At 41.6% G+C, this 144,179-nt stretch overlaps 1 pseudogene; it reads right to left on the reverse strand.

Annotated features, from left to right (window-relative positions):
- Positions 1 to 123,364: 123,364 nt before the first annotated feature.
- LOC145351376 (U2 spliceosomal RNA) lies at positions 123,365 to 123,517 on the reverse strand (annotated as a pseudogene).
- Between the last annotated feature and the right edge of the window lie 20,662 nt (positions 123,518 to 144,179).

Genomic DNA, 144,179 nt, shown 5'->3' on the forward strand with positions numbered 1-144,179 from the left:
TGGTTGCACACTGGTTAGCACTGCTGTCTCACATTGAAACATAGAAAAACTACAGCACAAAACAGGCCCTTTGGCTCACAAGTTGCTCCAAACATGTCCCTACCTACTAGGTTTACCTATAACCCTCTATCTTACTAAGTTCCATGTACTTATCCAAAAATCTCCTAAAAAACCCTATAGAATCCACCTCCACCACCACTGCTGGCAGCCGATTCCATGCACCCACTGCCCTCTGAGTGAAAAACTTACTCCTGACATTTCCTCTGTACCTACTCCCCAGCACCCTAAACCTGTGTCCTCTTGTAGCAACAATTTCAGCCCTGGGAAAAAAGCCTCTGAGAATCCATCCGATCTACACCTCTCAACATCTCATACACCTCTATCAAGTCACCTCTCATTCTTCATCTCTCCAAGGGGAAAAGACCGAGCTCTCACAACCTATCCTCATAAGGCATGCCACCCAATCCAGGCAACATCCTTGTAAATCTCCTCTGCACCCTTTCTGTGGTTCCCACATCCCTTCTGTAATGAGGTGACCAGAACTGAGTACAGTACTCCAAGTGGTGTCTGACCAGGGTCTTATATAGCTGCAACATTATCTCCCGATTCTTAAACTCAATTTCTCGATTGATGAATGCCAGTACACCATATGTCTTCTTAACCACAGCCTCTACCTGTGAAGCTGCTTTGAGCTTCCTATAAAACCGAACCCCAAGATCCTTCTGACCTTCCACATTGCCAAGAGTCTTACCCTTAATATTATATTCTGTCATCCTATTTGACCTGCCAAAATGAATCACCAATGCGCCAAATGGCCTCCTTCTGCACTGCAGGGATTCTATGGATGCATTTCAAATCCTTGCTCCTCCAAATTCCTTGTTTTCTTCTTTATATTTCAAGATTACCAGTCAACTCATGAATATAGAACTATATAGGTTAAAAAAAAATCGCTACAGGCATCAGTTGTATAGTGCTACAGTTAAGACTGGACATTGACTAATGCATCTGGTTTTGGTCAACAAAGTACATGAAGCCATTCAAGCATGCTAGTTAATGCAAAGAAGAGCAGAGAGCTTGATTCAAATTGTCATGGATTTGAGCTACAAGAGAAGTTTGGAGAAACTAAGGACTAGAAGATGTGCTCTGGTTTTGTGCATGGGAGGGGTGTGTCAGGATTCACGACTGTCTGTATCTGTTCTGAATGAAGTGGGCCTGTTTTCCACATTAGGGTGAATGATGGCAGCCTTCTTGTAGCCCATCCATCAAGTAGATTCTTGAACTAGTGAATCCATAACTAATATCATTAAAGTCTTACCAGTCTTCTGGTCAACAGAGCAAAAGTAAAAATCAAAGCTATCACAGCAATTCCTTTTGTGGCTATGTATATTGAAGATTGGACCCTGAAACGTGGCAATTGATTAAAAAAAAAATTTGTTCACAGGATATGGATTTCACTGGCTTAGCCAGTATTTATTGTTCATTCATAATTGCCTTTGAGAAAACGGCGTGAGCTATCTTCTTGAATACTGCAGTTCATGTGGTGTAGGTACACCCAGAGTGCTGTTGGGATAGGGCTCCAGAATTTTGAGTCAGTGAAGGAATGTCAAAGATTTTCAAGTCAGGATGATGTGTGGTTTGGAGGAGAACTTGCGGAAGACAGTGTTCCCAGGCATTTGCTGCCCTAGTTCAGTTCAGTTGAGTGAGGAAGAGTGGTTGCAGGAGGATGGTACGGTTGATTATATTAAAACGGCTGAAGGTGAGCTGAAGTGGATGAAGGGAGATAATGCACCCCGGTTATAGTGACAGAAAATGCTGCCATTTATCAATTTGATTGGGCCATGCCAGTAATTTGTCAGTGGTGAATAAAGTCAAAGTGGAGGGAGAGGAGATCAAATAAACTGGAGGCAGATGGGCTAAAGGCTTGGTTATTGTTTGCCAGATATCCTCATGTCTGCATGCATTAGACTTGACAACTATTTTGAGGGTCAGCTCCACCTTAATTTAATACTTATTGGAAGAATAATCATAGTAAGTGATTCAATTTCACTACTTACAATGTCACACATTCCAAACTCGTCAAATAGAAAAGAAGCAACTAATCTCTCTGGGGGAAATATAATAAGCATAAAACATTGGGCATAATTTAATGCCGTCCTCTAAGGTGAGTTTGGAGGCAGGTGGTATTTAATTGGGTGGCAGAGTGCCAGATGGAAATACTCCTGTCTGTCTGCCTCTGCCAGGTTCTGGCCATCCCACTCTGATGCCAGTTGAAGGCAAAAACACCCTCATCCTTTGCTCTTGTTACTCAGGTGGGGTATCTTGAAAAACAAATCTCGTCATGTTTGCTTGCAACTCCTAGGGTGGTTTTTTGCTTAGAGGGGACCCGACATCAGGAAGGGAGGGGGGCTGACAGCCACACACCTGCCATTTCCTCTTTCCCCACCACCCCCTCCACCCCTGAACAGGTTATTCCTTCCCCGCAACCCCCATTCCCACTCAGTTGTGACCTGGGTCTCTCGCTGATTCTGGGCCTCTGGTGGGTGCACTGCCAACAACTACTGCCACGACCCCCAAGAGTACTGATGGCAATAAGGAGCTGCCAGCCACTGATTAGTTGGCAGCTCAAGAGAGGGTGAGAGATTTTCACCCTCGCGGCCCTTGATCCCGGGGAAGACCAGCTGCTGGCCTCTTCAGAGCTTGTCTGGCACTCAATGCAGTGGGCCTTCCCAAAGGAGACGACACGGAGCTCTTGCCAGCTCTCCAGTCAGTGGCCAAGATTCCCAGTGCCTGAATTAATTTCCTTCCTCTTGACTGTCGGATCTGGTGACCAACATAGAATCACAGAAGTTTATTGCAGATGCGAAGGCCATTTAGTCCATCATACCTCTACTAATGGAAAAGAGCTATCTCCAGTGAATTCCACTTTTCAGCTCTCCATCTGCAGCAGTTAATTCCAGATCCCAAGCACCCTGTATGAGAAGGTTTCTTCTCAACATCGATCGCGGATGCAGGTTATTAATCATGGGGAACAAGACTGAACTCATTCAACTGGAATCTTTCTCAAAGTGTCTGAGATGCACAGGAGTGGAACCATTAAAAGTTTTTTTTTGTCAACTTAAATCTGCGAAAGAATTGTCTTCCTGTGACACTGTATCCATCTTAATATATGACTGGGAGCACAGTGCACAACACAATGTGGCTTTTCAGAGGATCCAGTACTTGGACTTGGACTTTCTGAGCCCATATTAATTTCTCACCTCCAGGTACAGTTATTTAATATGGAGGAACTTTTATTCTGCTGTATTAATCTCTTTTAGAACTCCATTTTTCTCAACTCAATATGACATTGCACGTTATCACCACAGGGACTTTCCATTAAACATGTTTGTTTTCAATGAAACATAAAAGTTTGTTATGTCAATGTGCTACTTAATATTTTAAGAATATCACATTCATTTATAAGAAGTCTCTAAACGGTAACAATTACTAATGGAGATAATCACCTTTTAGCACATACAATTGGCCGTGGAAACAGGTTAATAGCTGTAGTAACAAGATCTTGCTATTATGAGGCTAACTAATAATGACAAACACACCCCTTGAGATTCAGACTAATGACCTATCTGGTTTTCGAAGATGAAATGTGCACTGACTTTTCACAGCATGCTTCATTTGAGAAACCAGCAGTTCACTTCCGCTCTTCACACTGTCAGAGGAAGAAAAAAGGCTGGAAATACAGAGCACACTACTCTTCACTACACAATAGGGGTTCTGTTTTACTGTTACAGTCTGGCACACTGTCATGGTTTGACTCTGTTTCCAAGCTCCTTGCCTTCCAGCCTTTTGACTGGATGCCAGAAACAATTAATCAGGTACGTTTTACAGCCGAACAATAATCAAACAAAAACTGTCGAGATATAGATCGCCCAGATTGAAGATTTTCACAAGTAGAAAACAAAGTCATCAGCAGATTCCAGCATGATTAATGATCTTTATACTCAGAAAGTAACCACTGTACTGAATAACTGGTGCACTGACAGTGAACCTTTTAAGAAAGGTACCAAATACTTTGTCAATCATTTTTCATAACCAACCTATTGAAACCCATTTGGCACAGTATCTTAGTACTTAAATAAGCATTTTTATTCTATTCATTGAATGATTGATTTACTGTAACTGATAGCACCCAATGCCTGCATTGCATTTACACTTTTGTGTTTCATAAGAACAAGTTAGCATTTTGCAATGAGAGTTTTATCTCCTCTATATTTATACAAGTAGTGAATTTAAAGATGTTACATGGGTGATCTGATAGCTATAATGTTACAACATCAGACCCTTGATTTAAAAACAAAACGTAAATCCCAGTCTCATCTGTTATTCATCTTTAGAGATCCCTTAAAGGTTAGATTTCAGTGTAATTGTTAGGCTTAGAGAAGGAAAATTGATGATGGACCTTTTTGCAGAACTAAGGAGTGCCTTGTCCTAATTAACAGGTAGCATAAATGAGGCCTTTATGAGCTAGATTGTCTGTCACCCTAACTGGAGGAAGATACTATGAATGTGGGAAATGGCTAAGATTAAGGAGGTAAAGAATGTGACAAGGGTGTATCCCTCTACCACCCAGAGACCATGAATTGGATTCAACTGGAATATCAATGTGGCTTTTGGAGCAAGCAAGGAATTGGATTTGAGTTTTCCCAGTCCACTCTGAGCATTGGCTTTGTAACTTTAATGATGGAATAAAAACATTAAAAAATGAATTCCAGGTTTGTATAAAAAATTCACCTCAAAATAGATCACAGATGGAGGTTATTAATCATGCTGAAAAATGACACATATACATGTGTTAATAAAATGCTAGCTTTGATTTTAACCTCGGACAGGATTGGTGCAAGTGGAGGTGTGGGACAACTAGAAGGCACAAATGTTGATGTCTGAAGCCATTTTGGAGAGACGTTGGCCTGATTAGTCTTTTTTTTGGCATATCAAGGGCATTTAGAGCTAAAAACTGGTATCTGTAGCTCATAATAATGGTGGAGTGAATCAATTAGCATGTCAACAGTAAAAGTTTGCCAGAGGGATGCAGAGTAAGTAGGCATTGATAGCAATCAGTATGCTGATTTGATGCCAGCAGTAGCATTTTAGAACACAATGTTCCAGAAGAACTTTCTCGGAAGACTAAAGAAATTTGGCATGTCAGTTAAGACTCTCACCAACATTTACAGATGCACCATACAAAGCTTTCTTTCTGGTTACATCATTGCATGGTATGGCTTCTGCTGTGCCCAAGACTGCAAGAAACTACAAAAGGTCACAAACGTAGTGTCAGTAATCCTAGTACCAGACAGATCAGGCAAAAGCAAGACAAAGAGCAAGGGAAGTCCAGATTAAACTGCATTTACTTCAATGCAAGAGGTCTGACGGGCAAGGCAGATCAACTCAGGGCATGGATGGTTACATGGGACTGGAATATTATAGCAATTACATGGCTAAGGGAAGGAAAAGACTGGCAGCTCAGGGTACAGATGCTATAGAAAAGAAAGGACAGGAGATGAGAGAGGAGGAGTTGCACTTTTGATCAAGGAAAACATCATGGCAGTACTGGGGGGGATATATTTGAGGTTTCGTCCACTGAGTATATATGAGTTGAAAAATGAGGAGGAAATCACTTTGCTAAGGTTGTACTATAGGCCCCCAAATAGTCAGCGGGAAATTGAGGAGCAAATGTGTAAGGAGATTATAGATAGCTCCAAGAAAGATAGGGTGGTAATAGTAGGGGATTTTAACTTTCCCAACATTGACTGGGACAACCATAACATTAGGTGCTTGGATGGGAAGAAATCTGTTGAGTGTGTTCAAGACAAATTTCTCAGTCAGTATGTGGATGGCCTGACAAGAGAAGGGGAAAACTTGACCTCCTGTTGGGAAATAAGGAAGGGCAGGTGACAGAGGCGTTAGTGAGAGACCAGTTTGGGACCAGTGACATTAATTCCATCAGTTTTAAGATAGCTATGGAGAATGATAGGTCTGGCCCAAAAGTTAAAATTCTAAATTGGGGCAAGGCCAATTTTGATGGTATCAGGCAGGAACTTTCAACAGTTAATTGGGGGAGCCTGTGGGAAGGATCAGCACTTCTGGTAAGTTGGAGGCTTTCAAAAGTGTGTTAACCAGGGTCCAGGGTAAGCACATTTCTCTTAGTGTGAAGGGCAAAGCTAGTATAAGTAGGGAATCCTGGATGACTTGGGATATTGAGGCCCTGGTCAAGAAGAAGAAAGACACGCATAAGCTGCTGGGATCAAGTGGATCTCTTGAAGAGTATAGAGAGCTTAGGAGTAGTGTTAAGAGAGAAATCAGGAGGGGAAAAAGGACACATGAGATTGTTTTCGCAGATAAGCAAAGGAGAATCCAAAGAGCTTCTACAGATACATAAAAGTCAAAAGAGTAACTAGGAAGAAAGTAGGACACCTTAAGAATCAACAAGTTCATCTATGCACGGATCCATAAGAGATGGGAGAGATCTTAAATGAATATTTCTCATCAGTATTCACTGTGAGAAAAGCATGGACTTTAGGGGACTTGGAGAAATAAATAGTGATCTCTTGAGGAGTGTACATAAAACAGAGAAGGAGGTGCTCGAAGTCTTAGAGCACATCAAGGTAGATAAAACACCAGGACCTGATGAGGTGCACCCAGTACGCTAGAGAGGAAATAATGGGTCTCCTAGAAGAAATACTTGAACAATTGATAGTCACAGGTAAGGTGCCTGAAGATTACAGGATGGCAAATGTTGTGCCTTTGTTTAAGAAGCGCTGCAGGGAAAAGCCTGGGAACTACAGCCTCAATCTGTAGCGGGTAAGTTGCTAGAAGGTATTTTGAGAGAAAAGATCTTTAGAGATTGCAAGGACTGATTACGAAAAGTCAGCATGACTTTTGAGTGGAAAATCATGTCTCATAAATTTGATTGCATTTTTTGAAGGGGTAACCAAGAAGGTAAATGAGGGTTGTGCAGTTGATATTGCCTACATGGACATTAGCAAGGCCTTTGACAATGTACCACATAGTAGGTTATTGCATTAGGTTAAATCTTACGGGATCCAGGGTGAGGCAGCCAAATGGATACAAAATTGGCTTGATGATAGAACCCAAAGGGTGGTTGTGGAGGGTTATTTTTCAAATTGGAAGCCTGTGATCAGCGGCGTGCCTCAGGGATTGGTGCTGGGTCTGTTATTTGTCATTTATATTAATGGTTTAGAAGAGAATTTAGTCGGCATAGTTAGTAAGTTTGCAGATGACACCAAGATTGGTGGCATAGTGGGTAATGAAGAAAGTTATCAAAGATTGCAATGGGATCTTGATTAATTGGGCTAGTGGACTGAAGAATGGCAGATGGCGTTTAATTTAGATCAATGTGAGGTGTTGCATTTTGCTCGATCGAACCAGGGCAGGACTTACTCAGTTTATTGTAGGGCATTGGGGCGAGGTATAGAACAAAGAGATCTTGGGGTACAGGTTCATAGCTCCTTGAAAGCAGAGTCACAGGTGGACAGAATAGTGAAGAAGGCATTCGGTATTCAGAACATTGAATACAGGAGTTAGGATGTCTTGTTGAAGTTGTACAAGCCATTGATAAGGCCATACTTGGAATATGGTGTACAGTTCTGGTCACCATATTATAGAAAGGATATTATTAAACTAGAAAGAGTGCAGAAAAGATCTTCTACGATGCTACTGGGGCTTGACTCAAAGGGTGGTGAATATCTGGAATTTTCTGCCCGTTGAAGTGGTGGAGGCTGCCTCGCTAAATATTTTTAAGAAGCGGGTTGATGGGTTTTTGATAAGAGAGGGGATTAAGGGTTATGGGGAGAGGGCGGGAAAGTGGAACTGAGCCACGACAGATCAGCCATGATCTTATTGAATGGCGGGGCAGGCTCGAGGGGCCGGATGGCCTGCTCCTGCTCCTATTTCTTATGTTCTTATGTTCTTATGTTCTTATGTTCTTATGTTCTTAAGAGATTGGATATATTGGGATTTTTACCCTGGAGCATAGGAGGCTGAAGGGTGGTCTTACAGATGTCTATAAAATAATGAGGAGCATAGATCAGCTAGATAGTCAATATACTTTCCCAAAGGTAGGGGAATCTAAAACTAGAAGGCATAGGCTTAAGGAGAGAGGAGAGAGATACAAACGGGTCCAGAGGGGAAGTTGTTTCACACAGAGAGGGTGAGTGCCTGGAAGAAGCTGCCAGAGATAGAGTCACAGAAGTTTACAGCATGGAAACAGGCTCTTCAACCCAACTTGTCCATGCCGCCTTTTTTTTTAAACCCCTAAGCTAGTGCCAATTGCCTGCATTTGGTCCATATCCCTGTAGAACAAAGAACATTACAGCACAGGAACAGACCCTACGACCTGCCAAGCCTGCACCGACCATGCCGCCCGAATTAACTAAAACTCCCTACGCTTCCAGGGACCATATCCTTCTATTCCAATCTCATTCATGTACTTATCAAGATGCTTCTTAAAAATTACTACCATATCTGCTTCCACTACCTCCCCCAGCAACGAGTTCCAGGCACCCACCACTGTGTAAAAAATCTGCCTCGTACATCTCTTTTAAATCTTGCCCCTCGAACCATAAACCTGTGTCCCCGAGTAATTAACTCTTCCACCCTGTGAAAAAGCTTCTGACCATCCACTCTGTCCATTCCTCTCAGAACCTTGTAGACATCTATCAGGTCTCCCCTCAACCTCCACCGCTCCAGTGAGAACAAACCAAGTTTCTCCAACCTCTCCTCATAGCTAATGCCCTCCATATCAGGCAACATCTTGGTAAATCTTTTCTGTACTCCTGTACCTCTGTACCCACTCCAAAGTCTCCACATCCTTCTGGTAGTGTGGCAACCAGAATACTCATGTCATCCATGTAACTGTCTAAACGCTTTTTAAAAGACAAAATTAAACTAGCCTCTACTATTACCTCTGGCAGCTTGTTCCAGACACTCACACCCTCTGTGAAAAAACTGCCCCTCTGGACACTTTTGTATCTCTCTCCTCTCACCTTAAACCTATGCCCTCTAGTTTTAGACTCCCCTCCTTTTGGGAAAAGATATTGACCATCTAGCTGATCTATGCCCCTCATTATTTTATAGACTTCTATAAGATCACCTTTCAGCCTCCTACACTCCAAAGAAAAAAGTCCCAGTCTATCCTGCCTCTCCTTATAACTCAAACCATCAAGTCCAGATAGCATCCTAGTAAATCTCTTGTGCGCCCTTTCTAGTTAAATAATACCCTTTCTATAATAGGGTGACCAGAACTATACACAATATTCCAAGTGTGGCCCTATCAATGTCTTGTACAATTTCAAGACAATGTCCCAACTCCTGTACTCAATGCTCTAACCAATGAAACCAAGCAGGCTGAATGCCTTCTTCACCATTCTGTCTACCTGCGACTCCACTTTCAAGGAGCTATGAACATTTACCCCTAGATCTCTTTGTTCTATAACTCTCCCCAACGCCCGGCCAATAACTGAGTAAGTCCTGCTCTGATTCAATCTACCAAAATGTATCACCTCGCATTTATCTAAATTAAATGCCATTTGCCATTTGTCAGCCCAGTGGCCCAATTGATCAAGATCCTGTTGCAATCGCCATCCACTATGCCACCAATCTTGGTGTCATCTGCAAACTTACTAACCATGCCTCCGATTTTCTTGTCCAAATCATTGATATAAATGACAAATAACAGTGGACCCAGCACCGATCCCTGAGGCACACCACTGGTAACAGGTCTCCAGTTTGAAAAACAACCCTCTACAATGACCCTCTGGTTTCTGTCATCAAGCCAATTTCATATCAACTTAGTTACCTCACCCTGGATCCTGTGATCACTTTGAACTAGATTTCCACAATTGGAGATGAAACCATTCGAACAGATAAAAAAGGAATTGACAGCTTGTTTTACACTGCATACATTCTTTTCCAATGAAGCCCATTTCAAACTGTCAGCAAAGACCAATTTCACTCCCCAGTGTCCTATATTGGAGATCTGCAGTTCAGTCAATGTATGATTTATTATGCATTAAGTACATACAAACCCATGGATGGAGATGTCCTGGTTGCAATAATATGACCACATATATAGAAGGATAACTATTTTGGCAATAACTTGTACTTCTGATGCAATTGCTGAAAGATTTCCACATTGAATTAAGTACAGTAACAATATATTAATGCACAATGGTTAAGCCATAAATTGTAAAGAAGGAGCAGAACTGACTAAAATAAACTAACCTGAATTTTTTCTCCTCAAATACAAGCATACTTCAACATGCCTGTTGTAGATCAAAACTCTGAATTAAATACCATTTTCTCACCCAAACTTCCTTAGTCACATTAGTGAGAAGCCGCAATGACTCATGTGATTGAGGTGCTTATTTTGGCAGCAGTAACTTTACAGCAGCAAATGAGCGGACGAAGTATTGACAAAGAAGAATTTGGATTTCAAGGTATGAACCTTTCAGAGTTTACCAACAGGAACAATCTGCTTCCACTGACAGAACACATCTGGATAGACAGAACCTCCAGCAATGATCATGAGGATAATGGGGGAGTTCAAAAATTGGACAAAGAGGAAGTTGTGGGCCTCTGTCTCCTATTTTTTAGCCATTGCTGCCACTATCATGTCTGATTTGGCGTGGATTAATGAAGAAAAATCAGGCCCATGCCAAAAATTTTATATGATCCCTGATTGACACCTGTGACTGTAAAGATCAGTAAGCCAAATAATTCTTTGCAGGTATTTCCAAATATCAAGCAAATCATTGAAACTATATTCAGTTTAACAGATGGATTGTAATTAATGGGGTTTTAGATTTATTTCCGAATTGATTTGTTATTGTCACATGTATTGGGATACAATGAAAAGTATTGTTTCTTGCAAGCTATACAGTCAAAAAATATCATTTATGGAGTGTATGGCAGAAGGAAAGGTTCTTCAGCAAGGCCTTTGACAAGGTCCCCCATGGGAGGTTAGTTAGGAAGGTTCAGTCGCTAGGTATACATGAAGAGGTAGTAAATTGGATTAGACACTGGCTCAATGGAAGAAGCCAGAGAGTGGTTGTGGTGGATTGCTTCTCTGAGTGGAGGCCTGTGACTAGTGGTGTACCACAGGGATCAGTGCTGGGTCCATTGTTGTTTGTCATCTATAACAATGATCTGGATGGTAATGTGGTAAATTGGATCAACAAATTTGCTGATGATGATACAAAGATTGGAGGTGTAGTGGACAGTGAGGAAGGTTTTCAAAGCTTGCAGAGGGATTTGGACCAACTGGAAAAATGGGCTGAAAAATGGCAGATGGAGTTTAATGCAGACAAGCGTGAGGTATTGCACTTTGGAAGGACAAACCAAGGTAGAAGATACAAGATAAATGGTCGGATACCAAAGAGTGTAGTAGAACAAAGGGATCTGGGAATACAGATACATAATTCCCTAAAAGTGGCGTCACAGGTAGATAGGGTTGTAAAGAGTGCTTTTGGAACATTGGCCTTTATAAATCAAAGTATTGAGTATAAGAGTTGGAATGTTATGGTGAGGTCATAGAAGACATTGGTGAGGCCGAATTTAGAGTATTGTTTGCGGTTTTGGACACCTAATTACAGGAAGGATATTAAGAAGGTTGAAAAAGTGCAGAGAAGATTTACAAGGATGCTGCCAGGACTTGAGAAACTGAGTTACAGAGAAAGGTTGAATAGGTTAGGACTTTATTCCCTGGAGCCTAGAAGGATGAGGGGAGATTTGATAGCGGTGTATAAAATTTTGATGGCTATAGATAGAGTGAATGCAAGCAGGCTTTTCCAATGAGACCAGGGGAGAAAAAAAAACAGAGGACATGGGTTAAGGGTGAAGGGGGAAAAGTTTAAAAGGAATATTAGGGGGGCTTCTTCACACAGAGTGGTAGAAGTGTGGAATGAGCTGCCACATGAAGTGGTGAATGCGAGCTCACCTTTAACATTTAAGAAAAACTTGGGCAGGTACATGGATGAGTGGGGTGTGGAGGGATATGGTCCAGATGCAGCTCAGTGGGACTAGGCAGAAAAATGGTTTGGCGCGCCAAGAAGGGCCAAAAGGCCTGTTTCTGTGCTGTAGTATTCTATGGAGAGGGTAATGAATATAGTGTTCCAGTTACAGAAAGGGTGCAGAGAAACATCAGCTTAATATATGGTAGATCCATTCAAAAGTCTGATGGCAGCAAGGAAGAAGCTGTTCTTGAGTCGATGGGTATGTGTTTTCCCGACGGAAGAAGGTGGAAGAGAGTATGTCCGGGGTGCATGGGGTCCTTAATTATGTTGGCTGCTTTTCCGAGGCAGTGGGAAGTGCAGACATTGTCAATGAATAGGAGATTGGTTTGTGTGATGGATTGGGCTATCTATTCACCTTGAAACAGAGCTGAATGGAGTAAAGTCTATAGGCCTGTATCCACTTACTTCATTTCAGAAAGGTTTTGTATTCCACTTGTTCCATCTACCTTTATAAAATAAGAATTCTTAAGTAAGCTCATAGCTCTTTAAGACAGTCTCTGCATCCACAGATAGAATAGTTGGATTTTTCTTTCACCTCACCCATGTCTGCCATAGCATGATTTTACCATCCACCATGGTGGGACTTGAACCAAGGACCCAGATCATTGCTCTTAGTTTGTAGTTTACCAGTTCAGTGACTTGGACCACTAGGCCACAGAATGGATTGTTAGTTCACTATGTCCTCCAATGTCCCAGCAATAATTATTGCATATTATTCTGATTAATTACTGCAGCGCAAAAGCACAGAATAATTTTGAATCATCCCAGAACAACTTCAAGTTGCATCAACTGTCAATGAAAATATTTTTAAAATACTGCCATGTTTTGTAAGTAAAATGCATTCAATTTATCACCAAATCATGTAACTATTTTACAGAAATAATTTTTCATTACAGAATTTTAATGAAAAAGTGTTTGTAAAAGGCATCTTCAATAACCAATATTTATATGCAATGAAAATGACCTTTACTGTCCAGTAGAGATGAAGATTAAAGCTTATGTACTATTGCCTTGATCAAAAGCTTACAATTAAGGCCTAAAAACGACACTGTAAGGACATTTCACATATGGAGCAACCAGAGGTGATATTCTGGATACAATCCTGAGTTAATGACAGCTATAAATCGGGAAGACATTTTCATTATCTAGTAAGCACAGATCAGCCTTTAGGAGCTGCTTTAGTATCATGTATTGCCTCTGGTTGCCAAAGCCTGAATCTTATATAGTGGCTGTAACACCCAAGATGAACTCGTCAGATTTGCTAAGGCCAGTGGCAGGAAAATCCCAGCAAAGTGTTTACAGTAAAGGTCTCAACAAATCTGACAAGTTTACCTTTGGTTGCTCAACCTGTGCACTGAGAGGCAGCAGCTTTGACACAATGTAAACAACTTGTCCCATTGTTTTTGTGCAAAATCATTCCTTCTGTATGTTTTCCTGTATTATCTGAAGAAAAGTATGAAAAATTAAAATTGATGCTTTACCAGCCCTGATTTCTAAAATTAATATTTTTCACCACAAACTAAACATTGGGAATAAATGTTTCCTTTGAGTCCTAATGAATTAAGGCTACACCTGGAATGGGAAGCATCTAATTGTGATTGAATAGTATCAATCTCCACGGCTACAAAGTAGAAAATAATCACAATTCATCTCTAATATCCTGTGCACTTAGACTGACACCATCTTAAATAATGCTCACTTCATGCAGGAGTGTTTAAGACTGATAACAGTGAGTATACCCGGCTCCATAAATTAACTCAATGTGCTTCCTTCCTGGTGGAATCAATTTCAGATCTGTTTCTCCCGCATAATGCAATTTTGCTTCTTAAGTAATCAATTTCTTTAAATCACTCTGGATACCTTCAGGCTGACAATCCTTAACATCCTAGTTGAAATTATAAGAAAGTACAAGGGCAAGCAAAGAAGCTTTAATACCAGACAGCTATGTAACAGGAGAAAGAAGTTCACCCTAAGATGTTGCAGACTCTAATTTAGGTACCATAGGTACACAATTAGGTACACATTGGAGCGATTGTAGGCCATTCAGCCCATCGAGTCTGCTCTGTCATTCGTTGAGATCATGACCAGCATTTCAGAAAGATAGCTTCACATGATCTGAATCCAAATAGTGTGTTTAGCAGTTGTAGACCAATCATGAACAAAAGGAATACATCATCCTCTTAAGGAAATATTTTGGGGAGATGATGGCACCATCCAGGGAAGACATACGTTTGTTAATGTTAGAACTAACAGAAACCGAAGGGTCAAACAGCCAAATATACCGAGAGTAAGAGAAACAATTATGCACTTGACAGCAGTTTTGTGGAAGCAGGATGCAGTATCAATCTAGCAGCCTCAGGTGCAGAGTCTAGATGGCAGCCAGTAAGCTGGTGCTGGTTAGCAGATCAGAAGCAAGCACAGAGAATACCTTTCATGAAGACAGTTAAAACCCGTGTCTTCACTGAACTAAGAGGAGACCCCCCCCCCCGCCTCCTCCCAGAATGACTACTCAATCATATACAATGTAGAAATTATAAGATGGCCTTTACTTATACATCTATTGGACTGGATGTTATTTAGGAAGAGGGAAGTCTTGTAAATGTACTTTGGATCAGAAGGATAATTCCTACTTAAATTATATGGGTGTGTTTAGTAGTCTTGTTGGTAATTGTTTTAGATCATTGCTGTCCTGTTCATTTATATTTGTCTTTTCTTCATTGTAATAAATAGTTTTTAATAAGTGTTATACCATGACTGGGCCGGTTACTGTTTTCACTGGGTACTACCCATGGCCCCTTACACCATTCCTATAATGAAACTATACATCACAATAAACTGATGTTTCCAAGTTGGGACACCCTCGCAGGTTTGTGACACTGACCGATAAGATAATCCTCACCTCCACTTTCTCGTCTTATCCCCATAATGCTCGACTCCCTTACTGATTAAAAATCTATCTACCACAACCTTGAAAGTACTTAATAATCCAGCCTCTATAGCTCTGGTCAGTAAAGAATTTCACAAATTCACTACCCCCTGAGGGAAAAATTCCTTCTCATCTTTGTCTTAAATGCTGTTAATTCTCTGAGATTATTTTCTCAGTCCTAGACTTTTCCACAAGGGGAAATAATTTCTCAGCACCTACCCTGTCAATCCCCCTGATAATCTGTGTTTCAATAAGATTGTTTCTCATTCTTCTAAACTCCAGTGAGCACAGGCCAAACCTACTCAACCTCTCCTCACAAGAAAATCCATTCTCTGGACTGCCTCCAATGCTAATAATTCTTTCACAGTATTCCAGATGTGTTCTAATTAGTGCCTTGTATAATTTAGCAAAGCTTCCCTTTTTTATACTCCACTCCCTTTGAAATAAAGGTCAACATCCCATTTGCCTTCCCTATTACCTCTGAACTTGCATGCTAGCTTTTTGTGATTTATACACGAGGGCCCCCAAATCCCCATGTTGAAGTTTTTTGCAGTCTTTTGCAGTCTTTCTCCGTTTAAGTTATATTCAACTCCTTTTTTTGTCTTATCAAAAAGCATAACTTCCCATTTTCCTACATTACATTCCATGTGCCGAGTTTTTGTCCATTCACCTAACCTGTCTATAATCCTTCTATAGATGTATCAATCTATCACTTGCTTTCCCATCTACTTTTGTGTTACCCATAAACTTGGCAATAGTATATTCTCTTCCCATGCACAGTCATTTATATATTGAAAATAATTGTGGCCCCAGCACAAATCCCTGTGGCACTCCACTAGTTAAAATTTGCAATTCTGAAAATGCCCTTCTTATTCCAACTCCCTATCTTCTATTAGTTAGCCAATCTTCTATCCAATCGACTAACTATTCTTGCCCCTTCCCCAGATAATGCAGTTGAAATAATAAGCATAAACCAGTCAGTCACTAGTCTATGCTGCAAAGTGTTAATGCAGCCAAGGCAATATCATGTGGTCAGTCCTCAAAGTAACAGTTAATCCTCTCTTTTTCTAGCCTTCTTCCTCTCAGGCCCATTAATTAATCATGATACATATAATGTGAATGAGCACACCAACAGTTTAAATGTTTATAATTTCAGATAGGGAGTACTCTGTTTATTCAGAGTGAACATATTCTGTAACTGGAGGTGATCTCACTGAAGTGCTATAACTTCAATGTCTCATGTTTATAGTTTGCACTGGTTCTATGCAGAAGTCCAATGTCTACTTCCCACTTGGCACCATAATGAGAAGCACATCATGGTGTAAACACTTGCGCTCCAATCTCATATACCTCAAGGGCAAGGAATGAGATGATTGAATGTTGTATGTTTCATTCCCACTACTCTGCAGTTTCCCACCCACTCTGCACTTTCAAGCTGATCTGGATATATTACCCCCCAGTACCATGGACACTTATCTTGTTAAGTAACCTTTTGTGTGCTACCTTATCATGAACTTTTTGGGAATCCACAGTATATCACATCTACTGGCTCCCCTTTATCTATCCTGCTCATTACCACTTCAAAGAATTCTAATAAATTTGTCAGGCATGATTTCCCCTTCATGAAGCCATGCTGACACTAAATGCTTAAACTGTAGGCAGGATTGTCTGATCTCATTAGACTCACCCTTGCTACCAGCGAGAATGGGGAAATTTGACAGAGCTAAAACTCCAATCGTTGCAGAGGCACTGGATAATCCCAGCTGCAAATGACGTTGGAAGTTTACAGGCTGTGTGTTTCTAAATGCTCTGCCATTGCACTTTTTATAAAAGATTCTAACATTTTCCCATTTGGTGCTGCGCTTACAAGCATAACTCAGAATAAATGACTATTTATATTATTGCTTCAACCTGATCCTGAAGCTGTTTCTTTTCAAGGAAGACACACGATTTTTCAATTGTTATTTGATTACGTTTTTTTTCCTATAACAGTTTTAAGTTGTCTTTAGCAGTAACACAAGTGTTTGTTTTGGCATCGACAACCAGATGTAAGTGAGAGTGATTGGTGAGAACGATGACAAGGCTTCCAATTTTACCCCCATTATGTGGAAGCAAGCTTGCCTTTCTTGCCCCTTCCCCAGATAATGCAGTTGAAATAATAAGCATAAACCAGTCAGCCACTAGTCTATGCTGCAAAGTGTTAATGCAGCCAAGGCAATATCATGTGGCTAGTCTTCAAAGTAACAGTTAATCCTCTTTTTGTAGCCTTCTTCCTCTCATGTTAAGAACTAAAAATGTAGGCCCATTAATTAATCAAGATACGTATAATGTGAATGAGCGCACCAACAGTTTAAATGTTTATAATTTCAGATAGGGAGTACTCTGTTTATTCAGAGTGAACATATTCTGTAACTGGAGGTGATCTCACTGAAGTGCTGTAACTTCAATGTCTCATGTTTGCACTGGTTCTATGCAGAAGTCCAATGTCTACTTCCCACTTGGCACCATAATGCGAAGCACATCATGGTGTAAACATCTTGCGCTCCAATCTCATATACCTCAAGGGCAAGGAATGAGATGATTGAATGTTGTATGTTTAATTCCCACTACTCTGCAGTTTCCCACTCATTCTGCACTTTCAAGCTGATCTCAATTAAACGCCGCTCCCCCCATCCAATCTCCTGCTGCCTTGATTCTCTTGTCAGCATCCTCCTAACCAGTCAATTACCATCCAGTCCATGGTCATCTCCACCACTGAAGATCCGTAGAAATAATGTTTTCACCCTTGTTTGATAGATATAAATAAAATCTCAACAACAAATGGTTAGATTTTAACAAAACTTAGTAGACATTGAGGCTGGAATTTTACCACTTCGCCCACCCCAGGATCAAGGCAGGTGAGTCTTGCAGACCAGAATTCTATGTTGGCTTTCGGGTGGGATTTTACGAGCCTCACCCGATCAAGGTCGTAAAGTCCCACATATAGAATATGGTAAAACAAAGAATTGATTAGATTTTAGTAAAGATGAGGATCTGGATCTTCTGGTTCTGAAAGGATCCCCCATCATTGGTAGATAAGGTGGAATTGACTTATTTTTAGGATGATGTGGGTTGTTTTATTTAGAATGTTCTTGATCATTTTGGAACATTTTAGAATGTCTCTGAGTGTCGTAGAATTTGTCACAGCTGTCAAAATGTGAGCAGAGTTTTCAGAGCAGTTTGTTGGAAATGGATTGGCCTGAAGTCTCTTCAGCGAGATGAAAATACTGAATAAAAAGATTATTTTTTAAAACTTTGTAATTAATTATAGAGCATCAACTAGGCAGGGAAAGCTTCAAGGCGGAGGTGTGTAATAGTAGTAACACAGTGTGATGAAGGAGTGCGCTCCACTGGGAATGCCTTCTTCAATTGTTCTAACTGTGTGCATTACCTGCTTTGACATCTCTATAACAACTGATACCGTGAACCACATCACTGCCTCTTCTCTGTTGTGCAGCTGCGGGGGACTGTCATCATGTGGTTCTCCTTCTGTATAATGGTAGCCAGGATATTTCTAGCAGTGGTTTGTTTTCCGATCCCTGCACGTTACCTCTAGAGTCCCCCAAATGTCTATGTTTGGTTCTCTTATTTTTTACATATAAACATATGAATTAGGAGCAGGAGTAGGCCACTCGGCCCTCGAACATGCTCTGCCATTTAACAAGATCATGGCTGATCTGATTGCAATCTCAACTTCACATTTCCGCCTAACCCTAATAACGCTTCACCCCTGTGTTATCAAGAATCTATCCAGTTATGCCTCAAACATATTCAAAGACTTTGCTTCAACACATTTTGAGGAAGAGAGTGCCAAAGACTCTCAATACTCAGAAAACATTCTCCTCATCTGTCTTAAATGAACAATCCCTTATTTTTAAACAGAGACCTCTAGTTCTAGATTCTCTCAAGTGAGGAAACATCCTCTCCACATCCACCCTGTCAATAACCCTCACGATCTTAAAGTTTTCAATCAATTTCCTTCTTACTCCTCTAAACTCCAGTATATATAAGCCTAGCCTGCCTGGCTTTTTCTCATAAGACAACCTGCCCATTCTTTGTATTAGAATGGCAATCCTTCTCTGAACTGCTTCCAATGCATTTACATCCTTCCTTAAATAAGGAGGCCAATACTGTACACAATACTCCAGATGTGGCCTCACGTGTCCTTAACCTCTTTACCTTTGCATTCAATTCTCGTCACAATAAATAATCGCATTCTATTAGCTTTCTTAATTACTTGTTGTATCTGCATACTAACATTTTGCATTTCATGCAAATCCCTTTGCATCTCCCAGCTCTGCATTCTCCATTCATTTATTATATGCGTATTCTTTATTCTTCCAGCCAAAATGGAAAATTTTACATCTGCCCACATTATATCCCATTTACCAGATCTTTGCTCATTTACTTAACCTATCTATGTCCCCTTGTAATAAAAACAAGCAATGCTGGAGAAACCCAGCAGGTCTGCCAGCATTTGTGACGAGAAAACACAGACTTAATGTTTTGAGTCCATAATGATTATTGTTCAAAGCTTGAGAGGGAGCAATCTGATAGATTTTATACTGTTTAAGTGAGGGTGGAGCAGGTGGAGCCAAATAGGTGGTCTCGGATATTATGTGACTAGGAGAGATTGGAAAAAGATGCTTAGGGCACAAGACAAACTTAGTGTTAATGGCATTATGAAGGGCTAAAGAAAGTGCTGATAGTGGGACAAAGGTAAGATAGCAGAATGTGTTAATAGGAGAACAAAGGCCAGCATTCTGTAAAAGCAAAACTTAAGAACATGTGACAGGTAGACCTGAGAGAGTTGCAAGGGTTGGTCAAGATTACAGCCTGAAACTGTTGAACTCAACGTTTAGCCCAGAAGGCTGTAAAGTGCCTCTAATCAGAGGGTAAGGCGCTGTTTGTTAAGTTTGTATTGGGATTCACTGGAACATTGCAACAGGCTAAGGTTGGGCATGTGGGCATGGGAGTATTATGGTGAGTTGAAATGATAACCAAACAGGAAGGTTAGGGCTAGGTTTACAGACTGAGTGAAGGTTTTCCTGAAAGCAGTCACCCAATCTGTGTTTAATCTCTATAATGTAAGGGGACTGCATTAAGAGCAGTGAGTAAATCATAGAATCCTACAGTGCAGAAGGAGGCCATTCGGCATATCAAGTCTACACTGACTACAATCCCACCCAGGCCTCGTCCCCACAATCCCATGCATTTATCCTAGCTAGTCTCCCTGACACTTAGCGGCAATTTAGCATGGCCAGTACACCTAACCACACATCTTTGGACTGTGGAAGGAGCAGCCTGAGGAAACCCATGCAGATACAGAGAGAACATGCAAACCCCACATAGTCAGTGACCCAAACCGGGGATCAAATTCGGGTCTTTGGCACTGTGAGGCAGCAGTGCTAACCATTGTGCCACCATGAGTGCAGTCGACAAATTGCAGGACGTACAAGTGAAACATCTGCAGTATTTTGCTTTTATTTAAGTCCCTTTGTAGTCTCCTTATATCCTCTTCACAACTTAATTTCTTCCCTACCCTTCTGTCATCAGCAAATTTAACAACCATACTTTTGGTCCCTTTATCTAAGCCATTTATATGAAATGTAAAAGGTTGAGACCCCAAAACTGATCCCAGTGACACACCACTAGCTAGACCCTGCCAACCAGAAAAATTCATGCCTACTCTCTGCACCTTGATAGCAACCCAATCTTCTATTCATGCCAACATGTTGCCCTCTACATCATGAACTTTTATTTTCCCACAACTTTTGATATGGCACCTTACCAAATGCATTCTAGAAATCTAAGTACAGTACATCCACTGATTCCCCTTTATCCACAGTTGAGAGAACTTCAATAAATTGGGTAAGCACGATTTCCTTTCACAAAGCCATGACCTGAATTATATGTTTGGGACATGCCTGAATTCAGCAAAGTTGGTCAATTAACAGCCAACTAGTATGAAACACATTCTGTGAAAGAAGAAGTGCTGCTGGAGAGGGTGGGAGGAGGGAGAAAAGGGAGTGTGCAGAATCTAAATGTAATCCCTCAGGGTTCCAGCCACCGTGAAGTTGTCTGAGGGAGCTGCTGACCTGTAAAAAATATCAATGGAAAAAAGGGCATCATGATGTATTCTCATGCAATTTTACACATTCCCAAGTTGGGCTGGTACCCGCCTGAGCATTGTAAAATTCTGCCCCATGTTGATTCTGCCTGATTGCCTTGAATTTTTCTAAGTGCCCTGCTATAAGATCTCTAATAATGGCTCCTAACCTTTTCCCTCTGACAGGTATTAAGCTAACTGGCCTGTAGTTTCCTGCTTTCTGTCCCCCTCCCTTTTTTGAATAAAGGAGTGATATTCACTATATTCCAATCTAACAGAATCTTTCTGAACCTAGGGAATTTTGGAAAATCGAGACCAACGCATCAACGATCTCAAAAAAAGCAAAATACTGCAGATGCTGGAATCTGAAACAAACAGAAAATGTTAGAAAATCTTAGCAAGTCTGGCAGTATCTGTGGAGAGAGAATAGAGTCAGTGTTTCGTGTCTGGATGATGCTTTGTCAGCTCTGACCATGTTGGCTCTATTCTCTCTCCACATCAATTACCTCACTAGCCATTTCTTTTGAGACCTAGAATGAAGTCCATCAGGACCTGGCGATTTGTCAACTCACAGCTCCAGCTAGTTTCTTAATAACACTTCACCAGTGATTGAAATTTGCCTGAGTTTCTCCCTTCCTTCCATGATTTACAGCCATTTCTGAGATGTTACTTGTATCCTCTACAGTGAAGACCAATACAAAATACTTGTTTAACTTATCTGACATCTTCTTACTTTACACTGTCAATTCCCCGGACTCATTTTCTGTAGGACCAATGCTCACTTTGTTAACTCTTTTCTTATTTAAATATCTACGGAAACTTTTACTATCCATCTATATTGTTCTAGTTAACTCTCGTTTTCAAATGTTTTCCTCTTTATTAATCTTTGTTGTTTTTTATATTCTCTCCAATCTTCTGACCTGTCCCCTGTCTTTGCACAGTTATATGCTTTCCTTTAATTTTGATACTGTCTTTAACTTTTTAAGTTGACCACGGATTTTGGATTCTCCTCTTGGAATCTTTCTTTCTCATTGGAATATATCTATTGTGTGTATTCTGAGATATTCCTTCAAATGTTTGCCACTGCATCTCCAATGATCTATCCCTTAACCTCATTTTACAGTTCACTTTAGTTAGCTTTGCTCTCATGTCTTCATAACTTACATGCTGTCCCTTTACAATCTCATCTTCAGGTATAGGGCCTGTTTCCATGTGTGTTGATGACACTGAGCTCTGTCTCCTCTGACCCCATCACCATTGCCTCAACCTTGTCAGGCTCTCTGTCCTATACAAAGTCAGGGATAAGTCAAAAAACCTCCAATCAAACACTGGATGAAACACCATTATTTTCCACTGCCACTGTTAACATCATTATTTTGCCATTGACCATCTGCTGCTCTAGGTGACTTGTTCAAGCTGAAGTAGACCACATAGAGCCTTGACATTTGTTAACCCAAAGTGGAGCTTCAAAACCCCACATCGCATTCATCATTAATATTTCCATCTGCACAATATCACCCTTTTCCCTTAAAAATCCTTATGCACGTTTCAGATTGAATATGTTCAGTGTTTTTCTTGCTAACTTTCCATCATCCAATCTCCACAAAATTCTAAATTACCCAAAACTCAGTCACCTCTATTCTGTTCAGCTTTATGTACTGTTCACCCATATCCCTCACATCCTCAAATAGATGCATTAGTTTCATCTTCTCCAACATTTTGGCTGGAATTCTCTGGCCGTTCATGGCAGTGTGATTCTCTGGTCCTATCACTGAGAAAAGCACTCAGGAGACATCAGAAAATCTTGCTCATTAAATTTAAAATATTTACTCTCATCTTCAAAATCGTCCACAGCCTTATTTCATACTCTTTGTGCAACCTCTTCCAGATATAAATTTGCTTCTGTACCTTATGGTTCTTGAGCTCTGGCCTGTTGTACTCTTTTCCTCCAATCACCTCACCAATGAGGCAATCTATAAATCTCCCTTCCTGAAAGCCACACAATTTCACCATTACAAACCATTCCTACTTTCCTCTTCCATGGTTCGACAACCATCCTTTTGTTTCTGTAAAGCACCTCTTGACATTTAAAGCTTCTGCATATTGCATTAGTGAGGGTTATAATATGAAACATGATGCTAGCTGAACTCCTATAATAATAAAAGTGTTGTATCAAGGATGAAAAATGTCTAGTTGCACGTGTATTATTTGATTCATCTTTGCTGGAGGGCAAAGGAGGAAGTAACATGCATATCTCTCCTAAATGCAAATAGATTGGCTAAAATCCAAGACACTTGTTATTAGGTCCCGATCACCCATTGCTAATGTCAATACTGTTCCATGAACAATTAATTGGACTTGTTCTTTTGCATGTTGACTGGACCTGATGGTTTGTTCCCTTTTTTAAAAGAAAACATTCTGCTGCCATTTGGTACCCATTTATGATCTTTAATGATAAATTTAATAAAGTTTATTGATATAAAAACTCTACTGTATTTTGCAGGTTACTTAAAAGTAGGTAGCCAGTAAGTGATTTGCGTTAATTGTCAATATCAATTTACTCTGGTTGAAGTTATTTCCTCCTATTCTCCACCATCATCATTCTTAGCCATGTTTTTAGGCACCTTGGTCCCACAGTCAGGAATTTCTTCCCTAAATCTCTCCTCATCTAAAACCTTCCTTTAAAGCCAACTCATTGATTAAACTTTTGGTCACCTTTCCTACATTGGGTTAATATTTATTTTTGGCTCAATATGGCCTCTGATGAAATGTTGTAAGATATTTTCTACATTAAAAATGCAATATTAATGCATGTTGTCATATTGTACAAGTATATTCAACTGTGCTAACAAAGCAATTTTGGGGTACATTGCAAATAATTAGAGCTTTACTTAGAGATCTTTCACTGTGATAGGCAGGTAATAATCATTTTATTTTGCATGACCTGGAAATATTGTTCAGAATCTGTTCGGATATAAGAAGTGAATGCAGTTATAACATAATTATCACCTCCTCCAACATAAAATACAATTTAAAGGACTAGCAAAAAACACAAATGATTGCCCCATGGAAAATGCAAAAGGAGTCCAAAAAGATAATATATGTCTGCCTGTCACATCTATAATTTATAGTGTATAGAAAAGAGACCTAACACGTGAAATGATTGTTTGTGCTGCAAGTATTCCTTTTCTCTCGTTCTATTGCACATTCCTTATATAGAAATTGTCTACTATTAAACAAACCTACAATAAAAATTCTGCTTTGAAGGGTTACTTTGCAGAGTACAGAAATGTTTGCATAATTTGACTAAGGGGCACTTGTTAACTTAATGGGATGTTTAGCATTAGGCCTCATGTAAAAGATTATTTTAACAGCATAAACTAAGGAAGATTCCTAAAGTAAGAGAATGTTAATATTTGCTCCTTTGCTGGAATTTAACATCTTCATTATTTAAGTAAATAGTATAAAGACCTCAAGTTGTTTAGACTAAATTTTATGTTTAAGCACTTTTCTTCGACATTCTTTACAAATGTTGTAATCAGATTTATTACAGTGTGTGAAAAAGAAACCAAGTGTGCAAATTCTTTTCAGTAAGCTAAATAAAAGTTGACGGAAACTGGTTTAACTCAAGGCATTTTGGCAAATGTCATGAAAGAGTCAGGATAATTCCACAGTTAAGGCCGCAGAATAACTCTGAGCTAGTGTGGGCACTATCAACAATAATAAAGAATCAATTGATGGTCCGTCCAAAATTGTAGTTCAGAAATACTTAGTAAAAGCTTTTAAAAATAATTCAGCCGAGCTACAGCAAGAGTTACTTTAATTTATTAGAAGACTTTTGTAAACGCCTATATTATTTAAACACTGTCAAAATATGACTTTGGTAGTTTATTAAGTCATAACCAACCAAATGTATTACTATAGGCTTTAACTAAATCTGTACAAATAACAGTTGGAGTACAATCTGTGGATAAACATTTCGGAGCACGGGAATGAAATCATCAATAACACAAAAAAAACACTAAATGACTGAATACAAAGACCAACTCTTGATCAGAGCCAACCTTAATCTTAAACTTCCTGTAGTTGAAGCAGAATAATCAGTCCTCTAGGTTCCTTCTCAAGTTGACAAGAGGAGGCCTTCTCTTCTGCAGTATCAGATGCTGTTATAAATGATATTTGTTTAGGCTGCGTGTTATTAACAATCCACAGTAGATGCCTTTTGCGTGGCCTTAATTGGAAATCATTGGAAGTATTTCACTGATACCTGATCATTTCAATTCTTCTTTTGATTGTTCCTCTTACTCACTCTCCTGAAAAGCATAACTCTCATAATTCATACTGAACCATGTTTGTGAGCATTTCTGTAGCTCTCTGATATTTCACTAAGATAAAAGCAAAATACTGCGGATGCTCAAAATCTGAAATAAAAACAGGAAGCTCTGGAAATGCTCAACAAGCATCTGTGAAGAGAGAAACAGAGTTAGCATATTAAATGGAGTATAGCTCTTTGGCATATTCATTTTGAGATGTTGGGTGGGAATCTCCAGTCATTCACACCAGCAGGATTCTCCCATCCTGCTGCAGTGAATGGAGATTTGGCTGAGAGCCAAATTCTCCGTCCTCTCTGGCAGCGGAGGCAGGGTGTGAATGGCTGGAGAATTCCACTCTTTCTCTCTCCACAGATGTTGACAGACTTCCTGAGCATTTCCAGCACTTCCTGTTTTTATCTTTGATATTTCAACTTGGTTTCTATGTTCACTGAATATCTGTGCTATGTTTTCCAGAAGTCCAAGGAGTTGAGGTTGTCCTACTCACCCAATGTCCTTATATCTACATTCCTAGCAGGACACTCTGTTGGGGCAACAAAGCTAATTGGATCACTCTCACCATTATGCTGGCCGATGTTGGTTACCTTAGCATAGTGTAATGATGCTCACAGACCTCATCAGGAACATAAAGTGTATTTATTAATAAGGAGAAACTGTACAGAGACTAGCAGCCCCGCTGGCTACCCTGGAACAGCTCACCAGTTGCTCCAATCCCTACATGCCTTCTAGATGCCTACTGCCTAAGGTAGGACTCTATCCCCTAGATTGATTACCCACTCTCAGACCTAATTGATCACTCAAGCAAGGTGACCTGCTTTTGCTGCGTTGCCGTTAAAAGGACAATCACTATATGTAAACCAGGGACCAAATGGAGACCTTCTGCCTTCGTACGGCCCAGCATTTGACCAGGTGTTCCATTTCTGCTTTGAACCAACAGGTAAGTTATTTTTTTAACATTTTTAATCACATTCTGTAGATCTTCTACTATCGCTTCAGACTGATTGTTAGCTGCTGGTAATAAAAGCAAAGCATGACGTTCCTTTTGTGATGCTAGACTGATAGATGACATTGAATGTCATCACTTTTGATTTCATCACGTGACAGTCTGTGTTGGTCAGAAAAGAGCATTGAGGCTGGAATTCCCTGGCTGGTCATGCTGCCAGGGTTCTCTGGTCCCACCGGCAGTGCACCACTGCCCATGGGTTTCCTGCCGGAGTGGCGTGACATCAATGGAAATTCCTATTAATAGTGGCGGGACCAGAGAATCCCACCGCTAACAAACAATGCGCCACCTCTGGCCAGCAGTAATACGTGGCTGGGAGCTGGAGAATTCAACCTGATTTCACAGCGTTAAGCAAACCAGTTAAAGAGCCTTGTTTAGGAAATCTCCTTTATTAGGAGATGCCCTTTGAGAAACAAATCAAAATGTTTTCTAAGACCTCTAAACTTTCAGACTATGGTCTGATGTTCAGAACTGCCTGGTTGAAAATTTAATTCAAGTAGTATTCAGAATTGAAGGCTTAAATGTTACAGGGGCCAGGATTTTCCGGTCTCGCCTGTGGCAGGGGTGGTCATGGGAATGGTGGAACATTGATGGATCAGCCAAAGGTCTACTGAGTTCAGGTGAAATTTCTGTCCTGCGGCTGAGGGTGCCAGCCTGAGTTTAAGGAGTAGGCTGAAAGGCCGTGTTGCCACAAGAGTGGGGTATGGGGGTGGGTTGCCATGCCTGTTGCTTTCCTGCTCCATAACATTTTGCCAGCAAGGTAGCAAGCAGACAACCAGTCTAGCCAAAGACAATTGTACCAGTACATGGTCAATCAAGTACTTCTTCCTGCTGCCACTTTTACTCGTGAGTGGACTCCATGATTCCCTCAGTGTCAATGACCACTAACATAGCAACAACCCCTTCCCCATAGCCCACCCCCATCATTCCCCATCGTTTTTGGGGTCTGCCTGAATGGCTCCAGTGACTTCAAGGGTGCCATCCATGCTGCTTCTCTTGGATGGGTGCAGTTGTAGCAATGGCCAGAACTCCCAGTGGTGTGGATGGGACTGAGAAGCAGTTAGTCCTCTTTGCTGGCAGCTCTTGGAAGTGGAATCCTGTCAATTTCAGGAAAAGGAACCTCAATGGCTGCTGCCTGATTGTCATAAAATCGGGTTGGGGTTGCTCCTGGCTTTGTAGTCCATGGATGGAGTCATCATGATTTGCTGTCCCATATACAGTACCAGATATACAGAATCACAGAATGGCCTCATTCTGTGCTGTCACTATTCAGCCCTTCTTGTCTGCGCTGGGCTTCTGAGTGTGAGTCCCATTTCCACATCCCCCTTCCATAACGTTACATCATCTTTCTCTTTGGATAAATATCTAATTCCATTTTGGAAGTCACAGTTGAATCTATCTTTACTAGACACCAGGCAGCACATTCCAGATCCTATCCACTCACTATACGGAAAATAACTTTTCCTCAAGCACTTTTACTTTGTTAGTCAGTCACCTCAAATTACTGCCTTTTGCTTCTCAACCCTTCTGCCACCAGCAAAAAAAATTCTATCTATTCTCAGCCCCCTCACGATTTTAAACACCTTTGTTAAATTTCCTCTCAACTTCATGATGTCTGAAGCAGGATTCTTCAATTTTAACTCATGGGCTTCGGCTGTATTGTGGCTGCCTGCCACATGTAGCAGAGGGACTTATCAATGCTTAATACTGGGGACTCATGATGCTATTCAGACCCTGATGCTGTTGATCATGACAAGGGTGTCCAATGCATGAATTAACAATGAGACCAACAGCAAGAGGGAACATAATTTACTCAAACAAAATGTTGCTGCACTTCCCAGTTCACAAGGCAATGGATTATTTCACTGTGTAAAGCCAAAGATTCTTTGCAGCCTCTTTCTTTTCAACATGGGCTCCTGGCTACAGTTAGTAAACCAACTCTTCAATGTTCCCTCTGCCCTGCCAGAGATTTGGGTTTGGATACAACTGACATGCCCTTTGAAGTACCAGCCTTTATATGCAAATAGTCCTGCCCCACAGGAATATCAGGTGAGTTCTGTTACTAGTATAAATTTTGACCTGTTGTTATTTGTGTTTTTCTTCCCATACAGCTTGACTAGGAGCTCTGTGGCAGGATCATTTATATCTGAAATGTTAACGCTGTTTCTCACCGCAGGTGCCACCAGGCCTGTTGAGTTTATTCAGCATTTTCTGTTTTTGTTTCAGATTTCCACCATCTGCAGTATTTTGCTTTCATTTTACCAGGAGTCCCTTCCGCTTTTACTGCCTGGCACTGGCGTGTTGGAAGGATTGTGCAAGTTGATTTTTGGGCCGCATTATGTATACACCATGCTTGGCCATCATGTCCGGGATGGGATTTGAACCCAGAGTTATTGGCTCAGCGGCAGGGATGTTACCCACTGTGCCACAAGATCTCCCACTATGTCCAAGCAATCGTGTGCCCCAGGCAGTGATCTGGGAAATCTCATGTCCACTATCTGTGAAGTTTACATCCCCTAGGTATGGTTTTTGTCAACTTATAACAAGAGCACTGGATGGAGAATGTTGCTAATGCAGTTTCTCCAAAGTAGACTCGAGGTGTAAGGTGTTGAAGCTTAGAAAGAGATAGGCACAGATCAGCTTTATTCTCTATTAGTGCTTTTCACATTGGCTAACCATAGAACAATATTGATGATATTCTTAAAGTTGATTAGATTCAAACCATTCCTTCATTCTAATTTAAACTTACATGGAGGCCTTACCAGATTGAAAGAATTACACACAGATGAAAAACAGGAGACAGCAAAGGAAAGAAAAATTCAACAAAATGATGACGTTATTTTGAGAATGCAGAAAATTATGTTATCGCCCACTGAAGGGAATAAAAAGAAAATGCAAAAAGTAAGGGAATTGTAGAACCATTATAAATTTTAGAGGATGACATAGACTTGTTAGAGATCCAGGAGCCAATGTGGGAAAATGAAATTTATTACATTAATATCTAAATAATCAGCATCAGGAAATTCACAAAACATGCCAAAATAATTGTCTATAGCCTATTCATTATTGCGTTTTCATTGTGTGGTTAAAAAATACACTGCTTATTAATATTGTTTCAATCACTGCATTGTGAAAACACAAAATATTTATTAATTGTGACATGCCTGTCACAGAACAGTAAGTTGGTAATTAAAGGATAATTCCTGATCTTTCCACATTCTAAATCAAATAATCAAGCAGATATCTGACTGTGTGTATATTTGCTTAATGGTAGTTTTAAAGATTTCAAATGTACCTTTCCCAAATAAATAGCTGTCATACTTTGTAGCGGTACTCTGATTATTGCACTTCATCACTGTAACGTTTCATGTTCCACAAGCAATTAAGTAAGACCAATTGTCTTTTCAATAATTCAAGAAATTAAGGAAACACAATCATGTTATTTCAACAGGATGACATATAAGATTCCATCTTGTAGCAGTATAAAGTAATCCTCCAAAATAATGTTTCCAATAAGTTTTATTCTGTCTAGAATGAGTAACCTTCACTGCTAAGTTTGATCTGTAGTTTTCCAGAAAAAAAATGTTGTTCCACATTAAACCTAACCTGCCGACTCACTCAATTTCTTCTTTCCTCCCCTTTGTCTTCTGTCTCTGTACATCCTATAAACTGTTAGATCCGTAATAATATCCTATTTTGATGTGCAAGGTCATCAATTGGAAAGGCCTCTTCACGAATGCTGTCTGACCTGCTAAGTATTTCCAGCATTTCATCTTTTTATTTCATACTTGTTTCGCAAGTTGGCTTTGGGTCAGTTAATTATTTTAAAATCAGTCCTTAAGGTATTGTATATTGTCTTTAGTCTCCAAAACATAAAATAATGCAACGTGTAAAGCTGATTTGGGACCTCAATTACATTTTGTTCACAAACTAAGCAGAATCTGATCCATCATTTGCAAGGATTTTCCTTGCCTCTGTGATTACAAAGTTAAATCAAAGAAACGTCTAGAATATCAATAACACACACCATGTCAAACTTCTCAACCTGCAATGTGTTGAAAAGGTAAAACTTGTGTTGGTGTTTGAGTGTGTGGCATTTTGTCAAGCAAGTAAACTAACTCACCTGTCTTTGCTTTTGATGAGCAGTATTATTTAATTTTAGGATATTTTGACTAAAATAGGGCAGTGAGAAGAATGTCAAATTGGGGCTGCTGAAAAGTGTATCCTTCATTATACATCCTAGGGCTGATATGAAGATGCCGGAACAGTGGGGTGGGGGGTGAGGTGGGGGGGGGGGGGAGGGGTCAGTCTTAGGTCAGTTAGTCTCTTTGTCACATCCTTCCACACTCCCCAAAATTCATAAATCTTTAAAACCTCTGGTTTTTTTCTCCAGATTTACTCATTTACATCCCATTGCTTACATAGTCATACTGCATTTTTAGGAAGGCCTAAATTGATATATACAGCGTTTGTTGCAATAGCCAAGAATCTTCTCATATCTGTCATCCTTCTCGGCAAAAAAAATCCATTCCTGTTATCCCAAGTTTTGTTTGAGATTTGCTAATTTTATACCTTTGTTGTGAGTCTAGGTTAAACAACTTGCTTGCTGTTGCATGACTAATTTTTCGAAGCATTTAGATTTCTGGATCATGTTGCTCTTCATCTTCTTTTCAACTATGAGAACAAGCTTACCTCTGAAGTAGAGCCTTAAGCTTTCTAAACATTTTTGCTATTCTTCTCTGAATCTTCTCCAATGCATGAATATTACTGGTTGAATAATTATGAGATGCCGGTCTCAACCGGTACTTAAATATCACACCTGGTGGGAAATGGGAAAGTTCTAAGCTTGAGTCACAGAAAAAAGGCCCTGACAATAGCTGCCACTAAAGGCACACAGATCTCATTTTCCTGCACCTGTCCCATGTCCTTGAATGTTATTATATTTCAAGTGCTCATCCAAATGTTTTTTAAAGACTGTAAGGTTTCCAGCCTCCACTACTTTCCCAAACAATGCATTCCAGATTCCAACTGCCTCAGTGAAAATCTTTCTTAAATCCTCTCTGACTGTCCTGCCCTTTGCCCTAAAATTATGCCCTGGTTTCTGGTTATTGCTTTATTAATTGGTCTCTGCTGGAATGGTAGTAGTTGAGTGCCATTAGTATCAGTGCCCCTATGGAGGGGGTAAAATATTTAACTAGGATCCTTGCTTCTGATTCCAATTGATGGAACCTTTTGAAAGGTAAATGATTGTGTGTTGACTGTGGATTAGATTGTGACTGGTGTTAACACCCCATGTGGGTGTGTAGTCTGGCCTCATACAGGTCAAATGGTTGAATTGACAGAATTTCAGAACCCTGTAGGTAACCACTGAACCATAGGTCTGCATGTTTGAATATCTTCAGGGACGCTGGGAACAAATAATGAAAAATGAACGAAAAGACAGAGAAGCTTGTAAAGGACCACAATCAAAACTGAAATGAGGCTTTTCATCTCCTAATTACTTTCTTACATGTGGATACTTCAACTTTAATTTTTTTCTGTCAATGTTTTAAAGAAGTTAGTTATCAAATCTGCAGCTTTTCAATTTTTTATTTACCTAGTTATGAGCTGTTAATTGGCATATGGCTAATTATATCCAAGGTAGCAAAGTAAGTCCAAAGCATCTTTTTTTTTATGCTTATCATGTTCTGTTCCTTTCAAAATGAAAAGGGGCAGAATAATTTTTAATGGTCTTGATTACACTGTCACGAAGCTTCAATGGCAGCCATGGTAACAGAACACTATTATCAGAGTAGCAAAAGAAGCAATTAAAACGGATTGAATCAGACATGCACTTATGTAAAGCTTGATGCCTGCATTCAAGGCAAAATACAAACTGCCTATAACAATCATTCAACTGAATGCCAGCCAAATCGCATCAAGTGTTTTCTGAATATTTCATGAGCAGTAACTCATCAATATTTTATAAGTATTCCCTATTGTTCAATGACTAGTGTCTCTGGGAAAGTCCTAACAATTGACACTGTTAACATGCAGACATTTTTAAACAATGCATTGGCCTGGATTTTGTGGTCAGTGATGAAGGGGCAGCACTGGCTGTTCACCTGACTTCCAGCTGTCCTGAGTTTTTGTGGATGTCTTATTGGAGACGTCCTGCCACATGGTACCTGTGTCAGGGTCTCACTCTCTAAAACGTAATGGTGGCATATGAGAGAAGGGTGAAAAATAGTGAAACTCTTCCAGCAAACAAATTGAAGAATCTTCACTATGATACATCAAATCTAAACACAAAGGTATAAAGAATTAAAATTCAGATTTAAATGATGCAGAGATAGCAAAATAGAGTCATAGGATCATAGAGGTTTGCAGTATGAAAATAGGTTCTTTGGCCCAACTTATCCATGCTGCCCTTTTTTTAAAATCACTAAGTTAGTTCCAATTGCCTGCGTTTGGCCCGTATCCGTCTATAACCATCTTACGCATATAACTGCCTAAATGCTTTTTAAAAATTTGTGAAATACAGATTGAATTAAGGAAGGTTGATAAGAGTGAGAGAGAGAGCAAAATAAAGGTAAATGTAGTACTCATTTTCTTCTGATGGAATTAAGTCTCACATTTAATTTATTTTCAGAGTTAGAGAATGTTGTTCAGTACAAATTATCAGTTATCATGCTGTTATAAGTACACCTACAGCTGAAGAGACCAGTTTCTGCTGGTTTAAGTGTGGGACTGATATGTAAATAACTGAAGTTCATGTTTTTGTATTCGTTTGAGTGCTAACTTTATTGACAAGGTACAGTGGTGCAGTGTCTTGGGCACCAACTTCTGGATTTGCACATTTAACTGTGCATGTGCCAGAGGTTGCAATCAATTTATCCTGACACATGATGAGCATCGTTAGAGTAACCATTATTGGAAAACCCATCTATCTTTGATGGTAATTTTAGAGACATTAATCTCGGGGAAAAAAAGAATTGGCATTTGGAAAAAATTACATGTTGATAAATGAAAACAGCACTGATTTGCCACAGGCAAATTGCATTTGACCAACTCGATTGAGTTCCTTTACGAAGTGATGGAAAGTGTAAAAGCGTAAATGAGGATAGAATAGTTGATATATGTAAATGAACTTCCATGGACTTTGCTAAAGCACCATGTAATACAGTTGTTAGGAAGACTGAGTCTGATATGATTAAAGGGCAATGTTGATGAAAAATTAGTCAAGAGTCAGAAAGTAGAACGTAGCAATGAATGGTTATTTTTCAGACAGCACCCATACACTGTGCCACCCACATAGGGGTGGCATGGTGGCAAATAGTCAGCACTGCTGCCTCAGTGCCAGGGACACATGTTCAATTCCAGCCTTGGGTCAATGCCTATGTGGAGTTTGCATATTCTCCCCGTGTCTACATGGGTTTCCTCTGGGTGCTCTGGTTTCCTTCCACAATCCAAAGTTAGTTGGATTGGCCACGCTAAATTGATTCTTATTTCTGGGGGATTGGTGGGGTTAATGTGTGGGGTTATGGGGATAAGGCCTGGGTGTGATTGTGGTTGGCATAGACTCGATGGACCGTTTGGCCTCCTTTTTACTGTAGGGATTCTATAAATTAAGATAACTCAAAGTCCATTGATGAGTTTGAGGCCCTGTGACCCTCTTCTTAGGTGACATGTCTCTTCATCCTGGTGAACAGCCATCTAACCAGCTTGAAGTTAGATTCAAGGGCCTGAGGGACACTTCTGTCCAATGAGGAAATATGGCTCCATGGCTTCTGGGCCCAAATGTCAGACAGTCCACTTTACAGCACCAGGGGAGTCCTACTCCCGGTCATTGGCACGATATAGGAACTCTTGAGGCATAGCAATAAGGAGGTCATGGAGCTGAGGTACATAGTGTGAAATCAGCCTTTCTCTCTCCTCAGTAAGGATGCTACATAGCTCTTGACCTTCTCCAGCCAGCAGAAGAGGTAAAGTCAACTATGTTCCCCATCCAGTCAGTATAGACTCCTCCCAAAGGTTCAACAATAAAACAGAATTCAAATCTGACTTTAGTTTTGTAACCTCACTCCTCGTTTCACAGAGCAGGCCTGTCCTTCTATATTCTAGGTCCCTGAACATTCCCAAGGGCCAGATCAACCAACCACATCAGAAGCTACCACAGCATCCCTGGAGGAACTGATGCCAGAGTTGGAGTGACCTTCAGAGAAGCCTCTATCCCTACCAGCAGCTATAGACACACCAACCACTGCACAAATCCAACAACCTACAGCCAGTGTGCCAAAACTACACCCTTGCACAACCTACATAACTAAACAAAGGTGAAATATCTACCCAGTCTTCTTCTAGCCACAGAAAAGCTCTCCCTCCACCACAAAGAGCTTTCAGGCACTGAGAAGGCAGAAGAAGAAGAGAAAACACTGACAACCTGATGAATACCAGTTTTGTCTACCCCGAAAGAAATGATCATGATTAACTACAATCATTTACCACCAAACCATCCAGGCCAACTATGCCGGGATATCATCTGTCAACGGAAGAAGTGAATAAAGTGGAGATGGCGGCGTTGGACTGGGATAAACACAGTAACCTGGTGTTGTGAGACTTCTTAAAGTCCAACAGGTTTATTTGGTTTAAGTGAATGAAGCCATACCAACATCCCAGTATGACTTCCAAACCACTGCCAAGACCAAGAATCTCTAGAGTCAATTACTGTCTCTATTAGAAGGAAACAAGAGGTGGTAAGGGTACAAGACCTCAGATCATCTGATGCCAAGGATTTGAAGGTTGGGGGAATGGAGTAGTAAGAATATTGTTAATACACGTTAATACTTATAATGAAATGGCATAGAATTAGACTAGTTTATAGTTGTAATGTTAAAGTTGGTACACAAGACTTAAAATAATATAAGATTTGAAACAAACTGGAAGTGAACTAATGTAAAGTCTTCATCCAGAGGATAAAGACTGGGATGGGGGGGGGGGGGGGGGGGGGGCGGTGGGGAGGGGGGGGGGGGTGGTGGGGAAAGGATCCGGTATCTAAAAGGTTAACATGAGACTCAGTACAATACCAGTCACATGGTGATGTGAGAATGCACACGAGTTAAAGCGGAGACCAATATAGACAAATAGCAATCTACGGAGTCCTCTTCATACCTATTGTAAACATGCGCATAGTTCAGTACTGTTAATAAAGACGTCCTTGTAACTTATACAAAACTGCTTTATAGTCTCCAAGCAGTATCCTTCAAGCATAGCAACAACAAAATATATCATTGTAGCAGTAGTAGAATCCATCATTCTATTTAAACATATTCTCAATGTTTTAAAATTTCCATCTCAACAGATGCTTTAGCATTCAGTTTTGAAGATGATCCACTGCATTCTTCAGTACAACAGCTTTAGCAAAAGGTTTTTTTTTCCCAATCATAGAATCCTACAGAGCAGGAGGCCATTAGGCCCTTCAAGTCTGCGTCAACTACAATCTCACCCTGGCCCTATCCTCATAACCGCATACATTTACCCTAACTAGTCCCCCTGAGAGTAAGGGGCAATTTACTTTGGCCAATCCACCTAACCTGCACATCTTTGGACTGTGGAAGGAAACCAGAGCATCCAGAGAAGATATGGGGAGAATGTACAAACTCCACATAGACAGTGACCCAAGTCAGGAATCGAACCTGGGATGCTGGCACTATGAGGCAGAGTGCTAACCACTGTGCTGCCTATCTGCACTCCAATTCACTTGATTTGTTTATATAGAGCCTAGCGCCTCCATTACCTAAACCAAGGTAATAACCTTCTAATGTCTACATTACTCAACTGTCATCCCCATCACTGAACAGCTGGACTGAAATGACAATTCCAATTTTTCAAGTTTATTCTATTCTTTGTAATAACTAACTTTTTTGTGATGAATGCAGTCAATTAGATTATAACGAACAATGTTTAGGACAAAAATCTAGCTGAACTGAGAGCACATGATAGAAATAAGTGACAGCTGGGCAACAGGTTAACATATAAAGATAATTTGAATGTGCCCAGTGTTCTTTATTCACTCTACCCACTAACCTTCAATATATAGAATAGCTAGGACTGACATTAATCAAATGTGCATTGACTCTGATTGTATTATCTCCAAAGGGTGTAACGTGATAACCCATGCACTACAATTGCTAAACCTCAGATGAAAGATTCAATATTTTGAGGTGATGTCACTGGCTTCAGGAGAATCTGTGGGTGATTATAAATAAATATGGGGGGATTTTACACTCCCATTTTTGCCAGGTGGGATTGGTGACGGGAGGGGAAAATCTCGTGTTTCATACTGACATAAAGACAATTGTCCCCACACCTGCCAGTGATGCAAACATCGGGTTCCACATTACAATAAATTTACCCCTAATTATAAGGCCTCTACACCTGATAATCCATTCATGTCAAGCATGAGGGCGCGCCAACATGGATTATAAGAAGTCTCCCAGGCTGTGCACCTGGCAAGCAGAACCCACCAGAGGAGTCTAGGTGAGTTCATCTCTTGGGGGTGAATGGGAGCCTGAGCATTGGCACTGTTTGGGCGTGCCAGGGTGCAGTGCTAGTGGGAAGTGCTGGGTGAATGGTGGTGTTGCATTATGGAAGGGGCTTGGTTTTCTGTGGAGGTGAGGGTGTTTGGAGTGTTGAGGGGGTGTCTTCAGTTTTGAATTTTTGAGTCGGAGTAGCCATTAAAAATGGCACCCCGGAGTAACCTGAAACTAAGTTGCTGGTGGGCTGGTTGAGTCAGAACCCACCCTCCAGCAGTACATTGTGGAAGCTGCCCCTTCACTTTGTCTCCACTATCAGCTGAATGATACAGCAGAGAAAGCTGTCGTTGGGGCTAACGACTTCAACACCATTCCGAATGGGAAAATTCCACTCTGTGGCTTTTGCAGATTTGCTATCTCCCAATATTGAACTGAGAATTAGCAGCCCACTGAGGATAGAAGAGATAGGATGAGAAATTGAGTTCTTTTGTAACCCTTGTTTGGATGCTACAAATGTACCTACAGTTCCAAAATAGTGTCAGTGACATTTACACACAGTAATGTGGCAACTCACACTAAGTTCCATATTAGTACAGACATGCAAACACAATGTAAGTTAGTGCCCAACTCTTCCATGCTCCTTGACAGCAATCACTGAGTTTCCGGCGGGTCTGATAAATGCACCAAGTATTTTGTTATAAACCCCCATCAGCCACATTCTCCAGGCTATCCCATCGAAGTCTTCATTGGTATTTTCTGTGACAGAACCCATAAAAAACTTTGCCCTCCAGTGAGCAGGCACCTGTGCTAACTTTGTCCCCTTCCTTGGTTTTAGACCATTTTTGATCAACTTCTCACCAACTGCTAATCCACCTCTAATTTATCCTCCAAGATGCTGCAATATCAGTTTCTATGGTGCTGGCTGCAAGTGTATCCTTATCATTGTTCATTCGCACACTTAGCATTGTTGGACCTCTTGGGTATCTGACACGAGGGAGGTCCAAATGTAAGGTTATAATGAGTCGAGAGGGGAAACTAAGGGCTGCTGGCCTATACTATCTGCAGCTTGTAAATCAGAAGAGTGTGTGGAATGAGAGGGTACTAGGATCTGAATTGGATATGGGGATTTGAGAATACTATCATCTTTGATGCTCTCAGCATGGCCATTAGTCACAGGCTCAGCAATGGAGATCCCAATAATCACCAGCACCATCTCCTCAATGGGTGTTGGGACATACAGATACACCTGTTCCCTTCCAGTTACCTCCCACTACAACCAGTTGTGAATCACTGTCCTACAAGAAAGAGTAAAGTGTCTTTGTGAGTTATGTCAATCTGTTTGGTTTGTGTGGCTGCTGCAGATAAATAATTGGCAGCGTTCACAATTGGTAAGATATGCAGCTATAGGTTTGCAGCAGTGCAATGTGTTTGAGGAAGTAATGAAGCATTTGAATGTTACTTATGAATGACAACTGATAGAAACTGTGGTAGGTGAATAAAGGAAATGTGTTAATTTGTGCAATGGTTGAGATGGCACAGTGGTTAGCACTGTTGTCTCACAACAGGCTTGGGTCACTGTGTGGATTTTGCACATTCTCCCATGTCTGTGTGGGTTTCCCCTGCGTGCTCCGGTTTCCTCCCACAGTCCAAAGATGTGCAGGTTAGGTGGGTGGGCCATGTTAAATTGCCTCTTGGTGTCAGGGGTACTAGCAAGGTCAATGTATGGAATTTATGGGGATAGGGCCTGGGTGTGATTGTAGTTAATGCAGACACGATGGACTGAATGGTCTCCTTCTGCACTGTAGGATTCTATGATTATTGATGCAGTTGTTAGGACATAGAACTTGAATATACAGTCACTGACCTGAACACTTTATGCAAGAACATTGAACTTCTTGCTGCCCTAAATTCTGGTCCTCAGGACTTGACCCTTGAAATTGATCTTGTTGGCTATCTGAGCTGTTCTTAATTTTCTGGAGGGGGTTTCTTTCCCACTATGGATACATGTATTCCTCTTTATACCCTTCTCCAGAAGTGCAGCATCTGGAACCCTTGGAGCCCATTCTCTCCCATGTTATGCCATTACTCGCTCTTTCCCGGGACAGATTCCCTTCAACCTCCACTCTCAGTACCTCTTCCAGCAATGGTGTACCTCTCGATTAAGAGGTGTTGGCTAGATTTAAGTGGTGCAAGTCATTCATAACATTGCACCCCTGCTGATGTGTCCAGCCAATGGTTAGTACTGGTTAGACAGGGAACTCATTCGAATGAGCATGCTGCATGAAGTTGGAGAGTGCCATTGTAACCAACGAGTGATTACAAATTTTGCATTGCGTTTTCTGTATTCCAATGGCTACTAAAATTAGCCCCATATTGTCCTCTACTTAAGTCAATGAGATCATGCAAGTTAGAGTAATGCTAATTGTAACTATGTTTTGTAACATTTTTGATAGTCATTATTTTCTTTGCCTCCTTCTAAATTCTAGAGAGAAGGATGGAAGGGTAGGGGCAGGGTCTTGCTTGATTGTACTGTCTTGCACCCAGAGGTTGATTCACTTCTTTTGTGCCCCCTTAAACATTGACAGCCGTGTTGCTCAGCATTTTCGTACTGGGCAATCCCACCTTTTGGAACATACCTGATGACTGGCTGTTTAGAAAACTAAGACAGTGACAAAGTGGGACTCTAGCCTCATGTACACAGTAAACTCAGTGAGGTAACAGAACTAAATTGCTTTGTTGAAAAGATTAAGGGAAAACAATATTGGATTTTGAAATGTGGTGACTTGAAAGAATACTGAATACTGACTAAAGGTAGTTGAAGTAATTGGAGATGATGGATGGGGACCCTTTTCAATTACTTTGAAAGTTGGAACTGAATTGCAGATACTGTGTTGATATTGGCTGGGTGAACATTACCTAAACTTCCTTTCTCTGCTGGAGAGAACTTTTACAGAGCAGCTCTAGTCTTAAGGAAATGCACGCGATACTTTGGGCATCATTTGAAACTAGAAGTGCCTGCAAAGCAATGCAAGTCTTAAACCTGTCAGGATTCACATGCATTTAGCACAAGCCATCTGCCCTTTGACATAATGCCCAGTGTTGTGCTTTATTTGCTCATTGTCAATGAACTTTACAAGTTGGCCAATGTGGATAATTATTCCCAGTTATAATTACACAACATTCTTTTCTCCACCTCCCCTCCCCACTAAAGTTCAAGGTATTTTCGCTATAGTTAATCACTAAAAGATGGCAGTTTTGCTGCACTCATTGGAAAAGGTCTGTTAAACATTATTATGGTCCATTTCAAGTACATATTTTAATTAACACAACAACTTTGTGCGAACTTTTTTTAGAGAACAAAACTCATCAAGACAGTTAAAAGGATACTGTGGAAATGATACAGACTCCAAAGGTCAGAAAGGACTCAAGTTACATCATTAACACATTTTCTTTTTCTAAACAAGGATGTTTGCAAGTGACTGGAGGAGAATTATTTCTGGAAAATACTCATGTTAGTTTACAATACACACTTATTCTGGAGTTAACCATGTTGATAGTTGATTATCATAAACAAACATTTTTGGTTATTAATGAATCATGGGAATTTACAAAGTTGTTCCTTTGTATTAAACAATTGTCTTCTCATGGTAACTCGGAATTGACACCATTATCCTGAAATCCACAGCCTGAGAATAAACTAACGGAGTAGGCTTGAGGAACTGAATTACCCTACTTCAGGTTGTTGGATTACCTTGGAATCAATGGAACTAAAATCTAGCAGGCTCTTTAACAGGCAGGCCATCCCCATTACCGTTAATGTGCTGAAGGTGAAAATTTCTCTCGTTTTTTTTAAAATTTGTTCATGGAACGTGGGCATATTGAAATATCTTTGAAACTATTGAGATTTTGGAACTTGGAACAGCAAGAGACCATTTAGCCCTTGGGTCTGCTCCACCATTAAATGGGATCAACACTTCATATCCGCTTTTGTACACATCCCTTAAAATCTCAGAATTGTTCTAACATCAATTACCATTTGCGGAAGACAGTTCCAAACTTCTCTATTTTTACATGTAGAAATGTTCTGTCATTCTATGACTCCACAAGCAGCAGAAAAAATCCTATCTTTGGTCAAATCTCCTCTTAACCTTCTGATTTCCAACCCTCGTTTGTGTAATTGATTTTAGTATCTTAATCTTTTCAATCATACTGGCAAATCTACGCTGCACTCCCTCTTTAAGCCAATATATCATTGTTAAAGTGTGGTGGCCAGAACTGCTCATAATACGCCAAGCATGATTTAACCAGGGACAGAATGTGACACTCCAGCGGGGAGGGGGGAAGGAAAGGGGGGGGTGAAAGAGGAAAGGGGGGGGGTGAAAGAGGAAAGGGGGGGGGTGAAAGAGGAAAGGGGGGGGGTGAAAGAGGAAAGGGGGGGGGTGAAAGAGGAAAGGGGGGGGTGAAAGAGGAAAGGGGGGGGGTGAAAGAGGAAAGGGGGGGGTGAAAGAGGAAAGGGGGGGGGGAAGAGGAAAGGGGGGGGTGAAAGAGGAAAGGGGGGGGGAAGAGGAAAGGGGGGGGGGAAGAGGAAAGGGGGGGGGAAGAGGAAAGGGGGGGGGAAGAGGAAAGGGGGGGGGAAGAGGAAAGGGGGGGGGAAGAGGAAAGGGGGGGGGAAGAGGAAAGGGGGGGGGAAGAGGAAAGGGGGGGGGAAGAGGAAAGGGGGGGGGAAGAGGAAAGGGGGGGGGAAGAGGAAAGGGGGGGGGGGAAGAGGAAAGGGGGGGGGAAGAGGAGAGGGGGGGGGGAAGAGGAAAGGGGGGGGGGGAAGAGGAAAGGGGGGGGGGAAGAGGAGAGGGGGGGGGGAAGAGGAGAGGGGGGGGGAAGAGGAGAGGGGGGGGGGAAGAGGAGAGGGGGGGGGAGAGGAAAGGGGGGGGGGAAGAGGAAAGGGGGGGGGAAGAGGAAAGGGGGGGGGAAGAGGAAAGGGGGGGGGAAGAGGAAAGGGGGGGGGGAAGAGGAAAGGGGGGGGGGAAGAGGAAAGGGGGGGGGAAGAGGAAAGGGGGGGGGAAGAGGAAAGGGGGGGGGAAGAGGAAAGGGGGGGGGAAGAGGAAAGGGGGGGGGTGAAAGAGGAAAGGGGGGGGAAGAGGAAAGGGGGGGGGTGAAAGAGGAAAGGGGGGGGAAGAGGAAAGGGGGGGGAAGAGGAAAGGGGGGGGAAGAGGAAAGGGGGGGGGGAAGAGGAAAGGGGGGGGGAAGAGGAAAGGGGGGGGAAGAGGAAAGGGGGGGGGGGAAGAGGAAAGGGGGGGGGAAGAGGAAAGGGGGGGGGGGAAGAGGAAAGGGGGGGGGGAAGAGGAAAGGGGGGGGGGAAGAGGAAAGGGGGGGGGAAGAGGAAGGGGGGGGGGAAGAGGAAAGGGGGGGGGGAAGAGGAAAGGGGGGGGGAAGAGGAAAGGGGGGGGGAAGAGGAAAGGGGGGGGGAAGAGGAAAGGGGGGGGGAAGAGGAAAGGGGGGGGGGAAGAGGAAAGGGGGGGGGGAAGAGGAAAGGGGGGGGGAAGAGGAAAGGGGGGGGGAAGAGGAAAGGGGGGGGGAAGAGGAAAGGGGGGGGGAAGAGGAAAGGGGGGGGGAAGAGGAAAGGGGGGGGGAAGAGGAAAGGGGGGGGGGAAAGAGGAAAGGGGGGGGGAAGAGGAAAGGGGGGGGGGAGGAAGGAGGGGGGGGAAAGGGGGGGGGAAAGAGGAAAGGGGGGGGAAGGGGGGGGGAGGAAGGGGGGGTGAAGGGGGAAGAGGGAAAGGGAAAGGGGAAAGGGGAAAGGGGAAAGGGGAAGGGGAAAGGGGAAAGGGGAAGGGAGAGGGCCTCACCCACTCTAACCCCAACCGACCTGCCCAGATGCAATTTCACAGTGAGAAGGGAAGCTCACCCATGCCCCTATTAAGGTTCTTAATTGGCCACTTAAGGGTATTTTCCCAACCAGCCTCAATTTGTAGGCTAGCAGTTGGATCAGGATGCCAAATGGCAAAAGTCTTCACCCTCGATCTTGGGTATAGCATGTAAAGATCAGGCTAGGTTCTAACTTTTTGGGATAGTGTATTTCAAGATACAATTCAACCTTCATATAATACAAAATGGCTGAATGTATGATATCATATTTCAGCTCTTTGCAGCCTTTGGTGTTAGATATCGAAAAATGCCAGTTCTGACTCCCCATTTTCAATCTCAATTTTATCCAGCCTGCTGTGAAAAATAGTTGATCAGCTGCCAAGCACTTTATCACAGGGAGTGAGGGAAACCTAGTTATACAAGTGAGACAGCAAAGTTTCAACCTATAGCCTGGACTGCATTTCAATCCAAATCTAAATGGTTGAAAGATAATGGCTGCAATTTTCTACCCCTGATCATGTTCGGTGAGTTTGGCAGTGTGATCAGAAAATCTCATGAACAAAGCCAAATCATGTATCACATTAACATGAAGGTATGTTATGGTGTCCACTCCCTGTGTCAGTGTTGGGGCACACTTCCCAACATTCAGCATTGGGAACATCATTTAAACTGATTAGCATATTGTTAAGCCTCTAATCTAGGTCTCTCAGAAAGTCCATTCACACTGGCATGAGGGTAGAACACAGTAAAACCTTGAGCAGACCACCCAGGGAGCTCAGTGAGTACATCACTCTAGGATGGTGGGGAGGGGTGGTGGGGAGGGGTGGTGGGGAGGGGTGGTGGGGAGGGGTGGTGGGGAGGGGTGGTCATGGGGGGTGGGGGGGGTGGGGTGTGGTCGGGGGGGGGTGGGGGGGGGAGATGGTTAGACATTGATGCCCTGGCACTGCCAGGAGCACAGTAAGAAGTCTGACAACATCAGTTTTAAGTCCAACCAATTTACTTGACAGTAAACTCGCAAGCTTTCGGAGTTTGCCCCTTCGTCAGGTGAATGGAGAGTTCTGGCCTCAGACAGAGCATATAAAGCACAGACAGTTTACAGATTACTGATTAGAATGCGAATCTTTACACCTAACCCGCTGTTCAAGTCTTAAAGATGCCAACAATGTGAGTGGAAAGAGCACTATGCATAGGTTAAAGAGGTGTGTATTGTCTCCAGACAGTACAGTAAATGAGGTTTTGCAAACCCAGGCAAGTCATTAGGGTTACAGATAGTGCGACATGAACCCAAGATCCTTGTTGAGACCGTCCTCATGTGTGCGGAACTTGGCTATCAGTCTCTGCTCAGCGACTCTGTGCTGTCATGTGTCATGAAGGCCGCCTTGGAGAATGCTTACCCGAAGGTCAGAGGCTGAATGCCCATGACCACTGAAGTGTTCGCCAACAGGAAGGGAACAGTCTTGCCTGGTAATTTCCAGGTAGTCTGCCAGGGGCATGCCCAGGGTCAGGTATGGTGGGGGTTTCCAGGCTGAATTCCTCAATACTGGGGTTAAAAATGGCACTCAATTCTTGAGGGACTAAGTTGCTGGTGGGGCAGGAGAATAAGAAGTTGCCCTGCCAGCGATATGTTGTGGCACGTCCCCTTGCTGGGGCCAGCCGGGTGGATCGGAAGAATCGCGATGGGCTTGGCAAGGAAATACTGAACAGGTTGTGACCCCTTTCTCCAGAGGAGTGAAGATTGAGGGTGAGAGGTCTTTATGATCATGAAAAGGTAGATGTAGATTCCCTTGCAGAGGTGAATGAAACTAGGGATGATAGATGATCACCAATAAATTCCAATGGGGTATTCAGGATAAGCTCTGCACAGAACGTGACTAGAATGTGGAACTTGCTGCCACTGGTGTAGTTGAATAGAAGCAATTAATGGTAGAGTAAATGACAAGGGAGAAAGGAACAGAAGAATTAGCATTCATGTTGGGAAGGCTAGCATACAAGAGCAGAGATATACTTCTGAGGCTGTATAAGACTCTGGTCAGACCCCAATTGGAGTATTGTGAGCAGTTTTGGGCCCCAAATCTGAGAAAGGATGTGCTGGCCTCGAAAAGGATGCAGAGGGGGTTCACAAGAATGCTCCCTGGAATGAAGACCTTGGTGTATGAGGAGTGGTTGAGGACTCTGGGTCTGTACTCAGAGTTCAGAAGGATGAAGGGGGATCTTATTAAAACTTACAGGATACTGCGAGGCCTAGATAAAGTGGATGTGGAGAGGATGCTTCCACTAGTAGGAAAATTAGAACAAGAGGGCACAACCTCAGGCTAAAGGGACAATCCTTTAAAACAGAGATGAGGAGGAATTTCTTCCGTCAGAGTGGTGAATCTGTGGAGCTCTTTATCGCAGAAGGCTGTGGAGACCAGGTCATTGAGTGTCTTTAAGATAGAAATGGATAGGTTCTTGATTAACAAGGGGAACAAAAGGTTAGTGGGAAAAGACAGGAGAATGGGGATGAGAAAAATATCAGCCATGATTGAATGGCGGAGCAGACTCGATGGGCTGAGTGGCCTAATTCTGCTCCTATGTCTTATGGTGTCAGCTGACGTGGGAGGAAGCTTCTGTGGAGAATAAACAATGGCATGGGTTTGTTGAGTTGTGACCTATTTTTGTATTGTAAATACTATGTAATACTATTTATTGTAGCCATTGCTGTCCATTAGCTTTCTGTTTTTTCTGCTGGGTTCTTCATATGTAACTTACACCATCAATCCCCACATCGGAGTGCCCGACATTACCTGATCTCTCACAGGCAATGAACCATTTAAAAAAAGATCATTTTTTTGGAAGAGGTGCATGGGCTGAAATTAAGAGTTAAGAAAAATAACAAAATGATATGACATGATGAAAGGCAGAACTGTTTATAAGATGATCTCCGGTATAATTGCAACAATGCCAGAAAAATGTAAAATATTTTAGCAGGCCAGCTACAAGATAAAGTGCATTGTACAGAACTATGCACAGCCACCCAAACCAAAACACAGCTTGTCCAAATGGCAAAAAAAAGTTATGCGACCTTGGCTTTGTCTAACATTACAGGTCACTAAGCCACTAACACCTGTGTGCTCTTTACAAATTTCTTTTGTTGCTACAATGTGTTGAGGCTTTTCAGTTTCACTACACTGTTTCACTGAGTAAGTTGTTCAGGATAAGAATGCACTGAAGTGAAGATAAACAGTAAGTCAGCTTTCTGACAGCAAAAGGTATTATCAAGGGTTTTGTAAAAAATGTAACATAGAGCGGAGTTTCACTGTCAAACTTTTTTGTGAACATAAAGTGCACAGTATTAGTTCTTTAATCCTTGAGCTGAAGAAAGTCAAAACAGCACTTGTAAATGCAACCCAAGAAATTGAAAACATTCCAGATTTCTTGTTGGCAATACATCTGCAAATCCTGCTTAGATCATGATACTGAAGCTAGAAGAAGCAATTGAGTTTATGTTGATATTGGGTGTGTATGGCACAGTGGTTACTGCACCATCTGTTGACCAGTGGAGCCTATGTGCTAAATCTTTGCTCCAGGATTGGAAGCACAAAAATCAGGACATGTCCCAGTTCTGCAAACACAACCTGGAAAATAGCACCCTGGAAGATGGGCCAATGTATGCCTTTCTACTCATCTCCAAATCCCCTTCGTAGCCCCAGTGCCAAAGAAATATACCATATAAGTTGTTATAAATCAATGTTTTCTGAGGGACAGGCCTCAAAAAATTTGAAGAACAAACTTGTCTTCATGTCCTGCTTTAGCATATTTCAATTTATTATTGCTATGAAGTTACTAGTATGCCTGCAGTCTAATTGATATGACTGTGGCACCACCAAATTTTCTGTTCATTCGTTTTCACAAGTTCTGAAGTTGGATTTTGGCCACGATGTTTTCTGTCAGCTGTCAGGTAGTTGCTGGTCAGATTTTAGCAGCTTTCTAGACTGCACGGAGGTGTAATGTTAATTTTAAATACACAATGAATTTTACACTTCCAGCATGTTGAGTGCTCAACAAAAATATTGGTACAATACTGAGTTAAGTCACACTTCACTTCAGAATATAGTTAACAGTCTTGGCTTAATGCTTGCATTCCCATATTCACTGCATGCGATTGACAACTGATCACTGAAACCAATTTGCAAGGGAGGGCAGTCACCTTAAACATATTTAAAAAAATTGAATATAATAGTGATGACAAGTGCAGTATTTGTAAATAGTCTGCTATACTAGGGACGGCACAATGGCACAGTAGTTAGCACTGCTGTCTCGTAATGCCAGGGATCTGGGTTCAATTCCAGCTTCGGGTCACTGTATGGGTGGAGTTTGCACATTCTCTCCGTGTCTGCATGGGATTCCTCCAGGTGCTCCGGTTTTCTCCCACAATCCAAAGATGTGCAAATTAGGTTAATTGGCCATGCTAAACTGACCCTAGTGTCATGGGGGATTAGCAGGGTAAATATGTGGGGATAGGGCCTGGTTGGGATTGTGGTTAGTGCAGACTCGATGGGCCGAATGGCCTCTGTGCATTGTAAGAATACTATGATTAAATGGAAGACTGATTATTTTGTTTCTGGTCCTGCTGGTGGATTAAGGGTTACTTGACAATACCAATGAGTAATATACTCAGTTGGCTCCTACTTTTGCAATGCTAGTGATTTAGTGTGAGAGTGAGAGGCACATTTTAATATGTAATTCTTTCTGCTTTCTTAAAGTGTTTTAATAATTAGAGATTCTTGTTAATTTGGGATCAGGTCAACATCATTTAACATTTTTTGCTCCCAAACAACTCACAGTAGTCTATTCACAAACTTGACATTTTCACAAACAGCTCTTTGAGTTTTCACAAATCAACTCCTTTGAGTTGTGAGGAGAAAGTTCTGTTTTTCTCAGCCACAGACCTACAAGATCTAAATTACAAGTTTCTGCAGTTTTGCGTCTATAAATAGGGAATACGGAAAAAGGAATGGAAACAGCGCACTAAGTAATTTCATTCCCTAGTTCAGTTCACTAAAGCTTCATTCACATCCATTTTGCTGAAAGGTCAAAGGCCAACTAACCATGATTTTTATATTTGTCTTGATTAATAGAACGTGTTTTAATATTAATTGGTAAAAGGAATTCATTTGAGTTCATGCTGCAGATTAATCATAATGGACCCTTCCAGTCTAAACCTCAGGTCATACATTTTTAAACCTGAAAACATCTAGCAGTTTTTCCAAATTAATTTTTGTTCATCATATGTAACTTGAATTCTTTACTCAATAAAAAGTTACATGCCAGTATCAGTCCACTTAATCCCCGTTAATAGGTAAAAATAAGTTACAGGACTGGGCTCATTTTTCCTTTTAATTTGAAAACTTAAGGTAACTTTGGATATCTGGCATTGTAAAATATGCTAGGGAACTTCTATTAACGACTTAATAAATAAAACAGTTGCTAAAACTGAGCCACATAAACAGGAGGATCCCAGATTCACTCGCTGGTATGTTTTGAGTTGGCTGATCTGAGTTACTGCTTTACTAGGGTAATATAATTGGCTTAGGTTGATAGAATCATAAAATAGCTAAAGCACTGAAGGAAGCAATTCAGCCAGTGTGTCCATGCTGTTAACTGTGAAGCCGTGGAAGCAGTGTTCTTCAGACATTGCCAGGTAACTGTGCCAACCCCTGTGTGGATCTGCTGTGTGTAGACAATATGTCTCTGATGCTAACCAACATCTGTGGCAAGCTTTCTTTGTTCTTTTCCTCCCGAAATATCGATAATATTTACTTAGGTTTGATGATTTGGAACTTTAATTGACTACTGGAGCCTAAAAAAGGGGAACTCCTCCTCATGTAACTATTAGAGTTAAAAACCCCCATCCACAATCTAAGATATGAAATGCCATTAAAATTGGCATACGAAGAATACTTTGAAAAGTTACATTCAAGAAGTGACAGAAGGTAGATACCTCTAACTGTTGCACTAATTCATCGCCAAAATCCGTGACCTGAAGCTCACCTCATCCCTCTGCGACCAGAACCTGAACTTCTTAACTCACATACCACAATCAGTAAGGATAGACAACAACACATCCTCCACGATCTCCTCAACACTGGTGCCCCATTAGGCTATGCCCTCAGCCTCCTACTATACCCCCTATACATCTGTGACTGTGTGGCCAAATTCCCCTCCCAATCAATTTTCAAGTTTGCTGATCTCAAACAATGGTGAGACAGAGTACAGGAATAAGATTGAGAATCTTGTGAACTGGTGCGGCAACAATAATCTCTCCCTCAATGTCAACAAAATGAAGGAGCTAGAAGGACTTTAGGAAGCATTGTGAAGAATATGCCCATCTGCATCAATAGGGATGCAGTAGAAATTGTTGTGAATTTCAAGTCTTTAGGTGTCCAGATCACCAACAACCTGTCCTGGTCTCTGCATGTCGACACTATAATTAAAAGAGCTCACCAACACCTCTGCTTTCTCAGAAGACTAAGGAAAGCCAGCTATGACTCTCACCAACTTTTACAGATGTAACATAGGAAGCATTCTTTCTGGTTGTATCACAGCTTGGTATGGCTCCTGTTCTGGGCAAGACCGCAAGAAACTACAAAGGATTGTGAATGTAGCTCAATCCATCACACAAACCAGCCTCCCATCCATTGACTCTGTCTACACTTCCTGCTGCCTCGAAAAAGCAGCCAGCATAATTAAGGACACCACATATCCTGGACATATTCTCTTCCACCACCTTCGATCAAGAAAAAGATATAAAAGTCAGGTCATGTACAACTGATCCAAGAACAGCTTCTTCCCTGTTGCCATTCATTTTTGAATGGACCTACCTTGCATTAAGCTAATCTTTCTCTACACCCTAGCTATGACTGTAACGTTCCATTCTCATTTCCTTCTCTATGAATGGTATGTTTTGTCTATATAGTGCACAAGGAACAATACTTTTCACTGTGTGCTAATACATGTGACAATAATGAATCAAATCAAATAACTAGGTTGCATTAAGGGCAAGAATGTCAGGCTGAATTAAGGGAGATGTGGAGGGGAGCCATCAGGGGAGTTTCCGAAGGGGAGGTGAGAGACATGCTGAGTTACATAAGGAGATATTAGATCAGATGTCTAAAAGCTTGGGTAAAGATATATGCTTTAAAGATTGTCTTAAAGGAGCTAAACAAGGTAGAGAACCAGGAAGTTTACACGGATATGCCAGAGCTTGGGCCCTAGGCAACTGAAGACATGGCCACTAATAGTGGAAGAACTAAAACTAGGATTGCATAAGAGGACAGAATTAGATGAGTACAGATATCTTGAATAGTTATGGGGTTGGAGGAGACTTCAGACATAGGAAGATGCAACACCAAGGAGGGATTTGAAAACAAGGGTGAGAATGTTGCTTGGCTGGAAGCTAATTATAAGTCAGAGACAGGCAGTAGGAGATTGGAACATTGAGAGTTAAGACTTGGGCCGCAGAATTTTGGACGACAAGTTTACAGAGAATAAATGTGGAGACCAACCAGGAATGCATTGGAATAGCCTAATCTAAAGGAATTGAAGGTATGGACAAGTGCTTCTGCAGAGTGAGCTGAGATTGGGGCAAAGTCAGGTGATGTTACAAAAGTGGGAATAAGTAGTCTTAGTGATGGCACAAGTATGAGACCGAAAGCTCCTCTCAGGATCAGAATGTGAAACCAAGGTTGTGTTGTGGTCAAACATTGAAACTCCTCAGATCTATAAATTGTAAGTGAGATTTTATTCAGAAACATAGACAGAGAGATATCCCTGCTCTTATAAAATGTCTGACTGGTACCAAAGCTGTGTAACATAGAACCAGAGAAAAATTTCAGCACAGAAGAGGCCATTTGGCTCATCTTGTCCATGCCAGCCTGAGGACATCCAGGTGCTCTTTCTAATCCCACCTTCTTGTACGCCTTTAGCTTACAGCAATTAAGCTGCAGATGCAGTTACTTCTTAAGAGTTTATTTGTATCTTTTGGTTATCACAAGCAGTATTGTTGGCTTTAGGCGTAATTTAATTAATTGAAGGCTGAAATCTGTGCTTCTTGTACTTCTGGCCCTCCCATTCAGACTTAGCTCCTTGACAGTGCCAACCTGGCACTGCCAATATGCTAGGGAGAAGTGCCAGGGTCCTGTCCAACCATGTCCCTGACCACCTGAGGGCTACAATGGCCTCTGTGCCACCACCCCCCACCCCCTGCCCCGTCATGGTCATCACACCTATCCAGAGAATTCAACAGTGACTGTGAGAAGGTCCACATTGAGGAATCCTTTAATGTCTAAAGTGTGTTAGCTGCTTGTATTAGTTAAAACCAGTCTCCAGTAAAAGCATGTTGTTCAGGCATAAGAGTTTTTTTTTAAAAAGACACTTAAAACAAAGATGCTCAGACTGAAAAGCTGTGCTTTTGAGGAAGCACTTCAGTTAATGGACCATGAATAATTATGTAAATAGGCAATGACAATCCTTCCTTTGAAAATGCCAGGAGTTGCCACTCGAGGGGGTTGTAAAAGTTAATGCAGCATGAAATGGAATGTGAACAAAGCACTTCAAAGCTTTTGAAAGCCACAGAAGACCAACCTGCCATGAGACCACCAACCCAGAGGAGACCCTGACCTCAATCCCTCAGGCCTAGGTCAAGCCTCCCAACCCTCAGCTCCCTTGAAGGACCCCCCCTCTGCACCCTGGAGGTGAGTAATGAGTGGTGCTCACCATTTTTGCTCCTTCTCGGATTCCATGGTACCTGTTTTTAGGGACCTTTAGTGATTGATGCCCAGGTGACTTCTCACCAGGGGAGACAGGAGCAAACTGGGTGGTCACTGCATTCGGCTTTAATCTTACTAATGAGATTAAAATCAATGCAAATGAGCTTGGATCAGGTTCTCGCCCATTCTGGATGAGATCCTGATCACAACAAATGGAACAGGCTATAAACATCAGAAACTGTTTAATGTCCAGTACAGTTCTGTCCTCTTGCCAAATTCACTGGCCCAGTGGGATTTGTGCCCGGGGTTAACAGGGCTGGGGAGTGCCCACCCCTCCCCCCTACCGCCCATATTTACTATGTTACAACACTTGGTTAAACTTAAAACTGTGTCACTGGCTGTAAAGCACTTTGAGATGCCTTGTGGCTGTGAAAGGTGCTACACAAGTGCAAGCCTTTCATTTTATTAATTAAACATAGAACTCTAGAAATTGAACTCCTCGACCCAACGAACGATGACTTGTGTTGCGAACAGCATTAAACATTATGGAAACATCAACTTTCAGGGTGTCAATATTCTTTTCCGTTGCCTCCCTTCTTATGAACCAACCTTTCCTCTACAACTCAGTTGATTCCACGACTTTATTACACTCTTATATACCTCTCTAATTTACCCTTCCACCAATAACTCTACTACATTTCTTGGCACAGAAACTGAACGCAAACATAAAACAATAGTAATTTTTCATGTTTATCTGAGTGCTATTTTGTTAAGTGGATTGGCAGCCCATTGTAGAACATAATTAGTTTTTATTGCACCTTTGCTCCTCTAGTTGCACAAAAAAAAAATCCGAACATTACCTAGTTTGAGAGTTTCTTGTGCACACCGATGCCTCACAATTACATAAGGGCCTTATGTACATCCTATATAGATTCTGATTTGAAACAGAAAGATGGCCTGTGTGAAGGCTTTAGCTGAATTGCCAATGGTGGATTGGCAGCAGAATCATTGCACAACGTTCAGTGCTGACAATATTGGAGTAGCCCCACGTCGTTCCCACCTGGTGGTGACTGTGAAAATTGGCATTGTATTTAATCTCATCTGTTTCTTTGGAAATTCAGACCGATTTTTTTTTTGCTGGCTTTCAGCAGTTTTAAACAAAGTGGATCTTCCCTTGAGATTTTCATGCCAATCCTCTCTCCAGCCATAAATCAGATTGATTCTCTCCCCCCTTATTGACCATGGAAAAGTTACTGGGATTTCTGGATTTGAATATCCCAGAGCACAAATTTAAAAAGCATTTACTTGGATTGTTAACTTTAAAATATTCTTCTCATCAATCTGTAAAGCTTGAAGTATTTGTTAGGGATTTTCTTGGAACCGAATGAAATTCTTAGAGATGTGATTTTTTTTAAAATCATGAAGTGTAAATAATCTTAAGGTTGAATTCAAAAGCATCAAATTTCCTGATTACTAAATTGCGACCTCTGCTTCCACTTAAGTAGTCCCAGTAAAAGAAAAAAAGTGATTCCTTAATCACCTTCACATTTCAACAGATCAAACAAATCCATCTACCCATCTTGCAGTGGAAGGAAAGAATCATCAGACTAATGGTTGGTGATTTAGTAGAAAGAATCCAAATAAAATGGGCCTAAAAAAGTATCACAGACGAAAAAAATGTTTTTCTTAATATACTAGCATGTACATTTTTTATAATTTCTTTCCAACTACAGTAATAGTTGATCAAATAATATCCAGCAAGATGGTATGGAATTAATCACAATAACTTTGTCTATCTGTGCGTGTGCGGGGAGGTCTGAGGATGTGGGGCTTTCCTCAGAGGTGGTCTGAAAGTCATTCCCTTCTGGCTCAGAATATGGAGTGATCGAAAACAGGAAAAAACCAGACAGGCACTCAGACATTTAAACAGAAAGCTGTCAAGGCAAACATTGGACAAGTTCATTGGTGGATGTTGAGCACTTTGTATCATATGAATTAGGAGCAGAAAGAGGCCCCTTGGGCTTGGGCTGCTCCACCATTCAATAAGATCATGGCCGATCTGATTGTAATCTTAACTCCCACCTACCCTGATAACCTTTCACCTCATTGCTAATCAAAAAATCTATCTAGCTATACCATAAAATATTCAAAGACTCTATTTCCACTTTTTGATGACGAGTTCCAAATGGGTGAGCACTAGTTCTAGATATTCCCACAAGAGGAAACATCCTTTCCACATTCATCCTGGAGAGATCCCTCCTGGGATCCTGAGTTCCATAAGTGACCAAGTAAGCTGATCCACTGATGTAGGATGCACAAGATGTTAACTATTTTTGTCTTATTACCATGTCACTGAAGATGGGCGGAGATAATGTTTTCACCTATGTTTGTCAATCTGCTTGTCCATAAATAACATGTCTCAAAATCTAATAAAAAGGTTACAACCAAAGGAAGAACTAAAGGTGCAGATCCAGATATGGCTAGAGGATTTTTTTTTAAATCCCTTACAATTAGAAGAATTGATTTTTTTGGAATGTTGTGGGTTCTTTTATTTAGTATGTTGTTGAATATTTTAGAATATTGTGGACTGTCTCAGCTGGTGTGATAAAATTTGTCATAGCTGTCAAAATGTGACTAGAGTTTTCAAAGCAGGTTGTTGGATTGACTTGAAGCCTGCTCAGCAAGCTGGCAGTTCCAAATAAAACAAGTTTTTTTTCAGCTCTGTAGTTATAGAGGAAGGAAGTCTTGTGGAATAGTGGTAGCATCCCTACCACTTATCCAGAAACACTGGGTTCAAGTCCCACTTCAGGACTCAATGGCTACAGAAGATACATTCATGACATGGCCAAACAGGTGGATTATCAGGCAGTAAATCCACCCAGTATGCCGTTTGGCAAGCACTAAGAGCAGGAGAGTTTCCTGGTCAGCCAGGCTATAGCAGGCAACAGCAAACCACTGCAGTATTTTGACAAATGTAATCTGGACCAATCCAATGGAAGCCCATGGTTACCAATGATCTCTTTAGGCATGATGTCTGATGGAGTTATAGAACATTGATCAGTCAGAGAAGAGCCTCAAGAAAGAGCTGTGTAATTGTAATAACGTTGAGGTAATAAGGTGTGGCAGGCATAAGTGCTCTCCTGAATGCCCTCTTCATTTGTTACACATAGTGATTGAAATAACTGTTGCTTTGTATATTTACTTGCTGCAAATTAAAAGGGCAGCATTTTTTTATCTGCCTTTATTAAACCAGGGACTCATTCAGTTCTCTCCGAAAACACTGGATGGCAGAATGTGAAAGATATGTCTGGGTAAGATCACCAAGGGACACTATTGTTAACCTTCAGTGTTACACTTTCATATAGGTATATATTGGATGATGTGAGACTATTCAAGCATGCAAAGGACATTAAATCTACTTTTGGGAACGATCAAAACCATCTAAAACAATGAAGGATTAAAGCAGAGCTGGATTTGCTAAAGTCAAATACATAAGAATTATATTTATGTTCTTAGCCAGTTCACTAGTTTCACCCAAAACTTTGGTTCAAACTAATTATTACAACTGAACACAAAATACTAAAGTGAGGCTGGTTAGAAATGAACATGTTTCCGAGGTATAAAAACCTATTATAAACCTAACATACGGGGAGGTAGTGGTATTGTTGCTGGACTTATAATCCAGAGACCCAGGGTAATGCTCTGGGCACTCGGGTTCAAATACCATGGTAGATGGTGGAATTTGATTTCAGTAAAAATATGGAATTAAAAGTCTAATGGTGACCCTAAAATCATTGTCGATTGTGGTAAATGTCCTTTAAGACAGGAAATCTGTTGTCCTTTCCTGGTCTGGCATATATGTGACTGCAGATCCACAACAACATGGGTGACTCTTAAATGCCCTCAGGAATGGGCAATAAATGCTGACCCAGCTAGTTACACACACATCCCATGAATGACTAAATATAATCATGGTTTATTCAGATTCAAGTCACTTACTTGGGTGTGATTTAGTTGTGTAAATAATGCAAAATAATTTGCAGTACCTGGAATAAATTCTGCACTTGAAGATCTTCTAAAGTGATCATGCTACATGTCATTAATAGCCTTTTATGAACATGTTTACTATAGTTAATAATTACATTATACATGGGATTCACTGTCATTACTCTATTCCATTCTTGTAAAATTCACAAGTGCTAAATTCCTTCAGTAGTTAAAGGGTTCCTAATTATTGGAACTTCTGAGTAAAGCTTTCAACCTGACGGTTAACAAGATCAATCACATTCTCCCACAAGAGGAATGACAGCAGCTTCACCACTGACTTAATAAAGCAACTTCTGTTTACTAAAAAGTGGGCAAAGGCAGGAGACCTGAGGACATGCATCCTCTGCTTTTTTCTTCCTTGGATTTTCTCCTGTTTGTTCTCTGTCATTCGCTACAATCTTGCTCCTACCCTTGACCTTGTAGCAATGGGTCAGTCTCAACAAACTGGTAGATTATAATGGCTCCCTCTGCTGTTCCATATGGGCAAGTATCAAGTCTTACATCAGGACTTGTAGTAAGCAATGTGCCAATTTTAATGATTTTTCACCTAATGACTATGTGTAGTATAATGTATAAATGTTTAGAAAATGTGATGGTTGATCATCAACCATTTTCAAATAAAACATTTTTTTTGGTTCAAGGTGCAGGGGACAAAATCTGACCATGCTCAGTTACGGTATTGTCCAGTATATTCAATGTAGAGGCAGGAAGAGCTTTCCATATTAAAGTAAAAATACTGCTCCAGCAGTCTCCAGTGTAGTTCATTTTGAAAGCTCGGGTTGGGCCACTGAAAAATTAGTGATAAATTATCTAACTCATTTCAGGCTGAGACCTGGATTACAAAATAAAAAGCCCTCACAAGATTAACAACTTGGTGTGGATCAGCTTTTTGGTAGATTCACCATCAGGCATTGTAATTTTCAATTTGTACCCCAAATTAAATTTATATAAATTACTTGGATGAAGAGGCAAAGGTTACGGTTGCAAAGTTTACTGATGACACAAAGATTATCGGAAAATAGTCCATGTCCAAATGCAGAAGGATCTAGACAATATCCAGGTTTGGGCTGACAAGTGGCAAGTTACATTCTCACTACTCAAATGCCAGGCAATGACCATCTTCAACAAAAGAGAATCTAACAATCACCTCTTGATTTTCAATAGCATTTCCATTGCTGAATCTCCCAATATCAACATCCTGGGTTTATTATTGACCAGAAACTGAAATGGACTAGTGATATAAATATTGTAGCTACAGGAGCAGGTCAGAGATGAGGAATCCAGCTTACTCGCCAACTGACTCCCCAAAGTCTGAACACTAGCTTCAAGGCTCAGTCAGGATTGCAATAGAATACTGTCCACTTGCTTGGATGAGTGCAGCTCCAATAACACTGAAGAAGCTTGACATCATCCAAGACACCTTGTTTGATTGCTACCCTTCCACAAACATTCACTCCCTCCACCACTGACAAACAGTGGCAGCAGTGTGTACAATTTGCACTGCAGGAACTCACCAATCATCCTTAGGCAGCAACTTCCAAACCCACAACCATTACCTTCTGGAAGGAAAAGGGCAGCAGACACATGGGAACAGCACCACCTGGAAGTTCCCTTCCAAGTCACTCACCTTTCTGACTTGGAAATTTATTTATTCATTAGTTATAAAGAGGCTTACATTAACTCAAATGAAGTTATTGTGAAAATGTATTCCTTTAGTTTTGCTGTGTCAAAATCCTGGAACTCCTTCCCTAGCACCATTGAATTTATACCTACACTACATGGACTGCCACAGTTCAAGAAGGTATCTCACCACCATCTTCTCAAGGACAATTAGGGATGGACCATAAACTCTGATCTTGCCAGTGACACCCACATCCCATAAATAAATTAAATGAAGAGGACATAAGGAGGCCACTAAGGGATATAGATATGTTAATTGAGTGAGAAACAGAATATAATGTGGGAAAATATATAATAGTCAATTTTGGCAAGAAGAATAAAAAATAAACTTATCTAAACGGTCAGAGAGTTTGCAGAGCTCTAAGGTACAGTGAGATCCTCGTACATGAATGTCAAAATACTTCCATCCAGATACAGCAAGTAATTCAGAAAGTTGATAGAACGTTCTTGTTTATTGTAAGGGGTATTGATTACAGAAGGAGGGAGGTTATGCTTCAGTTGCACAAGTCACTGGTGAGACTCTATCAGAAGTACTTCATGTACAACATTGGTCACCTTATTTAATGCATTACAAGCAGTTCAATTAAGATATAGTAGACTAATATTTGGAATGGGTGAGATATCTTACGAGGAAAGGTTCAACAGGTTAGGTTGGTGTTCACTGGAATGTACAAGAGTAAGTAGTGACTTGATTGAAACCTTTAAGATCCTGAGGGGTCTTGACAAGTTGAGAGAGGCTGTTTCCTCTTGTGGGAGAAACTAGAAACTAGAACTAGCGGTCACTGTTTAAGTATAGGGGGCTATTTATTTAAGGCAGAGAAGTTTTTTCTCTCTGAAGTTTGAGAGTCTTTGGGACTCTTTTCCTTCAAAAAGGTGGTGGAAAGCAGAGTCTTTCAATATTTTTAAAACAGAAGTCAATAGATTATGATTAATAAGAAGGTAAAAGGTTATCTGGGGTAGGCAGGAATATGGGGATAATGTTAAAATCAGATCAGTCGCGATCTTAATGAATGCAGGTTCGAAGGGCTGGGTGGCCTTCTCCTAATTCACATGTTTGTATATTAGGAAGCTTTCCTGAAGTTGAACATGGAGATGAGTTAACACTATGCAAAAAGATTGCTGAATCATTGGAAAGTATCGAGTTTTCATTTTGTAACAAAAGTTTATTTTTAATTTGTGCTGTATTTCAGATTGCTGGATTCAGAAAAGTGAGTGAACCTCCTGTCAAAATAACTGCCTAGAGCTTTCAATACAAAATTAACAAATCCTACATTGTGGTCAAGTATCAAAGCTGTTTCTTTCTGGTTTCTGGGCCAAAAGTCAACAGTTTTAGACAGGTGTCTATGTATTAGACACAATTGCAAATGACTGCGTGAAACAAAGCACTTCACCTGTCACAGTGCCACCATCTGGCACACTGCAGCAGCAAAACAATGACCCTTGCTCTTTGGATTCCTTTGCAAGAAACTGAGATTTGAAAAATACACAAATATCAGTCTTGCAAGGGGAAATCAGGACTGACATGTCAAAATAATAAGCTATTTTCCTTTTCTTAAATGTTCCCAGTAATTGCTTTAATTATTTGAAACAAATACCTCCTGCTTAATTCCCACACGTGTCCTTGACAACAGGTCTAGAGGGCCTTTGGCATTATTTTGCTTTCTACATGACACCTTTCCCGCCCTCCCTTCCTTCCCCCATATACCTAAGGGAGGCCCCACCAAGGTCAAATGGATCAAAATAGCTATCCTATAACGCAGAGAAGCAGCTGTACCTGCTGCTTATTTTCAGAAACAAAATCCTGGATGAAATGCCCACAGGCAGAAATTACTCAACTGTGTTCTTTTCTCTTCAAAATGCTTTAAATCTCCCTAATGGGATAATTACACACTACCTGCCCGGCAACACAGCATGTGATGGTGGTGAGTGCTTCAAATAGGTTCCATTCTTAGAACATGCAATTAAATATGAACACTTACACAATGAAACTGTTGACTTTTTATTCCACAAAGCCAAATCTATTCATCATAACTTTTAACTCAAAGTGGTAGTGGATAGTCTAGTTCCATTCTTGATAATTCAGTGCCTGTTATTTTATAGCTCAACCCTGCCTTTTATGCTGAACAGAGATAGACACAGCAAACAGTTATATACAATAGGTTAAATCATAGAATCCCTACAGTTCAAAAGGAGGCCATTCGGTCCATCAAGTCTTCATTAACTCGCAGAGAAAGCTTCTTACCCAGGCTCTATCTTTGTGACCTCATGTATTTACCCCACTAATGCTCCTAACCTAGACATCTTGTGACACTAAGGGACAATTTAGCATGGCCAATCCATGTAACCCGCAGATCTTTGGACAGTGCGGGGAAACCACAGCAATTGAAGGAAACCTAAGCAGAAACAGGAGAATGTGCAAACTCCACATGTACAGTCACTCGAGGCCAGAATTGAACCTGGGCCCCTGGTGCTGTGAGGTAGTGCTGCTAATCACTGTGCCACCCCAAAATGTCTCACATTTATTACATGATGCAGTTATTCATTTCTCATTCAGCACCAAATCAAACGCACAACATCGAGTACACAGAATTTAGAATTAAAGTGCTTTTAGGTGTAAGTTAATAAGATATAGGAGCAGAATTAGGCCATTGGGGCCAAGCAAGTCCACTTTCCTATTCAATCATGGCTGATATGCTCCTCATCCCTATTTTCCTGCCTTTTCCCCATAGCCAATTAAAAATCTGTCTAACTCCTCCTTAAATTTTACTCACTATCCCAGCAACCACCACATTTTGGGGTAGCGAATTCCACAGATTCACAACCTTTTGGGAGAAATAGTTTCTCCTCAACCCTGTTATAAATTTGCTACTCCTTATCCTAAGACTATGACCTCTCATCCTAGAATGCCCCACAATAGGAAGCATCCACTCCACATCTACATTATCCATACCTTTTATCATTTTGAATGCCTCAATTTGATTTCTCCTCATTTTAGTGGCAGGCAACTGGGTGGGATTATGGTCAGTGCAGATTCGATGGGCCAAATGGCCTCTTTCTGCACTGTAGGGTTTCTATGATTCTATGAAGTATTAAACATTTTGTTATAAGCTCCAACAATTTTTGATTTTTGGCATTGTTTTGACTGCTTTTAGTTTTGTAACGTAAGAATGAAAATTGTCATTTTATTTGAATTGGAAAATTAAAAATATGTCAAATTACTGTTAGATTTTTCAAATGTCTGACGGCATGTTTCTAAGGTTATTATTTTGAAGTGTTTTTGTTTCAGATTGAAAGTAACTAGAAGTAGGAATGGGCCTTTCCAGCCTGCTCTATCATTCAATATGTTCATGACTGATCCTCTCCTTCAACAGCAGACACCTGTGCTTTCCCCATATCCCTTGACACCTTTAGAGTCTAGACATTTATTTTCTTATGCAGTATATTCAGTGATCTATAATAATTCTTGTTCACCAGTTAATGGAAAAATAACAACACATTTACTTACATGTCAAGACTATACAAAGGCTTGCAGCCTATGATTCCAGCCAGCTCCTGAAAAAGTTCTGGAACAGCAAGCCCTGGTTCCCAGGATGATCCTCCAACTTGCTCCCTGATTGGTTCCCTGGGTCATGTGACCCTTACTCTGCAGTTTGATCCTCAAAGTGACATTCACCACATTCCTCCCCTTCTAAGTCCCTTCAGACTAACTTCAATACTGAATTCACAGCCCACATAATGAAACATTTCATTCTTGAATCCAATCCATTATAAATTAAATTTTTCAGGTGGTTTCTGATTCCTAATAGAGCGGAGTTGCTTCTCTTTGGAGGCGTTTCCACTGCTGTCAGCAGAAACTACAATCACAGATCTCTCTTCAGGCACAGACACCTCAGTTCTAGTTGTTTCCAAGGGGAAGGTAGTTGCGTCTATAACAGGATGATCTGGTACATCAATACTTAAATATTTAACCTGGTGTTGTGAGACTCCTTACTATGCTTACCCCAGTCCAATATTGGCATCTCCACATCATAAATATTTAACAGCATTCCCAGATGGCAATGTAGCTCCTGCTGGCTGTGCTGGCTGCTGGGACAACTCTTGCTCTCATCCAGGTGTTTCTGGCCAATCCTTCCTTTTATATCTACTTGATAAGACAGGGATCCAGTTTTGGATATAACAACTCTGGACCTAAATTGACCCTTTCCCAAAATTCCTCGCCTACAAGGCTTCATTCACTGAAAATAACCATGTTGACTTACGTGAATCATGATTTGTCTTCTGACTGCTTTGGTTAGTCTCCACCCTCCCCAGAAAGTTTGGAAACGCAAGGCCCTATATTGTTCCGAGATGATAGCTCATTCACAATTCTACTGGCGGGAATCTCGTTGTTGCATGTGCAGTGGTCCTGTAGCCCAGAACGAATTGAAATTTTGGTCTCCAGGGTCTCTCCTGACTGCTTCTTAAGGCCAGACTTCAAGGTTTGGATGGTGCATCGTTCAGCTCATGATAATATTGAGGGCAGTGAAATTCTGAAACTCAGCATGTGCGAAGGTTGTTCCATTAACATACACTGTGGGTGGAATTTTACAGCCTTGCTTGGGCAAGACTGGAAATTCCCGTCCAAAGTCAATGGAGATTTCTGTTGTTGGACTCTCGCCCATGCTGATTCCATGGTGGGCAACGTTGAGTTCTGGCCTGTGACTTCAGATGTTTCTTGGGTGGAAAAACATTGGCATAATTTCTCAACTGATACTTCTGGTGTTGGAGACTTCACATCCAACACTAACATGCACTTTGTGTATCAACAAGGAGGGAAAACATTGTGTGTATGAATAGATCAACATAATTAATATGGACTTGTACCCATGTCTGGCCAGACAACTCTCAATGGTGCAGTGGGGCTGCAGCAGGCTATCTTTGTTACAATTGGCACTGTTCGCAGTGCTTGATAAAGCTCTCAATGTCAGCATCAATGCCAAGCCAGACGCAACTTCTTGTGAGCATCTCCATCTTAAATATACCCAGATATGTACTCTGTAGTTCAGCATGGAAAAACTCCCTTCCTGGTATAGGACCTTTGCTCTCCAATCTATGATGCCATCTTGGCAACTCATCTTATGATTTCGTATAAAATACAGTTTCATCTCTTCAGAAACTGACTCTTTAGCCCAACCCATTAGTAAGTATCTTGTGCCTCACTTTGGACTGCAGTGGATCCCAACTGGCCTAGTACTTGATCTGTTTCACTGGGACTGGCAACGTGTCCAAGAAATTCAACACCATGACAATTGCCTGCGGTATGGGGGGAAATGCAACATTCTCTTGCAAAGGTAGGTGACTAGTTGCATCCACATTCACTGTGTGTGTTCCTGACAAGTGCTTGAAGGTATATTTGTAGGCAGAGAGGATTATCACCCAATGCTGAATTCTTGGTGATATGATTGTCGGAATAGCCTTGTCTTCTTTACAAAGACACAAAAGCGATTTGTAATCAGAAACAATGATAAAGTGCCTACTGTACAAATACTGGTGGAATTTATTAACACCAAAAACCATGATAATCCTACTTTCTCATTTTGTGAGTAGCCTTTTATTACTTCTGAGAGGGTTCTCGAGACATACCCTATTTACCTTAAGATCAATTTCTTAGATGGGTCGATATGTACTAACGAGTTGGAAGAATGCATCAATTGCTCTACACTGTCAGAAGCTTCTCTCTGGGCATCTTCCAAAACCAATAGCAGTGCTTCTTTAGCGGCCTATTGCAAGGGGACCAATTTGGTTCATTGCGGGAGGGAATGGAGAATCTAGTGGGAGCCAAAAAAAAATCGGAAATCTGCTGACATAAAAACAGTTTGCAGTTCTCCCAATGGTGGATTCGTGACGGGTTGGCAATCTTGCTGACTAGTGGCGTGAACTCCATTTACTTTCATTTCCATCTTATAAATGCTCATTAAATTTAGCTTCTCTCCAAAATCATGTGCTACCTTCCAGTCTTGTGGCAAATCAACAGGAAGTCACACAGTCTGAAACTCATTTGAAGAGGGATGGCACGCACATGTCAGACCTCTTTGCGCTTGGTGAGTGCAACACAAACAGCCTACCTTCATAGCGCTGCGTTGGACTCACTGCTTTGCTAGTGGGATGCCACACAGTTGGGGCTGGAGGGTTGCTGTCATCCCAGGGCTTGCTTCTGTGCTCAATATACCACTGTGCAGCAGCACTCAGGCAGGACTCAACTCTCAGATGCAGACCAGTAGCGCAACCAAGGGGTGAAGTATGGATTGGCCTGCTCCCATTGAGTGAAGGGCAGAGCTCAGAAACCAGCATATTAATCAGGAAGTGCTTTGTGGGGATTTGGGAAGGTTAGGGTTGAGAAGCATGGGGGAAGGCAATGAGGTAGGACACATGCGGGAGGGCAATGAGGTCGGAATGCTATGCAAAGTGTTGAGGGAGAGAGGAAGGGGGCAGAGGAACAGGAAAACTTTGCAAGGTAATGGAGGAGGATGGGGAATGATGGGAGGCAGAAGGCCATCTGAGGGATGGCAATTTAGAACCTGACAAGGAGGTAAAATACTAACAAAGGGGTGAGAGGGAAAGCACACATATGCAAGGGAGAGGATCAGACTTGATTAGAAGATGGGTGAGATTATTAATGTGCCACAACAGGGGAGGGAAGCATGCAGACTGCTGTGTGGGGGGGCAGTGGAACGAGGTTCGGGAAGGGAGATGGAGCAATCTTCAAACATCAGACAAAGTCCTTGATCTGGAGCTTGCAGTCAGGAGCAGAAAGTAGAGACTCCCCTGGAGTTTAGTGAACCTTACAGTCAGCAGTCAGGCTGTGGAGACAGTCTTCGGTTACGGTGCGTATGCTACAGGAGTAATCATAGTGAACTCCAGAGAGGGGCAAAGGCTGTGGGCTTGGTAGGGATAATGCACAGCTTGGTATGCAGGGCACTCTCACAGGTGCTGTTCATGGGTTTGTCTGTCTCTGCGTGGTTCTATAGATGGTATGATGATTGTCATGAAAGCATCTGCAGCCTGCATTTGGGGAACATATAATAAAGTTGAGAGGGGTTTATGAATCTTTCTTGGGGGGGTCCACCTCAGTACTTCCAGATAAGGAGGGGAAAGGTCCACATGGGTCACAGGCACTTCAGTGGTAGGTGGGAATGTAGGAATGTTCACCACAACAACTATAGGGTCCAGTATTATTGGGGGAGGCTGGAAAACGGAGCTCTTCCTTCACATCATGAGGTTCCAGGTAAATGCCGGGTAGATGCACAGTCAGTGAGGGAGTGTTGAAGAAATAATAGCAGAGAACCACCATCTTTCAGTTCTGGAGTTATTGCAGAGTTATAAAAGTGTAAGTGATTCTGAGTGGTGGCTGGGCAGTGAGAGTATCTGAGACAGTGTGGGAGGAGCAGGCTACAGCATGAAAGGGCCCTTTCTGGGGATGTTCTTTAACTCGTTGATGCTACAAGAGAGACCCGAGTGTTATTTCACAGAAAGGAAGAAGTCCTTCTAGCGCAGAGAGCCATTGGAAGCCAATGCATTTTTCAGTGCTAAAACTGTGATACTCTTAACCCAATAGTTTTACATCACATTCACAACATAACAGCATTAACACAGCATTCCCAAACACAATTTAGGAATGGAGATACTTGGGGAGCAGGCAGAGCTGCAGCATATATACATTTTGTCAATGGAGGCCAGCTATGTGCTCTCCAGAATTGGTATTCCAAATGGGCCCAAGGACATCCAGTCATTAAATCAGGAGTAATGTATTGTTAATAGCACAGAGTGGACCACTGAGCCAGGTTAAGTATTGAATCATAGATCATAGAATCATAGAAACCCTACAATGCAGAAAGAGGCCATTTGGCCCATCGAGTATGCACCGCCCACAATCCCACCCAAGTCCTAGCCCCATATCTCTACATATTTACTCGCTAATCCCTCTAACCTAAGCATCTCAGGACTCTAAGGGGCAACTTTTTTAGCATGGCCAATCAACCAAACTCGCATATCTTTGGATTTTGACAATCAAAGCTTCTCACGCCAATCATGGATTGGAAAGTCATGTGCCTGGGCTGGCATCTTGGTCACCTCAATATGTGTAGGAGTGCCTCAAAGACAAGATGACAACACAAGTAGGGCTGACCAATGTAGACCACTGCAGAACCTAAAGGCAGCAGTTTGTGAGTTTCATTATGCAGGGTCATTCCTCATTATTATCTGCAATGTTGTATTTCAGAAACAAGGTCAAAGAAGAAATTGATGCAGTGCTCAATGTTGCCTTGCTGAGGGTCCGAACACAATGGAAGAGGTGAAAGAGGGAGGGGTGACACAGAGCACAGCTTCTCGAGGACCCTGCCTGATGTCCAGGGTCAAGGGGAAACAGAGCAAGGGAAAGAGGATCAGGAGGAGAGACCCAGATAATGGAACCAGTTTGTGAAATCAAGGATCTTCTCAGTCAGTCTCTCAGATTTGAGGATGATTTGCTTCCGCATTAAGACTGAGTTCTCAGGTGTCTGAGAAGTCCAATGCACAACCTACAGTCTCTGTCACAGATGAGACAGAGGGTGCTTGGCAGAGGGATGGGTGGGCTATCAGGCTCATCACACACTATCGACACTTAGCTTCAGCATGCAATGGAAGTCAAGCGTCAGCTGTGGCTCAGTTAGTCTCAGATTCCGAAGGATCTGGGATCAAATCCAATTCAATAAGCTTGAAGGCAAAATCTAAACTGACATTTCAATGCAGAATCAAGGGAATACAGCACTTTTGGAATATCTGTCTTCCAGATGAGAGAGTAATCCACTCTCAGATGGAAATATAAGATCCTATTATGAAGAGGAGCAAGAGGATTCTACATGGATCATCAATAACATAAAACAAACTTCTGTCTCATTCCCCTAGTGCACTGAACACAATTTAAACGGAAGTCCTGACTCATGTGCAGGCAGTGGAATTGGCAGGGAAATTTAAACTTCTGACAGGCAGATTTACATTGCTTGGGACCTTCTGCGAATGTCTCTTACACTGATTTCAGTGTTGGAGACTTGGGCTCAACATACATGACGTACCTGTTTAAATAAAATACTGCGGATGCTGGAACCTGAAACAAAAACAGAACATGCTGAGAAATCTCAGCAGATTAAAAAACTTACTTGTTTAACTCTGGTGTAACTCAGTGATTAACTGCATAATTCAATGCACCCTGTCACTCAACCCCAAAATACCCCTCCTACCTGACTACTCACTCCTTGACTCGAACGCCAACCCAAGAGCTTGGCTAGGGGAGCAGCAAGTTCTGGAGCACAAGTCTTCAGTGCTATTGCCAGAATGATGTCAGGGCCCAGTTTCTTTGCAGTATCCGGTGCCTTTAACTGTTTCTTGATATCATGTGGAATTAATTGAATTGGCTGGAGAATGGCACCTAAGTTGCTGGGGGCCACTGGAGGAGGCTGAGACAGATCATCCACTCAACACTTCTGGCTGAAGATTGCTGCAAATACTTCAAGCCTTATCTTTTGCACTGATGTGCTGAGCTCATCCATCATTGAGGGTGGGGATATTTGTGGAGCCTCCTCCTCTAGTGAGTTGTTTAATTGTCCACTACCATTCCCGGCTGGATGTGGCAAGACTGTAGAGCCTAGATCTGATTTGTTGGTCATGGGCTATCGTGCTGTTTTTGCCATTTGGCGTGCAAATAGACCTGTTTGGTGGCTTCACCAGGTTGACACCTCATTTTGAGGTATGCCTGGTGCTGCTCCTGGCATGCCCTCCTGCACTCTCCATTGAACCAGGGTTGATCCTCTGGCTTGATGGTAATGGCTGAGTGGGGGATATGCCAGGCCTTGAGGTTGCAGATTGTGAAGGAGTACAATTCCGCTGCTGTTGTTGGCTGACAGTGCCTCATGGACGACAGACTTGAGTTGCTAGATTGGTTCAAAGTCTGTCCCATTTAACACAGTGACAGTGTCACACAACACGATGGAGGTTATTCTCAATGTGAAGGCTGGACTTTGTTTCCATAAGGACTGTGCGATGGTCACTCTTACCGATACTGTCATAGACAGATGTATCTGCAGCTGACAGATTGGTAAGGATGAGGTTCCTTCACCACCTGCTGCAGACCCAGCCTAGCAGTTATATCCTTCGGGACCCAACCAGCTTGATCAGTAGTGGTCTTGCCGAGCCACTCTTGGTGGTGGACATTGAAATTCCCCATCCAGAGTACATTTCGCAACTTTGCCACCCTCAGTGCTTCCTCCAACTGTTGTTGAACATGGAGGAATACGGATTCATCAGCTGAAGGAGGACAGTACGTGATAACCAGTAAGAGGTTTCTCGTCCATGTTTAATCTGAAGCCATGAGACTTCATGGGGTCTGGAATTGATGTTAAGAACTCCCTGGGCAACTCCTCCTGACTGTATACCACTGTGCCACCATCTCTGCTGGGTCTGCCCTGCTGTTCGGACAGGGCATATCCAGGGATGGTAATGGTGGTGTTTGGGGTGTTATCTGTAAAGTATGATTCCATGAGAATGACTGTCAGGCTGTTGCTTGACCAGTCTGTGAGACAGCTCTTCCAATTTTGGCACTAGCCCCCAGATGTTAGTAAGGAGAATTTTGGAGGGCAGATAGGGCAGTTTGTTTTGCTGTTGTCTTTTCCGGTGCCTAGGTTGATGTCATGTGGTCTGTCCGGTTTCAGTTCTTTGTTGAAACTTTGTAGTGATTGTTACAACTGAGTGGCTTGCTAGGCCATTTCAAAGGGCAGTTAAGATTGCTGTGGCTCTGGAGTCACATGTAGGCCAGACCAGGTAAGGATGGCAGATTTCCTTCCCTAAAGGACAATAGAAAACCACATGGGTTTTTCTGACAATCGACAATGGTTTTATGGTCATCAGTAGACTCTTAACTCCAGATTTTTTTTATTGAACTCAAATTCCACCGTCTGCCGTGGTGAGATTTGAACCTGGGTCGAGAGAACATTATCTGGGTTTCTTAGTTAATAGTCGAGCGATAATGCCACTAGGTGGTCACCTCCCCATTTAAAATAGTTACATTAATTGTTAAATTCTTCATTGTAATCAATAGTTTAAAATAATCAATTGAAAAGGCAAACTTTGCTTCTTTTTTAATGTTCTCCTTACAGGTAACTGCAAAATCATTGCTTGCGTCATACTATAAAGATGCTGTAGGCATTAGCATGCCTTAAGAATTAGTAGAGTGTGCTCAGAATTGCACATTAGAGTTTTTGTACCAAACTGTCATACAAAATTATGGAGGTAAGGATAATTTTAGCTAAGCGAAGACCTTAGATTGAAAACAAATCTAAAAAAAATGTATAAAACAGAAGAGTTATTCATATTTCACCCTGCAGGCAAAGTCAACTTCTATCATTGGGTCTAAGAGCTCCAAATCTTGGACTTGAAAGGAAACTTATTATACCATTCTAGTGGAAATGTAACAGACTACTTTCACTGATGTGTTGTACAAAAGTGGGATTAATGAACATTGTAGTAGAACCTAATGGTTTTTTAATCTCTCTGATCTGTGTTTCCATGAAGTAAGTCGTATTAAAATGGAAATTCTTATATGCTTCATAGAAAATCAAACTAACCAAATGTAAACACATGTCTAGCAACGTTTAAAACAGATCTTGTTTTCCAAATGAATCAGTTTCTGTTCAGTCATTTACAAAATGATATCTCACTCGCACAGACTTTTATTATAGTATGTGCAATAACCAGGGATCACCTTTCAGTTTGAAAATATATGTGTCACATTTCATAGTCATCTTTCACTGTCAAACATTTTTCAGTAGACAAAAAGAAAATGTGCTTGCATCTTGTGCCAGATGAGTGCTCAGACTGATTTGTAAGAACTCGTTGGGCAATACTTTTCTTACCTTGAATCGCACCATCTAATGTAGCCATTGACAACGTTCCAATTTTCTTCGATATTACAATTTATGCAGAAGGTAGTTATCGAGCGCAAGACGAAATAAAGAACAAAAACCTGTGAATTCTGCCATGAGTTTCCTTACAGCAGTATGCACTAATATACATTCATCATGTCGTGCATTTGATATCAAATTTTAAACGATCTGTTTTGACCTTTGCAGAAATAGAAACCAAACCCAGAATTGGTAAGGAAGATTGGTCAATTTACTGCAGCAACCAGACGCCAAGCGCCAGCAAAGGTATTGGCTACTTTCACTTAAAAGTAGCCTCAAGCTTACCAATGATCAATGAATCAGATATCCTGACAGGATCAGTAAAAGACAAGTGTTCGCTAGTCAGACTCTCAAAGTACTTTACTAATTCAATTCATGAGAGTTCAAGAGTTACACAGGATCAAAGGCGCCATTCAGTCCGTTATACCTCTGCTGGTTCTCCAAAATAGACATTCTAGATATAGTTCAATTTCTCTGTCCTTGCTCCCTACCTTTTCAAATATTTCCTCTCAAATATTTATTAATTTCCATTTTTAAAAACAAGTATGAATTCTACCTTCACCAGTGTTTCCAGTAGGGCATTCCATTTTTAAACAGCTCTCTTAGCAAATGAATTCTCTTGATCTTTTGGGATTGTTCTACTGACCAGATACGCAAAAAGTAGCATTCACTGACCAAAAGCTCTTATCCAAATTATTCTGGTGCAGAACACCAGAAAGATGGAACTAAAATGTCCAACAGGCAATTAGCCTTTAGGAAAGCAGCTTCACCAACAGCATAAAATATACCCCTCTTGTTAAGATACCAAGATTAAACCTTAAGGTTTATAGTGTAATAATTCAATTACTTTACAATATATGTAAGACACAGTGTCAAACAGATTTTGACACTGTAGTTCAAAAATGTATCTCTAAGGATCTTCTCCATGACCAGAACTCCTCCCGCTTCATCACTATCATCATCACCACTACTATTACCAAACACTTGATGTTTTCCAGTACATGTCTGCTTTTCTAGAGTGTGGCAGCCCATATCAACAAGGATGATTAATTTGACATTCCAGATATATTACTTCCCTCGAAAGAAGTAGCCTGTTCAGAAGAGAAGAAGTGTAGTAGTGATCCCAATATTTTACTTTTGTTCTCATTAGTCTACTTGAGATCCCAATCATCCAAAACCTCAAACCTAAAAAAAAATCCTTGTATTTAAATCACTTCATGGCTGTTAGGTTCAAATAATCATTCAAATTGTTCAATAATATCTACTTGCATTTATTTCCAGATCTTTGAGAATATCCATCGAACAATAACAAGAACATTAGAAAGATCTTTGGAGAGCAATTGTTAGAATGGGCCCAATTTTAACATTGTGTTACACCCATTTTTGGTGCACAAACTTAGTAAGGTCAGGCATGAGGTCCAGGTGCTTGTTCCTGTTCTGTCTTAGCTTGTTTACTATGTTACAACTTTGAAGAAAGCACCCCTGATCCTCCGTCCTCACATCAACATGAGGCAACAAGAACAGAGGGTCTGGGGGATCTGGTGAGTGCCACTCAGCCAATCACTTCTCAGGCCCTGTCCAAAGCAGCCTATCAGCTGTGGCAATAGAGGAAATCAAGCACGATGGGGACAATACCTTGGGACTGGATTCTGGACATGCAAAGCAAAGCAAATGATTACTGACAGGACCAAAGTGGACATTGGAAAAACATTGGAAAGGGTTGGAATTCTGTTCAGAGTAAGAAAAGTCTCTTCTCTGACTTAGTAAATTTCCATGACTTTTCAATGACGGGCCATTTTTTGGAAATTTCCATGACCGTGGGAACTCTGGTTTCTTTTTCCTTTTACCTCAAGGTTTTCCCCATTGCCTTTCCCACCTCTAATCTTTCCATTTGACTGACACTAGACCCTTGTGCATTGTCCCTGCCTTCACCTAGTCATTGACAGCCAAGGCCTTCAGTTGTCTAGGTATAGATTTCTGGAATTCCTTCTCAAAATTCTTCAGACTTTCTCCTTGTCTCTCCTCCTTTACAATCCTCCTTGAAATATATCTCTTTTAGATCAGCTATATGGTCAACCCTCATAGTCTTATCTCCTTTGTCTGTGTCTATTTTACTCATTTCTATAAATGCTTTACTGTGTTGTGTTTCCTGTAAGTACTAATTGTTATATAGAGAAGAGGAATGTCACAAATGTAGTCTATATGAATTTTCAGAAGCCATTTGATGGGCAGAGTTTAATGCCCTCTTTAGACACGGTGGATGAAGTGGGAGAATAGATCCCTTGAAGGCCCAGCACGTTCCTGCACAGAATTGTGTTGCTACAGGACATAGTGCAGAGTTGCTCTCCATGCTCAATCCTGAGCCAAGTTGAGACAATATTGCCTGACTCCATAGATGCTATCTTCATCTGCAGACCAGACAATGGTGAGTCATTAAAATACCCAGTTGTTAGAAGGAGAAGGAAAGACAAGAACAGGGTTCCCAAAATGCATTTGTCATTCAAGTCACTCTGGATGATTTACATTAGCTCTGAAGATGGTTTCCTCCAATGTGTCCCATTGTTTATAACCATCCAAAATCATTATTGCAACAGATGCTGATTGGATGTAAGTTTAGGTGCCTCTTGTCAGCAACAGGGAGTAAGAGGATATAGGAGCAGGGTGAGTAAATATATTTAGAACAACTAGCCCTTGTGGGGAGCAAATGCTAAACATGTGGAGATGTCAAGTTGATGGTAAAGACCGATTAATCCATCAAGGTTTCCTTGACACATGAGCCTCCTCCCTCCCTCCCTCTCTTTCACTGCTACAGGCGTATATTCTCCAGGGAGCAGTAAAGAATCTAGGGTCAGGAAGGATACTCTGCAAAATATCTTTCATTCCACAAGTACTGGATCATGTGCACCAAGTGTTTTCTGAAAGAGACTTCTATTCAATGCTAGATTGGCCCTTGGGATGAGAGGGTTGTCCTATGATGAGATGCTGAGTAAATTGGTTCTATGTTCTTGGGAGTTTAGAACAATGAGACTTCAGCTCATTGGAACATTCAAGATTATGAAGGGACTTCACAGAATAGATACTGACAGGTTACTTTCCTGACTGGAGAATCTAGAACAAGGAGACACAGTTAGCAGGAGCCAATCATTTAATAGTGAGAAAATGATACATTTCTTCAGAGAGTTATGAATCTTTGCAATTGATGGTTGTGAATAAGCCAACATTGAATATACTTAAGGCTGAAACGGACACGTTCCTGGTCTCCAGAGAATCAAGGAAAATGTGTAGCAGGCGGGAAGGCAGAGTTGAAACCTGAGTTCAGCCATGATCATATTGAATTGTAGAGCAACATAATCTCCTGCTCCTATTTCTTAAGTTTTTAATGTTAGTTCTGTCACAAATGTGAAGTTTTATTTTCTCAGTGATATTCTAACGAAACACTGGTCCCCAAAGGTATGCCATCCTTTGGTAATAAAATTATCTTGTTGAGTCCAGATGCCCATCTGACTGCTTCATCCATGTCAAATATTATGGGATCCTGAATCATCTTTAAGATGGAGTTAGTATTATTCTGGACAACTTTGCCTCAGTTTGTTGATGTGTAGAAATAGGATTAAGACACAGTTAAAAAAATTAAACTCAAACCTTAAAACTAAAGGCCAGGATTCTCCAGCCCCTTACTGATGGGTTTTCCTGGTGAGCTATTGACTGCTGATGGGATCTTCCAGTCCCACCAAAGTCTATGGACTTTGCACAGCTCACCCACCCCATCGCCAGACAACCCTCTGCAGTCAGTAAACCTCAGCCGGACTGGAAAATCCTGCTGGTGGGAAAGAGGGAAAGTACTACCCAAAATACCTTTGATTCATATTTTGTATAATGTGTTCTATCAAAGTTGGATGCATTCACAAATGGAACATGGAATAAGACTGGGAATTAAAAATATGCTGGTTATATCAGAACTTCTTTGAAATTATTTTTTAAGATATGAACAAGAATCTCAATTAATCATGCACATTTAATCATACTACAGTGAATCAGAATCATTCTTACAGATCCGATTATGTCATTCATCTTTTTCTGACATTAGCTCTTATCTGGCTGCCGGACACAATGGTTGCTCACCACTGCTGCCATCTGGAACAGGTCTCTTTTGTGATTCGTGAAAGCTTTTTCCAGCTACCTGACAGGAAAATAATTTCTCTCTGCTTGTGCACAGCCTGCAAGAGGTAACTGAGTGAGGCATCGCCAAACATTGGGGCTATCCTGAAACCAAGCATTCAGCATGCTTGGTTTCATTGGTCAGAACATTGAATACAGGAGATGGGACATCTTGTTGAAGTTGTACAAGACATTGCTAAGGCCACAATTGGAATATTGTGTACAGTTCTGGTCATCCTGTTATGGAAAGGATATTATTTAAACTGGAAAGAGTGCAAAAAAGATTTACTAGGATGCTACCGGAACTTGATGGTTTAAGTTATAAGGAGAGGCTGGATAGACTGGGACTTTTTTCTCTGGAGTGTAGAAGGCTGAGAGGTGATCTTATAGAGGTCTATAAAATAATGAGGGGCATCGATCAACTAGATAGTCAATATCTTTTCCCAAATGTAGGGGAGTCTAAAACTAGAGGGCATAGATTTAAGGTGAGAGGGGAGAGATACAGAAGTGTCCAGAGGGGCAATTTTTTCACACAGAGGGTGGTGAGTGTCTGGAACAAGCTGCCAGAGGTAGTAGTAGAGGCAGGTACAATTTTGTCCTTTAAAAGGCATTTAGACAGTTACATGGGTAAAATGAGTATAGAGGGATACAGGCCAAATGCCGGCAATTGGGATTAGCTTAGGGGTTTTAAAGAAAAGGGTGGCATAGACAAATTGGAAGGGCCTGTTCCCATGCTGTAAACCTCTATGACTCTCTCCATATTGTAACATCTCTTCTGCCCAACCTTTTCATTTGCAAAAGGGACTTGAGTTAGAATGCTGCTCGGTAGTGCTACTGATAAACATGCACAATTGCTACTATACAATTCTAGCCTGCAGACTACAGTTCCTCTTGCAGTCACAGGAACCAGAGCTGGATTAGTTGCTTTTGGCTCCAGCCTTCCAATCAATTGATATGAGGCACATGATCTTATAGCTGGCCCACTGAATTCCACTAATTTCTGGCCACTGGAGATTGTGTCACCACATCCCACTGCCTCCGTAATCCTAACCAGCAAAATCCTGCTGCCTCCACCGCCCCACCACCACATTCTCACTGCTTTCATAATCCCACCACAACATTCCCACGGTCTCCATATCCTCACCACCACACTCATGTTGCCTCCACAATTCTCACCACCACATTCCCACCATCTCCACAGACCCCACCACCGTTGTATTCCTGACCTGATATTAAATTTCACTCTTTTAGAATCCATACAGTGCAGAAGGAGGCTATTTGGCCCATCATGTCTGCACCGACAATAATCCCTCCTGGGCCCCAAAACCCATAGCCCCACATATCTACCCCATTAATCCTTCTAACCTATACATCCTGGAGCATAAGGGGCAACTTACCATGGCCAATCAACATAACTGCACATCTTTGGACTGTGGGAGGAAACCGGAACACCCGGAGGAAAGCCACGCAGACGTGGGGAGAATGTGCAAACTCCACATGGACAGTGACCCAAGTCAGGAATTGAACCCGGGTCCCCGAAGCTGTGAGGCAGCAGTGCCAACCACTGTACCACCATGCTGACCATTGAATTAAATTCTCTGTAATTTGTGCCAGCATTCACAAATTCTACAAGTATGGTTTGATTTGAATTAGTACCTCAGTCTTATCTTTCATATTTCATTTCTGTCTTGTTAAGGTTCACTTTCATTTGATTCACTGGCATATATCATGAAAGCTACCATTCAAATGGTCTAGATTTAGCATGTTGATCTCGCTGATTAATTCCATAGACATAAATGCAGCTGAGCAACCTCAGATACAAAACATCAATCTTTGTGGCCTGAGCTTTGACTTCACCCTGTTCGTAAGTACAATCTTGACCTCTATGTGGTTCCATCACTTTAACTCCCCTATTTCCATTATGATTTGTCCCTCCACCCACTACAATTGGACTTAGTACAAACGTTAGGGAGTGTATGTAATCTTCTTCTTGAGCATCATTCAATCTGGTGACATGGTCATCAATTCCACCATCGTACATCAGATATAAACCAATTGGCATTTTATATGCAGCTGTATTGGAAATGATATGTTAAATTGCACACTGAACACTCTTCTAACCCTGCAAATCAAGGCTTCACTGAACTCTATTTGTTTTGCACAGGAAAAATCTGCAGCATTAGCCAAACAACACAAAATAAAATATAAAGTTCACATTTTAAGATCCTAACGTGAACATTCCATTAGGTTGGAGCTGCTGTGCTGAAATTTGCTTACACTTGTTAATGGGAATGTTTCTTACTATATCTCAGAAGCTAATGTGTTATCTAATCACTCATGTCAACCATCAAGATCTCACATTGGTGCTTGGCACTTCGTGGCCTGGTCAATGTATCAGCATTTGTTGACAAAAATCAGCACTTTCTGAACCTCTCTTCAACATAACACCTAACATTAATGGTCGTAAAGTTGACCTCTGTACAACAAAGATTGGAGTTTATGCAAGATCAAGGAATCTTAGCTGGGACATATGGAGGTGTCATGGTGGCATAATGGTTAGCACTGCTGCCTCACAGTGTCAGGGACCTGGGTTCGATTCCCGACTTGGGGAAGCTGGGGAGTTTGCACATTCTCCCCATATCTGCGTGGGTTTCCTCCGGTTGCTCTCATTTCCTCCCACAGTCCAAAGGTGTGCAGGTTAGGTGGATTGGCCATGCTAAATTGTGCCTTAGTGTCAGGGGGTCTAGCTAGGATAAATGCATGGGGTTATGGGGATAGGGCCTGGGTGGGATTATGATCTGTGCAGACTCAATGGGCCGAATGGCCTCCTTCTGCACTGTAGGATTCTATGAAGTCAGAATTACTGAAACCTGTCTTCAGGAGGGCATTGAGGAGAGCAGAGCCCACTTCCCAGTACATTCACAACAGGAGTCATTTGGGAATGGGACTGGAAAAAAAGGCGAATAGATAGTAATGATTGGAAAAATCAAGTCTGTTGACAAAATAATAAAGTTGGGACAAGGGAGAAATAGGGTAACATTTGGAAACAAAAAGGCTTGGGAATGATGAGGGCAGGAGAAGTAAGTGGAGGGTAACAGACGAAGGGGAGAATTAAAGTGATGAGAAGAACTGGGAAGCAGACAGAAATGGGAATAGAGGCTAGGATGACAATCCGGAGGAGTGAGAAAGGAGGAAAGGTGAGGACAGAAGCTGGTTTAGCACTGGGGAAGAATACCATTTTTAATTGATGGGGAATGCAGAGGAGATAGGTCAGAATTAAATTGGGGATGTGGGAGGGAAGGAATAACAGCACAAATTATGGAGGAAGAGAAGAGTGGTAAATTGAACTGGCTGGCTGAGAAGAAGCCTGCCAAGTTCAACTGAGAGATGAGCAAGCACAATGCCAAATTAAATTGGAAATAAAATGGGATTATGTACAGATTATGTACAGTGGTAGCAGAATGATAAGGTGTGGTACAATGTCTCAGTGAACTTGATCCAAATTTAGCAGAATGCCTCTAATAAGCTGAAGGTGAGGATTTGGAATATGCGTGAGCAACTGTTGAGACTCAATGACCTGTTTATCTACTGAAAATTAGAATGTTCTTTTTTAAATTTTGCCATAACATTGAAATCTATAGAATTTCAATTGGTGTTGGGTAGAGAGTAAATCAGGAAATAATGGATTATTTGCCTTTGTTTACACCTCTACCAATTCTCGTTCCCGAAACAATGGAAAAGAAAACCAAGTAGAAAGAAAAATGAGGCTGCCGATTCATTTACCTATTGCCTAAGTTTAATTTCACTTTTTGTGAACTGTAATATTAAGAAACTTAACCAAAATGTATCATTTTTAATGTAAAAATGTATTTCTTTCTTTGGAACTGTGCCCTCATCCCAAGAAATTTCCTGCCAATTTTCTATCCCCATCATTTAGATTTCCACCTTTGCTCTTTCACGTCTTTCACTTTTATTAAACATAAAGGAATGTTGTGTCTACCAAAGCTTGAGTTACACACTTTGCATATCTCTCCATTTCTGTATATCATAGATTTATAAAAAGGCCATCGAGATGTCGGTTTTGGGAAGATATTTATCTGCTTTTGCAAGGTTTCTAGATTGACATGTATGTTTCATTTGTTGAATTTTTAAATTTATCCCTTTAGGGAATATCAAAGCTGTAACACAGAGGGAATATTTTCCACATTGCACTCGATAAACAATTGAATAGTGCCTGGAAATTAAGTGAAGTAGTGATCTCTCTACACATTACTCTACGCCTTGCAGTCCTGCATTTTCCTCTTCAGTTGCTCTTAAGAACATTTCAAGAAGCAGTACTGTAATTATCTTTGATTCTTTGGGTTAGACTGGAAAAAATAAAAGGCAACAATATGCCTGAACATTGTCCAGCCATTGATGCAGCAAAGTAGACAGGGTCATTCTCCACATGGACTAACATCTGCCTTGGCAGTCTTGGTTCATTCAGGAATACTGACAACTTAGGCAAGGAGTTATCCAGAGGAGCATCATCTACTCAACTGTACAGTCACTGGGAGCCAACGGTCAGAATTCACTGCTCTGAAGTTGTTGAACTCAATGTTCAATCTGTGAAATGTGCTCTGAGTTTACATTGGGTTTCACTGGAATGTTGCAAAAGGCCAAGGACAGACATGTGGATGGGGTGGTGTGTTGAAATGGCAGGCGACAGGAAAGTCAGGATTCTGCTTCTGTCCACTGCCAGCGAGAACGGAAAATTTGGCACACAGCCAAAACTCCATCCCGGACCAGAGAATCTCAGCCACAGAGGAAGCCAGAGAACTCCTTCCAACAGCTAATGGAGCAAGAGAGTCCTGAATGTCCACATTTGAGTACACATACATAAGGATCACTGCTACCATCTTCGCTGTGTCAACCCCAGGAAATGGCAACTTTGAGTGATTATGGCATGCCATACAATCTACCCATTACCACTTGATTATGATGGATAGGAAGACAGTCAGCAAAATTCTCAATGGCGGCAGGGGAGAGGACAGTGAAGGTAACCGTGTCACTCATACTTTGTCACTTTCCACCATATTGCTGCTTCATGTGGGAGAGAAACCTGGCCAGATTAAAGCAAAACACTGCGGATGTTGGAATCAGAAGCAAAAACAGAAAATGCTGGAAAATCTCAACAGGTCTGACAGCATCTGTGGAGACAGAATAGAGCCAACGTTTCGAGTCTGGAGGACTCCTCGTCAGAGCTAAGAGAAAAGAAAGTCAGCAGAAATTTATATGGTGTGGGGGTGAGGTGGGGGAAAGAGAGAATGGGGGGCTCTTATTTGACAAAGGGAATGTAAATGAGGATGAAGAAGATGCTAAAAGTGTCCACTAAGTGATCGGAATGTTGAATGGCCGAACAGAAGGACAGATGGTTAAGGGACTGCCTGAGGAATGTGACAGTTGCCCTGAAAGGAGGTGGGGGGGGGGGGGGGGGGGGGGGGCGGGAGAAAGAGAATGGAGAGTGAAATGGAGAATGGAAAAGTGGAAGTGAGAAAGATGAATGAAAATAATGGATGAATGAGATGAAAAGAAGAAACAAATGGAAGTGGGGTGAAGGTGGAGGACAGAGCTCATGCTCTGAAGTTGTTGAATTCAATGTTCAGTCCGGAAAGCTGTAAAGCAGGACAGAAGCAGAACCGTGACTTTCCTGTCGCTTGCCATTTCAACACACCACCCCATCCGCATGTCTGTCCTTGGCCTTTTGCAACATTCCAGTGAGACCCAACGTAAACTCAATACACCTCATCTTCCGATTGCACGTCACAGACTGAACATTGAGTTCAACAACTTCAGAGCATGAACTCTCCCTTCCACCTTCACCCCACTTCCATTCATTTTGTTTCTTCTTTTCATCTCATTTATCCATTTTTATTATCCTTTTTTCCTCGCTTCCATTTTTCCACTTCTCATTCTCACTCTCCATTCTGCACCTCTCCCCCACCCCCTTCAGGGCAATTGTCACATCCCTCAGGCAGTCTCTTAACCACCTGTACCTGTGATCACTTAATGTTCCCTTTTAGCACCTTTCTTCACCCTCGTTTACATTCCCTTTGTCCAATTACAGCTTCCCCCACCCCATCCTCACAGTATAAATCTCTGCTGATTTTCTTTGCTCGTAGCTCTGACGAGAGGTCATCCAGACTCGAAACGTTGGCTCTATTCTCTCTCCACAGACGCTGTCAGACTTGCTGAGATTTTGCAACATTTTTTGTCCTTGTTTGAGAACCCTGGCCAGAATCATTTAAAAGATAAATTCAAGTCAAGTTGTTCAAAGGAATATTTCAATGGGTAAAAGATTCTCAAAATGATGGCTGTGTATGTCTTGAGTCAGTGAGATAAATAGAGGCAATCTGTATTCTGTGGGACCAATTCATTATGTTAATAAAGATTTTGACAAGGTGCCTCAGTGGAGTTCTGTGTCGATCCATGAATTGGACATGTTGAGACTGCACAAGTCAAGGGAATGTTTAATTCTTGGCATAACTGTCGGTTGGATCCACCTAGTTATGTAGATGAGTTATTTGCTGTCACTTTTCACTCTTGTCCCTCTCTTTCATTCCTTAAGATGCTCCTTAAAATCAACCACTCTAGCCAGCTTTTAGTTATCTGCCCTAGTATTTCCTTATGTGGCTAAATGTTACTTTATAATGTTCCTGTGAAGTGCTTTGGGAAATTTAATTACATTAAATATTATGCTATGTGGATATAAGTTATTAATTTTGCAAGAGTTGATGAAAAGCTGGAAAACAATATGCACTATTGTCCAGAATTTGCTAAAAAATAAGTGAATCTGAACAACACCTGGGGTGGGAATTTCCAGCCACACTCGCCCCAAGACTGGAAAATCCCGCTCAAGGTCAATAAACATTTGCAAAGTCCGCTCCCACCAGCTACAATTCCCATGGCGGGCAGGATGAGAAAGTTCCATTAATGTTCAGAATGGTCAGCATGTGGAGGGAGGAAGAAATGCCCTGAGAATTGTGAATCATCACAGATTGCGGGTCGATTTGCACCATTCCATCATTAGCTTTGTAAAAATAATGTTTCAAGCTTACCCTCTCCATGACTTTTATAACATGATTGTCCTTTTAATGGCCACACAACAGATTAAAGAGGTGGCATAGTGGCACTGCTGCCTCAACACCAAGGACCCAGGTTCGATTCCTGGCATGGGTCACTGTCTATGTGGAGTTTGCTCATTCTCCCTGTGTCTGCACGGGTTTCCTCCTGTTTCCTCCAACAGTCCGAAAGACGTGCTGTTTAGGTACATTGAGGGAGAATTTAGCATGGCCTGTGTGCTCAACAGGCGCCGGAGGATGGCGACCATGGAATTTTCATAGTAACTTCATTGCAGTGTTAATGTATTTGAACAATTTTAAGGCAAAGGTAGACAGATTCCTGATTAACAAGAGGTTATCAAAATAGGCAGGAGTGTAGAGTTGGGTCCTGATCAGATCAGCCATGATCTTATTGAATGGTGAAATAGGCTTGAGGGGTCAAATAGCCTATTACTGCCCTTAATTCATACATACGTATATATGCGCATACACTTTGCCAGTTCATAACAATAATGCAAAAGCAAAACATTGTGAATGCTGGAAATCTGAAATAAAAGCAGAAAATACTGGGGATACTCAGCAGGTCTCACAGCTTCTGTGGGGAGAGAAACAGTGGCCTGAATGTTATCTTCCCATCGCAGGACTTGGAGTGGGCAAAGACCAGACCATTGAAAGGACCTTTGACCTCGAGTGGGATTTTATGGTATCAGGATGAGCGATGCAGTAAAATCCTGCCTAGGGATAAAGGGTCAGGTTCATGACCTTTGATCAGAGCTGCTAGGTTGACATTGACTGCCAGCTTCAATGAAAGGTCATTAACTTGAGACTAAACAAATGTTGGTAATTTGCAAGACTTGACTTGCTAAATTAACAAAACATGTAATTTAGGATAGTTCCAAATGGAGCTCCGGAAAGCACACTTAATTTGTTTTTTCTTTGACCAATCCAATTCAAAGGCCACTCACATTTTTACAAGTGGATGATTACGACTTTTTTTTGCTTCATTAACTTCCTTTCAGTTTTTTTAGTCTAATTCCTCATGGGTCAATTAGGAATTAAATGGACATCAAACCTATTTTACATATTTAAATTTTGTATTTCATACTGATGGACATGCAGGAATTGGAAACACTAAGGATCTACAAAGCAAAATACAACAGCTAAATGTATTATCATAAAATAATATTGACGAGAGTGGAGAAAATGTTAAAAGCACCAGAGTAAAATCCTGACAAATGTGAAGTTCAGGTATTAGTTGAAAAAGCAAGTGCGAAATTTACATATTTTTCCAATACATTATGATCATTTTTTCTCCCAGTTTTCCAGTTTCATGCATCTTCTCTCATGCTAATAGTCAGCTTCTAGAACTCAATTAATGCCACTCCACAACTAGCCCAGGGAAGGTACACTAATGTCCTCATATGATTTGGCCTCTCCTTGTAGACAAGTGACTGACCTCCACACAGTAGTGTGACTGAGTCAGAGAGCTAACCGTACTGGATGAATTCATGGCACAGTGCAATAAATCTCTAACAACCTTGGGCACTATGCTGCCCTGTTCTCAGGACTTTTTTATTCCATTAATCTGGAAACGGGTCAGCCTGTTATACTACCCCCCAGTTTCATTCATTAGAAGAATTCATGTGTTGGCACCACAGATTACAAAATACAGAATTAAACGCAGTAAGATTAAAATTGTAATCAGATTATGCTATCAGTCTGATTGTTCAATCACAAGGTGCCATTTTGTCACAACTGAGCTCGGCCCACATGGTTCCAGTTTATCTTTAGGAGTTCTTTTCGATGGGAACTGGAGTCCATCTGAAGCTGCCTGGCTTCCTGTTTCATTTCTGTGGTATCTATCTAAAATGTTTAATAGTTAGAAAACTGGTAGTAACTTGGTGGAAAGGAACAAATATTCACAATCAGTTTCATTTTGTTATGTTATTTGAGTGAAGAATTTTTTTATGTAATAAAAGTAAACAAATCAAGTGGTTGAGATAAAATGAGAAACTGTAAATATGAATTGACTTTAGGAACTTCACCTTCGTTTAACAGTTTGGAGAACTAATCCAGATCACTCCAAAACTGGATGCAAGGATGGTAATATGCAATTAACCTGCACCCACTGACTGCAGAGCAGGTAACATGTCCATCTCTGTATTGTCAAATACTCTATCCTACACACTACATCAATAACCTCAGAAATGCTTCAATTCCCCACCATTCACCTACCAACAAGCTGTATCAATCAGGACATATACCTGATATGGCACCTTCGCACATTAGCACTGCTATAAGCCCCACATTCACATACGCCAGATGCACAAACTGCCATTATTCAACTTGAGCAACACATTCGTCAAACAGATTGTACACCACTCACAAGCCTCTTTCTGGAGAAGATGGTACATAGCAAGATGCAGCAGGAGTGAGTTGAAGGGGAACAGACATACCTATGTGTCCAGTAACCCCTTCCCCCCAACTTCCCCCACAGAGACAGTGATGCTGGCTATTACTGGGATGATCATTGCTGAAGTTGTGGCCAACTGAGACATTGAAATCAAAGATTTTGATATTCTCATACTGAATGTTTCTTCTCACATCCCATAGAAACAGAATCCCTACAGTGCAGGAGGAGGCCATTCTTCCCATCGAGACAGCACTGTCTACAATCCCACACTGACCCTATTCCCATAACCCCACATATTTACATTGCTAATCCCCCCTGACATTAAGGTAAATTTAGCATGGCAAATTAACCTAACCCACACATTTTTGGACTGGACGAAGAAACCGGAGCAACTAGTAGAAACCCATGCAGACACAGACAATGGCTGGAATTGAATCCAGGTCCCTGGCGCTGTGAGGCAGGAGTGCTAGCCATTGTGCCAATGTGCCCCCTGCCACCTCCCTTTTATCCTATCCTTTCCTCGGAGTTGTGAGCTGCAAGTAGCTTAAGCATGCACCTTTTATTCCCCACCTGCCTCCACCCCCAACATCACAACATCACTTACAACTTTGCCTTTCCACTTTCATGTAACCAAAGAGTGCAAACTGGCCAGGCAGTGCAGGAACGGCAAGACAATTGTAATAATGAAGACCCAGCTCAATCACTTGTCTTTACATATACAGCCACCAGCTCAACTACTAACATAAAGGATAGCAGAGAGCTGGGATCTGCACATGGTGGACTTGATTTCACCAGCCTGCTCTGAATGGATTGACAGGTAAGGGAGCCTGTGAAAAATTGTTGAAGGTGACGATTGGAGTGTCCATTTCCATGGCATTTCACTGTGGTAGGGTCGATGGAGAACCTGCCTCCCACCCAGAGGCCAACTGAGCCAATTTTGGCAGAGTTGTTATTGCCTCACAGTGCCAGGGACCTGGGTTCGATTCCTGGCTTGGGTTACTGTTTGGGTGGAGTTTGCATGTTCTCCCTGTATCTGCATGGGTTTCCTTCGGGTGCTCCGTTTCCTCCCACAGTCTGAAAAATGTGCTGCTTAGGTGTATTGGCTATGCTAAATTCTCCCTCAGTGCAGTCGAACAGGCGCGGAACTGTGGCAATTAGAGGATTTTCACAGTAACTTCATTGCAGTGTTAATGTAAGCCTACTTATGACACTAATTAATTAAGTTAAAACTTAAGGGCCTCTTCCCACTGCAGCTGCCATTTCACAAGCAGTGGGTAGTCTCTCTACCTTATGGCAAGATTGCCTTGTCAACCTGAGTGGTCTTGCTTCGGGACAGAGATCCTCTCTATTAGGCATATGACCTGCTCTTGCTGCTAATTTGCAGCAATTACTGCATTATCGAATGCACACCGATGGTGGGTCCAAAAAGTAGAACATCACTAATTTCTAGGTGTGGACCCACCATATGAGACCTTATCATTCGGCCCTAAACTTTTTAAGTCCCATGATTCTGATAACACTCAAAAAATTCAATATCTTTTTGAAATGTGCTTAACTCACGCCCAAATAAATCCACACAGCCTTTGTTACATATTTGTCTCAGCGTTTATATAATCTACCATTTCACAATTGATACTAGGGGACTTATGCACAATTCCCATGATAGTCTTGGACTTATTTCAATATCTTGGTTCTTACCATTTGTTAGATCCCCTCTTATTACTGAAATTATTTCATTTTTAACCTCTAACATTACTCCTTCCCTATCCCTATCTTTTCTATAGACCTCAGAACCTAATATATATTTTTGAATTAATTCGGGGAACATGTGCACTGCTGGCTGGCCAGCATTTATTGCCCATCCCTAGTTGCCCTGGGGTGGGGCGGGGGGGCGGTGTAGATGAGAGTCAGTCACATTGCTGTGGAGCTGGAGTCACACTTAGGCAGGTCCAGGTCAAGTCAGCAGATTTCCTTCCCTAGAGGACATTAGTGAACCAGATGGGTTTTTACAACAATCAACAACGGTTTCATGGTCATCAGTAAGTTAATTCCAGATTTTTTTTATTGAATTCAAATTCCACCATCTGCCATGGCAGCATTCGAACTTGGGGCCCCAGAACATTAGTTGAGTTTCTGGATTAATAGCCTGGCAATAATACAACTAGGATATGCCTCCCCTAAATTCACAGTTCCTACAGTGTTGCAGGCAGATCCAAGAAATGATATGCACTCCAATTTCAATATGTATTTGCAATTGATTCAATTTATTCCTTATTTCACAACAACTGGATCTTTCTCCTCCCTCTTAGTGTCCTTTTCAAGCCAGTTCATGAAGTCCCTTACCCTGGCACCAGTTAAGCAAATAACCATGTGTGACTCTCAATCCTGTTTGAAAGGATACTAGTTATCGAATCCCACTGCAGTTAACATATTCCTCTTTCCAAACTGTCCAGATACCAGTCCCTGCCTTTGTGTCAGAGTGTCTTGAATTGACTCTCCAGTTCAATGACTCTGAGTTGGCAAGAAAAGTGAAATGTAGTTAGCTGTCAATGAATAGAGATGTTGGTGGATTCCCTCACATGGCAGTGGATGGCAAACAGTGATATGTTGCAAATATATTCAGCATCAACCTTGAAGAAGTCAGAAGCAATAAAATTTAGTGCCACAATTACCTTCACAGCCTGAAAATGAAGTCCTTACCCTGCTCTGAGGCTGCAGAAATGGCAGGTTCTGGTATCATAATTTGTAATGTATTGCAGACATTCTACATATTGTTCCTTGCTAAGAACAGTTATTTCCTGAACATTCTGTTGAGGACCATTCAGCCTCTTCTTCCCATCATTTTCCCAGAGCTTTGTCTTGATCTTAGTGCCTTCTTATCATTCTCCCAGTCATAATGTTTTCAAAGGTGAGTAACAAACAGATTTGTGCAGAACCCTTCAACTCATCAAAAATAACTGCGCAACTATCACACCACTCACTGTAGACCTTTGCAATTTTAAATAGCAAAAGAAAGAATCCAGTTCTTTGTAGCAGACAGACAGAAGAAATATACTATCGATAAAATTGTAAAAATTTGGTGATTCCTTTAAATAGTGCTGGTGGGATGTCCTTCCTACTGTTGAATGCATGTTCAGTTGTGTAAGGTTAACAGAAGTTGTTAGCTGGAGCTTTGAGCTCCAAAATGCTGGTGCCAAATCAATGTTGTACATTGATTATCATGGTCGTGTTGAATGGCGGAGTGAACTAAAAGGTTGAATGGCCTACTCCTCGTTTCTATGATTTGCCTGCTGTTCATAAACTGACCACTGAGTCTTCACGATTGCCCTCACCGGTTATTTGCTTAACTGGTGCCAGGGTAAGGGACTTCATGAACTGGCTTGAAAAGGACACTAAGAGGGAGGAGAAAGATCCAGTTGTTGTGAAATAAGGAATAAATTGAATCAATTGCAAATACATATTGAAATTGGAGTGCATATCATTTCTTGGATATGCCTGCAACACTGTAGGAACTGTGAATTTAGGGGAGGCAATGGCCTAGTTGTATTATTGCCAGGCTATTACTCCAGAAACTCAACTAATGTTCTGGGGACCCAGGTTTGAATCCTGCCATGGCAGATGGTGGAATTTGAATTCAAAAAAATCTGGAATTAACTTACTGATAACCATGAAACCATTGTTGTCTGTTGTAAAAAAATTTTTTTTTTTTTTACAAATAGTGAACCAGCATTAGTGCTGGTTCACCAATGTCCTTTAGGGAAGGAAATCTGCTGACTTTACCTAGTCTAGGAGGATTTACCATAAAAGCATGCACACACATCACGGACCTCATTTTGGATATTAAACAGCACCGAAGTGTCCAAACAACAGTGTTACTGATTTGAATAACATATTATCAAATGCCTCAGGCTACTTTTAAATCTCATTGTAAAACAAACAGTACGTTTGTCTGATTCATCTAATTTCCTGCACTTTTCTTGGTTTTTCTATCTCTAAACTCCTCCATCATATTAAAAATTGGAATGGAACAAACATCAGGCTTCTCCACATGTCTCTCGCCTACATTAACTTTACTGATGAGCATTTCATGAGTCGGGATAAAGGTTCTTCTAATTTGGAAAATACTGTCCCTGTGAGGTATTTCTTTTTGAGAAACAGGACCAAGCACTTGTAATTTAACCTACAGAAATTGGCCAGGATGAGCCTGAGTCATGTTTGTTATTCAGACTTGATTTCCAATGTTGTAACGTTGAAGCCACCCAATGCTTTTTTAAATATGTTATTGTATTTTAACACCAGAAAAGTGCTGTCTCAGAGGAATAAGTCATCATGTTAAAATTTATTACTTTTTGACACTTTAATCAATTTTGTACATAGGGAGGAGGAGGTGCAATGACACAATCAGAAACAGAATAATAAAATTATTATATTTCACATAATTTAACAAAGATATTAATCATCACAGTTTATGTGAACAATGATCCTTAGAAACTCCTGCACAAAATAAAGTTTTATTGGCTAATCTAAATACTCAAGTACATACTTATGTGAATCTGCTTGTAAAAAGTTGCCTCATTCTGATCTCCAGCTTCCATTATAAAATTATTCTAGCTTTATTAAACTTTTGTACAATTATATGCTTCCTCCAAATTGAGTACTGATCCCTTGAGACAAAATGAACAATGTTTACAGAATCACAGAACTGTTGCAGTCCAGGATGCCATTCGACCCATTGTATCTGCACTGACTCTCTGAATGAATATTTCATCTAGTGCCATTCTCCTACCTTTTCTGCATAACCTTGAACATTAGATGTTTCTTTTCAAATAATCAATGTCCTCTTGAATGCCTTGATTGAACTAACATCTACCTACTACAGTACATTCCATATCTATTTTAAGCTTACATTTTTAATCTGAAGTATTGATCCAGATACTGAGATACCTACCAATATTCTCTTTTCCTGAATATTGAAGGCTGATACAAACTTTAAGCTTGTTGTTACTCTTGTAATCATAATGTAGTCTAAAACTTTATTTTTTATCTATTCATTGTTTTGAAGCTGAAAACGGTTTCACCAGTTCAAGTTCCATGTGGTGAGAGATGTAAAACTTGTTTCTACTTCTAACAATCAAGGACTCCTTTCAGACAAGAAATAAGGAACTGGAGACACTCTCCACCACTTTCTTACCCTGTCACTGGTTATCTCTTCAGCATGTCAGTAAGTGACACAACCAAACTGCTTGACTTTCTCCCATGCCACTTTGATTGTCTTTCCCAATGAGTGGAAATAATAGCTTAAATCTATACTTGGGGCCTTTGCTGAGAATTTAAGATAATTTTAAAAAGTAGCCTTTGAACTGTTAATCTCTTTAGAGCTATGAAACAAAATGTCCTCCTGAATGTTGGCTCCTCAGTGTACATCTTTCCTTATTCTGTCTAGACTTTCAAATACACTCTTAACAGAGGACATTAGGAATTCTGTCAGATTAATCCATATCCTCATCATTAAAACTTCCCGCAAAACAAAGGATTTCTTTGATGGTAAATGGGTACATTATGCTTGTGGGGGATTTAATTTCTCCAGTTTTTTTTAAATGGAGTATAAACACATAATTAAATACCAAAGAAATTGCAAGCATAATGCATAGGTTTAAATTAGATGAGAATTATAACGTTTTTGCTGCTGCACTTTGAATGTAGTAAAATGCTTAGGGAAAAGCTGGTCTTACAATTACTATTCAACAATATTATTATTTATAGGGACAATATCGGCTGATTTCTGCAAACGCATTAACAGAGAATCTTTATGCTATGTTTGCAGTAATATTAAGAAAGTGATTGGTTAAAGGCCAGGCAACAATTTCTTTCAAATAGCTTGCTGAATATTAAAGATAGAAGGATGGTAGGAGGTGAGGTCCTTAATGTGATTACTGTCACTAGAGAGGTAGTGCTTGATGGAGTAATAGGACTGAAGGTAGACAAGTCCCCGGGACCAGATGGAATGCATCCCAGGGTTCTGAAAGAAATGGCAGGGGTGATAGTGGATGCCTTAGTAATTATTTATCAAAATTCGCTGGACTCCGGGGAAGTGCCGGAGGATTGGAAAACAGCTAATGTTATGCTGCTGTTTAAAAAAGGTAGCAGACAAAAGACAGGGAATTATAGGCTGGTTAGTTTAACGTCCATAGTTGGAAAAATGTTAGAATCCGTCATCAAAGAAGAAATAGCGAGACACCTAGAAAAGAACGGTTTGATCAAGCAGATGCAACACAGATTTGAGAAGGGGAAGTCGTGTTTAACGAATTTATTGGATTTCTATGAGGGTGTGACTAGTGCGGTAGACAGAGGGGAACCGGTGGATGTGGTGTTTTTAGATTTCCAGAAGGCGTTTGATAAGGTGCCTCACAAAAGGTTGCTGCAGAAGGTTAGGGTGCACAGAGTTGGGGGTAAGGTGTTAGCGTGGATAGAGGATTGGTTGTCTAATAAGAAGCAGAGACTTGGAATCAATGGGTGCTTTTCTGGTTGGCAGTTGGTGACTAGTGGAGTGCTGCAGGGATTGGTGCTGGGGCCTCGACTGTTTACCATTTACATAGATGATCTGGAGGAGGGGGCTGAGTACAGGGTAATGAAATTTGCTGATGACACAAAGATGAGTGGAAGAGCAAATTGCGTAGAAGGCGCAGAAAGTCTGCAGAGAGATCTGGATAGGCTGAGCGAGTGGGCGAGGACCTGGCAGATGGAGTATAATGTTAGCAAGTGTGAGGTTATCCACTTTGGTAGAAATAATAGTAGAAGGGATTATTATTTAAAGGGCAAAAAGCTGCAGCATGCTACGGTGCAGAGGGACCTGGGGGTCCTTATGCACAAATCGCAAAACACAGTCTGCAGCTGCAGGTGATCAAGAAGGGGAATGGAATGTTGACCTTTATAGCGAGGGGGATAGAATATAAAAGCGAGGAGGTCTTGCTGCAACTGTATCGGGTACTGGTGAGGCCGCAACTGGAGTACTGTGTGCAGTTTTGGTCACTGCATTTGAGAAAGGATATATTGGCCTTGCAGGGAGTGCAGAGAAGGTTCACTATGCTGATACCAGAGATAAGGGAGTTAGCCTATGAGGAGAGATTGAATAGATTGGGTCTTTACTCATTGGAGATTAGAAGGCTGAGGGGGGATTCTTATAGAGACATATAAGATAATGAAGGAGATAGATAGGGTAGAGGTAGAGAGATTCTTCCCACTTAGAAAGGATAGCAGAACTCGAGGGCATAGCCTCAAAATAAGGGGGAGGCAGTTTCGATTGGAGTTGAGGAGGAACTTCTTCACTCAAAGGGTGGTGAGTCTCTGGAATTCTCTGCCCATTGAAGTGGTGGAGGCTACCTCACTGAATATATTTAAGTCACGGGTAGATAGGTTTCTGATAGAAGGGAATTAAGGGTTATGGGGAGAAAGCGGGAAAGTGGAACTGATCCACTTCAGATCAGCCATGATCTTGTTGAATGGCGGGGCAGGCTCGAAGGGCTAGATGGCCTACTCCTGCTCCTATTTCTTATGTTGTGATCTTTTTAATTACAAATATCATGTAAAATTAGCTGCTTAAATCTTAAGTAAGGTCAAAAGTTAACATCTTAACACAATGTAACTGGTGATTGCTGTTTGTTTGGCATATCATGGAACAGGTAGAAACTTGGCAGCTTGTAATCATCCTTATGTAATGGCTGTTTGGTGGAACTGGGGATAGATGCAGTGATGGGCCCTCCTTTTATGCAAAACTGCATGTATATTGGAACAGATGGAAATCACTGAAACAAGTAGAAGAGGTTAGCTAAACTTGCTGTCAGGACCTTCCTGGTCTAGGGAGGGTTACTGTGAAAATAAGCCAACCATAATTACTGCTTTCAGAGAAAAGCCAATCAGAAAGTGTGTCCATGGCAGGGCGGGACTTATTTGATCCTGGCTTTTGTTGAAACTCTTGGCAGTCACTGCAACTGGATAGGGAAGGAGGAGTTAGTCTGGTCAGCTATCTGAACAGACAGTTGATAAGGATAAATAAACCACCTGTCTGTGCCTTGGGGAAACCAAGCAACTAAAGCACAAGATGAGTAGTCATTCATTCATGGGATATGGACGTCGCTGGCAAAGCTAAAATTTGTTGCCCATCCCCAATTGCCCTTGAACTGAATGGCTTGCTAGACCATTTCAGAGAGCACTTAAGTGTCAACCACATTGCTGTGGATCTGGAGTCACACGTAGGCCACACCAGGTTAGGAAGGCAGGTTTCCTTCCCTCAAGGACATTAGTGAACCACATGGGTTTTTACGATAATCGACAATTGTTTTGTGGTCATCATTAGACTTTTAATTCCAAATTTTTAAAATTGAATCCAAATTTCATCATCTTCTGTGGTAGAATTTGAACCCAAGTTCTCAGAGCATTACCTTGGGTCTTTGGGTTACTAGTCCAGCGATTATACCAGTACACCACCACCTCCCCCAGTCACTGGTATAGGTACATTGAACAGTCATATTCAGAGCAGCTATCCAAAGCAAAGTGGAAGGGAAAGCCTGTCAGTCACCTCATTTTATAACTTCCCCAGAAGTCATGAGGGCAAAAGTAATTGCAGAATATGGACAAATGCTCTACAGCCACGACAACTTTTATTTTGACACACAAAACAAAATGCAACACACATTATCAATATGAGCTCTTGTCTTTTAGTTCTGAAGTTTTTCACTCTTCAAACGTTTGCTTTTTAAATCACATTATGATAATTGAAGTGAAAAATAAACCTTTTCAATGCTCTCAGAATGTGAAACGTTACTGGGTTTTAACTCGTCATTTTAATTTTGTTTTAGTAAATGTACACTGTTATTTTCCCATACTGTTCAGCATTGGATACCCCAAACATCATTATTAATTAATATCACAAAATCACAGCACCATGGATTCTCTCCAGAAAGAGGCCACACAGCCCATCAAGTTTGCACCGACTCCCCGAAAGAGAATCCCAGCCGTGCTCTCCCTCTGCCCTATCCATGTAATCCTGTGCATTTACCATGACTAATTTTCCTAACATCCACATCTTTGGACACTAAGGGGCGATTTAACATGGTCAATCCACCTAACCTGCACATCTTTGGACTGAATTATCTTTACAATTCAATGTAGTACCAATATAAGAAGGCCTAAAAACATGAATGCCTCATGACTTAAATATCATCATAAAACTGTCAGGTATTTCTCCCATACTCTAGAACCAAACAGAAACTCGTAATAAGTAAATGATGGGACTAATATCTGTTACATTATTACATTAATAATGTTACATTGGCAAAAATGTCACAGAAACACTGTAAAAATACAATTGTTTCAAGCGATCTGTGGCTCTTCCACTGCAGTTATAGTGCACAAGCAAGAGAACTTTGCAGATCAATTTCTGCAGAAGCATTTGTTTGATATAAACGTACACAATCAAATCTCACGTACTGTCCAAAGGTCTAGATTGCCTCAAAACCAATTTTTTAGACATATCAAGCATTGATAATACTGTTGGCATTAAGCCAATGTATCACATTAGTAAATTTAACTCCTGGTAATATTGTGAAACTGGCAAAATTGATACAGTTGTTGTATGTCTCCCAATAGTTGTTTAATGGGATGGGCAGCTAATTCAATATCATGCATTTTCTGCTATTATCCAAGGTTTAAATTACCCTATTGTATTCTGCTACTTCTAAGACTGTGTACTATATATAACTTTATACAGCCCAGCTTCTTAGAGATGACTTTAATAAGCAAATCCTTAGAGTTTGAGGCTAATGCCTCCTGGTACATATTAACCATGATAAGCTATTGTTTCTCCCTATATTGACAGACCCACGTAAGTGCTGGGTTCATTTCCAAGCAAAAAGCAAGAAGGATGTTACAGGCTTTCTCCTTTTCTAAGACAGGTCTGCATCTGTAACAAAGTGTGATATTTTGAAATGTAACGTGATTATTTAAAATGCAACATCTGAACATGAAGGACTGAAAACCTTTCTATAGAAATATGTATTTGAAATTTATACATGGGTTTCTCCATCTAGTCTCTCAAGATGGAATCTCTACAGCAATGGCAAAAATGGCCAATTAGAACATAGGAAATTGGTGCAGTAGTAGGCCATTTTATTCTTTCAGTTTGTTCTTCAAATCAATAAGATCATGATTGATCTTCTACCTCAGTTCACTTTCTACACAACCCCAAATCTCTTAAATCACTTGAACCCAAAAAACTATTGACCTCTATTTACAAAATACTCAGCAATTGGGCATCCACAGCTCCCCAGAGTAGAGAATTCCAAAGATTTGCATCCCTCAGTAAAGAACTCTCTCTTCTCAATCCCCCATGGTCAATCCCTTCTTGGTGTTCTGGATTCCCTAGCTAGGAGGAACATTTTCTCATTGCCTACACTATCAAGCCCCTTAAGAGTTTTATATATTGCCATTAAATCACCTCTCATTGTTCTAAACTCCAGAAGGAATTAAAGCTTATTCTATTCAAATTACTCCTCATAGGCAACAACCCCCCTCCCCCCCCACCCCCAGTCCAGAAATTAGACTAGTGAACCTTTGTTGTGTTCTTCTGGGGCAAGTATACTTTTCCTTGGGTGAGGAGACCAAAACTGCACATACACTCCAAATACAGCCTCTCCTTTACGACTTTGATAAGACTACTTGAGTCTTATATTCCAATTCGTTTGTAACAAAAGTTAACGTACCTGATGTCGATGCTTAACAACATTTGGTGTTAATCTAATTCTTCCTGTCCTCACCACCTGCAATGTCATGCAGCACTATTGGAGTGGGCAAGAATAGAATCCAAAGAGTTAATTTTGGCCTCAAAACAGGAAATGCTGTCAAATCTGAGCAGACCTGACACAAGTGGCTCTTCACCAGAGCGGCCATTAGTTCATCAGACCTGTTGCAACTTTCCAGCATTCTCTGTGTTTCAGATTCCAGAATCTGCAGTAATTTGCTTTCACCATAGGATTAATTTTGGATTCGGACAATAGCATAAAACAAGCCACATCAACGTGGCTACTTTTTTAAATGCCTCTTCCAAATTCAATTTACATTGAATGTTAGCACAATGGTCAGCACTGCTGCCTCACAGCACCTGGGACCCAGATTCAATTCCCTGCTTGGGTCACTGACTGAGTGGAGTTTGCACATTCTCCTGTGTCTGCATGGATTTCCTCCCAGTCTTAAAAAAGTGCTGGTTTGGTGCATTGATTGACCCAAACAAGTGCTCAAGTGTGGCAACTAGGGGAATTTCACAGTAACTTCATTGCAGTATTAATGTAAGCGTTACTTGTGACTAATAAGTAAACTTTAAAAATTTTATCAAGAGAAATGTTAAACAGTTGACTGAAATGTCATCACCTTTTTTTTCATCATTGGCCAGCATTTCTCCCAAATGAATTTTGCTCAGATTACGATCGGAGCCTGGGTATATTGTTACTTTGGTTTTGATGGAATGTAGTTTTGAGGGCACACATAAAAACCAGCAGTGACAGAAATCAGCATATTACCAAAACTTTATTTGCAAACTTCTCTTCCAGAACATTAACTCACATTCATTTCAGTTTACATACAACTCCAGCCTCAAGGGCAATGCAGATGTAACAATAGATTAGTACACATAAAAGGACTTTCTATTGCAGTTTATCATCAATAAAAGTAGCAGTTTTAGATTGGAATGAAGCCATATCATTAAACAATATGCAATACAGATAATTTCCTAGCATGTTCATTTAAATTCTTTTATGTGCAGTAAAATCTTATAAGGCAGTCTATATAGTAAGAAAAGACATTTTAATAATTAAATATTTGTCAACTTGTTTAAAATCAGAATTAAATTTACTATATTTTCATTATAAAATAATGGTAACTTATTAGTTAAATTGTTATCTGTATGGAAGGAAATAACAAAATACGAATTGCATTATTTTTGAAATGAGTGACCAGTTTAAAATAAAACAGGCTATTAAATAAACACTTGAACTAGCTACACTGGGGCCTCACCATTCATTTTTAAAAATAAGTTTTCAATGAAGCTAACAGAAAATGTTGGCATGGTGATGACATTTTCAATTCCTAACTCTAGAACATGCTGGAATTTTCTTTTAAAATGCAAATAAGGAAAATTATGTAATAGGCACCCTCCCAAATAATAAACATATAATGAATGTTAAGTTATCATAGACAGAATTTACTGGTCAAACATCTTTTTCTAATGCATTTTGGATTCTGTCGTTCTTTCTGACATTTAAGTGGACCTATACAACATAAACATTATGGATATAATGAGCATATCAAACTCAAGTAAAAGTGACAAGCAAATCATTCACTTCCAAAGATGCCTGTGTTCTGTTAATGGAACACTCCAACCCTGCGGTTTCCTAAATATTATAGGTATATGTTCCAGATTAAACTTTCTATTTTCCTCAAGATGGTGTTACCTTTCAGTTCTCAATGGCTCGGTTTTTGCCTGAAGAATTGGATCTATCACTGAAATCAAAGACGATTACACAGCTCACTACTCATTTAGGAATTCTGTGGCTAAATTAAGCATGTAACGCATGCCACAGCCTCTGAGACTCTGTTTATTCAGTGAAAGTGCTCCGTAATTTATTTAAAATAATCCATTTTAACAAATAAAGAGGCCATTAACTCCATATTCCTGCAGGCGTGCATGTCAATGCTGCCTCTTAAGGTCTGCTTTCACTTAAAAAAGCTTAACAAGAAATAAAGGTCTTCGCGGGAAGACAGCATCAGCAACTGAAGTGTCCATTGCTGGAAGCATTATTTATTAGATTTTACAGTGTGCTACTCACTACTAATGATCAATTATAGTTAACAACCATTTACTGTCTTATAAATCTCATAAATCCAATGGTTATGTTCTTTGGCAAAAAATACTTTCAGGCAGACTATTTAAAGTCCTTGCTGATAATACTGCTGTATTTTGTAACAATTAATACGACCCTAATTAGTGGAAATAAGTTTCTGGTCCCTTTTTTAATAAAAATATCATAATTAAAATTTGCAGCAGAAGTAGTGGGGAAAAGGGAGCGTCCATGAGTTTTTAAATGAATGTTCTAAGTGCATGATGAATTGAATGTGAACAAGGAAACTGCTCGGCTCCGTTCATTACACCGCCCGAGCCACTGTCACTGCCGGTGAAGTTTTGCATTAGTCATTCGGGGTACACCAGAAAGGTTAAGATAACGTGCAAAGTGGAAAAAGAGGCTAGTTAGCTTCAAGCTGATTTTAACCAGATCTTCGCGCGAAGGAGTTTGCCCGGGGGCTTCCAACAACCTCTTTGTGAAGAGGCAGGAGGTTTCTCCGTGCGCCGCAGCCAAGCATCTGTTGGTAATTACGACCCAGTCTCTGTTGAGAACTTGTGATATTTAATATTTCCTTACCACTTGAACAAATAAGCGATAATAACTGCAAGGTACTTGACCACAGGAGTAGAAAGATCTGTGAGCATGAAAGAGTCAGTGTGCGCCTCGGCTGAAGGAGTGCTGTTGAATTTTCCACTGAGAAGTCTGATTGATCCGCAGGATTTTGGCAGAAGCTCAGCCCGGTGATCTCGGCGAGGGGAGAGAAGGAAGCCTATCAGTCTTCCACGTGAATTTACTGCGTCTCTCATTTAGCCCAAGTTGGGAAGCTGCCTCCCTCCCTTAATTCGACAACGCCACTTCCCAGAGCGCTACAAATCCTTATTTCCTAAATGCAGACTGTGGAATAATTGCCGGCCTTGACCTTTCCACATAATTCCAAGGGCAAATACTTCTGGTGACAGCAATAGCAGCTGAAAGTACAAGGAGAAATTAGCAATTCCTATTCCCCAGCCTGTGTTTCTTTTTAAATGGTCCACGCATGAATTCATCTGAGACATTTTTACAACACGTATTGTTCAAGAGCAAATAAATAGTCGTGTTTAAAGAAATGGTAGATTAAATAGGACTGTAAATAAAACAATTCACAGTTATCTTTCTTCTGTTTAAATAATACTTCAAAATATTTACCAAGAGGCCAACATGCAAAACGCCAGACTATTGACCAGAAATTATATGTTCTGGTTGCTCTGAAATAGACGGAACAGCTAATGTCTAATATTTATCAAATATGTGTTTGGTCACAAGGTAACTAACACAACAGTATAATCTTAAAGGTAAAGTCTGCATTTTCCCAGATGACCATAGGCTACTCATCCCTTTGAGGAGGAGATCTGACTGGTGGTGATTTTAATCTGAGGATCATCACACCTCAGTTTAGGGGCAGGTTTGAAAAGTTGGGTCTTCCTAAATAACCTCAACCAGTACTGAAATTGAACCCACACTATTAGTATTACTCTGCATCGCAAACCAGCCATCCAGCCAATGGACTAAACTAACCCCAATAAAAGTTCTCCTCTAGACAAGACCCTTCAGGAAGTAGCAATGCAGTCAGGGATTCAGACTCCAGTCTATTTCATGCAAGTTCCACAGCACTTCCACTTGACTAGTGCTAATTATTTTTGTCCAAAGTATTTAGTCAAGTATGTAAAGTAAATTGGAGCCACTAGATAGTGTTGGATTAGCAAACTTGAAGCATCTTGCACTTTGTTTAATTGCTCAACAGTATGTTTTCATAAATCTGTTTTTTTGTCCTTTAAGGAAAGAACATGTCCTCAAAGTATCCCAAAATGTATTACAGCCATTTAATAACTCTTCAACAGCTGTCACTCTTGTTAGATAGATTAATAACAAATACCTATTCACAGTCATCGCACAAACAGCAGAAGACCAAAAATCATTGATAATATTGTAGGGAGAGGCACTTAGATAGAACATCTTTCAGATTCTCTTCAAAGACACCACTGGATTTTTACATTCATCTAATCGTTTAAGGTTAGGTTGACTGGCCATGCTAAAATTGTCCCTTAATGTCAGGGGATTAGCAGGATAAATACTTGGGGTTACTGGGATAGGACTTGAGTGGGATTGTTGTCAGTGGGCCAAATGGCCTCTTTCTGCCCTGTAGGGATTCTTAACTTCTCATCCAAAAGATGGTAAGTCTAATAATGTGGTTTTCCCTGAAACATGCAGCAAACTGTTAGCCTTGCTGATTATTCAAGTTCATAGTGGTCTGACTTAGAGAAGAGAGTGATATCAATTGAGCCAAGTAAACACTAGTTCTTGCTTTTATTTGCTGATCATGGAGGTCATTTACACAGACCATAAATCAGCACTTCCTTTGCCAATAAATATATCAAACATAATCTCTAAATAGACTTGGAAACATAATTCTAGGTCAGAGTGCAGAAAATTCCCAAATACAATGATGTTCTTTGCTAATTCTCTGATATATAACTCCTACCAAAGAGTAATGACAGATTTACACAATGTTAGTTCTGAGGAAATATTCTGTGGGAATGCTACTTTATTTTACCAGTTTCAATAGCAGTGTTCAACATCAGAATAAAGCTGAAAATAAACTAATTTTCTCCCCTTGACTGTTGAGTATAATTGCAGATGCTGGAGGCTCTTTTGTGTTTTTGAGCTGTGAACATTGGTTTGATATTTGACTGCAGCAGAATCACAGTCAAGCCTGATGCTTGTCCAGCTTCCACACATGTTTACTTAGAACCAAGGCCACCAGATATGATTAGTAATAGGAATTCCACCCACTTTTCCCTTTCCTAAATCAATAGCAATGCCATTTGTAGCATCTGTGTCACCACGCTGAGTCTGTAGCATTTGTATCACTTGTATCACACTGAGGCTGTAGCATTTGTAGCATTTGTGTCACCACTCATTCAACAGCGACTAAGGAGCAATTCTGTAGTCTTCCTACTCTGCCTAGTTCACTTTGCATGATGGATCAATGCATATATATCACGAATCATGCAAAGCTACAAGTTTGTTGATTGTGTTCAGGCCAATCTTAGTTTCAGTTATAGGCTGGAAATCTTATAAAAGAGGTATATCAATAATGGATAGATATTAGTCCCATCATTTACTTATTACGAGTTTCTGTTTGGTTCTAGAGTATGGGAGAAATACCTGACAGTTTTATGATGATATTTAAGTCATGAGGCATTCATGTTTTTAGGCCTTCTTATATTGGTACTACATTGAATTGTAAAGATAATTCCGTCCAAAGATGTGCAGGTTAGGTGGATTGACCATGTTAAATCGCCCCTTAGTGTCCAAAGATGTGGATGTTAGGAAAATTAGTCATGGTAAATGCACAGGATTACATGGATAGGGCAGAGGGAGAGCACGGCTGGGATTCTCTTTCGGGGAGTCGGTGCAAACTTGATGGGCTGTGTGGCCTCTTTCTGGAGAGAATCCATGGTGCTGTGATTTTGTGATATTAATTAATAATGATGTTTGGGGTATCCAATGCTGAACAGTATGGGAAAATAACAGTGTACATTTACTAAAACAAAACAATGACTTTATCATTGACGATGAGTGAGATGATTTGTTTAGCAGCTTTAAGACTGATTTTACAACAAGGTGGCACACTGGCACAGTGGTTAACACTGTTGTCTCTCAGCACCAGGGACCTGGATTCGACTCTGGCCTTAGCTCACTGTCTGTGTGGAGTTTGTACATTCCCTCTGTGTCTCTGGGTGCTCCGGTTCCCTCCTTCCAAAAATGTTTAGGTTAGATTGATTGGCTATGCAAAATTGATCCTTAATGTTGGGGGACAAGCAAGGTAAATATGTGGGGTTATGGGGAGGGGGCCTGGATGGGATTGTGGTTGGTGCAGGTTCGATGGGCTGAATGGCCTCCTTCTGCGCTGTAGGGATTCTATGATCTAGTAGGTGTTCCGTGCTTTGCAACATTTCTTTTTTCCTTCCAGAGCTACGAGGGCAATTAATGAGTTCCCCATTGGGAATCCCCTTTCCAGTTTTATGGAGGAAGGGGAGGGATACAAGACAGTCCAAGTTGTACCAAATTTTGAAAACATCTGCTTGCATGAATCTGCATACTTGCATTTGAAGATAGAAGAACTTATGTTTGCCTTTGTATTGAAGCTACTGCAGCTGACTTTTAATAAGAAAACTCCTTTTTTTTTACAAACAAAATGAAGGTTTGGATAGATTCCAGTAAATTCCCAGTGAATTAATATGCAACTGAGCTGTCCTTGGAGAGTTGAGTACCAGTGACATGATGGTGAGATTTTTAATTGCCCCCATTTTCCTGGAAAATTAGGAAAATTGAAAACATTCTTTGCTGATTACTTTAGTATAAAGCTGGCTTATTGTAAAAGGTAAGTTTGAAACTCTGGGATTGGAGGACAAAAATTAGTTGTATCCACCATGCTGCTGGACCATTGGATGAGAACATGGAAGCGAACATGGAAAAGTTCTAAGTGTCAAATTTGTGGGAAAACTGGTGTAAAACACATTGGTTATTTCAGTGGGAGTTCACACTCAAATCTCCCACACTCTGTGCAATGCAGAGGTTACAATCGTGAATCTCATTAAAAGCTCTGGGTGGAGTTGGGGGGAAACCTATTTGCGCCCGAGTCTGACAGTTCTGGAACTCTGTGCATGCGCAGTGGCCCTGAACTGTCACCCTGCAGTTTGCTGACCAGCTTGATCACTGGCCAGCCCAGGACCCCTGCAGTGCTGCCCCACCTCAGCGCACCACCCCCCCAATGTTCCAATAGAACATAGAACATAGAACATAGAACATTACAGCGCAGAACAGGCCCTTCGGCCCACGATGTTGCACCGACCAGTTTTTAAAAAATAACACTGACCCACTAATCTAAACCAATCCCTTTTCGTCCATAAACCTATCCACAGATCTCTTAAACGCCCCCAAACTAGGCGCATTTACAACTGCAGCAGGCAGGGCATTCCAATCCTTCACCACCCTCTGGGTAAAGAACCTACCCCTGACATCCGTCCTATAACTACCCCCCCTTAATTTGAAGCCATGCCCCCTTGTGCTAGCTTTCTCCATCCAAGGAAAAAGACTATCACTGTCCACCCTATCTAAACCTCTAATCATCTTATATGTTTCAATAAGATCCCCTCTTAGCCTCCTTCTTTCCAGCGAAAACAACCCCAAATCCCTCAGTCTCTCCTCATAGGACCTCCCCTCCATACCAGGCAACATCCTGGTAAACCTCCTCTGCACTGTCTCCAAAGCCTCCACGTCCTTCCTGTAATGTGGGGACCAGAACTGCACACAGTACTCCAAGTGCGGCCGCACCAGAGTTGTGTACAGTTGCAACATGACGCTGCGACTCCTAAATTCAATCCCCCTACCAATAAACGCCAAGACACCGTATGCCTTCTTAACAACCTTATCTACTTGATTCCCAACTTTCAGGGATCTATGTACACATACACCTAGATCCCTCTGCTCCTCCACACTATTCAAAGTCCTCCCGTTAGCCCTATACTGAACACATCTGTTACTCCTACCGAAATGAATTACCTCACACTTCTCTGCATTAAACTCCATCCGCCACCTCGCGGCCCAGCTCTGCAACCTGTCTAAGTCACCCTGCAAACTATGACACCCTTCCTCACAATCTACCACACCTCCGACTTTGGTGTCATCAGCAAACTTACTAATCCACCCAACTATACCCTCATCCAGATCATTAATAAAAATTACAAACAGCAGTGGCCCCAAAACAGATCCCTGAGGCACACCGCTTGTAACTGAACTCCATGACGAATATTCACCATCAACCACCACCCTCTGTCTCCTATCTGCTAGCCAATTCCTGATCTAAGTACCTAGATTACCCCTAATCCCATACATCTGCATTTTCTGCAGAAGCCTACCATGGTGAACCTTATCAAACGCCTTACTAAAATCCATATATACCACGTCAACTGCCTTACCCCTATCCACCTCTTTGGTCACTTTCTCAAAGAACTCAATAAGGTTAGTAAGGCACGACCTACCTGCTACAAAACCATGCTGACTGTCTCTAATCAATTCATTACTCTCCAAATAACTATAAATCCTATCCCTAATAATTCTTTCTAAAACCTTGCCCACAACAGAAGTAAGACTCACCGGTCTATAATTCCCAGGGAAGTCTCTGTTCCCCTTCTTAAACAATGGGACAACATTCGCTGTCCTCCAATCTTCCGGTACTATACCAGAGACCAACGATGACCTGAAGATCAGAGCCAGAGGCTCTGCAATCACCTCTCTAGCCTCCCAGAGAATCCTAGGGTAAATCCCGTCCGGACCAGGGGACTTATCTATTTTCAAGCCCTCTAGAATATCCAGCACATCCCCGGTATCAACTGCAATACTTTCTATTTTACACCCCTGCACCCCAGTGTCCTCCTCAGCTACATTCATGTCCCCCTGCGTGAATACCGAAGAGAAATATTGGTTCAATGCCTCTCCAATCTCTTCCGGTTCCACACACAACTTCCCTCTACTGTCTGTAACTGGCCCTAATCTTGCCCTAACCAACCTTCTGTTCTTGACATACCTATAGAACGCCTTAGGATTCTCCTTAATCCGATCAGCCAAAGTCATCTCATGTCCTCTTTTAGCCCTTCTTAACTCAATCGCTGCCCCCTTCCATTCATGGGCCAGCCCAGAATCCCCCTCCATCCCGGACCATCCAATCTCCCCTCAGCAGTGATGAACCCCACCACTGGCAGATGCCTCCCTCGGAGGCAGACCCCCTCAGGAGATTGACCACTGCCCCAGCCCACCCCAATCTCTGGCCTCCCTCCAGCCCACATCAATCACAATGGCAGAGTGGTAGCAGGACCCCCAAGCCCCACCGATCACCCCAGGCCCTGTTCTCAGCAGACCCCACCTCCCACAGACTCCTCCTCCAATAGGCCCTACCCATATAGCCCCAACCCCTTGGCATTGGCCGATGGACAAGTTCTAAGGTGCCCCAAGGTGTGCATGGCAATTTGTGTCTTGGACTCAGACTGGTACTGCCGGGGTTGGGGGGGCGGGGGGGGGCGCTGTTGATGCAGGGGTACATCACGCACCCCCCCACCCCCACTGCTGCCCAACTCCCTGGGGGGCCCCAATTGCCCCCCCCTTCACTGCAGTGGGGTCGTCCTAATAGTTCCCCGAAAGTGAGGGGCTAGTCTGAACCTTGTTGGATTGAAATACTCCTGATGGAGTGGGAGATGCTAGCAGGTCCAGAGAATTCAGTCCCGGCCCGCTAATCACATTAAAATAAGATTAAAAACAGATGCAAAGTACTTATCTGGTGTTTCCAGCATGGCTCAGACAGCACGGGATATCTGGCTCTGAGAGATGAGCGTGCAGTGGGAAAGCGTGCGCAAATCCTGCAAATTGGCCGATATGTAATTCTCCTGGCCCACCGCGTTAGAATATTAACGTGGCGGGGTAGGAAAGTTGCCCCCTATGGACCATCCACATTTCTACTTGACTTAAACACTGCCTAAATTCCTCATTGTAGGGAGACAGCATCTTCCCTTACATCCTGCAAGGATCTAGAAGTTGTGCTGGGAATGATTCCAGGAATTTTGCTCACCACGTCACTCTTTGGCCCAGTTGCCTTCAGTCCTGCTGAGAAACCATGGATTCTGCATCAGGCAATTTGAAGGCCCCAGAAATATTTCACAGAATGGGGATTCATTCCCTGCAAATGCAGACCCTGATTTTTCTGTACAAAAGAAGGTTTCTCTTCATTCCACTGTTGACTGTGTTCTGTGCTCCTGGCTTGCTGCCAGTAGAGAAGCAGGGTGCCACTCTGATTTTCTGACACCTCCTCAGCATAGTGCTACTACAGTATTGGCTGCTCAGCCTGAATATGAAAGTGAAGCTGAGCTTGAGATTCGGACTGGGGGTCAGAATCCACACTCAGCAAAAGATAGAAGTGTTCTTCTCCTGCACTTTCAGCAAATGAGCAGGACTCCAGCAATCTGCAAATATATTGATGTGTATCTTGACATCTCTTTTGTCTGGTTTATGATGACAAACAATCAGTGAGAGGTGGCACAGCGGTTAGCACTGCTTTTTCACAGTGCCAGGGATCCAGGTTCAGTTCCTGGTTTGGGTCACTGTCTGTGTGGAATTTGCACATTCTCCCCATGTCTGCGTGGGTTTCCTGTGGGTGCTTGGGTTTCCTCCCACAGTCCAAAGATGTGTAGGTTAGATGGATTGGTCATGACAACTTGCCTCTTAGTGTCAGTGGGACTAGCTAGGGTAAATGCATGGGGTTATGGGGACAGGGCCTGGATAGGATTGTGGTTGGTGCAGACTCGATGGGCTGAATGGCTTCCTTCTGCACTGTGGGATTCTGTAATTCTGTGAAAAGGGTGGCATGGTGACATAGTGGTTAGCACCGCTGCCTTACAGTGCCAAGGTCCTGAGTTCAATTCCAGCCTTGGATGACTGTCTGTGTAGAATTTGCACATTCTCCCCATGTCTATGTGAGTTTCTCTGGGTGTTCTGGTTTCCTCCCACAGGTTAGGGGATTGGCCGTACTAAATTGTCTCTCAGAGTCCCAAGATGTGTAGGTTAGGATTTGTGGGCTTGGATGCTCTATCAGAGAGTTGGTGTAGACTCGATGGGCTGAATGACCTGCTTCTGCAGTATAGAGATTCTATTCTATGAAATGTGACACTGAGGAAATATCTTTCGTATGCACACGCACACACGCACGCACATGCACACACCAGGCAATTTTATTAATGATGACAGCAGATTTTACATTTTTTGAAGAGATATACATTGTAAAAGAGTTATCTGTGAGCTTAAGTAACAGGCGGCGTAGGACTGTTTTCCCTGCAAGCCACACCAGATGCCATTTTGGGAAGAGAGGTAGTGGAGATACTCGGAGCATATGCCAGTAAAATGCAGAGTATTCAGATCATGATGTTAGTATGAAAACAACATTGATGTGAATGATGCAGCACCATTTCCAACCACTCTGCTCCATGTAATGTCCTCTCTTAACCTTGCCCAGTTGAATTTGCTTACTTCTGAAAGGGATCATTACCAACTTTCAGGTTAGTTGCTGATTGATTTTTTTGGGCTGTTATTGAGTTAGTAGAAAGTTTGGAGAATTGTTCTACGACTGAAGGACTTGCTCAGGGACCTGGCCTTGAGTTGCAAAGGTTCTGCTCATACTGACAGTGTGAATGAGGACAGATGACACAGAGGAGAAGAAACTGATATAAGAGACAGGAGGAGGGGGAGGAGGAGAAAGCGAGAAGGCAAACAGGCAGTTCTTTTCCACCTGGGCCTGACATGATTGGCTCATTCAACTGCTGTTGGAGTAACCACAACTCCAATTGCTCATTCACCAACAGTTCAAAACCTTACATTTCCTCTGTACTGACTCTCACAGTGTCCACTTGACTACAATGCCCCAATCAAAGCATCATAAATCAAATGTTTCAAACCAAATGTATGAATGAAACCACTCTAATATTTCAATTAAAAGCCAATTAGTTATCTTTATGCATTCCCTTAGTGCCTCTTCTCTAATTTAGTTCTCCTACACAATGTTACATCAATGGATGCAACATGGTTGCTGGAAGATTGCTGACTTTCAGTGGGGGAGACTGCAGATGGCCTTGCAGGGTGACGTAGAATATCTCTGGTGCTTGAATGCTCAGTTCCAAATGGTGTCATCTCAGCATGGATAACAGTTATCTGGATTGGCTGGCTGGTAGGCAACATCAAGGGCACTGGTGGCGTGGCAGTAATGGGAGGCTGATTGCTATTGTTTCGAGCAAGGACAGCAGGAATGTACTCCAGGAAACAGTCCCCCACCACCCACCCCCCTCCCCCACCAGGCAGCACATCAACAGTCCTAGCAATATTTTGGAGAAAACAGTGAGCAGTGCACTGGTTAGCACTGCTGCCTCACAGCATCAGGGACCCCGGTTCAATTCTAGTCTTGAGTCACCGTCTGTGCAGAGTTTGTGTGTCTGTGTATGTTTCCTCCGGGTGCTCCAGTTTTGTCCCACAATCCAAAGATGTGCACGTTAGGTCGATTGGACGTGCTAAATTGCCCCTTACTGTCCCAAGATGTGTAGGTTAGGCAGATTAACTGTGGTAAAAGCATGGGGTTACAGGGATAGGGCCTGGGTAAGATATTCTTTTGAAGAGTTGATGCAGCGTTGATGGGCTAAATGGCCTCATTCTGCATTGAAGATATTGTAGTCTATGAAAGCATGTTGGGCAACTGTAACATTCTGCAAGTCCCTTCAACACTGGAACTGCAGTCATGATGGCAGCAGCGAGAGCTTGCAAGTCAACAAGCTGAGAATTCGGAACCTCAGTCAGAGCTTTCACTGTCACACTCAGACATTGACTGGCATCAGCCTGTGTTTGCAATGGAAGCTGAGGCGTTTAAAAACATAAGTACATAAGAGATAGGAGCAGGAGTAGGCTATATGGCCCCTCGAACATGCTCCGTTTCAATAAGGTCATGGCTGATCTTTTCATGGACTCAGCTCCATTCAGCTCAGCTGCCTGCTTACCATAACCCTTAATTCCTTTACTGTTCAAAAATTTATCTATCCTTGCCTTAAATACATTTAGTGAGGTAGCCTCAACTGCTTCACTGGGCAGGGAATTCCGCAGATTCAGAACCCTTTGTGTGAAGAAGTTTCCCCTCAACTCAGTCCTAAATCTGCTTCCCCTTATTTTGAGGCCATGCCCCCTGGTTCTAGTTTCACCCACCAGTAGAAACAACTTTCCTGTTTCTATCTTATCTATTCCCTTCATAATCTTATATGTTTCTGTAAGATCTCCCCACATTCTTCCGAAGTCCAATGAGTATTGCCCTAGTCTACTCAATCTTCCCTCATAAGCCAACCCTCTCAACTCCGGAATCAATCTAGTGAATCTCCTCTGCACCCTCCAGTGCCAGCATATCCTTTCTCAAGTAAGGGGACCAAAACTGTACACAATAGTCCAAGCCTGGCCTTGCCAGCACATTATACAGCTGCAACATAACCTCACTGTTTTTAAATTCCATTTCTCTAGCAATGAAAGACAAAATTCCATTTACCTTCTTAATTACCTGCTGCATCTGTAAACCAACTCCTTGTGATTCTTGCACAAGACATTTGGGTCCCTCTGCACAGCAGCATGCTGCAATTTTTTACCATTTAAATAATGGCCCATTTTGCTGTTATTCCTACCAAAATGGATGACATCGCATTTACCAACATTGTGCTCTATCTGCCAGACCCTCGTCCACTATTTATATCCCTTTGCAGATTTTCAGCATCCTCTGCACACTTTGCTCTGCTGCTCATCTTAGCGTCATCTGTGAATTTTGACACACTACACTTGGTCTCCAACTCCAAATCATCTATTAAATCGTAAACAATTGTGGTCCCAGAGGCACACCACTAGTCACTGATCGCCAACCAGAAAAACACTCATTTACTCCCATTCTTTGCTTTCTGTTAGTTAATCAATTGCCTATCCATGCTAATACAGTGTGCACCTTTATCTTATACAGCAGCCTTTGGTGTGGCACCTTGTCAAATGCCTTCTGGAAATCTAGATACACCACATCCACAGGTTCCTCATTGTCCACTGTGCATGTAATGTTCTCAAAGAATTCCACCAAATTAGTCAAACATGACCTACCCTTCATGAACCCATGCTGTGTCTTCCCAATGGGACAATTTATATCCAGATGTTTTGCTATTTCTTCCTTGATGATAGATTCAAGCATTTTCTATACTACAGAAGTTAAGCTGACCAGCCTATAGTCTTTTGTCTACCTTCTTTTTTTAAACAATGGCGTCACATTTGCTGTTTTCCAATCTGTGGGAACCACCCTCATCCAGCGAGTTTTGGTAAATTCTAATGCATTTGCTATTTCGCCCACCATCTCTTTTAGTACCCTGGGATGTATTCCATCAGGGCCAGGAGACTTGTCTACCTTTAGCACCCCCCCCCCCCCATTAGCTTGCTCAACACTACCTCTTTCATGATAATGATAGTTTCTAGGTCCATGAAGATGCTGCATTATGGTCAACTCTGCACATTTTCTCATAGAGCAAGCCATCACTTTGACACAGTGACAAGCTCTGTGCCAGGCCCTGTGCTAAATTGGAGCTCAATTCCTCCGTATTCCTTGATAATGATAGTTGGCTCTCTTGCAGTCCTACCTGTCCACAAAGCACTTTTGTGTGTCTTTTTCTATAGATCACTCATAGAAATCCTCCTTGGGAAACTTTTGCAGCAGAACGCACTAAATACTCTACCTTGCTCCCAATTTATCTGGTCTCTAGGTCTGCTGCTATTTTGTGTCTGATAATTACATAGGTATGTACATCACATCCTGTCTGGTAATGCACAGCAGTCTTAGATATGCCCCTTAAAGGTGAACCACAAAACTGGAGTAACATATTAACATGGATAGAGAATTGGACAACAGAAAACAAATCCAATGCTCATTTTCAGGTTAGCAAACTGTAACTAGTGAAGTGCTACAGAGATCAATACTACAGTCTCAGCTATTACTAGCAAATTAATGACTTAGATAACTGAAGGGCATGCATTGTTGTTAAATTTGCTAACTATGCAATAATAGATAAGAAAGCAAAATGTGAGGAGGATATAGATAGGTTAAGTAAGTCACAAAGAAAATGGCAGAAGGACATTATATGGGAAATTGTGAGGTTGCCCACTTTCATATGGAGAATAGACAAACAGAATTGTGTTTAAACGGAAAGACTGCAGAATGTTGCGATATGGGGGGATCGGGAATCCTCATATATGAATCACAAAAGATCAGTACGCGGAACAATAAATAATTCGGAACGAAAACAGCATGTTGGCATTTATTGAAAAGAATATGGAGTATAATAGTAGGAAGGTTTTGCTGCAAATATACAGGGGCAGTGACAATGGTAGGGCACTGGAGGGGGAGTTACAGAACATAAAGATCCAGGGGTACATGTTCATAGCCCCTTGAAAGTAGAATCACATGTGGATAGTGGTGAAGAAGGCATTCAGCATGCTTGGTTTCATCTGTCAGAACATTGAATACAGGAATTGGGGTATCTTGTTGAAGTTGTACAAGACATTGGTAAGGCCACACTTGGAATACTATGTACAGTTCTGGTCACCCTATTATAGAAAGGATTGAACTAGGAAGAGTGCAGAAGAGATTTACTAGGATGCTACCAGGACTTGATGGTTTGAGTTACAAGCAGAGGCTGGATAGACTGGGACTTTTTTCTGTGGCGCCTAGGAGGTTGAGGGATGATCTTATAGAGGTGTATAAAATAATGAGGGGCACAGATCAGCTAGATAGTTAATATATTTTCCCAAAGATAGGGGAATCTAAAACTAGAAGGCATAAGTTTAAGGTGAGAGGGGAGGGATACAAAAGTGTCCAGAGGGGCAATTTTTTCACATAGAGGGTGGTCAGTGTCTAGACAGCTGCCAGAGGTAGTAGTAGAAGTGGGTACAATTTTGTCTTTTAAAAAGCATTTAGGCAGGGTAAGATGGGTATAGGGGGATATGGGCCAAATGTGGGCAATTGGGATTAACTTATGGGTTTTAAAAAAAGGGAGGCATGGACAAGTTAGGCCGAAGGGCCTGTTTCCATGATGTAAACCTCTATACGGAAAGTACTGTGCACAGTTTTGGTCTCCTTATTAAAGCAGGGGTATATTAAAATTGGAGGCAGTTAGAGTATGTTTACTAGACTGATTCCTGGGATGAAAAGGTTGTAAAAATCTTGAGCAGGATGGGTCTCTTCTCATTGAATTTAGAGGAATGAGAAGTAATCTTATTGAAACATATACAGTTCTGAGGGGGCTTAACACAATGTATACTGGGAACTAAAAGTCAGTGTTGCAGAATAATGGGGCTATCCTAAAAAGAAGGTGGAATTTCTTCTCTTAAAGGAGTTGATAATCTTTGAAATTCTCTACTCCAGAGAACAGAAGAGACTGGATCATTAAATATATTTAAGGCTGACTTACAAAGATTTTTGATTTATAAGGGAGTCAAGAGTTATGGGGGGGAGTGGGGATGGTGGGGGCAGGAAGGAAAGTGCATTTGGGGATCTTATTAAATGATGGTGTAGGCTCAAAAGGCCAGATAGCCTAATCCTGTTCTTATTTCTTATGTTCTTAAGAATGCAAATATGAAAAACTTCCAAATCAGTCTGACACTAACTTTTCCCACAATAGTTTTGCATTGACTTGATTCTTATTCCCCATCTCCAGTTTATCCCTTTTTCATCTTTGGTAGTTGGTTATATTTTAACCTTACATTTGCTTGAAAAGGCCATGAATAAATTGCCATGTAAAATCCACCCTCAAATCTACTGCCTACTTTAAATTAGAAAAAGTGGGAACAACTTTTACCTCGCCCACCCCATGGGATACTGGTGGGATCCAATGTGCAGCCCATTTTCCATCTGGTCAAATTTGGTTTCCTATTTTGAGGTCAGATACTCAAGAATAGCTTCTTTTCTGCTGCTGTCAGAATTTTGAATGGACTTACCTCGCATTAAGTTTATCTTTCTCTACATCCTAGCTATGACTGTAATGCTACATTCTGCACTCCCTCATTTCCTTCTCTATGAACAGTATGCTTTGTCCGTATAGCGTGCAAAAACAGTACTTTTCACTGCATGATAATACACATGACAATAATAAATCATATCAAATCAAATATTGAAGTTAATGGAAAATAAATCAGACAGGAGGTAAAAGATACAGCTGATCAAATTCCATCTATTTCCTGCTAGGTGAGTTTGAAACTATCTCCACAGTGTCAGCTTGATTCTGTTATAAAAAAATCTGGGACAAAATATTTAATTTGTGATTATGATTATGAATTTAATGACAGGCCTTTCATGAGCCTTCTGCCTTGATTGTCACTTTGTTTTTTGAGGAAAGGAAGTAACAGTAACTATCAAATAATGCGTACAATATTCAATGCTTTATGTGTATGTACTCCAATTTACAATTTTAACTTTGCCATTTCTTATTGCACTTTATCTTCGGTACATAGAAAAAAGTCCTACAACCATTTCTTGTTTAGAAAGTTTGGGAATGAATTGATTGTTCAGATTTTTGATTTGTTTTTGAGTGGCATATAGAAAACTGTAACTCTATTAAAGCCATCTGGAAAAGGAATCATGTTACTCCTATTGAGAAAGGATCTTGCAACAACACATTAATGCACTTCCATAAGATCTTGATCTCCAATCATTGAAAGGTACACATAGTTTCCATTACATCCCTGTGGTCATGAATAGAATCTCCTCTTAAAATTTTGCACAATATACTAGGTGTGGCATTGAAATGGGTACCTTCATATCAATGCTTAGAATGTGTCTCAAGATTGTTCCCTATTCATTCAATTCATCTCTTAAACTGCCTGTACCTTTTGTGCCTTCTTTCCCTTCAACCTCTTCTCCCATTTTATTCAAATAGACGTATCTCTCAATCAAGTAATCTTAATTTTTTTTCAAAGCATGTCTTGGTCAAAAGGCAGCACCTCTATTAAGATATCAAATCGAACAGTATGCATTCTGCTCCTGTTAGCATCAATTCAGTTTTGCTGTAAATAAATTTGAATGGTCCAGTAACTTTAATTGTGCAATGTAAATGCTTCAGCACAATGGCATTTTAGTGCTAAAAGCTACTTACTCAATAATATTACAATTATATTACAATTGTACCTTAAGTTGTCATTGGTATGTTTACTTTGAACTTCAGATCATATAATTTTTATGATGCAAATGTGAATCATTAAGAGCTATTTGTTTTCTGAATCTGGGTCACTTATGTACATTAGGAATATTTATAGTCATAGGATTGAGTCTGAGGACATCCTGCTCAATACCTTCTCCACTCACCCTACTCATGACATAATTAGTCTATTAAAGACTTGTTGCGACTCAGGACTGTGAATGTGCCACTCTCACTTTCAGGTGTAAAGCAAGTATCAAAGGTTCCAATATGATGGAAAATACATGTGTATCAATCCCACACTAGATGTGTGCCATATGGATTGAGCTTTTCCATGGATATTCAAAACATGCACTGGAACAATCCTGCTTGTTAATAGGATCCTGTAGGGAATCTGGTAAGCGTCAGGACATCACTCAGAATTATATAAATTTGCTTGACAATTCTTGGCATTAACAGACAGCAAAGACCCTTCAACAGTGCAATTTAAAGCTTTTATTCCCTACTATTTTAGGTGATCACATATGGCCATTTATTTTGCCTGTTTTCTAAGCGATAAAACTGATTTATGTCGTCTGCTGACAAAATGTTGATTCTGAATCTGCCTATTGTAGTGGTGGTCGAAGAGCAGCCAAGCAGCCAGGGAAGACCAAAAGCAACTGTGAGAAGATTGAGGAGATACTGTGCAGGAGACCATTCCTGCTGCAGGTGTTCAGGGAGCACTGCTCCTCTCCCAACTTCACTGAGACACAGTGGCTTCACTTCACTAAACTATGTCACCTAGCGCATCAATATGCCTCAAGCCAGGACTTCCTGTGGCTTATTGTGCTACTTAAACTTTATGCTATAGGTTCATTCCAATCTGCAGCAGGTAACTTCATCAATATAATAACACAGTTCCCTGTTATATTGGAGAGGGTACTGATGCTCTCTTTCACAAGCACCTCTATACTTCGTTATTCATGGCAGGAATTTGCAGTGTCTCTGTGTGTGTCCTCTGGGTGCACCGATTTCCTCCCACAGTCTAAAGATGTGCAGGTTAAGTGCAGATTTACCACTTAGTGCAGGGAGATTAGCAGGGTAAATACATAGGGTTATGGGGAAAGGACCTGGATGGGATTGTTTTTGGTGCAGGTTCGATGGATCAAATGACCTCTTTCTACACTGTAGGGATTCTATGATTCTATGATTCTGAGAATGCACCCACATTTCCTTGTATGATCCTCATCACCAGCCAAGTGATATTCCCTATAATTCAGTTTATATACAACCACAGGCAATGCATGTCTAAAGATGTGTGGGTTAGGTGGATTGACCATGCTAAATTACCTCTTAGTGTTGGGGGACTAGTTAGGGTAAATGCATGGGGTTACAGGGATGGGCCAAATGGCCTCCTTCTGCACTGTATGATTCTATGATTCTACATGCCTGTGTGTGGTTTTCTTGCAGCAGTCATGACTCATTCATCCAATGCCTGTCCTTCTTTATACCAACTGTTAGGTCCCTAACCGGTTAGGCTCCTGGGTGACATGACTCATGACAAGCACCTTGGCATAACAGCTGAAACAGTCTAGAACAAGAACTATGCTGTTATCAGAGAAGTGATGAACAGAAGTCAATGTGCTGAAGCAGCTCTTCATCCATTTGGGATTTGTAGCTATATGTTGCATCCTTGACAGGAAAAGCTGAAGAGGAAAGAGCTGTGGCAACATCGATTGATCAGTGTCCAGTGCTGCCTGCTGCTAGTATTCTTCAAGAGTACCTCATCCAAGAACATTTCACATTCACAGAACAATTCTTTCCATCCCCAATACGCCAACAGTCTCACACTATTCACCATCAGCTAATCAGTTTGATAATCCCATCTTGCTATAAAGTATAATAAACAGTGGAAAGTGTTCTTTTTTGCAATTATGTTAGCAAATGTAGAGGGCTAATTCTAACAAAAATAATCGGCAACCTGACATTTCAAGATTGCCCTTTACAGCACTACTTTTGGATTCTGCTTTGTCTTTCCATTTATACTTGGAAATCTCTGTACTAACTCTCAAGAGAAAAGTTTGTTGACACTTGGATTCTAAGAAATCACTTAGTTAATATAAAACTTTGCAGTGCAATTCATCATTGAAAATACAAAGCAGTATAACGTCAGCTTAAAAAAAAGTAACATTCTGAACCTTGTCAGCTCTGAAGAAGAGTCATATGGACTGAAAACATTAACTCTGTTTCTCTATTCACAGAGGCCACCAGACCAGCTGAGTCCAGCATTTTCTCATTATTTCAGATTTCCAGCCTCTGCAGGATTTTTCTTTTAACCATCTGAAGGTTTGTTTCCAGTTTAATTCTTCTTATTGGTTGTTTTACATTTCACAAGCTCTGTTTTTTTCTAAATTCATTCGTAGGATGTGGGCATTAATTGTCCATCCCAAGATAGTCTAGGCTAGGCTATTTTAGAGGGCAATTGAGAGCCAACAACATTCTGTGGCTCTGGAGTCACATTAAGCCAGACCAGGTAAGGAGGCAGATTTCCTTCCCTAAAGGACATATTGAACCAAATGGGTTTTTACAACAATCAACAATGGTTTCATAGTCATCAGTAGATTCTTAATTCCAGATTTTTTTTATTGAATTCAAATTCAACCATCTGCCTTGGTGGAATTTGAACCCAGATTCCCAGAATATTAGCTGAGTTTCTGGATTAATAGTCTAGTGATAATACCACTAGGCCACCAACTCCTGGAGACTATTAACGTACAAAGAACAAAGAACAAAAACAGCCCGGGAAACAGGCCCTTCGGCCCAACGAGCCCGCGCCACCATCCCAACACCAGTACCCCCCTCCACCCATGACCCTTGTCTAATGTTTTATGGCCATCCACATTGAGGGAAACTAATTTAGGGACAATTTATTACCTCCAATCAGCTTAACAGCACATCTTTGGGGTGTGGGAGGAAACCGGAGCACCCGGAGAAAACCCACGCAAGCATGGGGAGAATGCGCAAACTCCCACAGACACTGGCCCAAATCTATGTGTCTGCACAGCAATCAGCGATAGTCACTGAGCTGTCGTCTTGCCCAGTATCTGGTCCAGTTTAGGCACACACTAACAACATGAAGCACTAGGCCACTCTCGAACAACCAAGAGCAGCCCAAGTACGACCCATCGCGTGTATACCCCTCATTGGACACAGGGCAGACCGACTTAAAACCTGTGAATGAAAAGAAAGAAAGAACATTATTATTGTACCATATCCAGTTACCTTACCAGGGACGCCCCAATGCTAATGACCCTTATTTAAAACAATCTCCTATATCCACCCATCTCCAACCCACTCATGTGCTTGTCTAAGTTACTCTTAAATGACTCTAGTGTGTTTGCCTCCACCACCTTACTTGGCAGAGCATTCCGTACCCCCACTACCCTCTGTGTGAAAAACCTCCCTCTAATATCTGTGTTATACCTCTCCCCCCTCACCTTAAGTCCATGGCCCCTTGTCCTATGTGTCTCTATCATAGGAAATAGCTTACCTCTGTTTACTCTATCTATACCCTTCATAATCTTATATACCTCTATTAGATCCCCCCTCAGTCAGTGTCTTTCAAGGGAAAAGAGCCCCAATTTCTTCAATCTTTCCTCATACCCCCGTCCTTCCATACCAGGCAACATCCTGGTAAACCTCCTCTGCACTCTCTCCAGAGCCTCCACATCCTTCCGGTAGTAAAGCGACCAGAACTGGACGCAGTACTCTAAATGCATTAGAAATCTTGAAGAAAGGCAATTGAGACTGAGCAAAGGAAAGCTGCTGACGAAGGTTTATGTGACAACTTGGATGAAATACATTTCCTTGATTTCTATTCATTTTCCCCTTTACATTTTGCAATAGGAACTGAAGAAAGTTGATTGAGTAAAATAGTGGAAAAGAGAAAGAGTTGTTTCATCAATTCTAAGAAAGAGAATGGGCAAGTTTGTTTTAATAGAAGGATATAAAAACAGATTTTTCAAGTTTATGAAAGTCATAGAAACATAAAAACTGAGAAACCTAGAAACATAGAAGATTGGAGCAGGAAGAGGCCATTTGGCCCTTTGAGCCTGCTCTGCCATTCATTACAATCATGGCTGATCATCCAACTCAATAGCCTAATTCTGCTTTTTTCCCATAACCTTTGATCCCATTCACCTCAGGTGCTACATCCAGCCATCTCAAGACCATTCAATGTTTTGCAATCAACTACTGCCTGTAGTAATGAATTCCACCGACTCACCACTCTTTGCGTGAAGAAATGTCTCCTCATCACCATCCTAAATGGTCTATCCTGAATCCTCAGACTGTGATCCCTGATTCTGGACTCCCCCACCATTGGGAACATCCTCCCTGCATCTAACCAGTCTAGTTCTGTTAGAATTTTATAAGTCTCAATGAGATCCCCCCTCATTCATCTGAACTCCAGTGCAAACAATCCAAACCTAATCAATCTCTCCTCATACATCAGTCCTGCCATCCCCAGAATCAGCCTGGTAAACCTTCGCTGCACTCCTTCCAGGGCAAGAATATCCTTCCTCAGAAAAGAAGACCAAAACTGCACAAATTATTCTAGATGTGGCCTCACCCAGGCCCCGTATAATTGCAACAACACATCCCTGTTCCTGTACTTGAAACCTCTCGTAATGAAGGCTAACGTACCATTTGCCATACCTGTTAAATCAAAGGATAACGTAGTTTCAAAATTCAGCCGTCTTTACTCAGAGAAACTCAGGAATAGATGTTAAAAATAAGCAGTGAATTCTTAGCCAGAAGTGTGGTCGCGTTGGGGCTAGTCATGTTGGGGTAGTGGCTAATTAGGTACTGGGTGATAGTAAGATCTGGTCGGGAGTGTCTTTGGCTGGTTGTGGGGTTAGTGTGGTAGCTGTGTGCGGGAGGGTGGAGACATGGTTTTCAGGGGATTGTTTGGTGCTGGAGTAGTCAGGTTAGTCGGGTTGCACTAATTGGGTGGTCGGGGATTGTGGTCAGCAAGTTTGGAGGGTTATAGGGGTGGTTGGGAGTGGTTAGGTGGGGTAGTTTGGAGGTCAGGAAGTACTGGGGGAGGGTGGTGCTGAGGGAAAGGGGGAAATTCTGGAGTTACTCAGGAGTTAGGCTAAATCTTAACCTGCCTAACGTTTCCTGGATAACTATCCAGTTAAGTACGTTAGAATTATCCGAATTCTCCAACTCTAACTCATATTGAGAAACATTCATAGAGTGTCCTGGGGAGCAGGGAAATTGCTCATTGAAGTTCCTGGATATTTCCCACAGAGTTCAGAGTGTCAGGACTTTTGCAGGGCTCTGACTTGCATCTTGCGGGTGAGGGTGGCGGGGAGGGGGGGTGGGTTAGTCCAATCCCTGGTGATTCGGAGGCCGGATGATTTGGGGTGGGACTCCCCCCCCAAAAACATTCTAAGTGTCGAATTTGCATAATCACTGGAGTAAACTGGCTGTTATTTTCAGTGGGGTTTTCAAAACAAATCTCCCACACTCTGAGCACTGCAGAGTGCCTGAGTATGAATTTCATTAAAATTCAGGGTTCCTGCTGGAGAGATCGACAGCATTAGCACTGAGTGGGCCACTGTGCTTTCACCGATCTGTCATAGCGGAGATTGGTGCACAGTAGCATTGCACTGCTAGCCTCCTGATCGCTGGCTAGCCCCACAACCCTACATTGCTGCCCCCCTGTGACCCGATTGCTGGCCTTCCGGACATGTCCGGGCCAGCCTCGACCCAACCCGTCCACCCCGGCCTGCCTCAGGCTGGGAGACCTGCCCCCTTGGTCGATTGTTCTTTATTTTTAAACATAGCAACCTGGACAGGCAGCAACATTTTGAATCTCAGAAACAGCTAAATGAAGAGATTTGGCAGCTACTGAAATGAGTGAAAACTTCAACTTTTGGACTTCTACATTGTTGTTCGAAATCCTGTAAAAATTTACATCTTGTTCCATCATGCACAACTGGGTTTTTTTGTGCAATGTGCTAAATGAAGTAAATTGGTCCAGTAAAATAGTTTTAAATTTTTGGAGTGCTGTTAAATTATTAAAACTAATAAGAACATAAGAAATAGGAGCAGGAGTAGGCCATCTAGCCCTTCGAGCCTGCCCCGCCATTCAATAAGATCATGGCTGATCTGTCGTGGCTCAGTTCCACATTCCCGCCCTCTCCCCATAACCCTTAATCCCCTCGCTTATCAAAAACCCATCAACCCGGGTCTTAAAAATATTTAGCGAGGCAGCCTCCACCACCTCATTATTTAAAAAAAAATTTTAGCGAAACAGTTCTCAGAAAAAAACAACCCAATCTTTAATTTACTCCCTGTAAAATTTTAAAAGTGATTTAATTTTACTGAATTTTGGTTCCTGTTTGGCTGTCTGTGAAAATCCTTTCATATGATTCACTGCTTAGACAGCCTAATGACAACATGCTGGCTTTGCACTTGGAACTTCCCAGTAAAGAATGCTACACTCAATGGCAATTACTGCAGGGTGATAGAGGTGAAATACTCAGCAGAGAGATTGCTAGCCTCAGGAGAATAATTTTGAGGTCAACAATAAACCCCTTGCCACATTGCTCACCCCAAATTCTGTGTCAATAGAAGTTCATGATTGATCCTTCACTTATTAGCTCAACCTCAATTCAGTTATTGTGAAAAGTATTTGTCGTTAATAGTCAAGAACTTGTATACCCTTACTGTCGTATTCAATTCTGAGGATTATGGTATTAACCTGCTGCTTGGCCATAAAACTGGTGGTGCAGAGTAACAGTCCATCATGCACTCTTCCTGATTTTTTTTCATTTATATTGACATTGATGGAAGTGAAAATTCAGCGCCCAATTGATAAACACTTTTACATCCAGACAACAAATGAAAACACTCCTGTTAATCTTAGTAAGAAATAAGCATTGTCACATGACAATCTTAGTCTTATTGGATTACTCCCCTGCCAAAGTGATTAGAACCAGTTTTTCAATATCCACAACGATTTATTGCCTGTAATTTACAAAAATTTAGCCCATTTAGAAATGGGGGATATAATTTAATAATGTTTGAAGAAGGAAGTTGATAAAGTTCTAACACAAGTTTTCTAAAGGTCATTAATAAACCAGTTATTCTCTGTTTCCAGGTTTTTAAATGGCAAATTGCCATTGCAAAATTTGAATTCATGTTTATTATTAGTCCATACCTCTGTAACCTGGGCCAGCAACATAACTATTAATTGACTGTACACAACTGCACTGTTACTAAATAAATAAATACTTTTGGGCTCTTAAATCTAAGTAAATTATGCAGAATTTCCAAACTCAAGATTTGGCTGTCAGCAAAATTATTTAAGTAGGAACATGCTGTATATTTAATTAAGATGTTTGATGTGTTCCATACATTCCACACTTCAACGAAGTAATTAAACAAGTTTGTAAATATACTTTAAACCATCCACTCCTACCTCAGCAGGTACTATTTGTTTCTTATATCTATTAATATTTCACAACAAAAAGTGTTTTTCTATCAATGTTCAAGATCTTCCCAGCAATTTGCATTCCTTTTATTGGTACAGAAAGCAGTTTGAGTGCCCTCAGGTGGAATAGAACAGTGTCTGCTGTTGCCCAATGCAGAACTCTTACCTACTTCCTGTGAATTTTTATGATAATTGAACTGAAGAAAAATCCATTAAAATTTAACATAATTGAGTTAATTGCTAGTTGGTGCTTCAAATGATGAAATTTCCATCCTCATCTTGTGTTTTAGTTCCAAAGAAACGGGCACTTAAGGAAGGATCTCCTTTTTGACAAAAGTTATAAAGAGTTTATCATGGCTGGAATTTTTTTTTGTCTTTGGAAGCTCTTTTTTTGGTGTGACTTTTAGTTTGAATATGATTAGCCTCTACACAATGCTCATGTATTTGAGTTTTTTCAATTAAGACACTTATATAAGACATTATATAAATAAAAGTTCACTTGCTTTTTCTATTTTAAAATAATGATAAAGCTTTAGAACTGACGTGTGAATCATAGTGTTTAATCACTTGCAATACGCCTAGTTCGGATGGTGACTGTTTTCCATTATAGAGTCAGACATGTTGGCTGGAATTCTCCAGCTGTTTACACCCTGCCACTGCTGCCTGCAAGAATGAAGAATTTGGTGCTCTGCCAAATCACTGTTCATTGATCAGAGAATCCCAGTTGTGGGTGAGATTGGAGAATCTGATCCATTATAGGGCAGAAAGAGACCATTTGATCCAACTGTCTGGCTTTTTCTTCCTTTAGTGGCAGAGCAGGGGTTCATGTAATATCTACCTCACCATATGACTCTTCTGCTAACTCAATGAATTTGACTCCTTTGGGTGCCAACAGATCCTGAAGGAGATGGGGCACCTGGAGTGAGATCAAGGTATTTCATCCCCACGTGGTCTACACCCTGATAGAGCCCACCAGAGTTTGTGGCCATGGAGTGCAGGACCTGCTGGACCAAGGTCTCCATGGTTGCCAAGCTTCCCGTGGTGGCCTGGAGGTGCTCATGCATCAGGCCCCAACATCAGACAGAAAGTGGAGGGAATCCTCCATCGTGCACTCTACTCTGACAAGTGACTGTCAAAGCTTTGGCCAACATTCCATTGCCTCCCTTTTCATCCCCACCAGTGAGGTGACAGCCACTCCTAGAGGCTCATCGTCTACCTGAGAATGAGCAGGTGGCTGGTCTCCAGCAGCCCGCTGAGTGCCTGCGACCTGAGCTGTCCCTGCCTCTGAATGCTGTTAGGGATGTGTCTGTGAGGTAGTCTCCAGAAAGTGACCTTGAGTTTAAGCTAGAGCAACACCCTGCCAAGGTATGTATCTGTGCGGTGGTGTAGGGTGTGGGTGAGCGCTGTGCTGGTTTTTCCTGAGCCACTTCATTCTCAGAGATGTTTTGGGGACTCAGCGAGCTGCACAGCTGTCCAGAATCTGCTGGTACCTGCAAAAGACAAGTGGGCAGTGAGCTGAAACTAATTCAGAGTATGTAACATTCATTTTGAATTGCAGGATTGGGTGAAGTGATGAGGCTGAAATACATTCTGGATTGTTGTGTAACCACAGGAGTGATACCAATCCTCACCAACCAGTAGGCTCTGCTGCAACCTTCTCCAACTCAATGGGGCAGATCGATGATCTCTGCCGTCCCTTCCACTCCTGGTCTGGCTCGCTCTTACTTGTTGTGTGGAAGTTTGACCTGGATGGAAACAAAAGTAAGAGATGTGATGAAAGGGAATGGAGCATAGGTTATGTGAATTGTATGTCCCGTATGTGAGCTGAGCCCTGCCCTGAGGAGGGCACAGAGATTGGAGCTTAGGGAAAAAGACAGATGGGATGATGGTGTTGTGAAAGTCTTGTTGAGGGAGGGAGAGTTGATATGTGTCCCCGGGACCGAGTGTGTGAGACCTGTGAAGACAGTAGCTGTTTGAGTGCATGATTCCATGCTGAGACCAAAAGAGAAAATGCTGGAAAATCTCAGCAGGTCTGGCAGCATCTGTAAGGAGAGAAAAGAGCTGACGTTTTGAGTCCAGTCAAAGTTAAAATGCATAGAAATTGGGAGATATTTGTACTGTAGGGTGAGTGAGTGAAAGATGAGTCATAGCCACAGAGACCAGGGAAATCAGCTAATAGCCAATGAAGATGTTGGTGCAGAGACCATTCCCTCTGGGATAACCTAGTCCATTCCTCCATCATACCCAACACCTCTCCTTTTACTCATGGCACCTTCCCATGCAATTGCAGACGGTGTAACATCTGTCCCTTTACCTCTTCTACGCTCACCATTCCAAGGTCCAAAACATTCATTCCAGGTTAAGAGGTAGTGGTTCTTCCTGAGCCACCTCATTCACTTGCACCTCTTTCAATTTGGTGTATTGCATTCACTGCTCCCAATGTGCTCTCCTCTATATTGGTGAAGCCAAGCATAGACTAGGTGATTGCTTTGCTGAGCGCCTTCGGTCTGTGTGCAATCAGGACACTGACCTTCCCGTTGCTTGCCATTTTAACACACAATCCTGCTCCCATGCCTGCATGTCTGTCCTTGGCTTGCTGCAATGTTCCAGTGAAGCTCAGTGCAAACTGGAGGAACAGCATCTCATCTTCTGGCTAGGCCTTCTGATCTCAACATCGAATTCCACAACTTCAGATGATTTCCTCTACCCCACCTCGACACCTTTGTTTTCCTTTTATTTTGTTTAATTTTTTATTGTTCTCGACCTTTTATTTCTTATTTTCTTTCTTCATTTTTGTTCTCCCCCGCACCCCACTCTTTCCCCTACTTTACACCCCTTCCCTTACCTTACCAGCTGATTTCCCTGGTTTCTGTGGCTATGATTCATCTTTCATTCCCTCACCCTGCAGAATAAATATCTCCCACTTTCTATGCCCTTTCGCTTTGACAAAGGGCGTCTTGGCTCGAAACGTCAGCCTTTTTCTCTCCTTACAGATGCTGCCAGACCTGCTGAGATTTTCCAGCATTTTCTCTTTTGGTTTCAGATTCCAGCATCTGCAGTAATTTGCTTTTATTCCATGCTGAGAGTTTGATAGTGGAGGGAATTGAAACAAGACCTACCGTGATGGAGTGCATAAGATCATTCAGCAGCTTCCTGCGCTGAAAGGCGCTTCAAGGGAAGGTGACAGTCACACTGGCTTCCTAGGCAATGACCTCCCAGGCTGGAGAGGTGAGCTTAGTGTGCTTCTTTCAGCTGTCCCTGGGGTAGAGATCATGCCAGTGGGCCTGGACTCCCCAAATAAAGGCCTCAGGGCCCTGGCACTGAAATTCGGTGCTGCCTTCTTCTACAGGCTTCAAGCCTTTTCTCTCTGGGTCTGGACATGTTGGGTGTCTGGTGAAGGCAGGTGGCCTGGGACAGTGGTATGCGTGTGCTTGACTGGTATTTAAATACAGTATTGGGACCTCGAACCCAGCAACCAAGGGTTGGTGAATGAATCAGATGTTGGCCTGCCAGGAGAGTCAGAGGGGAACTCACCCCTGCATAATTATTGAGGTTCCAAGCACAGAATCTGGTGCGGGATCCCATCATTCTGGTCAATGGGACAGGCGCAGCTGGACCCTCCAGTCACTAGACATTCTCAAAATGGGAGAATCCTGCCCTCTGTCTTTGTCAGGAGGGATCTTAGCTCCTGTCTTTTGAGGATGCAGCTTTTGATTTCCTTCAACAACCACTCCAGTTCAGACTACACCAACAACTGCTCACTTCCTAGTTAGAATATAGAACTTAGAACACCACCGCACAAACAGGCCCTTTGGCCCACAAGTTGCACTGATCATATCCCTACCTACCCTACCTACCCGGCCTATCTATAACCCTCAATCCCATTAAACCCCATGTACTCATCAGTTACTCAACCTCTTTTCCAAGGACTGCATCCCACTGGATTCCTCGGGCAGCATCTAGTTACTAGCCCAGTTCCAGCTCCCTAGATACTCTGAGCAAAACACCACTTCTCATGGGCTTTCCTTTTTTTTAATTTATCCAATTCAATCAAATCAAGTCCAATTCAGCATCTCAACAAGTTGAGACGTTCCTGATCCAAGCTGACAAGACAGGATTCTCACCTTCTGTCTGGGGCTTGATCTACATGAGCCAAGCTGATTGGAGTAGGCATAGCTCCTTCTCCAAGGATTGATCTCATTTGCATCTTAGTCAAAAGGCCATGAGATCCTGCTTTTAAAAGTTGCTTCAAATGAAGCTAGAATGTAACCTAATGACTTCAACCAAACACAGCATGTCGATACTACACTTGATCTTAGCCAAAAGGCTGAGAAGTGATGGGCTTTCCTTTGCCTCCAGCTGTCAGCTTCAGGGAGCTAATGGTTTCTCTTCACTTTGCCTTCACTGGGCTGATAATTCCTCTGGGCTTCCCTTGGCCCTAATCTTTGTAAACACTTTCTTTTGTTTATATCCAATTAAATTCAATCCAATCAAAGTCCAATTCAAAGTCTTAACAAGTGAGACATTCCAGATCCAAGCTGACAAGACAGGCAAGTCTCTTCTTGTCTTGGGCTTGGGCTTGATCTACATGATCCAAGCTGATTGGAGTAGGCATTGCAACTCCTTCTAGGCTCAATCTCATTTGCATCTTAGCCAAAAGACCGAGATGCTGCCTTAAAAAATTGTTTCAAATGAAGCCTCAATGTAACCTCATGACTTTAAGCGAAAGACTGCCGATATTACACTTGATCTTAGCCAAAAGGCGAACTCACTTATGCAAATATTCAAGCACAATGTGAGTACACAACCACTCTATTAATCCACTGTGCCTCAGATATGGGCTTACTATCCTTTGCCACTTCAAGATGAACTTACCTTAGAAGTACTGCTGAATCAAATCTTAAGTATTTCTGCGTCAAAAGATCTGCTAGACAAAAAATCTCTGTGGTCTTTTTGATATTTGTCCAAAAATTTTGGAGCGCCTTCTGTAGTAATTGTTTTATGACTGGGTGGCTTACAGAGGGCACTAAAAGTCAATTATTTAGTGGGTTACCAGGTAGGTGTAACAGGTTCCCTTTCCTGAAGGAAATTAGTGAACCATTTGTTTTCCCCAGTGCTAGACCTTGTTGTGAGATTTATTCAGCACTATCTAGTATTGTTGGTCAATTTGCAGCCTTTCTCTGGACCAGAATCAGATCTGTTAGACTAAATTACAATACACCCTAATTTTACAACACTTTGTACAGCCACTTTCACTGTTTTCTGAGGCAACCCTACTATTTTTTAATGAATCAATTATGCCATTAAATTGCTGTATATAAACTTTCTCTATATTTTCCAGCTCTACTTTTGTCTCTACTTCCTATTTCTATACAACCACTTAAATAGGATCCACCATGTTACTTGCATGTAGTTTATATCTAAACCCAAATCCAATTTTTCCATACTCTGGGATGAATATAAGATTACGAGTTACTTATGCAGAGAGAAGCTATGGCAGTGATTTTGAGTTTGCATTCTATGCCCACAGGATTACCCATGTGCGCTTAAAATCTGGAGACACTCAGAAAACATGATTTACACCAGTGACTTTCCGAGTTCCAAGCTTCCAGTCCCCCTGATGGCGGAATAGCATAAAACATGCCACAGGATCACAGGAAGCTCATTTTAATATATTAGCATCTCATTACCGAGCATCTCTCTCTCTGGGACTTCCGCCACCACTGGATATTCAGCAGGCACTCTGACATCATGCTGGTGCCAGATAAAACTGTTATGGGGTCTCCTCAGGGTGTAAAGATGAGAAAAGCCTGTGGGAGAAAGACATAGCCAGGCAGTGTCTTGGCAATATCCCTTGGCACAGCTTGGCACTGCCAGGTTGGCACCATGCCAGTGCCAACCTGGCAGTGCCAACCTGTGCCAAGGGTGGGCTCCAGTGAGAGCCTTGTGGGGGAGTGGAATGGTTTAATTCAGATTTGGCTGTGGGTCAGCAGTGCTTGGAGAAGCAAGGAATGCCAGTGATGGCCATTGGGGGATGGGGGTGTGGATGTGAAGGTGGTGGCGGATGCCAGCTCTGACTCGGTGGGGCGGGGGGGAGCCAGTGATCGGGGGGAAGGGGGTGGAGAGAAGTGCTGATTCGATCGGGATGGGGAGGGAAGCCAATGAGACCTCCGCGATGGGCTGAGGGAGATGTTTCCTCAGGTTTTGATCAGGGTGCCCTTTAAAGGTGGCAATGTCAATAAAGTGAAGGAGATTGTCATCTACTTCAGGAAGCACAGTGAAGGACATGCCCCTGTCTACATCAACAGGGAGGAAGTGGAAATGGTCAAGAGCTTCAACTTTCTAAGTGTCATCAACAACTTGTCCTGGTCCTCCCATGCGATGCTTGAGTTACCCATTTTCTCAGAAGGCTAAGGCATGTCTGCTATGACTATCACCAACTTCCACAGATGCACCATAGAAAACATTCTTTCTGGTTGTATCGCAGCTTGGTATGGCTCCTGCTCTGCCCATGACCACAACAAACTACAAAAGGTCATGAAAGAAGACCAGTCCATCACTCAACCCAGCCTACATCCATCTATCTACGTTTCCCACTGCCTCAGAAAAGCAGGCAACATAATCAATGACCTCACTCACCCCGGACATATTCTCATTTCCTTCCCTTGGAAAAAAGACACAAAAGTCTGAGGACATGTACCAACTGATTCAAGAACAGCTTCTTCCCTGCTGCCACCAGATTTTAGAATGGGCCTATCTCATACTAAGTTAATCTTTCTCTACACCCTATGACTGTAACACTACATTCTGCGTCCTCTTCTTTCCTTTTATATGCATGGTGTGCTTTGTCTGTAAAGCGCGCAAGAAACAATACTTTTCTCTGTATTCTAATACATGTGACAATAAACAATCAAATCAAATCAAATCAAATGGGAAGGTGATGGCCTAGAAGTATTATTGCAATCTAGAAACTCAGCTAATGTTCTGGGGACCCGGGTTTGACTCCTGCTGTTGTAGATGGTAGAATTTGAATTAAATAAAAAATATTTGGAATTAAGAATCTATTGATGACCATGAAACCACTGCCAATTGTCAGAAAAACCCATCTGGTTCACTAATGTCCTTTAGGAAGAGAAACCTGTCATCCTTACAAAGTTTGACCTACATGTGACTCTGGACCCATAGCCCTCTGAAATGGGCAACTAGGGGTGGGTGATAACTGCTGGCCCAAACAGCGATGCCCATCTCCGATGAACAAATAAAAAAACTACAATGCAGCCTGTTTTGCCAGAGTATTGAAGTTCCCCCACCCCTCACCTCTTATAGAATGGCGTGAAACAAGCCTCCTTGATTTTTTAGGTAGAGTGTCGTAAGATCTGGAGAAAAAAAAACAATGTGTTTCTCTGAGGAAAGATTTTAGTTCACATTCCCCCCTATATATTTTCACACCAGAGATAATTCAGCAGCCAGATTCACATATTAACCCTTGTTCACACCCTTGATATGGAATATCCCAAAACTATCACTCTTCCATTTTTGTTATTTACTTTGCTGTCATTCCCACATTGTCTCTTACTGAATGCTGCCATAATGTTGTTTATAACTATCTTCCTCTGAACTGCTGTCACTCAGAAATGCCAATCCCATTGCCTCATAAATTAACAAGCAAACTATCAAAAGCCAAGAGATTTGGTATAAAATCACAAGTTGACTTTTTTTCTGAACATAAACCAAGATAGAGTGAGAGTTAAATTATACATCTCATTTGTGGTTTATATAATCTGTAACAGATCAGAGCACTAGTCAAAAATAACATATGCCTGGATTCTGAAAATGCTTTGTAGAAAATGTTTTAAAATCCCGACCTGTTATCTGAGAATGACCATAGCTCCATTGTAGAGGAGGGGTCCAATATCACATTCTCTCCCTGGCTCACCACTGTCTACTCATCCTTCACACCTGTCCAAATATGAAAGCATGTTTAGCTGCAAACAGAGACCTAGGCCCAAATTTTTACCCTCGAAGGAGGAATTGCAAGTCAGATAATTTCCCAAAATCACAATCCTGACTTCCGAAATTCAACGCATTCACATTGAATTTTCATCTTCCAGTGTCAGGGTCAGGCTGGGATCATGGTCATTGCCTCCCAAAGCAGGTCCAAGGCAGCTCCAGAGATGGGCAGAGACTAGTAGGTTTGAAAATCTGTCTCTATTTGCTGGGACATGGGCGAAGTGCTCACCATGATTGTTAAGCTTCATTAGTCCTTATGTTTCACTTTCCCACACTCCTATAACTCCTCAATTACCCCACGCCCCTTTCATGCACTCAAGCATCCTCCAGACCCATTCATGCAATATTAACTGTGCACAGAGCACAGTACCATTAAGCAACATGGAGAAGTCTTTGAAATGCTCATGAAAAAGAAATAGTTCATATCTCAGTAGAAAATAAAATTCTTCCTAGAATCTCAATCAAGAACACAGCCACTGAAAGGAAAATCAGTTTGACTCTTAAATGTTCATTAATCTGTCAAAACAAACAATTCAAAAACTTCTTCAAAATATTTGATCTTATTATTTTCTCATAAAACTGGCACTCAGTCAAAGGACGCAGTCCCCCTCCAAACCTATGTCAATGACCCTTGCTAAACTAATTCCATTAGTGCGGTTTGGAAATCAGCCATGAATTCTTGATGGGATTCCATTGTACAGCTGTATAAACAAACCTGCCAATATCAATATAATAGCTTTTGAAATTGCCTGACCAGATCAGATATCCAGATATCTACTCATTTACTTCAAGTGTGCATTAAATAGATTGATCAAAGAAGTCTGACATTTGCTTATTTTTTTTCAAAAGCTCACAGATATCTTGACCTTAAATAAGAGTATAAATGAAAGCTCTCCACCCAGATAATCAATTTAAATCAGATTTGGAATACTTTTGAATGCATAAGAGTACTTTATCTACTGAATAAAGTACTTTAATACATTTTAATTCTTTCATGGGATATGGGCATCATTGGCAAGGCTAGCATTTATTGCACATCCTAATTTTCCTTGAACTGGGTTGCTTCTGAGGCCAGTTCAGAGCTGTGGAGTCACATGTAGGCCAGATTAGGTAAGGGTGGCAGATTTCCTAGTGATCCGGATTTTCTTTCAAAACAACTGATGATAGTTCCACGGTCACTATTACTGAGACTATCCTCATATTCCAGATTTATCAATTGAATTTAACTTTCACAAACCACCATGGTGGGATTTGAACCCATATTTTCAGAGTGTTAGCCTGAGTCTCTGATTCAGTGACATTACCACTACACTAACGTCTCTCCACCTCAACATTTATGCAAATCCTTTCAATTTACTCTCAGTTGCCTTTTAACAAGAGCTCTCTGGTTAATCACTGTATTTAAAACTCATTCAACTTATCAAACCTGGCTATAATGTTTGCAAGAATACATGACAGGAATACATCAGAGAATGATCACAATGTGAGATTTCCTGAAATTCCTCACCCTCCCATCACCAAAGCCACTTCCATGTGACCGATAAGATTCTTTCAAGCAACCAGATCCTAATCTAATTCCCTGAGTAAATGACAGCTGGAGAAATGTCTTGTGAATTAACCACCCTCTCAGGAGGCTGTAAATAATGTTGAATTTGATTGAGAAATTGTATCTCTCACAATCAATTTATGAAACTTGTCATGATCTGGTCATTGTCCACTGAAAGCTTGTCTAATAGTAGCTGAATTTGCACAGTCTGTTGTTACCCTAGTAGTTGTGCTGGGACCCTCTAGAACTGATCCTGTTTGAGTGTTCAGGGTCAGAAGAATATCTAATTGATATGGGTTTGCTGAGTAGCCTCTATAGACACACCTCAGCTGTCCAAATGCCTGTTCAGGGAAGTGTCTATATGAAGACTTTATAATTTCAGTAACAACATTTAAAAAACCTCTTTCACCTCTGTGCTATTACTCAGGACACACCTAGCCTGATGAATTCTTATATCATTCAGTAAATTTCCTGGTAGGTGCAATTCCAGTTTTCATGAATGAACCTATCCTGTGTTCAAAAGATACTTAAACGAGGGAAGCGGTTTGGAAAATTTTCTGCTGTGCACAGACTGCTTTAGAAATCTAGCCAGGTTCTAATTTCCTGTCTGAACTGGCAGACAACATGAACGAATCCACAGGTCAGGCCTAGTTACCTCTGGAGAGGCACAAAGTGACAAAAATTGAGTATGAAGATGGATGGCAGAAAAACAAAGCTCCTTTCACTATGAGATGAAGAATGAAAGCCCATTATGACAACCATCTATTGTGGTGCCTGTGTAAAGTTTTCAGGCAAATGGTGCATCTGGAATGGCATTAGAAGTTTGTACTGCTGCCAGTTACATCACTGCTGAATGGCATCAAATCATCGAAATATAGAAGCGGGTTAGTACGAGAGGAGTTTATGCATTAAAAGAATACCGAAAAACTCTTATACTTTAATCATTTGGAAATTGTTTTCCATAGTCTACAACAGCTGACTATGTCAGAAGCGGCAAAATGCTGGTGAATCTCAGCTCAACAAAGATCTTTATTTTATTCGTTATCTCCTGGAGATTGCCAAGTGATGCCTACCTGCTTTTTATCTTCCTGAGTTTTGGACAGAAGTCTGGAGTCACGAAGTGGCAAAAATCAAAATAATATTTCCTTTATGGAATTACAGAGTAATCTTTCTCATTTGCATCTTCAGACACACCGTTACTGTACTGGGATCACATACACTGCCAACCTACGTGTAACATTTCAATTTTTTGACACGGAAAGAAAATATATATTTTTCTAAGCATCATTTAATGTTGATTTTTGATGGGTTTCAGTTCTGTGTGATGAAGGAACCCTACATTTTGACTGTTTGATATTATTGTACTTTTCTGGGAAAGCTGCTATCAATAAATAGTTGCTTCTAACTGCACTTGTTGAAAATACACATTAGTGTAAAAGAACCAAAGGGAGTGCAAACCTCAAAATGAAAAGGACGCTTTTGATGAAGAGAATTGCTCCCAACTGTGTGCTGGATCGGGTTTGTGTTGGACATAAATAAACTTTCAACAGTTGCCAGGAGTAGAACAGCCAGGATAAGGTTTGAATATGAGAGCCAGATGTTCTGAAAGAAAGAAATGGAGGACAAGAAGCAGGCAGATAAAGATTGAGGGATGGTAGAGAGAAAATACATTGAAGGTGAACGCATAATTGAGTTCTTAGCCAGACATTGCTGATATTTGGAACATGTATCACTGAGACATGTGCCATTTCCTTCTACATGACAAGTGAAGGTAGTTTCCATGATAACATGCATTGATACCAAAGGCCTGCAGCAGTTTTCATTCCAAGCACCAGAGGTCACGAGACTGTAAATGGATCTGAAAGAAGTGTTCTGGTTCTGCTGGCACGTTGACCATGGTTTTTATTGAGGATCCGATCAAGAAATCTTGCAGGGACCTCATGCTGGCTGGACACTGCAATGAGGGTGTCACAGGCCAGGCTGCTAGGCCACTCCATCATCCTGGCATCTACAGCCACAGTCACAACATCCACTTCCTCATGAACATTAGCTTCTTCTCCTCCTTTCTCCTTGGAAGAGGCACCTGGTTTCTCTATCCTCCTTTTTGCAAACTCCTCTCCTTGTTCCTGCACAAGGTTGTGTAGAGTGCAACAGGCCACAATGAACCTGGAGACGTGCTTCAGCCTGTACTGCAGCTCTCCACCTGAGCAGACCAGACAGCAGAACTCATCTTCAGCCTATTGTTGTCCTTGGTGAGGCATAGGCAGCATTGTATCTCTCCTTTGCTGCACTTTGCACATTCCACAGAGTCAGGTCTTCTGTGTGTATCCTCTATCATCCAGGGGACATCCTACAGCTGAGGGGGAGCAGACAGTCATGGTTCCTGAGAATGACAAAGGCTGTCAGAGTCATAAAAGTATCCTGGATAGTGAGCACACACTTGAAGATTTTGTTTGTGGTGATCACAGACCAGCTGCTCAGTGAGAGATTGAAGTCCTTTCAGTTCATGAGGGTTGTAGGATAATTCTGGGAAGCTCTGAGTGCTATATGTGTACAGTCAATTGTCCCTTGTATTTGTGTAAATCCACTAGTGCTAGCAAATCCCACAGCTCCAGTTGCCTGGCTCTCAGTGTCTGTGGTTATGTACAAATCCATTGGCTCTTGTGGTCACAACATTGATGACCTACCTGAAAGATTTATGATTGGCTGCCTGCGAGATGTCACATGTGTCCATTGTAGAGACCTGAAAAGACTCGTGGATATAGAATTCCACTGCCATGGTGACTTTTATATTTGCCTGGTAACAAACTCACAACCCCACCTCCCCAAGGCCTGGTGGGGGCAGTAAAATCCAACACACGAAACAGTTTACCTGCCGAGGTGATGAAATTTAATAGGTTTCAATAAAGAACGAGACAAGCTCTTGGAAACCAATGGGATTCAGGCACAGTGAGAGGTCTCACAACACCAGGTTAAAGTCCAACAGGTTTATTTGGTGGCACAAGTTTTTGGAATTCTGCCCCTTCATCAAGTGAGTGAAGAGTTGGGTTCACAAACAGGACATATAGAACATAGAACATAGAGCATTACAGTGCAGAACAGGGCCTTCGGCCCACGATGTTGCGCCGACCAATTAAGAAAAAAGCAATGACCCTCTAACCTAAACCAATCCCTTTCCATCCATAAACCTATCCATGGACCTCTTAAACGCCCCCAAACTAGGCGCATCTACAACTGCAGCAGGCAGGGCATTCCAATCCCTCACCACCCTCTGGGTAGAGAACCTACCTCTGACATCCGTCCTATAACTACCGCCCCTTAATTTAAAGCTATGTCCCCTCATGCTAGCTTTCTCCATCCAAGGAAAAAGGCTATCACTGTCCACCCTATCTAAACCTCTAATCATCTTGTATGTTTCAATAAGGTCTCCTCTCAGCCGCCTTCTTTCTAATGAAAACAACCTCAAATCCCTCAGTCTCTCCTCATAGGACCTTCCCTCCATACCAGGCAACATCCTGGTAAACCTCCTCCGCACCCTCTCCAATGCCTCCACATCCTTCCTATAATGTGGGGACCAGAACTGTACACAATACTCCAAGTGCGGCCGCACCAGAGTTTTGTACAGTTGCAACATGACGTTGTGGCTCCTAAATTCAATCCCCCTACCAATAAACGCCAAGACACCGTATGCCTTCCTAACAACCTTATCGACTTGGTTTCCAACTTTCAGGGATCTATGCACATATACACCTAGATCCCTCTGTTCATCAACACTATTCAGAGTCCTGCCGTTAGCCCTATACTCTACACATCCGTTATTCCTGCCAAAGTGAATTACCTCACACTTTTCCGCATTAAACTCCATCTGCTACCTCTCGGCCCAGCTCTGCAACTTGTCCAAGTCTCCCTGTAAACTATGACACCCCTCTTCACTATCTACCACTCCTCCGACTTTGGTGTCATCAGCAAATTTACTAATCCAACCTTCTATACCCTCATCCAGATCATTTATAAAAATTACAAACAGCAGTGGCCCCAAAACAGATCCCTGAGACACACCACTTGTAACCGAACTCCATGACGAATACGTTCCATCAACCACCACCCTCTGTCTTTTATCAGCTAGCCAATTCCTGATCCAATTAACTAAATCACCCTCAATCCCATACATCTGCATTTTCTGCAGAAGCCTTCCATGGTGAATCTTATCAAACGCCTTACTAAAGTCCATATATATCATGTCAACTGCCTTGCCCCCATCCACCTCTTTGGTCACTTTTTCAAAAAACTCAATAAGGTTAGTAAGGCATGACCTACCCTTCACAAAACCGTGCTGACTATCTCCAATCAATTCATTACTCTCTAAATAACTATAAATCCTATCCCTAATAATTTTTTCTAATACTTTGCCCACAACAGAAGTAAGACTCACCGGTCTATAATTCCCGGGGAAGTCTCTATTCCCCTTCTTAAACAATGGGACAACATTCGCTATCCTCCAGTCTTCTGGCACTATACCTGTGACCAATGACAACCTGAAGATCAGAGCCAGAGGCTCTTCAATCGCCTCTTTTGCCTCCCAGAGAATCCTAGGGTAAATCCCATCCGGCCCAGGGGACTTATCTATTTTCAAACCCTCAAGAATATCTAGCACATCCTCCTTATCTCCTGCAATACTATCCAGTTTACAACCCTGTAACCCAGTGTTCTCCACAACTACATTTACATCTCCCTGCGTGAATACCGAAGAGAAGTATTTGTTCAGTGCCTCTCCAATCTCTTCCGGTTCCACACATAACTTCCCACTGCTGTCTCCGACTGGCCCTAATCTTGCCCTAACCAATCTTCTATTCTTAACATATCTAAAGAAAGCCTTAGGATTCTCCTTAATCCTATCAGCCAAAGTCTTCTTGTGTCCTCTTTTAGCTCTTCTTAACTCACTCTTTAACTCCCTCCTGGCTAATCTATAGCTTTCCAGTGCACTACCTGAGCCCTCAAGCCTCATCCTGACATAAGCCTCCTTTTTCCTTTTAACCAGCGAATCAACTTTTTTAGTGCACCACGGTTGCCTTGCTCGACCATTTCCTCCTTGCCTGACAGGGACATACTTATCAAGGACTCGCAGTAGCTGCTCCTTGAATAAACTCCACATTTCGGATGTTCCCAGCCCCTGTAGTTTCCTAGTCCAACCTATGCTCCCTAATTCTCTCCTAATAGCCTCATAATTACCCTTTGCCCAGCTATAACTACTGCCCCGAGGTTCATACCTATCCCTTTCCATCACTAAGGTGAACGTAACCGAATTGTGGTCACTATCACCAAAATGCTCACCAACTTCCAAGCCTAACACCTGGTCTGGCTCATTTCCCAGCACCAAATCCAATATAGCCTCACCTCTAGTTGGCCTATCTACATACTGAGTCAAAAAACCTTCCTGCGCGCTTTGTGTAAAAACTGACCCCTCTAACGAGCTAGAGCTATAGCTATTCCAATCAATATTAGTAAAGTTAAAGTCTCCCATAACAATTACCCTACTACTTTCACTCCTGCCCTTGATCGCCTAGACACAAACTCTAGACACAAACTCAGTTACAAGATAATGGTTGGAATGCGAGTCTTAACAAGTAATCAAGTCCTAACAGGTGCAGACAATGTGAGTGGAGACAGGGTTAAGAACAGGTTAAAGAGATGTGTATTGTCCCCAGCCAGGACAGTTAGTAAGATTTTGCAAGCCCAGGCAGGCCGTGAGTGTTACAGATAGTGTGACATGATCCCAGTTGAAGTGGATTCAGGGCTATTAGAAATGTAATAAAGGAATATTGTGGATAGGTGGGCTGGATCCATCAATCCAATTCCCCCGCTTAAAATTATGATGGTGAGTCCAATTTTGACATTGGGCTAGTTTACAGTGGGTGTGCATTCAAAACTCATCAAATGTTTTCCAAAATTGAGACCTTCGGTACTTTAGTGCAAGGTACCATTATTATTATAATTATTATAACTAAGGTTATTTAAACATTGTTGGCTAACATTCCACCAATTCAAGTCAGACTGCCCAGAGGTAACACACATAAATCAGGATACTCCAATGAGATGCCAGAATCTGATGTTATGGGAAGGCAGTTATGGAGGTGATGCAGAAAAGTCCAAATGCGAGCTGCTGATAGTGTGACCCATGGATGTCTTGCTTTCTATCACAACTCTCACTTCCCCCATATCAACCTTCCTCTTCTGAATTCTAGCTTCAATCACCTGTCTATCTGCTGCAGCCCAAGAGGAAAGAGGGAGAATCACTGACAAGGAGATCCTATCACCGGACCTGACACACTTAGCCAACAGTTCAGATACAGGCATTGCACATACCTGGAAGTGCCTGTAAGATTGGGATTAGCACATGGTAAGCATGAGCTGGCTGCAGTGAGGGGGAAAGGATGTTTTGTCTTCCAATATTCCAGAGATCTGGTAGATGACTATTACAACAATAAACTAAGCTGCAGTGTTCCAAGAGCTGGCACACAGGGGAACACAAGATGGGATGCATTTCAAAGCCAGGGTTTTATGGGGCACCAGTGTCACCCTCCACCAGCTGAAAAGTTGGGGAAACCCAATCTCTGCTGGCCCTAGTTATTCACGTTAGATGTAATTCTATAATTGGACAGCACTTACCAAACAATTCTGGTTATGCTAAAAATTACACTGACAACTGATTTAAGATTATTGGCTCACAGTACAGCATACTTAAGTAAGCTAGAATCTATATACATTCACACAGGGCCCTGAGCTTTGAAAACAGAGTGTCCATGATCTTACCTGGCATTGATGCCATGCTCGCACTGCAACGAGGTTGGAAAAGTTGGCAGCCAGTCAAATCTCTGTTTACTGCAGTGGGAAGGGAAAATCCCGCAGTGTAAATGGCGGTAAGATTCTAGCCAAAGAATAGATCCATACATTGTGCATTTTTCAACTAAATAAAGGCTTGGTGGACAGCAATTCCCCGGCTCACTCCTTAGAGCAATGCCTTCACCAATCAGAGTTGACCTGACTGGTTTCAATTTAAACAAAAGCTTGGCAGTTAACTATTCCCTGGTGCATGCTTCATGGCAATGCCCCTACCAATCAGAGTCCACTTGTCAACAAATCAGCACCCTCTTCTCATGCAGTATAAATTGTTCTTCCTTTTGAGATTTGGTATTCTTACAAATCTGATGAGGGCAAGACAAAAAAACTTCAACCATATATCTCTTTCTTTCAGCAATCTTTCTTTTTGTGATTTCCTTGTTTTTGTATAAATGGTCTACTCCGGAAAGATTTGTGGTAGACAAAACATCATCAAATTTAATGTGACAGTCAGTGATCTTGCACAGTTAACATTGGCAGCCTTGTGAATTTAAATCATCGTTATGATTGTTTCATTCATAAGAAGTCCTTCATTCACCATTTTTTATCATCTTTCATTCTTACTTCTATTTTTCCACTTCCCCAATCTCACTCTCCATCTTGTCTCCAACAATCCATACCTCCCATCACCATCAACACTCCTTCACTGCAACTGTCACATTCCTGAGGTTGTCCTTAACAATCTGTACCTCTATTCTGTCATTCACACATTCCAATCACTTAATGGACACTTTTAACACCTTTCTCAGCCTCCATCATCACCATTTACATTTCCTTTGTCCAATTACAGCCATTTGTCCAATCATTTTCATGGTATAAATCTTGTTTGATTTTCTTTGCTCTCAGCTCTGACTGAAGGTCTTCCAAATTCAAAATGTTGGCTGTATTGTCTCTCCACAGATGCTGTCAGACCTTTTGAGATTTTCCAGCATTTTCTGTTTTTGTTTCAAATTCCAGCATCCACACTGTTAGCATAGTCTTGAATGTTATGGCATGCCAAGTACTCATCCAGGCACTTTTTAAAGGATGTGAGGCATCCTGCCTCCACCACCCTCCCAGGCAGTGCATTCCAGACTGTCACCACCCTCTGAGTAAAAACCTTTTTCCCCAAATTCCCCCTAAACCTCCCACACCTCACTTTTAACTTGTGAGTCCTTGTAAATGACTCTTCAACTAAGAGGAACAGCTGCTCCCTATCCACCCTGTCCATGCCCCTCATAACCTTGAATCCCTCCAAGCAATCAGAAATTTCTTATTTCAGAGCCCATTACCCCTTCAACATCCTAGAACCAAAAAATAATGAGAGCCTGGAGTCATCTCTGTGATGTCAACTGGCATTGGTTCAGTAAGACAAAAATCTCATCACATTCCACCAAAACAATGTCCTAAATAATTAAATCTTGGGAGACAATGACAGTAACAAGAAGAGAGAGGCATCATTTAAATAAAATCTTCATGAGCAATCTCACTGACTCTCAAACAATAACCTTTCGAAAATATTAAAGTAGTTTTGTTTCTCGTGCATTTTCTTCGCTTCATCAATTTAGTTAATCTGAAATAAAAGTAAATGTCCAGATCATTAATTTGTAGATTTCCTCTTCTGCCAGTCTCTCCTCTTCTGCAGCACAGACAGACTTAAATAACTGTTTCATTCTGTTGAATCAGGAAAACAGAATTTGCTGGTGAAAATCTTGATCACATGCCCACTTTTGCAGACAGTAAACATTGAGCTTATTGAAGGCTTGGAAACACACAGCGAAATGTGACTCATCAAGGCGGGTGTCAAACTCCACGTATAAAGCATCAGAGGGGATGAGGGTGTTGAGGGTGGCAATGGCAGTGTTAAACACAAACGTTATGAAAGAAAAACCTGGATTTTCCCATGGAAAATTGACCATTTTTGATTGTCATTTTAGTACTATCCAAAGGAAAATAGGCGTGGTGGGGCCTACCACCAAATCCCAATCTTACATTGACCTTCCAAAGCTTAGTTCCTCCTTTGCACTGGCACTGATTTTTACATCAATCCATTCCCTTGGCATATGCCTGTGTGCTGTGGACAATGAGATGATGGATTAGAAGGATGCGGTGTTGGGACAGTTGTGCAGCAGGCAGAAAAGATCAACAAGTTGGCCACCTCTTCCTTTTCTTACCAACTTTAAAAATAAACAGGAAGAGTTCACTCAGAACCATGAAACTATGAGCTTTGCCACAGTTTTCAGTGGTTTTAACCTCCTTCAATGAGACTCCCTCTATTTCCAGTGTTTCATTAAGTGTCTCCCTTTTGCATCACACATCTATCTATCCCTTTTGGCAGTTTTCATTTGCTGGGAACTGGTATTTGGAATTTGGATGCTTATTTCCCATGATTTATCATCCATTTTAATGGGAGGAAAACCATTCAACAACATGCACCTGAAATCCTGATCTACTCTACTGGCGGGTGAGGCTTCCTGTAGAGAGCGTGATTTTGTCAAGTTGGCTGTAATAAAAATATAAATGTTAACATGCCTGGGATCATTTGTGGCTGGCCCAGAAATAACATCTCAATAATATTGAAGTACATCTAGTGCTTGGAAATTTTTCCAAAGTTTAAATAAATCAGGCTGGTAAACCACTTAAGGGCTTGCCATTTCCTACAAGTGATTCAAAATAATCTTTTTATGACAGTTCAATGTGAAATTGAGAATCACTTAATATATAGCAATAACATGTTCCATTTTTCTATGTATTTGATACAGTTACTCTCTGAATGGGAACGATGAAAATGGAATGGGTATAAATTAAAAGCTTATGTATTGATTGTGGATTTCAAATAGTGTTTGGTTCAATGCCTAAAATCAAATGTTAGCCAACCTTCTCCCTGCACATATTAGGAGTAAACACCACTACATCTTGGCTCCTCCAGCTCAACTAAACCTATTACTAATTATTCCACTTAACAGTTAAGCAGGTCCTCCAATGCCAAAGGCAGTCAGTAGAAAAAATATATAGTGCTTGATGCAGCATTTTGTTGAAATGTCTCAAAGCAGTTCGCACAGTGGAACATTTTCTGGACTGTGGTTACAGTTATTGAATAGCCGCAGCATTAGATGCAGAAATACCCGAAACAGAACTCATACACTTTTTTTAATCAGGTGTTTTTGTATGAATATTCACTACAAAAGAACGCATACAAGGAGGATACTGTCTTGTACAATTGATCCCTATGGCCTGATTATAATTAGCCTCTGATTGAAAACATGAGCTCAGTCATCTACTCTGTAAGAAGTCTCACAACATCAGTTTAAAGTCCAACAGGTTTATTTGAAATCATAAGCTTTCAGGGCACTGCTCCTTCCTCAGGTGAGTGGAGAGTTGGGTTCGCAAACACAACATATATAGACAGAGAAGCAATTGCAAGATAATGTTTGGAATGTGAGTCTTTACAGGTAATCAAGTCTTTACAGGTAATCAAGTCTTTACAGGTGCAGACAACGCGAGTGGAGAGAGGGATTATCACAGTTAAGGAGATGTGAATTGACTCAAGCCAACACAGTTAGCAGGATTTTGCAAGCCCAGGCCAAATGGTGGGGTTACACGTAGTGTGACATGAACCCAAGATCCTGATTGAGGCTGTCCTCATGCTTGCGGAACTCGGCTATCAGTTCCTGCTCAGCGATTCTGCATTGTCATATGTCCTGAAGGCCTACTCCAAATGCTGTAAAATCTCAGCAGGTCTGACAGCATTTGTGGAGGGAAAATACAGTCGACCTTTCAAGACTAGATGACCCTTTGTCAGAGCTGAAGACAAACAAAACAGATGAGATTTATACTGTTAATGTTGGGAGGGAGCTGTAATTGACTGGAGATGTCACAGACAAAAAGACAAAGGGAATGTAAATGTGGTGATCATGGCTAAAAAGGATGTTGACAGCAGTTATCTTCTACTCACCCATTTGACCCTATGATCCTCAAAATAAAGTGAGATGTGTGTAGACAGAGAGGATACACTAGTACATTTCTGTTTCATTTTATCTGTTTTGGGCAATTGAGCAACCACAATGGCAAACATAAGAATATGTATTCATCTAAAAGAATATAGTGATGATGTACCTGTGTGCACATGGATGCGGAAAGGACTTGCTCCTTAAGTCTCTGATTGACACCTACACATAGTGCTGGATTAGTCTTCATTCTCTGCAGTATTTTCATTTACTTTGCATTATACTTTTACTTGTATCTAAACTATTAAAAGAATTTCCTCATAAGGTCGCCATCTTGCATTTTTGAGCTGCTAGCCATTATTCAAAAATATATCGCTAATTTTGAAGGGATGTATTTCTGTGGGAAAGTACAGGGCTGCTTGCTCTGTCTGAGGGAATGGCGGTGCATGCTCAATATCTGGAAAGCATGATTTATACTGGCGAGTTTTCAAGTTTTGATCTACATGGCCCCTTGCCAGCAGACTGGGGTGAAACACAGTCATTATTGAGTACTCTCTCCAGGACTCCCCCCGATTGGACATTAGTGGGTATGAAGGGGAATTGAATCAGGAGTTGACTGAGGATGCCAGGATGGAGGCTACAAACACCAGCGGAGAATTGTTACAAAGTGTGTGCAGATGATTGGCCTGCTACAGGTGTGGTTCCAGTGCCTGGACTGGTCGGGGGGAGTGCTGTACAATACAGCCCCCAGTATCCTCCACATTGTTGCAGTCTGCTGTTCTCTCCTCAACTTGGTGCTGCGGAGGGGAGACCACCTGGAGGAGATGGAGGAGTGCCACATCTCCTCAGATGAGAAGGATGTCAAGAATTGTGATGACGGTGACCACACAGAGGAAGAGGCAGAAGAAGACCAGGCAATGGACAGAGGCCTAATTGGGCCAATGTGCTAGGGTTGGCCTCATAGCATCTCTCTCTGGACAAGCAGGACTAGGGGGTGATTAGTTCTCCCACCACAGGGACTAACATCTAACCAGTTATGTGGTGCCAGCAGTTTGCTCCCATGCTGTTGTCAGGCATCATGCATAGGGTACTTAAGCTATTCGCTGGGCTCTGCATGCGAATGGTGATGCATTGAGGACAGAGTGACGCTTCTCTCACCATCAGCGATATATCTGACTCCTGCCTGACGGAGAGCTTAATGTGTTCTGTCATCGAATGGGCTTATCACAGGGCTCGGAAATGTAGGATGTTCAGCATCAGTGACTACAGGTCCCGCCTAGGGGTTAGGAGTCCTGGTGTTCACATCTATCTTACAGCTGAGGAGGGCAGCCTGGCAATGCCTTGACAGTCCTTGGCCTTGTGATCACTTGAGAATAGTGTTTGACATGAAAGGGGTGCAGTTTGATGGAGAGGATCCATGGATCGGGGAATGGGCTTTGGGGAATTGGGATGGGTGTGAGCTGCCAGAAGCAGCACCTCTTTATAAATTCGCCGATGTGAGAGGGATCTAGCACTGCCATTCTCACACTGCCTCCCAAAGATACACAAGGCAAACACACACGGCCATCCCATCGTGTTGGGCAATGGGAACCTGTGCGAGAACATCTCTGGCTACGTCGAGGGCATCCTGAAACCCATTGTACAAGGAAACCCCAGCTTTTGTCACGACACTACGGACTTCCTACAGAAACCTAGGTTCAATTCACCAGCATTTGAACAGTGAGTGAATGGACAGCCCAGGGTAGCTGTATCTCTGGTTAGCATTGCTGTCTCACAACGTTAGGGGCCTAGGTTCAATTCACCAGCATTTGAACAGTGAGTGAATGGACTCACTGAATGGGCATTAGCTGATATGCTAGTTTATGGGTCTGATTTCTGTTTGAATGAGTGGGCTGAAGAATCCCATTCACTCGCTACACAAATGCTGCAGTGTGGGGTGGGGACATAAAGTGTGGCTGAGTCTATTGTCTTCCAGATGTGAGTACATCCTGACCCTAAGAATCTTCTCCAGTAATTTTCCCACCAATGATGTAAGGCTCACAGGCCTATGTGCAGTTTTGGGTGCCGCACCTGCGCAAAGATATTTTGGCCTTGGAGGGAGTGCAGAGGAGGTTTACTAGGCTGATACCGGAGTTGAGGGGGTTGAGCTATGAGGAGAGGCTGAATAAATTGGGCTTGTACTCGTTAGAGTTTAGAAGAATGAGGGGAGATCTCATTGAGACGTATAAGATGATGAATGGGATGGATAGGATAGAGGTGGAGAGACTCTTCCCGCTCAAAAAAGACAGTAGGACTAGGGGACACAGCCTCAAGATAAAAGGGGGGCGGTTTAGAACAGAGTTGAGGAGGAACTTCTTCACTCAAAGGGTGGTGAATCTCTGGAATTCTCTGCCCGTTGAAGTGGTGGAGGCTGCCTCGCTAAATATTTTTAAGACGCGGGTTGATGGGTTTTTGATAAGAGAGGGGATTAAGGGTTATGGGGGGAAAGCGGGAAAGTGGAACTGAGCAGCGACAGATCAGCCATGATCTTATTGAATGGCGGGGCAGGCTCGAAGGGCTAGATGGCCTACTCCTGCTCCTATTTCCTATTTCTTATGTTCTTCTGCACTTGTTCAACAGAGGGACAATGTTAACTACTCTCCAATCCTCTGGTATCTTGCCCATGGCTAAAGAGGATACAAAGATTTTGGCCGAGGCCTAGGCAATTTCTTCCCTTGCCTCTCTCAGTATTCTGGGATAGATCCTATCTGCTGTTGGAAACTTGACCACCTTAATGTTTTTTAAAACCTTAAACAGAGGAACAAATGTTAGCTACTCTCCAATCCTCCAGTATCTTGCCCATGGCTCAAGAGGAAAGATTTTATCAAGCCTCGGCACAATACTTTGGCACAACACACTCAAAGCACTTCAAGACTACCAACGTAAGAGCAACCAGTCATTCATCTTAAAGGCCATGGTTTCTTTGCAACTGGAACAACAGTAGCCCCCTTTGCCTCTTGATTTTTGGGACGCTTTTTGTAACTTAGACATATGCAAAATACCTTATTTTCCATTATTCAAGAGACCAAAGCTTTTTTTTTTAGCTATTATTTGGCTTTTTATACACTTTGTGGGACATGGGCACTGTTGGCTAACCAGAATTTGCTGCCCATTCCTCATTGCCTTGAGCAGAATGGCTTGCTAGGCTATTTCAGAGGGAAGTTGATAGTCAAACACATTGCTGTGGCTCTGGAATCACATGTCGGCCAGCCCAGGGTAAGGATGGCACATTTCCTCCCTAAAGGATATCAATGAACCAGACGGGTTTCTCTGACAATCAACAATAGTTTCATGATCATCAGTAGATTCTTAATTCCACATTTTTTTTATTGAATTCAAATTCCACCATCTGCCGTGGCAGGATTCAAACCTGGGTCCCGGGAACATTAGCTGAGCTTCTGGATTAATAGTCTAGCAATAATATGCTAGGCTATTGCCTCTACTTATGGAAGCTTTTGCTGTCAGATTTTTTTACTTCTTGCCAGATTTCTCTCATTCTCCCAATTTCTTCCTTTATTATTTTTCTAATCATCATTTTGCTGGTTTTTAAAGTTTTCCCATTCTTCTGGCCTGCTACTAATCTTTGCAGCATTGTACATCTTAGCGGGGAAGCAAGGATCAAATATCTGCAACTCCTGCTCCCATTTTCACCCTTTCAGAGTTGTTGTGGCTCTTTTTCTCCTGTTGGTAGAAGGGGAGAGTGAATGTCCAGAGCTTGATAAGGTGGACCCCTTATCACCAGCCCACCATCAGGCCCACAATAGGTTTCTGCATTTGTGTCTCTCACACGATCATTGTTACAGACCTTGGAGGACATTGGCGCTGAAATACACCTGAGATCCACATGCAGCCATTCCTCCTAAACCAGTTAGTGACAGGGTCTATTGTACATGTGGCTGCTTGCCTGATTGCTTCCCAGGTGGTGACTCATCACTTCCTGCCCACCCTGAAACCCCAGTGCACATGTCCTTCACTCAAACTCGTCCTTGTGGTACAGAGTAGTTATTTATCCTCTTTTTGAACTAAATCTAGTATCTTTGCTGCACTCCATGGCTGCTTACCTCTGCTGTGACCTTGGTCCAGAATGTCTTGGTTGGTTTTCCTTGCATCAGTAGGGAACAAGAGCTCCTGTCATTCCTACCTGGGGGAGATCATACAGGGAGGTATCATTGAACCATGAGGACACCCTACGTTTGCTTTGTGCCGTCTGTTTATTATAAGGCTCTCAATCTCCTTCCTCTGGCATCTTACTCTGTGTCTGAGGGTGCAGCTTGACACTTTGAGTTTTGGTTTGTTCAGATCCTCACTCATAAATCACCTTTTCAGGGCTTCACTCCACTATGCTTAATTTCTCCTGCCCTTCACTCTGCTGCTGTCAGAGCAGCAGAGAAACAACCTTTAAACTCTGCAGGTAGGGCTGGCTGCCCTTTTAAAATGGTGTCATTACCTACACATCTATCAAATAAAGCCATGATTTCTAGCATGTCTGTGGCCACTGTCATATAATTGGATGGACCCCATGCACTCTGAACATTAATTGACTTGTCACTGCATGATTGTATTCAGCAGCCCTCTTTAGAAAA

The sequence above is a fragment of the Carcharhinus amblyrhynchos genome, chromosome 1, assembly GCF_965287045.1.
Source record: "Carcharhinus amblyrhynchos chromosome 1, sCarAmb.v2.hapA, whole genome shotgun sequence".
NCBI lineage: Eukaryota > Metazoa > Chordata > Chondrichthyes > Carcharhiniformes > Carcharhinidae > Carcharhinus > Carcharhinus amblyrhynchos.